At 43.8% G+C, this 106,749-nt stretch overlaps 1 protein-coding gene across 2 annotated transcripts; it reads right to left on the bottom strand.

Moving 5' to 3' along the window:
- Positions 1 to 402: 402 nt before the first annotated feature.
- Positions 403 to 85,382, bottom strand: SLC13A1 (solute carrier family 13 member 1). 2 transcript variants are annotated; one of them, XM_054989246.1, is made up of 15 exons: positions 85,284 to 85,382; positions 64,050 to 64,178; positions 60,937 to 61,073; positions 50,299 to 50,486; positions 50,128 to 50,185; positions 49,980 to 50,040; positions 43,828 to 43,988; positions 33,704 to 33,823; positions 30,383 to 30,481; positions 30,183 to 30,284; positions 9,490 to 9,593; positions 8,297 to 8,406; positions 6,475 to 6,636; positions 5,117 to 5,254; positions 403 to 2,508 (listed from the first exon to the last, which is right to left on the bottom strand). In XM_054989246.1, the coding sequence occupies exons 1-15, from the start codon at positions 85,380 to 85,382 to the stop codon at positions 2,371 to 2,373; spliced, it is 1,806 nt and encodes a 601-aa protein (XP_054845221.1). In that variant the 3' UTR covers positions 403 to 2,370. The 2 variants fall into 2 exon arrangements, with proteins under 2 accessions (XP_054845221.1, XP_054845220.1); XM_054989245.1 differs by having other exon boundaries at positions 43,828 to 43,991.
- Between the last annotated feature and the right edge of the window lie 21,367 nt (positions 85,383 to 106,749).

The following is a 106,749-nucleotide window of genomic DNA, read 5'->3' on the forward strand; positions in this document are numbered from 1 at the left end:
GATGGCAAGCCTCAAGCCTGTGCCTCAACCTCAAATGTAGACACTTGTTAACCTTTTGATAACTTTCACAGAGTCAGATTTTTATACCTTATTTTGTTTTCATGTGTGATCATTTAAACATTTTGTTTTAAAAAAACATGTCTAGGAGTCTCAAAAGCTGGAAGTAGCTGGGACCCTTCTGGGCCTCTCAGAGGGACTATGGAAACTCCAAAGCTGGAAACTCCAAAGACACCTAAAGGCATTTGAAATATAAGTTCTTTCCCTTCAATACTGAATCTATATTTTCTAGCTCTGGTGTTTTCATGGAAAGTTGACTCAAAATAGATTTCCTGCAAGATGACCATAGCATAATTTTATGTATCTAAAAGTTGTAGCAGACAGACATTACAACAAATAAAGTGCTAATTCTTATTATTAGATTTATATGATGACATACAAAACTTTTTGGGTAACCAGAAGAATTTACACATTTTTTTTCAAACAAAGAAGTATCACCAGAAAGGAAAAATTGAATTGTTTTTCCACATCCGCTTTTTCCAAAAAAGATAAATACACTTATGCAAGGTAATAGAAATTCTACAACAGAGAAACTTCGTTTTCAGTTAAAGATGTTCAGCAACAAGAAATCTTATTATATTTCACCTGGGAGCATTTATAATTAATTGTGGCACAATCAATATGATCTAGTGAGCCATTCTGCTTAAAAAATGATCAAGTATATTCACTCACTGGGAACTACGGGAAGTTTACAGCACAGAAACCTTGATCCTTTGGAAAAACTGTTATCATACATATATCCTCATATTGTGGAGAAACCCTTATGGTCAGGTACAAGCAATAATTATCCCTGAGAAAGGAAGTCCACAAGGGATAAACTTATGGCATGATAATCACCAGGTAAACTGGTCATGTAGCTTTAAGCCACACAGAGAATAATTGATTCGTATTTATTTCCAGATTTATATATCCTACCTTTCTCCCAACACTGTCAGAACCCACAGTGGGTAAACAACAGCAAATACTATAGAAAATAATAATCTATTAATATCATTACATTACCCCAGTAAGCTAGCACCCCCACTTACAACCTTCAAGCTTCCCCATAAGCTCTCTTAAACAGCTCCCATGTACAGCCTGGCATATCCCTTCTGGGCTGTTCTACAGTAACAAAGCACCAGGGGAAAAGACCACAGCCCAAGCCAGATTGTATTGTCAAGAGGGAACTGCTATGAGATCCTGTTGTGTGACAAGAGCAACTGCTGCACAGGTTGTTTTAGTAGACATACTGTAAACACATTGGTCATAAACAGATTGAAACCAAGACTGTAAAAATTTTCCCATCTGACACAAACTAGGTTAATGCTCTCCTGAAAAGTCTGTTCTCGTATGTGGGGGAATCAGATATTCTCTTTACAGGGGAGCGCAGCTGTCATATACCCTTGACCGAAAAACGGTACACTCCTTCTATCTGGGATGGTCGTCCTCTTCCACCGAGCGTGCAGCTTCGGGAGGGACGCACATGAGTGGTGAGGGAGGAAGGGGACAACCACCCAGCCAGCCAGATCAGCCGAATCAACCCTGGCGATCAATGGGGTGAGAGATGTCGCAGCCAGATCACCCTCATATCCTCTTCTTTTTACAGAGTTACAGAGGGCAAAGGATGGCCTCGATATGCAAACAGAATAAGTGCAAAATTATAAACAAACTGCGTTTTTTTGGACTGAAGTTCTCCTTCATATAGAAGTTTATAGATGGGCCTATAATATGAAATTATGTACACAACCTCTACTTAACAATTATATGTGGATGCTACCACTACCTAATATTTTAAAATATATACAGTACGTTCTTCTCCCAGCATTTACGCAGTCTAATATTTAAAATGACATTACTTAATGACCCTAAGAACAGGGGCAAATTACCATTCATAATGAATGTGCAAAATGACAGATGCTACCTTCAAAACCCTTGCGAGTACATTCTGAATGGGATGAACTGACAGGAAATTCATAAAGGCTCACTGGCCATTGCAGTATCCATACTGCAACGTTCTTGCTTTACAACCTTTAGAACTAATTTATCAGTCTGTGGGACAAGGGAATATAAGGCATAAACTATCCTAGACTACAGTTTGTATTGTCCTGTACACAGGACTTTTTTTCTGGGAAAAGAGGTGGTGGAACTCAGTGGGTTGCCCTCGGAGAAAATGGTCACATGGCTGGTGGCCCCGCCCCCTGATTTCCAGACAGAGGGGAGTTTAGATTGCCCTCTGCACCGCTAAGCGCTGAAAAAAAAGCCCTGCCTGTACATGTCTAGCAGTTCACATAATGGAAGAGAGACGAACAAGGCAAAGAACTTGTGCCTTTTTTTTTAAAGTCCAGTGTTGTTAAGAGGAATGGGGGCCCAACTCGGATATGTATCGAGCTTGAACAAAGGCACAGCCCACGTCATGACAGCAAGCATGACAACAGCGACTCCGATGATATTGACACCCAAGCCAGCTTTTACCTAAAATTTTAAAAAAAACATCTGTTTACAAGATGACATTTTCATAGCAATTTTGCAAGCCTCCACATATGCTTAGGATAGCTAGTGCTTCATAGATGCTAAGAATATGATCATTGAGCTGGGAAGGTCCTCTTGTGGTTTAAGGTAGTTCATGATCAGGGGCAGAATAAGACATGCTAAAGAGCTAAATCTATGTTAAGTTTAAGTGGCTTCATACCATTACCAAAAAAAAAAATCAGTGTTAGTAAAATGTATGGGGTTTCATTTAGAAGGTAGAAAGTTTGAAGCTATGGGGAAAAGTCCTCCCTGGGGTGGAGGCAGTGGTGTAGCATGGGGGGGGACAGAGGGATGGTTGCCCTGGGTACAAAATTCATGGGGGAGCAAGAGACTGTACCATGCCCGTCTCCATGGGGTGCATGCCGACAGGGTAGCTGGCTAGTCTTCACCCCTCTCTGCCGCAGCCACCCATGCTGCTGCAGCCAGCTCGGTGCCCAGCGAGCTGGCCACTCCATCAGCACACAGGTGGCGCAGGCAGCTTCCCCATGGGCATGACACAGTCTTCACCCCCCTCCACCACAGCCACCTGCACTGCCAAAGCCAACTCAGCTGCTGTAGGAAGGCCAGCTCGGTGCCCAGCTGTGCCGTGCCCGTAGGGAGGCTGCCCGTGCCACCTGTGCACTGACGGGGCGGCTGGCTTGCTGAGTGCTGAGCTGCCCTTCCTGCAGCAGCCAAGCTGGCTGTGGCAATGCGGGCAGCTGTGGCGGGGGGTGGTGGTGGCACACCCTGCATGATGATGTCACCGAAAGTGACATCATTGTGCAGGTCTGGGAGTGTGTGCATGCTGTGCACACATGTGTGATATGGAGCAACCCCCCCACCCAATACTTGCCTTGCCCAGGGTGCACTCAACCCACGCTACACCGCTGGGTGGAGGGTGGGAGAACAGGCAATTTGGGAAAAAATAGATGTATATGCAATACTTATTTTCCTATCATCCTAAGATTCTTTAACTCAATTAACAACATAAAATGGATTGTTTACAACTTAGCATATACAGTTTTACTATTTGGTTTATTTATGGATTATGGTGCACAGAAAAATTGCTAATATGTACAATATTCAAGAAAGAGTTGCAAACTACTGCACTCTATGTACATGTATACATGTATACATGTACATAGTACATGTATCTTTAATTTTTGCCAGATGAAAAAGTAAGGGAAAAAAAGTTGAAAGACAGAAGAAAACCAATTATATATTACTTGGAGAGAAGGTCTATTGTAGTCACAGAATCGCAATAGGTAGGGCTATCAGCATGGTTAGATATTAAGCTAAATTTTCTATCTTTGGACTTTTCCATGCTGTCGGATTGCTATCGGTGAAATGCTTTATAAGACAAGGCTTTTCTTACTTGAAAAGAAAGTATTTTGTAGGATTTTCAGTGTTCCTTCAGATTTCTCATTTTTTCCATTGGAAAAATTAAAGAAATCCTCTTACTTGATCAAAGCTTTACATTTTAAGTGTGAAAAATCTTGTCTTAAGAAGCATTTTATTCACTCTGAAACTGAAAATATTTCATAGGGCTTTTTTTCCGTGTTCCCCCAATTTTCCATTTTTTTGGTCAGAAAAATTGAAAAAACAGCCTCAGGTCCTCCTCCCATTTTTTCCTGGGCCTTGAGACCCAAGAGCCTTAAGAACATAAGAACATAAGAGAAGCCATGTTGGAACAGGCCAGTGGCCCATCCAGTCCAACACTCTGTGAGCCAAGCTACAAGTGACTTTTTTGATGTAGAGAACACTTGATTGTTTTCGCAAGTTGTCCTGGAAGCTGAAGTCCGAGTGTCCTTCCCCTCCCTGTTAGAATCGCTGCCTGAAGAACCAGTGAAAGCCAGCTGCAGCAGCAGCTTTTGCAAATCGTTCCTCCAGTCACAAGCCTGCTGGACAAGAGGGCTCTCAATGATCATTTGGGGGCGGGCAGCTGCTACTTTCTCCTTGGGCGTCCTCCTCCCAGGGAGGTGCTCTGGAGAAAGCCGCCATGTTGGTGAAGCTCCAGCCACAACAACAGCGGAAGAATCTGCTGCTGCTCTAACATGCCCTTCCCCTGCTCCTGAGCTCCTGGAGAAAAACTGGAATGAGGGCATGTTGTCCAGCAGGGTTGTGACTGGAGGAACGATTTGCAAAAGCTGCTGCTGCAGCAGCCAGCTTTCTCTGGCTCTCCAGGCAGCGATTCTAACAGAGAGGGGAAGGACATTCGGACTTCAGTTCCCAGGAAAACTTGTGAAAACAATCAAGTGTTCTCCACGTGAAAAAAGTCACTTGTAGCTCAGCTGTTAGTCACACAGTGGCCAAAACCCAGGTGTCCTCAGGAGGTCTGCCAGTGGGGAAGGGACACTAGAAGCCCTCCCACTGATTGCCCCCCCAAACACCAAGAATACAGAGCATCACTGCCCTAGACAGAGAGTTCCATCCTTGTTATAAGAATTGCTGAGATAAAGTATGTGAACTATTTTGAGCACTTAGGAGAATTGCCATATTGGTATATCATTGTTACTAGGACAAATATTGCAAGAGATTTATGTTGACTGTGCATTATTTGCTGAATACTTACCATGTCCATGATGTTCAGGTGCCCATAGGAAAACACAATGGCATTGGGTGGATTTGATACAGGCAACAGGAATGCAAATGATGTGCAGAGGGTTGAGGGGATCAAAATATAAAGGGGGTTCACAAGAATAGCTTCAGCCTGTTAAACACCAAGAAAAAACTGGTTTCAGTATTCATCGCTCCTATTCATTACAAGAAATTTAGATCTGATACTATAAGGGATTAATATGCACAGAAGGCCTGACACGAATATAGCATCATTAGAACAGAGTCACAAAGCGTAAGCACGATTATTCTGGCATTTTAATCATTTAGAGCATTTAAATGAGACATGGCCCATGAAATAGATTGTTATCAAATGTGTGTCATTTCACATCCCCTATGAATATTGGTACACCACCTTATGGGGCTGAAAAAATGGCTGTCCTGCACGATTCCACAACAGAAAGGGCCACAGCAGTGCTACAATCTGCAGTAATTCACTGTGATTTAGTGGGAATTGCTGTTTTCGGTATGTACTTTAAAGACTAGTATGAGGGCTCTGAGTTTGTTAGAACAAAGCACAGAGAGTCACACAGAATAGAAATATTCCAAGTTTGTTGAAAGCAAACACGTAGACAGTATTGTCTCATAGAGCTGTATCTCTCTCCCATTAATGCGACAGAATATAATTTCTCATGCTCTGTGTCTGGCACACCGGCTTCCTTTAAGAACCTTAGCAAATAGGCATTTATTTTCTTGTTTCTGTTAACTTCTACAGAGCCTCGCTGCACATAGTTGCCATATTCTGATTCCTGCTCACGTTTACTAAATCAGAACCCCATTCCACTCCTGAAACCTTTTGGCAATTCAGTGAAAAACAAAATTAATTAGAATGGGATAATCTTCTGCCCAAGGTTCTTTTCTGTTTACGGAAAGAAAACCAAGTGAGAACTGGCAGTACTTTGGGGACGTTGTTTGCTAACGTGCAGGTTACAATGTCTGAGCCGGGTAAAGTTATACAAACACTTCTCTATGCGTTCAAGCAAAAAAGTGCAACCAAGGTGAAATTTTTCCCCAATGGGAAAAATAATAGGATTTTGGGGTTGAGCTATGCCCCAGGAATGCTTATGTTTACCAAAAGAAAAACTTTAAGTGGTCATTCTTTGGGATCATTGTTCACTGATGTGAGAATTTCCTAAAAGGACAAAGTTGTAGACAAACTTCATTGAACTTTCCGCCAAAAGAAACTGCAACTGGGGTGATCATTTTTCACTAACTGCTGTTTTGAAAGAGTTGGAAAACCCAAACTTTTACTATACTTTATCCACCTTGAACTGACCATTTCAAAACCAAACCAGATCTAGAAAAGCTGCTCACCAAAGGCGCCAAGATAGGCAGAAATATAGTGATTGTAGCGGGATTACTGGCCACTTCAGTCACTGAGGTGACAATCAAAGATGTTATGATGATAATCAACCATACAGGTAGCGATCCCAAAGGACTTAATTTGCTTGCGATCCATGCGGAGAGTTTTGAAACCTGAGAAAAAGAACATTTGTGTATTTAACTGAGTTGTCTACAAAGAGGACTAGGGTTTTTCCCCCCACATGCCCCATCGAAAAAAAAGGGGGGGACACCATCTTAAAGTTGTATACAATTTACTGTTAGGTACAATAATAAAAATATTTTGTGTATAGACTTTTAAAGGGTAACCATCTTATATTCAGGTTTGTCTTCCTTTCAAATAAACATGGGTATATGAAATGAATATGTTTGTAAGGACAGCATTATCAGAGTGTTTGACATTCCCAGCAGATCAATATGAAAGTGGGAATATTCTTCATGAACCTACAATTTTTTCTCTGTCCCATAAAAAACATTAATCCTGAAACAGTCAACCCTTAATAAATATTTAGAGAATCTCAGTGTTGAAAATCAGTTCCCATACATTTTATAATAAATAAATAAATAAAACATTTAATAATAAATAAATAAATAAATAAAAATTTAGACACAATGGTTAACTTAAGAGACATTTTGCATCACAACTGCTCTGCTAGCATGGTGGTGTTCTTGGATGTATCTCAGCTCTCTTTTGGAGAGATTCTTAGCAGAGTTCTTTTTCCTTTGAATATGATGTTGAGTAGAAAAAGATTCTATCAACATTCACAAAATCCTCAGCAATCCTCAGCTTGGATCAGGTGGAAAATCTCCACTGAGAAATGGGATTTCCATCAATGTTCTATCAATGTTCAAAGCAGTGGTGGGAGTGGAACTGGGCGCTTTCATGTAAGTTTGATCAGAAGACATGTTTGATCACATGATTGTAAGACACAGCAGAAAAATCTATTACATCAATTTTTGTTAAATTACACCATCATCTAAAACAATGTTGAAGGATACATAGCAGTACTCAGCGCTTTTTTTCTGGGAAAAGATGTGGTGGAACTCTCAAGAGGGAAATGAGGGAGAAACACACAGGCCCCCTTACCAAATGGCCATTTCTTCTAGGAGAACTGATCTCTGTCTGGAGATTGGGGCGGGGGGGCACCAGACACGAGAGGTGCTGAAACTCCGTTCCACTGTGTTCCCACTGAAAAAAAGCCCTAGCAGTACTTTCAATTAGTAGACGGTGGTCTATATTTAGCTCATCCCAGAAGAGATTCGTCATGACTTCAGCACATAACGCTACAAGCCCAAACGCTGTTATTAGAAACTAGGCTTAGTGGTACTTATTTCTGATTAAGCACACTTAGGTTGTGCTGCATATCTTTGGTGTGTCGTACTTCTGTGGCTCCCCTAATACAGCTAGTTTTGGAAAACATTATTCTGCTTGAATTGCCTCCTTTGCCATAACTGTTCCAGAATGATTGTTCTCTTCATTATATTGCTTAGCTTTTGTTCTACTAAATGCACTGAATGCAGTCAATTTGAAAATATTTTAAACTCTGTTTTTATTATCTATGTTTTTATGCTGAGTTGGGGCTGGCTTAATACTGGGTTTTAATTAATATATTTTAATGTTTTGTTTTTATTATTTTTATTATGTAAGCTACCTTGGGCAAGTTCCTGAAGAGGCGGCATAATAAAAAATGTTCCAAATAAAATGAATAAACTATTTCTCCAAAATTTTCTTGCAAATAGTTACTGCTTATTAATATTATTATTGATTGAGTATATTATTAAAAAACCACATTACCTCACAGCCATCTGCCAGTGCAAACCCTCCACCAACAAGAATGGCAATTTCCCAAGGCATGCAGGTCTGAAATTCTTTCCAAGTAATCAGTGGAGTGTAATCAAAAGCAACTACAGAGAGAGAGAGAAAAATTAAGATCTAAAAGAAAAAAAGATCTATTGCATTTCTTTTTCATTACTCTTGCTTATTTTTAAACACATAATTTCCAGGATAACAACTGTGCTTATATACCACTCTTCTAGACAGATCGGTGCCCCGCTTAGAGCAGTGAATAATGTTGGTACTATTATTATCTCCACAATTCAGCTGTGGAGCTGGGGCTGAGAGGAGTGGCTTATCCAAGGCCTCCTGCTGAGCTTCTGGCAGCAGTGGGATTCGAACCAGCGAGTGCTGATTTGCAACCCAGCCATTTAAACCACTATGCTACAGCAACTCTAATAGAATCTCAGCTGTTGCTCACTATGAAGAATTTTACATATTTGGCAAAGTCCTATGACTAATATGCAGACAGCATGACTGCCTAAACTATTTACAGACAGTGAGGGCCATGGTTAGAGTGCCCCACTAGGACTGGGTACACCCATGTTCAAAGCCATTAATCTCATTGAATGACTTCAGGCCGGTCACTTAAGTAGTTCTCCTTGAAAGTTAAGTCCTGTTGTATTCAATGTTCTTAGGATTGCAGCCACTATCTGCTTGTGAAAATAGAGATTTATGTGTTTTCCCCCTCAGCAACTTGGTGAAAGGGCAGGATAAAAATGTGATGGATTTATTTAGTAGTTCATGAGAGGAAGCCTCAGGCAGGAGCCAGCCGCCCCCACGACATATTAATTACACTGAGTGGGTACTCCCGCTGTCAAGTCAGTTCCCTATTCATTTGAATAGGAGACAATTCCTACATATGGGAATCAGCAACCTCCACAGAAATGAATGGATGGTCTGTGTGCTTATAATAACTCCCATGTCTGTACTGGAGTGAACAGAGAGTTCTAAATTGGAGTCCTTGAATGCTGATGTTTTATTCCAGCAGTCTATCCACGACTAGTTTATGATGTGCATATTCAAACATGTACACAACGAACAAAACGGATATAGAAAAAGAATGGAAAAAGAAGGTCAGCATCCTGGAGTGACCGGTCTCTTAGTGATTTCAAATGAACTTATTTTACAATTGCTAAAGGAATATACTCAACTGCTTTCTCCATTTGTAGTTCTAGACAATGTTTTTGCTGGAATGATGAAGAAGAGGAGGCCAATGATTAAGGCGGCCGTTGAATCGGTAGCAAATCCTGGGTACCTGAGGAGAAATGTTAAGAACATTTAGTCAACAACATCACTGCAATAAGAAAATGAACTATTCTCAGATTCTTTAGCCAGTTTAGAGTGCTATTTCATAGCGATGAGAACCAGCTCTAATTATGTCAAGACAGTATTGATAATTATACTATGCAGGTTGTCACATGAAGAAATGAGAAACCAGCAGTTTAGCTGGATTCGTTTATCACAGGAGGAGCTCTGTAACAGCTTAAAGAAGGATGGAGGCTTTTATTCATGGTTTCCAAAACTTACAAAAAAATGTTTTGCTGAGATCTCTCTCACACACACAGCCCCTTTCTCACATGCTTGAAAAAGAGCATAGGTCCCTTCACCATGGAAGAACAGAATGATGAATAATCTCAGGCACTTTATGTTTGCACATGCAAACTTATTTTATTTACTAGCAACAAAGCTCATTATGGGAAAAAATACAATAGGCTTTAGAAAGGAGTGGGTGGGCAGGCAGGCATTCCCGCCTCCATCACTGATCCTGGCCTGATGAAGGCAGGAGGGGGGGATGGCCACCTCCTTTGCACCTGATCCGGCCGAGTGAAGGGGCGATGGGCATTGCCACCTGCTTCACTTTTGATCCTGGCTGGGTGAATGGGGGCGGGCACTTCCTCCTGCTCCACAGCTGATCCTGGCTGGGTGAAGGGGGGGTGGGCATTGCCACCTGCTCCAGTCCTGATCCCACCTGGGTGAAAGCAGAGGCCGGGTATTGCCCCTTGCTCTGTGCCTGATACCAGCTGGGTAAAGGGTAGGTGGGCATTGCCACCTGCTCTGCGCCTGATCCCAGCTGGGTGAAGGTGGGGGGCAGGCATTGCCACCTGCTCTGCTCCAGATCCCAGCTGGGTGAAGGCGGGGGGCAGGCATTGCCACCTGCTCCATTCCTGATCCCATCTGAGTGAAGGCGGGGGGGGGCAGGCATTGCTGCCTGCTCCATGCCTAATCCTGGCCTGGGCTTCCCCCCATGGCATGCTCTCTGGAGGTCTGGCTGCCTCATCTGGGCTTCCCTCCACAGCAGTGCCCTCTGGTGGCACACCAGGGCAAGAAGTGAGTTGTCTTGAATACGCTTATCCTTTTATATCATAGGATATATTGGATTTATTTCCCGCCTTCCCCGCAACTTATAAGCCAAGTGGAGGGCCCACAGCTCCTGAAAGTATACTTTTCTTACTTTCTTTGGAAAAATACACTACTGGAGAACTTTTGTGACATTGTGGCTGTTACTGGGTTTCTCTCTCTTTTTCTGGGAAAAGAGAAAGCCTGTTGGTTAGACTGTGGTCCTCTAAGGCAGTGGTTCTTAATACTGGTGAGCCTGTAGGTACTTTTGGAATTTTCAGAATGGGGAGAGAGTGCTACCATAAAATGGATGCCTCAGGTGGCAATGACAAAATGGCTGCCACTAGAGCTGAGCCTGTCACAAAATGTTGAGCTTTTCCAAGCCAAGTACCTCCCTGTGATGGAGACAGCTGTTCTGAACTGTTTTTTTCTGCAGACACAAAGTTGATGCCTCCTGGTTCTTCTGAACCACCTCCTGCTCCAGTGAGGTGGAGAAAAGCCTGGAGTGTTGGTTTGCTTTAGGGAAGAGATAGTTTGGAGAAGAAGCAAATGGACACCAGGAACCCCACTGGTGGGTGCCATGGTACCTCTAGGCACCATGTTAAGGATCACTTCTCAAAGGCATTATGTGACAGTTTGATATTGTTCTAGCATGAAAGCAGGCAGAAGCTGCCTTCATATTTTTCTTATATTAATTTTATATATTAACTATATATTGTTTATCCATTTACATTTATAGTACAATTTAAAGGAGTCATAAAAATTAACCGAACAAAAAGCTAAGCTATTACAATATTTTTGATTAATTTAAAATATGCTTTATTTTTAAAGCATATTTTTAAATATTTAAAAGCATATTTTTATCTTTTCAGTGCCACATCTGACCCAAATCAGGATCAGCTTTGCCGGATCTTTACTACAGATTCTAAATGACAGTTGAGAATATAAAACTGAGGCAGGGAGATACCATGTCCTACTGATACATAAGATTCAAAAAGGATATTGGGAGATAAGGATTAACTGCTCTCCACATCTTGTTTTATTTAGCAGTTGCCTTCATACCTGAACATTCCCCCCTAGATCATCAGCATCTCCACCTCCTGAATATCCATTTTCTCCTTTAGTCTGTCATTCCTACCTACCTTCCAACCTGGGTTGTTGCCAAGTAGGCCCCCTCCCCTGCTTTGAAGCCTGCTATGAACTGTGTTAGAGTTTCCTGCATCACTGTTTTACTGCTGCACCAAAGACTGCTTTGCACGTGTGTGTTCTGGTACACGTGTCAGTTTCCTGCCTGCGTGTCAATTACCTTGCTGCTGTTATAGACTGTGTAGTTTACTGACTCCATGTTTGGTTAACTGCACAAAGGACTCTCTTTCTGGGCAGCCCTGCCCTGACCTATATCTGGAATTCCCTGTGTGCGTTTGGACTCTGTTACAAGTGTGCCCCGTGCCTGCATTGCCATCTGCCACGGACCGTGCCTGTTCCCTGCTTTGAACTGTGTTTTGTGTGCTGTTCCCCCTGCCTCCATGGAAGCCTGCCTCATATGGGCCCAAGCCGCTGCTAGCAGCCGGGCGCCGGCCGGGGAAACCTCCAGCGAGCCTGGCTAGGCGCTCCCTGGTCAGTTCCCGCCTGGAGCCTCCCGCGGGCCGGTCGCCGAGCTTGCCCTCGCTACCGGGCAGCCTGCTATCCAGCCCCAGCTATGCCCAGCCGGCATCCATGTTCTCAGGCATCCAGAAGACCCAGAGGAAGAGACTGCTTTGAGAAGCCATTTCGGCGAAGCGGGCACACCACGTCCGCAGCGAGAGCCCCTCGCCCCGCTCTGCATATCTTAGGAGCCGCCCCGGAGAAGAGCTAAGTGCCGACCATCCCAAGCACTTAGAGAATGCATCTCAAAGAAACCTCCGCATTCCAGAAGCTGATGACATCAGGACAAGCCCTGTCCGCTGGAACATCCTTTCAGCCCACTTGGATTTCCCCCTCCCTCTTTTGTCCCCTTTTCCTGAGGTGTCACTTATCACAATCTGATTACCAAAGTGGCCCATCCAAGCCATTCAGTGACCCATTAGACCCTTTGTTTTAATCTGTGAGAACCACCAAGAACAGCACCAGCCCCAGGGTACGTTTTGGGGTATTTAAGCTGGTCTCCCAGACCACTCGGTGCTTAGGCCATTCCTATCCAGACTTCCTTGCTGTCCGTCTGTGGTCCCAGTGCTGGCATTGGGCCACCCTCGCTGCTGTGTCTCTGCTTCGCTCCAGGATAAGTGAGTATTTCCCCTATCATCGTTGGGAACCAGCTAATGCGAACGTCTCTGTATTTCCTACTCTATATTTCTTAGACCTTGTATGTTTTTTGTATGATTGTGCAAGCTAGGCTTACGCTACACTCAATACACGTGTTTGGAACTTATTCGTTGTCTGCCTCTTTGTCACTAGAGTGTCTGGGATCGGGACCTCCGTAAACATAGGTTATCATCCTCGCTTAATATTAATAGTTACAGACTGCTACAGCTAATTCCCCATTATAATAAAAGAGCAGTTCTGGTAACAGTTTACTGGTGGAGAATATGCGGGCATAACCCGGTTCGTGTGAATACACGTGAGTCGACACGCGTGTTTTCAGCGAACTGACTTAGAGGAAAATTTTCCAGACCTCAGTGCAAAGAGCGCAATTTAGCTCAGGGAATTAAAAGTGTGAATGTGTGTGGCTCTAGTGAGCATTTCTATCTTGTGGGTTGGCTTTTCCCCCATTTCCTCCTTCAGCCAGCTTTGGACTACTTGCCTTTTGTGGTGCACCGCGAGGCCCTCCAGCCGTTATAACCGGTGTACTGTGGGTGAGGACCTCTGAACTGGTGAAGTTCCTGGCCACCTTCCGGGCCGCCTAAACGCGTCTATGTGGGTGGGATCCCAGAAGTAGGTTCTATAGATTTATATATATACTTCCTGAAGCAGCACATATAAAATTCTTTTCCGTCCTCCCCCGTCTCTCCTAAGTCTGTCCAAACCCCGTTCCTGCCAGCACTTAGGCTTCAATCCCCGCTCCGGAGGAAACGTGAAGGGATCGTTAGTCCGTTTGGTTGTTCAGTCAGTTTAGCTTTGGGAATCTAAAGCCAGGTTCCTGAAGCCCCGTGGCAGCCGGCCGCACTGTGCTTAAGAGTTTTAAGTTAGACTCTTGGGCGCCTTTCCGCTTGCGAGTTTTAAGTCAGACTCGTGAGCACACCTCGCTTGGGAGTCAGTGGGACTCTTGGGCACACTTTTGCTTGGGAGTTGTTAGAACTCTTGAGCGCACCTCGCTTGGGAGTACAGTAAGCTTTACTCCTGGGCACTTTTGCTTGGGGACTTGCAGAGGCAGTCCTTGAGCGCATTCAGTCTTTTGGTCTTGGCTTGGAGACAGTTTAACCGTTTGTCTCTGAGCACGAGGCCTGGGGACACTTTGAGTTTAGTTCTTGGGCAGAGAGCTTGAGAGCATTGTTGGCTTCTGAGCAGAGGCTTGGAAGCACTTCAGTTCCTGAGTAGAGGCTTGGGAGCATTTCTGGTTGCCTGAGCAGAGGCTTGGGAGACCCCCTTAGTAGCAGTTCCGAGCAGAGGATTGGGAACACTTTTTGGTTTCCGAGCATAGGCTTGGGAGACCCCTGAGCTTTGGCTTCTAAGCAGAGGCTTGGAAGCACTGAGCGTTTTTGGTTCTTGGGCTTAGAGAGCTTGAGAGCACCCTCTGAGCCAGTAAACTTTTCCTGGTCCCGTGGCTTGTAGGCAAGCTTGAAACGGGAATAGGAATTTTCCTTCTCCCCCGGTGGAGAAGAGCCGAGTGTAGAACCCTTAAAAATCCCCTTGTGAACCTAAAAGTAGAACCTTAAAACCCCCTGGTAAAAACCCTTGAGGACCTGAGGGAAGGATAAACCTCCCAAAAGGGACATAGAGAGGAAGAAGTTGTTAAAACCCTTGAGCAGCTTTAATCGCCCCACCCCTGGTGTCGCTGATCTACTCTTTAACCTCCCCCGAGATCAGCTTTAAACTAAAAAGAAAAATGTACCGGGCAAACCCCACCGTGCCCCGCCTGGAGAAGTGGCTAGTTAAGAAGGGAGATTGCCCTTGGGAAGCCGGTTCCTTCAAGGGACCTGACCCGCTCCAAATAGTTAGAAGCGCCTTCCAGGATTTTTGCGAGAAGGAGAAACCTAGGTCAAGTAAGAAGGACAGATACGGAGCCTGGGCACTTTTCACCGCCCTACAGGACAGCGTGTCCCTAATTAATAAGCTACAGGTAGCTCAGGAAGAACAGGAACAGGAGATAGAAAAGCTAAGGAGAGAAAAGAAGGAACATGAGGAAAAAGCAGCCGAGTGGCGTTCAGAACGCGTTAACTTCATGCTGGAGAAGCAGGGACTAGCCACTGCCCTCCAGGACGCCCAGCACAAGGCTGAAGTAGCCATCGCTCATGCCGATATGGCTGAACACGCAGTAATTGAAGGACAAGAGAAAATTGCCAAATTAACCCATGCGGCCCAGTTCATGGCAGAGCAGAAAGTTGCAAAGATAGCCACAGCAGACCACTCCGCTTGTAAGAGGGAGCTAGAGGCCCTAAAGCAGCACCTGGGAATGCAGCAGGCCGTAATTTCCGCCGTGCATCCCGCAGCCCTCTTGGCCCTCCCCGAAGGTAGTACCGACAGCTGGCCATCCCCTCCGTCTCAGCCCGAGGAAGCCCCACAGCCCCTCCACCCAATAGCCACCAAGGAAATTGTATCCATGGACGAGGATGGCAGGAAAACAGACCGGGTCGTTAAGGAAACCCGCAATTGGAGGCCCGATGAGCTCCAAGCCATAGCCGACCGTATGGGACCCCTAAACCGAGACACAGCCATCCAGTGGTTCACTCATGTGACCACCTCTCAGCCCTCCGCTAGTGGTTCCGATGTGGCCCAGCTGGCCCGCCAATGCGCTGCCCCTGAAATAGTCTCGGCCCTGAATGCCTATATCTCTAACCGAAGGTTAGCCACCCGCAGCCAGTATGGAGCAATTAAAGAGATCTGTGCATTCCTGTGGCCCACCAAAAGCTTGAAAGCCCTGTACATTGCAGAGTCTCAAAAACCCGGAGAGGACCCAGAGGCATATTTAGCTAGGAAACAGCTTCTTGCAGAGCTAGCAGATGAAGTAGATTTAGATGCAAGCGATGTACCCGACTTTGACGAGTTAGAATTCAGGAGAGCAGTCTTAGATGGACTCAATAGTACCACCCGCCTAGCACTGGCAGGAGTGGAGCCCGGGAGCATCTCATGGGGAGACCTGGAAGCTCGCATCAGAAGCATTGCTGGCCTGTTGCGAGAAACCGGCGCCATCCGCCATGTGAAGTCCCCGGCCTCCCATAGGAAAGAGAGTGAGCCCATCAACACAGTCACGTATGCCAACCATAGTCCCCACTCCCAATATCGCCCCCAAGGGCATAGCTCGTACTCGGAGCCTAGAGGTGGCATCTTGCGTGGGAGAAGCGGTAGCTTCACTCGGGGCCGCAGCCAAAGGGACTCTCATCCAGGAGTAACCTTTGCGCCCACCCCCAGTCACTACCCTTCCTCCCCACAGGGACCCTCAGAGCCCTGGAGACCTGTGCTGCCCTCGGCACCCCCGCCCCCTCGGGCACCTCACCCCTACAATCACCAGGTCTACCCTCCCCCAAGTCAGACTGACTCCTGGAGACCGCAGCCAAAGGACCATGAGGAGCCCTCTGACCTAGGCAGCCCGCCGCCAGCCAGGGACTCACTCCGCTGGGAACTCTGGAAGCAGCTCAAGGATCATGGGGCAGACATGGAGCTCTTCCACCAGCAGCCCACTTCAGTTCTTCTCTCTGCCCTTCTAGACATCTTTGGGAAAGGCCCTCCCCAACATGCACAGCCAGTGGCTACAGTAAGAGGAGAGCCGCCACCAGCTGGGAACCCCTTTTTCCAATAGGGATGCCCGGGGGTCACACATTATTCTCCCCACTTAACTGCCCGTGGGAGAAAACCAAAGGTTGAGGCTAGCCTTCGGCCTCCGGGAACTAAAAATAGCTTGGAACTTAAAAGAGAGAAGGAAAGATTCCAAAGGGTGATTCGCACCCAGAACCCAGCACCAACTTTGCCAGACACTTCTAAAAGAAATCTGGCAGAGCTGCAAAATAAAATTCAGGAGCTCATAAGTGTAAATAGGGAACAGAATTTAAAAATAAATGATCTTAACAAAGAGAATGAGGAATTAAAAGAAAAATTAAATGCTTGCACAATAGAGAAAGGGCAGCTCCACAATAAATTCCTTAGCATGCAGACTTTGCTGGAGAACCAGAATAATGAAACTGCCACTTTAAAAACCCTGATGCAAAATCTCCTGGAATCCCAGAGACTCACTGAGGCCAGATTAAAGACTTTAGAGGAACAATCAGTGATTGAATCAGCTCCAGCCCCCACCCAAGGCAGTGAAATGAGTAGCCAGTCACCTTTGCCTCCAATTTCTGCCTCAGCCCCCATGCCCAAGAAGCCAGAATTCACTTTAGCCTCTGAGCATGTGCAGAGTTTAAAAGTCATTCCCCAAGAAATTGTCTTGGCTCCCATAGACTGCCCCCAGCCAAGCTGTACACAGCCCACCGTGACTGTGCCCTCTTGCAATAATCCTGAAGAACAGGTAAACAAAAGTAAAAATGCAGTTCCTTTAAAAGAATCAAATTGCTTTGAGAATCCAGTGCTCGCAACTACACACCAAATAGCTTTCTCTCAGCCTTCCCTGACTAACACCCCTGAAGAAAACCTCATGTTGGGCATGTGTGGTTTAGTAGTGCTTGAGCTAATTCAGAGACATTTGTGTATCTGTTTCCACGTTTTAAAAGGCTCAAGCCCAAAACTTAATGAAAAGGTAGAGCCTCCAGCAGTAAGTGCAGTCAGGAATGTAATAATGCAAGTGAGCAAATTCCAGAAAGAATCCCAGTTGCTAGCAGCGTCTGAAACAAACTGTTCCCACTCAGCGCTACACCCCCACCCCTCATTGAAATGGAAAAACTGGCCAGACCAGGATTCTGACCTCCTCCCAGTTCTTCCTTTTGTCCTCTCCCAGGCTGAAGTAAGCCCAAATAAATGTGATCACTGGTTCCCTGTCAGAATTTGGAAGGGATTGGAACCAGGAGTGGAAAAGCCACCTTAAGGAGACTTGAGTTCAAGTCCCCGCAGCCCCCGTCCCTTTTCGTTGTGCAGTCTTAACTTTATGTGTGTGTGAACCTGAAGCCCAATTCCCTTTTGAATTTAGATGTAAAAAGCCAACTTGGCTTCATATAATCATTTAGTGTTTTTGCCATTTCTTGTCAGTTCTATTCTTTAACTTCATTAGGCGGGCCCCACAGTTGGGACCCTTGGGGGAAACACGGCAACCAAAGACAAATAGGACCACCACCGAAAGTGATTCTTAATTGGATTTTTAAGCCGCATGTTCGGAAAAAAATTACACAGGCAAAAGAGATTTGCTGTGTGTGAAAGTGTTTGGAGAGGCTTTAGCCCAGAAGTGAATGCAGTCTTCCAACGTTGAAACCACCAAATAAGGTGATTTCTTTGTTTGAAAACATTTCACCCGCCGTGCTGGTGAAGATCCCGCATCTACGTAGATTCGGAGTCTCACCTGCCAGACCCACGCTTTTCGCATGATGGTCGGCTTTGGCTTTGAGGGCCGTGCCTCCCCTGGAAAAGGACCCCCCGAAGACCCAACATCCCTCTTTTACTAATGTTCATATTCGTCATGGTGAGTTGCTATACGGCGCCACCATCTAGTACGCTTTAGTGCAAAGGTAAAAGACCCGCCAGTATTTTGTAAATATGTTACCTCTGGAATATGTTATTGAGGTGCGTTCGCTACGCACAAGGGGCAGCGTGCCTCATTTACATAGCCAGGATCCCCCGCGCCAAGATGACCCCCGATTCACCCAGACTCAGTGGCGCCGGCAGATCTCGGCCGCCTTCGCCGCTTTTCGATAAACGCTGCCGAGCGCCCTCGGCTCCACTTCGGCCCTTTCCGCCAGCAGCCGCCCGCCCCACGTAATCTTTTCCCTTGCCCGTACCGTACAAGGGAAAAGAAGGGGGGGAGACATATTGAAGTTTTAATGAAGCCATGCCAGGCCTTCCAAGTGAGGGCAACCCGAAAGTACCCCACACCCGTATGCTTCTTGCTCCGTGTGTTTTTCTTTTTGCTCAGTGCATTTTTCTTTTGCTCAGTATATTTTTCTTTTTGCCCGGTGTACCCTTTTTTTTTTAAACCAGAAAATGGGGCCTCCCGAGGGAGTCCCTCCAAAAATTGCTTGTCCTGCAAACATATGACGAAGGCCTATTTTTGAAAATTACAGCGAGGGCCCCCGTCTGCAGCAACCCTTATAGCTACTGGATACCGCTCTCTAGTTTTTTCCCTTTTAAAGCGGCAAGGCCAGGCCGAGCCGGACCAACACCCCTCAGCCCGCAAAATAAAAATAGCCCGCCGCCAAGCAAGGGGCACCTGAAGGCCACATAGTCTAGGCACCCAGGGACCCCTGGGGCGAGTTTGCATAATCCCGCCTAACGCACGGCCGACCCTTGCCCGACGCAAAGACGTCCCCCTGAAATATACATGCTAGAGAAAGAAACCTTCGCACAGGAGTCCCCCAGAGCAACAAGCTGGAAGGCCCGCTTAGTGCTCCGGGACTTCTCGTTCGAGCCCCAATCAGTAATAGTGCTGGCAGAAATACGCCCTCCTTTTCCCCACTTTACTTTATTTTATTTTTGCTGCAACAAACTCAGGGAACCTGTACTTATATCCGCAGGTCTCCCCAGGATATTTTCACTACAGAAAGGAAAGGAAGGCCAGGAGATGAGGCACCTGGCTACTCTGTGTTTGCTCGTGCTGGCAGGCACCCTAATAGAGGGACGCCCGTCCAAATTAATGCCCTACCCCCACTGGAGATGTATCAATACCCTAGCAGGGAACGAAATGATGGTCTGCAAGGTTGTGCAGCAGAGCAATATGACCACCCCCACGGATCGCACTAACTTCCGCAGTTGTGAAGAGCAGTGGATCCGACCCCCAGAGCTTGTTATTTTATGTGTGGGAGTGAAAACCATGTCCCAAGAATTAGTATGCTATTCAACTACTGACACAGTGTCACCACTTGCTCCGATTCCTTGTATGTTTCTTCCCCGTATCAGGCCAGCCCCCACCGCAGTCCCGGTGGTAGACAGATATACCACCCCTGCCAACTTCGAAACCTCGCCATTTGTTACTGAGGCTTTCGGACCATACTGTGAAGTTATTTTAGTGTCGGCCGCAGTATGGAAGGCAGGAGACCCCTTTAGAATGACCATCCTACTAGGCACCACTGCCACTGAGTCTGCATCGGTCACTATCACGCCCCCTTCAGGCGCAGTTCTCTCCTTTGCTATAGAGCGCTGGGAGAACCTGACCTGGATTGTAAAAGAGGAAGATCTAGCCAAACACGGCCCACCGGATTGGATTCTGGTTCAACAGACGCCCGAATGCCAAACCAAGCCCCTAGTAGAGAAATTTCACCGGCTTGGACTGCTCTTTGTAAATTTGACTCACGAACCAGGCAATTATTCCCTGCTGATCCGGACCCAGGAGACCCACACCATCCAAATTGACCCTTTGATTGCCAGCAATGAACAATTGAGCCAAGGCGGCACGCATATAGTGGGCTCCCATGTTTTGAAAACTGACATTCGAGAGAGAGTTCTAGTCCGCCCGCAAATGTCTTTAAAAGAGATCCGCATAGACTTAGCTGAGCTAAATGTAACCCAGAGGCTGCCGCAGTGCGCTCCCTATCTGGAGGCCGGTAGCAAGGGTTGGAATGCATGGCTACAACTGTGGATCGATCCCTCTCCCTCTCTCTCGCGTGCCAAACGAAGCATTGCCGACTGGACTGCTCCTGCAGCCGGAGGCTTAGCAATCATGGATTCGGTCAATATTGAGACTCTCGCTAATAAGTTTGCCCATGTCACGACTAGCATCTCCGACTTAGGTAAACCGGTGGTGCAGTCCCTAAATTCCATTTCGAATGGGCAACACGAGATCAGCTCCATTTTAGTTAACTGGGAGAGTCAAATTGAAGGAGATTTTTCTCTGCTGCTCAAAGGGACACAGTCTTTGGAACGCAACATGTCAATAGCCATGGCATGTATGCAAGCCCAACAATTAAACCAGGCTGTGGCCATGGGGCTAATTCGGCAAGCCACGGACGGGCACTTGCCCCTGGAAATTAAAAGATTGATTATGCCCAAATTGTCACCCATAGAACTGGAGCTTGAATCCTGGTGGTCTCTCGTAAATTCCTCATTCTCACCGACCACCCAGGAGCTTAAATTATTTTTATTAACGGCCAGTGCGCACGAGTCATTCCACGTGTATCCAGTCGTGCCTCTGGGACTCCAAGTCAGCGATACCGAAGTCCTCTACGCCCGCCACCCCGACCATTGGGCCCGCTTCACCCCGACCGGATGGCAACTCGTCAGCCTCCAAGGGTGCCAGCATCGAGACCAGACCGGCTTCATTTGCCAAGACCAAGCCTTTGCACCGCATCACCCCTGTGTAGCCCCGCAAGTCGACGCCCTCAACGAGTGCTCTTTTGAGGTCGTCCGGGAGAACAGCTCCGCTGTGGTCTACCTTGGGAAAGGATGTGCCTGCGTGCGAACGGCCTGTGACTTCGTGATCCTGAACTCGTTCCAGCTCAAGCCCGTGATCCCGGGAGTCAACCGCTGCTTCTGCAACCTGTCTTCGGTGGCAGCCTGCGACTTCACCTACACGGTACCGGTCTGGACCCAAGAAGAGATCCTGGTGGCACCCTCCATCTATCGATATGTGAAGCCAGTTTCCCTTGGCATCGGCCTGGAGCTAATCCACGAGCTCCTGGCCCACCCGCAGCTCCACCGCACTCTCCAGAGCATCCAGAGGGACGGGGATACTACTGCTCTGGTTGTGTCCCACAACGGAAAGGAGATTTTGGATCTGGTCCAGCGGATTAAGACCACCGGCGAGCATTCGTGGTGGGAGACCCTCTTTGGTTGGAGCCCCACTGCCACTGGAATTTACAATTTGGCTTTGCACCCGATCATCGTGATTTTGGCCTTTCAAGTTTTATTATGTGCCTCATTACTTTATTTGGGCTGTTGGAGCCGCCGACAGCTCCAGCAACTCCAGCTGTCTTGCCGTTTGGACCATTACAACCCAGACCTCCTCTTGCCCTAATGGTTATTCTTGGCGCCCTCCTTTAACCCTTGTTTGTTTTATTGCTTGTGCTGGTATGAACTATGCTTGTATTTTATTATGTGTACGGATCCTGAACCAGCCCCCTGGACGCTTTGCTGCCGGACACCGCTCCGAGGCCCTCTTGTGGACTAGGGGGGGACATGTTTCTCTGCCTCCCAGCCCACGGCCCGTCTCCAAACGACCGCCAGCGGCACTACCTCCATGAGGACTGGAACTGTGTGCCTGAAGCCCTTCTCGCCGCCTGCCGACCCTGCTCTGCGGATTGACACAGACAGCGAGGGGGGGTGGAAGTGTGTTTTGGAGCACACGAACTGAGCTTGCTTGTTCTTGTAAATATGCAACCCAGTCCAGCAGCTGCACTGCGGACTGAGCCGTCTGTGATCTTTGTTGCTCTATTGTTTTATGAATTTCTTCTCACTGCTTTTTATGAATTTTACTCCCATGAATTTAGCCCCGAACTAGTCCCCCCCTCTATCTATCGCAAGTGCGCCCATGAACTTCCTCCCGATGAATTTAATTTTAACCTTAGGAATTGCCTTTTTAACCTAACTCCCTCCGCCGAGGCAGTTCTAGTCTATGAATTTGATTTTAATCCAGCCATATTGATTTGGTTTTTAATTGCAGAGTGTATTTTTCTGGCCCCCATGGACCCTTCCGCCGCTTACCCCCCCCATGAATTATTTCTCCGCACTTGCTTTTACTATTGCTGCTATCATCTATGAAATCGGTTTTAACTTCCTGAATTATCATTTTAAACCCTATGTATCTATGTATTTATGATTTTAACCATTTATGAATTACTCTACCCTCTATGAATTGATCTACGCCTGACTTGCACTTTCCTATATGAATTAGTCCCTCACCTATGAGCTCTGTTTTAAGTAGCCTGCTTTTATTCTTACATTCATGAATTGTAACCATGAATTGTCTTTGCTTTTAAATCTTATGCTTATGAATTAATCCATGTATATGAATTGCTCCTGGTTTTTAATGCTTTTAACCCATCATGAATTCCGTATGAATTACCCTCATCCATGAATTAATCAATGTACACAATTATGAATTATTGCTATTTATATGCATGAATTGGTCATTGCTGCCTATTACTATGAATTACTATTGCTATGAATTATTACTATTTATTCTGACGGTTGCACTTAGCACACCCCCTGGTGTGAACCCAGAGAACTGCAGCCCATTGGCTGATCTAAATTGCACTTATTCGGTTAGGTGGTTCTCCAAACTAAATTTTTGAGTGACGCCTCCCCCCTCCTTCCCTTCCCGCTCCTTCTTCGCTCGAAGCTCGACCACCGGACATTGCCGACCACCTCGCCTTTGAAGTCAAGTTCGGAGACCCGCGCGCCTGACGTCACGGGGTCTCCGAGGGGGGGAATTGTTGCCAAGTAGGCCCCCTCCCCTGCTTTGAAGCCTGCTATGAACTGTGTTAGAGTTTCCTGCATCACTGTTTTACTGCTGCACCAAAGACTGCTTTGCACGTGTGTGTTCTGGTACACGTGTCAGTTTCCTGCCTGCGTGTCAATTACCTTGCTGCTGTTATAGACTGTGTAGTTTACTGACTCCATGTTTGGTTAACTGCACAAAGGACTCTCTTTCTGGGCAGCCCTGCCCTGCCCTATATCTGGAATTCCCTGTGTGCGTTTGGACTCTGTTACAAGTGTGCCCCGTGCCTGCATTGCCATCTGCCACGGACCGTGCCTGTTCCCTGCTTTGAACTGTGTTTTGTGTGCTGTTCCCCCTGCCTCCATGGAAGCCTGCCTCATATGGGCCCAAGCCGCTGCTAGCAGCCGGGCGCCGGCCGGGGAAACCTCCAGCGAGCCTGGCTAGGCGCTCCCTGGTCAGTTCCTGCCTGGAGCCTCCCGCGGGCCGGTCGCCGAGCTTGCCCTCGCTACCGGGCAGCCTGCTATCCAGCCCCAGCTATGCCCAGCCGGCATCCATGTTCTCAGGCATCCAGAAGACCCAGAGGAAGAGACTGCTTTGAGAAGCCATTTCGGCGAAGCGGGCACACCACGTCCGCAGCGAGAGCCCCTCGCCCCGCTCTGCATATCTTAGGAGCCGCCCCGGAGAAGAGCTAAGTGCCGACCATCCCAAGCACTTAGAGAATGCATCTCAAAGAAACCTCCGCATTCCAGAAGCTGATGACATCAGGACAAGCCCTGTCCGCTGGAACATCCTTTCAGCCCACTTGGATTTCCCCCTCCCTCTTTTGTCCCCTTTTCCTGAAGTGTCACTTATCACAATCTGATTACCAAAGTGGCCCATCCAAGCCATTCAGTGACCCATTAGACCCTTTGTTTTAATCTGTGAGAACCACCAAGAACAGCACCAGCCCCAGGGTACGTTTTGGGGTATTTAAGCTGGTCTCCCAGACCACTCGGTGCTTAGGCCATTCCTATCCAGACTTCCTTGCTGTCCGTCTGTGGTCCCAGTGCTGGCATTGGGCCACCCTTGCTGCTGTGTCTCTGCTTCGCTCCAGGATAAGTGAGTATTTCCCCTATCATCGTTGGGAACCAGCTAATGCGAACGTCTCTGTATTTCCTACTCTATATTTCTTAGACCTTGTATGTTCTTTGTATGATTGTGCAAGCTAGGCTTACGCTACACTCAATACACGTGTTTGGAACTTATTCGTTGTCTGCCTCTTTGTCACTAGAGTGTCTGGGATCGGGACCTCCGTAAACATAGGTTATGATCCTCGCTTAATATTAATAGTTACAGACTGCTACAGCTAATTCCCCATTATAATAAAAGAGCAGTTCTGGTAACAGGGTCAAGGCTTTCTCATATGAGGGCCAAGCTACAAGTGACGAATGACACAGGTTGGACACTTGTCAGTTTCCCTCAAGTTTTGATGAGAAATATAGGCATCCTGGTCTCGCAGCTTTGCTCTCTGACTGCAGTCCAATGGACTTTTCAACTGTCACTTGTCCAATATTCCGCCAAGCTACCTACATTTCCCATCAAAACTTGAGGAAAGCTGACAAGTGTCCAACCTGTGTCATTTGTCACTTGTAGTTTGGCCCTGAGTCACAGTAGAGAGCTCTGGCACAACAAACTTTTCTCCCAGACACTTAAGCCTTGGCTGCAGTTCTTCCTCTTTCCATCGCTTGGAAAGTCCCCTACCTCTCAAGGCTTTGTTTCTGTCTCTTCCCCCCACCACACATACACCGGGAACTTACCTAGTATCCCCTTTCTCCCAACTATTTCCCTCCAATCACTGCCAAGTCCTACTTCCCTCTCCCAACAAGCTACCAGTGGCCAGGCAGCACCGACGGATGATGTCAGATCAGGGTATCACATGCCAATTAGAGTGGGCTCCACAATGGGATGTGTCTGCTGAGACAGGAATTCACTACCTGCCTCAAGTAGACAGAATACAGACACAGACAAAAATTGCTGCATATTGGCCCGTATGTTATTAGATCCTACGTAAGCCAGAAAATGTTTCCATGTATGTTCAAAGGAAATCATTAGAGTTAACAGGGTCTACTGTTGCTTTCATTTAATTGGAGTGCTTATATATAATAAGGAGCTCCCCTACTTTGTGCAGCCATATAATTGCAAGTGAAATTTGCTCAGACCCCCCCTCTCCCCAAGTTCAAGAACAAGCCTCTCTGAAAGAGGTCTGAAGGGGTAGATCTCGGGGGAATCTTTGCTTCCTCTGCTACTGTCTCAAGAAATTGTTGAAAACTGTAGGATTTAGGGAGCTGTGGCATAAAACAGCTGCAGAATGTTTTTCAGGTAATGCATTAATCAAAAATAACCATGAGAAATAGGAATCGTGGCCAACCTCAGATGAACTATCTCGTTCAGGTTCTTAACAATCACAGCTGTTGCTATGGTAACTCCACACTTTCCAGGAGTAAATGTAAATAGTGATTTATTGTTTGCATTGGATGAAAGTGAAATTAACAAAGGGCATTCCTGTATATGGGCAATATATAAAATATTCTTGACTAAAGTGATTATTCTATAGAGATGAGACCCACACCTGAATTTCTTTACAAAATCATCTTAGAAACTGAATAGAAAGGATTTTCATTGAAGTCTATAAAAATTAAAAACTTCCTTTGTTATGATTTTTGTGTGTACTGGGGATAAATTTTAAAAAGTGTATAGAGATAGAGATTTGTATCTTGGCATTGTAAGAAAATTCAACCTTTGGATCTCATTGAAGTAGGCTGGATAGATAACACTCTAAAACAATTGACATTAATGTAAAATGATGCATGCTCACATTTAGTTCAAGTGAAAATGGATTGGAAAGAACCACAAGGGAGCCAATTTGGTGTAGAGGTTAAGAGCGGCAGGGCTCTAATCTGGAGAGCAAGGTTTGATTCCCCACTCCTCCGCCTGAAGCCAACCGGGTGACCTCAGGTCAGTCACAGCTTCTCAGAGCTCTCTCACCCCACCCACCTCACTGGGAGATTGTCGTGACGATAATAATAACACACTTTGTAAACTGCTCTGAGTGGGTGTTAAGTTGTCCTGAAGAGCGGAATATAAAGCGAACATTATTTATATTATTATTAAAGAAGCATCACAAAGATTCACATTGTTTTCGTGCCTGAAAACCAAGACCCTGTTTTTTGAAAGAAGATGCCACTGAAACTACCTGTTAAATTGAAAGCAAAAGGGGGAAAGAAATATACTAACAGTGGGCCAATTTAACAGAATGATTGGCTCCTGCTTTTTGAAATAACCAGTATCTGTTTTGTTAAGACTCTTGTCCTGTGGAGTTTTGAAAAAAAATAGTATCCATACTGTGTGGGCACTGCATGAACGTCTCTGATTTGCAAATATATCAGTCGGACTTCTTGGTGAAGGTTGTTTTTACAGTCAGCAAACATAACACACCTTGCACATTAATGCAGCTTTAAATGTTGCCGCTGGTTTGGAGAGACAGAGGTTAAATGTTGAATGAGCCATTATATTTATGAAAAATATCTCTCGTTCCACAGGCTGCTAAATAATTTACTGGGGTTTAGGCATATTGAGAAGCCTGCATAGGCTGATATACATTTTTAGGCCCGAGAGGCAGCAATTTCCACATGAGGACAGAATAGTAGTAAAAAAAACAGTGAGCACAGGAAGGCCATCTCAGTCATGCTTCCTAGAAACAACTCACAAGAACTGCAAAGTGAGACAGGGGAGAAAATAACCAGAGTGGATTATCGTTATGTGGTAGTGCAGAACATATGGAGTGATTCCACACATGTTGGATAATGCACTTTCAATGCACTTTTCCATTCGTTTGAGGTGGATTTTTTGTTCCGCACACAAAAAGTCCATCCCAAATGATCTATAACGAGGATTGGAAGTGCATTATCCAACGTGTGTGGAATCACTCATGATGGGGACTGGAACCTGATCAGAAGCTGGCTCATGGAAGGCCACCAGTTTCCATTCCTGGCATCTCCAATCAAAAAGCTCAGGTAAAATCTGCCTTTGTTTCCTCTTTGCAACCCACAAAGAAGCCTTTCCCCAGCTGGTTGGATAGTTATGCGGCTGCTCCTACTCTCTGTGGTCCATGCTACCGTTCCCCATTAGGAAGCGCATGGAATAAGTAGTAAGTTTGATATCTGGAAAGCATTTTTTCAAGTACTGATGCCTGCTTGCAACACATATGGAGAACACAAATGCACTGCAGTGAATGTTCAGCCGCAGATTACAGCTTTTTATAGACTCAAAACTGGTCCTACCCAATGACTATAAAACTAAAATGGCAGATATTTTAAATCATGTGAGGAAGCTGGGTGTGCAAGAGATGTAAGCATTAGAAGATGATCTGCTGGCATACAAAAGGGTGATTTATGGTGCTATCTTGAGCAGAGTTATGCTCTTCTCAGCCCTCTAACTTCAATGGCCTTAGATTGAAGTAACTTTGCTTAGGATTGAGCCATTATAACACCAATCTCAAATAGGTTCACTTAATTTAAGATTTCTCCAGTACTGACTTCCACTTAAAGGTACTTAAAATTGTGACTGTAGGTGTAGGTAATTGGTTTAGCCTGGTAGGGTGGGGTCAGTAACTAGAGACAGGCAGCTGAAAAACCTGTTTGCTAGGGAGCTTGATAATAATTAATATGTTCTTATCACCTTGAATAAGGTAATCAGAAATGTTGTATATGAACAGTATGACTAAAGTGATGTCTGTGCATTGTGTTTAGTTGGTGTTATTACTGGGATTGTATTGTTCTCGCAGGGCTGTAATTCTCCAAGAGGACAGACGCCTGGGTTGCAGTTGCTTCAAATTGGAAGGATTGTGAAAAAGGACTCTATCACTTGGTGGGACCCAACAAGTTGAACTGTTTACTTTTTCAAAGACATTGTTGGCTCAAAATTTCTGTATGGTTGAGCTTAGTTAAAGAAAAAAAATAGTCGTATTGTACTACTTGTTAAAAGGTTTTTATAGGCACACTTAGATTTTGATTATTTAGATGATTGTTTCTTGGGTTTTAAAATAAATGAAATATAGTGGCACTTCCAAAGCATCCATCTTCATTGCAAGTGCAACATTAGTTGGCTAGATGGGAAGGGTATGAAACTGCCTTGTACTTAGCCAAGCCATTGCTCTAACAAGCTTAGTATTCTCTGCTGTGATTGGCAGCAGCTGCCCAAGTTTCCAGGTAGACGACGGGCGTTCCCAATTTCTGCTACTATTGGTCCTCAAACTAGAGATGCTAGGGACTGAATCTAACACTGTCTGCACGTAAATCATTTGTATGACCCAGGTTCTCCTCTGAGGAGATCTTAGAAACCTGTAGGAACAATCTTAGTTGTTTGAGTTTTGGTCATACACTGTATACATCACCATCCTTCGAGATGTTATCCATTGTGACTGACTTGGGTTATTTCCATGTCAGTGGGAGACAATATAATTGGACATGTAAGGCCACCAACTAATCTGAAAAATGGTGGTCAACATTTTTGGAACAAAATACTAGAATGTACAAGATTAACTTTTCAAATTTGATCAGCAGGACTTGAATTACGGTATTTATCAGTGGTCATCTGCTACCCCATTTCAATTACTTACAACTCCAAAGCCTTCAAGCCATTAGAACAAATGCCAGGGGTTTTATTTTCCAATAACGGTACTGTTTATTACACCTGACTAAGGATTGGTATGCATACGACCGAAATTTCCCCTAGTGGAAGGGGAAGCAATTTCCATCGATCCTTTCATTGTAGTTCCCCCCATGCTGTTTCTGGAGGTACCCTGTCTTCCAGAAGCAGTATTTTGTGGCATTTGGGGCAGGATTAGCAAGTGGCACTCTACTAATAAAAATCACTTCCATCACAGAAAATCATGGATTTATCCACCTTCTTTTTGAATTATTTTTACCTACTTCTAGAAATTTCCAGTACAAGTACTTTTTGATTACTTGTGTTTTGCACCAGGAACAGATAACCTTTTCAGCCCAAGTGGCAAAATACCTCTGTAATATCTACCTGTGAAGAAGCTGGTATGCTAGCAAACCAAAGAGACTGATGTTAAACTTGGCCAGACATGCTGGGAACAAACGGATACCCAGCAGTGCTGCCAGTGCCTTAGGGACTCACCTCAGTCCCTTAGGTGGACAACTAATCCTCCATGCCATGCAAAAAGGCTTGACCTTCTGCAGTTCAGCACACAGGCTAACAGTTGCCTGCCCCTGTTCTTTGTGATGTCTGTTTCATTCTGTACTTTAAAAAAGTACAGTAGTAGCTGCGCCTTTAGTAGCAGCTTCTTTCCTCTCTCAGTACAGTCTAAAGTAGAGATAGGCATGAACCGAAATACGAACCAAAATTCAGTTTGTCAGATCCCATTTCTGATGAACTGCCACTGACTTTAGGCTAGTTCGTTTGGTTCATTTTTCAGTTCATCACTGCAGACAGCCTGGCGCTGATCAATCAGTTTCCTAGGCAACAGGGGATGGACTTCCTGCAGACCTTCTGCTGACTCGGAAGTGGCCTTCTGCTGACCCAGAAGTGGTGGTTTGCTGGCCCAGAAGTGACATTTTTACGAACCAAAACGAATTGATTCGTGAACTGGGGTAGGTTCATGAAAGTTCGTGGTTCATGAAACGTGACGGACCACAAACCGCACAGTTCATTTTTTTTTTCCTGGTTTGTGCCCATCTCTAGTCTAAAGAGGTCTTTTCCAGTGCCATTCTTGTGAAGTGACTCAGAAGTCAAGGGACAATGCAAACTTCTCAGAACACAAAATGCAGCCCCTGGGCATTCCCAAACATATTAACTTACTCTGAGAAAAGTGAGGCCCAACCAGGGATAAATCCAGGATCTCTAGTAAACCACAACAAGGCCATCAGAAAGAATAGGATGAGGGTGATAACTTCTGGGTAGCTGCAACAAAAGCACAGTGTGTGTGTTATAACCTTTTACATCACCTTGCTTTGGCATAGCGGTAATTATCTCTCCTGTGGTTTATCCTTCTGCCTTACGTGAGGGGTCCAAGTTTTTTGTATTCCTCTTGAATAACCCGTGCCGAAGCCAATTCTCTGACAGTCTTTGTCTTGCCACACTGGAACATTTCTTTGAAACTGAAAGAAAAATGGATATTGAGAATAATGATCAATACTAGTAGCCAAATTATTTTCTGTGTTCTCTCTCACCCACACCCCTTGCTAGGATCCATAGAGCTACTCTAGGGCTTTAGCTCAAGCACTGTGGTATTTTTCTCCGTCTGAATGGTAGATTTTTCTGTCATCTCCCTCCAAATCATGAATGGCTTTAAAAAGTCACACTCAGATTAAAAGCTGGCTTGTTAAAAGAAATAGAATATGTTTGAATTAAGACTTTTGTTATATATTATACTATATTATACTGATCTGCTATATTGAGGGGTATAAGATCTATACTATATTGATAGTATAACTGATAGATGTATATTATACTGATAGAATATTTGATAGCATAATTGATAGAAGTATATTATATTGATAGGATATTTGATATATATGACAGAATACCTGGGGGAAAAAATTAGAATGTGCTTAGAGTAAGGGATTTATTAAGTAATAAGAGGGGTTAAGGGTTGGAAAGCTGTTGGAAGTCGATAGAGAGGGGGGAGGAAAAGGGTGGGGGATAGGATTAATTAGATATTGAGGGAATGTATGTATTGAATTTGAAAAGTATACTCACCAATAAAATTATTTAAAAAAAAAAGATTAAAAGCTGGCTTGTTATGTTAGAGATGCTTGTTTTGAAAAACACAGTTCAAAGCTCCCTTGGATATATGGAAGTAGCCACAGAGTTTTTTGGATTCAGGCCACCATCTCTTTTTACAGAATTAATCAGTACTTCATAATTCCCCATAAAGGATAGCCTTTTTCAGTCCTTCTATTTTTGGAGCTCCTACTGGGAGCTCCATGCTGGGAAAGTGGGGCATGCACGATCCTCTCAATACACACAGTTGCCATTTTGTGTAAATAAAGCAATATGTGTATTTTCAATGTGTATTAGTACATTTGATCAGAAACTCAAGTTTGTTGCACGCATGCATTTGCACATAAAACTTGAAAATACACATATTGTCATATTGACGCAAAAATGGTGACCACACATAGATGGGTTTACATGTAGCATGCTGTCCTGGTACAAAGGGTAAGAGTAACAAAAATGTATCAAACCAAACAGGGTTATATATACAAAATATAGTATGGTATAACTAGAACAAGCCAGTTTGGTTTTGTGGTTAAGAGCAGTGGGACTCTAATCTGGAGAACTGGGTTTGATTCCCCACTCCTCCACTTGAAGCCAGCTGGGTGACCTTTGGCCAGTCACAGTTCTCTGGAGCTCTCTCAGCCCCACCCACCTCACATGGTGTTTTCTTGTGAGGATAATAACAGCATACTTTGTAAACCGCTCTGAGTGGGCATTAAATTGTCCTGAAGGGCGGTACATAAACCAAATGTTGTTGTTCTTTTGGAAAATCAGGTATTTTTGTACACAATGGCCATTTTCAGACGTTATTAATGTCACACAACACTCACAAAATGGAGGCGACTTCATGATGTGATTTCTGACGTCACCCCATCATGATTCCATTTTTGTGGTGTGATGACATCAGAAATTGCGCCATGAAGTTGCCACCGTTCCGTGAGTGTTGCGTGATGTTGCGCGACCTTAACGACGCGTGAAAACTGTCAGTGTTTCAAACCACTATGCAGGGACATGAAATGCAAAATGATGGTACCTGGCAGAAGCCTCTTAGAACATCAGGCAAACCTGGGCCTTGGCTGAATGAGGTACACGTGCACTGTATAAACATGGTCCCAGATTCCATCCCCAACGTTTCCACTTAAAGGAACTGAGATAAGAAGTTTTGGAGAAAATTTTTCTCTACTTGGGATCATGGAGAGTTGCTAGCAGTCAGAGCTGACAATAATGAACTAGAGAAAACAACGGTCTGACTCAATACAAAGTCACTTTATAAGGTCATTTGTTTAGGATTCCAGTCTCTGCCAGAATTCTTAGAAAGGTGCTCTTCATACTGTGGAATATTCTTTACATCCAAAGATGATGTTACTACTACTACTACTACTACTACTACTACTACTACTACTACTACTACTATTAATTGCATTTCTAGACTGACAATATTCGTAAGTACACTAATAATCTGATGCATAAGGTGATGTATCAATTGAATATAACCGTGGCTCCCTTACTCAAGTTGTTTAATTTTAGGGTACATAACTTACATTTTGGCTAAAGGGTTCCTTTTGCTTGGTCCAGACTAATTGTCTCTCTCTATCCTCTCCTTGAGCAGAAGGCTCAGCCCATCAGTCCAGAACAAAAAGAAGACACTTGGTCATGGTGAAGCTTTTCTAGCCATATGTGAGAAGAACCTTCTATAAATCTTAAGCAAATATTGTTATCTAATTATGTCTACATGGTATAGGTCTATATGTATAGAGATATCAAGTAATTTCCCTACTTATACCACCATCAGTATACACGGAAATATTACTTTGGACTATACCGGGTTGATTTTGAGCTTGTGAAATTTATGGCTTATCATGATTCTGCACACATGGACAAAGATTGGACACACCCCTTGTCTGAATGCAATATAGCTACTCATTCTAATTCGAAAGCATTGTCATATCTGTTCCAATATTCCAAGATACAAGCACTTCTAATTCTGTGAAAGCAAAGAGAAAGTCATCTGTATGTTGTATGTCTGTATTTTCTCTGAACTTTGGCAGTGCCCCAGAGGGACAAGAGGGCTTAGGAAGGTGATCCCACTGAGAACATCCTGCCTGAGGACCCTAAAACAGACACTGCTTTCCAAATACCTTTGTGTGTAGCATACAAGAAATCGATTTTAATTTTTGTAAGGCTTTCTTATCTGACCCCTTGGAGATGATTCTTACCATGGCCAACCAGGCAAGTAGCTATTTTCAAGGCTATATATTTTCACGACTTGAGTTATTTTAGGGTAAAAGTTTGCATCTCTGTTAGAACACTGTCCAACAAAAAGACATTTCATAACTAATTATAGAACCATAAAATAATTTGTGAAGGTCACATCGTATGCCATTCAAGTGCAGAGGGAGAGAAGCTCATAGCCTTGCAAGTGATGTCATGTGATAATGTTCAACTCTCTTGAGTTTCCAGAGGTCATCATGAGTACTTCATGATGTCTATGCTGCTTCTGTATTGAATCTGTGCACAGCATATGTGCCACATATGATCTGCAGGGAATGTGAGGATTAGTTCAACTGCAGTTGTATAGGATACATTAAACATTTACTTACTTGAAACCCAGGAAAAGCCACTGGAGCCAAACCCATGAGAGCAACAGAATAATAATAGAGATGGGGATGCAGAGAATAAACCAGGATCCAAAATTGATGCACTGGCAACTTGGGTACCGCCTGAATACAAATGGACAAGAGACACGAGTTAAGACTCAGACATTACACACAAAAAAGATCAAACTCCTCGGGATGCGCTGCAGTCAACATCTCTCTCCTCAGGAAAACCATCTAGCTCTTCACTGCAGATAGAAGTCTGTCCTATGAAGGTGAATCAATATGGAATATGACTCTATCTCAAATGTAGACTTGGATGACAACTGGGCCTTCTGCTATTTATTCATTTAGTACAATCAGCTGTGCAAGATTGACCTTGAGTCACGGGGTTCCTTAGGTGGTTGACTGGTTTCATTCAGTTTCCCATTCCTTTGTCTTACTTCACTTTTGAGAAAGCGGGAAAGACACAGGCATTTAAGGAATGATTTGGCTATATGTGGAGAAAGTGACTGCACCCTGAAAGACTGATGTTTTAAAGAAGATTCTCAAGTTAAACATTTATTCATAGCCCCCCCGTTTTCTGTACATACAATACATACAGACAGCCAGTTTGGTGTAGTGATTAAGAGCGCGGGACTCTAATCTGGAGAGCCGTGTTTGATTCCCCACTCCTCCACTTGAAGCCAGCTGGGTGACCTTGGGTCAGTCATAGCTTCTCGGCGCTCTCTCAGCTCCACCCACCTCACAGGGTGATTATTGTTGTGGGGATAATAATAACATACTTTGTAAACTGCTCTGAGTGGGTGTTAAGTTGTGCTGAAGGGCGGTATATAAATCAAATGTTATTTATTATTATTAGTAGTAGTAGTAATAATAATGCGTAACAGAGATTTGAACAGGAGTTTGTTTTATTGCATATACAAGTAGGCAAATGAACTCATTTTTTTTGGTTTGGGGGAATAAAACTAGAACAAGATGTCCAAGAAGCAATATCTTTCAACAATAGTACCTAATCACTGGATTGTGACATTTAAAAATAATGCAATTAATATTTGTTAAGATACCGATTTAATAGTCTGTAGAGTATAATGTCCAATCTATCCAGTAGAAGAGTTCCTAGAAGGAGTTGACAGTGTGAATCTTTCTCTGCTTCCTCCAAGCAGACTGCCATTTATCCTGCAACTCCTCTCTGAGGACCTGGAGAGCTTCACAAGCAAAATCCATCATGGGATGAGTTGCTGAAGCAAAGAGCAAGAATCGGGTAAAATTGCCTCCCTCTCCCTCATCCACTGACACAATGCCAAGTGGAGGTGGAAGAGGCGATTTTACCTGAAAGATCTGCTCCAACAGCTCCTCCCACAAACATTTCTGCTGGATTCAACCCTGAATTTCAGTGCACACTGTAAGCTTGGTGAGCCACATGATCCATTGCAGGGCTTTTTTTCTGGGCAAAGAGGTGGTGGAACTCAGTGGGTTGCCCTCAGAGAAAATGGTCACATGGCTGGTGCCCCCACCCCCTGATCTCCAGACAGAGAGGAGTTTAGATTTGCCCTCCACGCTGCTCCAGCAGCACAGAGGGCAGTCTAAACTCCCCTCTGTCTGGAGATCAGGGGGCGGGGCCACCAGCCATGTGACCATTTTCAAGAGGTTCTGGAACTCCGTTCCACTGCGTTCCAGCTGAAAAAAAGCCCTGATCCATTGTAATGATCAAAAAACGGTAATCCATTTTCAATAACAGTTGGAATGACATTTCTGCAAGCTCTTCCTGGAACTTTAACATCCTCTGAAACTGCAAGGACAAAATTGCCAACTTGCAGTGATGAACGATTAATGGGACTCTAACACGACACTTTTCCTGAGAAAATATACGTAATACTTACTTCCTATAAAGCATTAAGCTATTTATGAGGCTATCTGTACTGATGCTTCTACTCTGTGAATTTCTGCAAGACCTTACATAAGGTGGCTGTTGTCATAAATATGTAGAAGTAGATCAGAAATCTTCGTCATGGTGCCCATAGGCACCATAAGGCCTGCCAGTGAGTTACGTGGTACCCATTTCCTTTTCCTGTGGCTGCTCCTGTGGAAGCTATTTTGTAGTGCCACACACTAACTGACCTCAAATTCTATAGGCTCCACAAGGTTGGGGACTCCTCCTGAGTTAGAGGGGGGACACTCACAGGGATGACCTTGGCCGGTTCATTCTCTCCCAGTCTATATCTCATAGGGTAGCTATGAGGATAAAATAGATGTGGAGAAAATAATGGATACTGCCTTGAGCTCCTCAGAAGAAAGGGTGGGATGAAAATGACATAAATAATCAAATCACGAATGGACTTCAGAGAAAAAACATTAGCTGCAGTCATTGTATCCACTTTTGAAATCTTCAAACCATGTTGTTGCTTACCACCATAGAATACTGACAAGAAATTGACTTCAGGGTTGCCACTTGTCTATAACAGTAAAGTATACCATAAGCTGATATTGTCTAGTACAATTTGTTCATACTCTTTGACAAAAGACCTTTTGAGACAGGGCTGCAGGTGATTCTAATAGGAATAGTCCCTTGGGGAGCAAATGCAGGCCTAGCCAGAGGCTTAATGTTTTGACAAGAGTTATGCACGGCTAGTTCCCTCTTAGTGCTGCAACTCCCTCTGCATGACAATAGCCTGAGTTCATCATGCTCGAAAGCCAAAGCGATCAACAGCTTAACAAACAAGAGAGATATTCTATAATGAGAAAAGGGTTCATTCAGAAGAAAATGTTTGTTTGATTATATTATGCTCTCCCTGGGACAAAGGTGTCAACATCTGATTTGAATGCTCTATGAAAGATCTTTATTATTGGGAAACATCCCCCCCCATCATTTTCCAGAGGCACGAGACATCGTTTTCAGTCAAAGATAGGGAAAGGTGAAAAGGTAGGTTTGCTTCTTCTCTGCAATCCACCCTTTCACCCTCTTCCAGAGCAGTAAATAATGGACATATGTCTTATGGGGCAGGCGACCATTTTGGACTGAGCTCTGAAAATAACTGTGGGGGCTTCTTTCTACTCCTTCTTACCCATTACACTGTCACTTCAGTTATTGCCACCTCTTTATAACTATTTTAATGCTCTCACTGCAGGAAGGAAGTGGGACAAAACTGCTGTTTTCCTTCTGAAAATCAGTTGGGTCACATGTGCGCTCCAGCCTGAAAGAAGAGAATCACATACCTTTCAAAGAAATAAATAGATTTTTTTAAAGATCACTGTTGAATCGCCTATTGCAAACGGGGATATAATGTCTGCAGGATCACCTATATCCACATGCTTGTGAATTCTTTCAAAGAACTCCAAAAGATTGGTGAGATGGGATTTCCCTTTACAGAAGCCATGCTAATTCTTCCTCATTAGGGCTTGTTCTTCTATGTGCTTAATCTTTAACAATTCTTACACTCATTTCTCTGGAATGGAGGTTAGGCTAATTGGCCTGTAGTCTTCTTGATTTCCCCTCTGGGTCACTTTTAAAAAATTGGTTTTACATTTACTACCTCCCAGTCATCTGGAAGACAGACCAATTTTAGCAATGAGTTGCATAGTGTCGTTTCACATCTGAGTTCCTTAAGAACCCAGAGCTAGGGGCTTGTTTTGTTTTTAATTTGTACATTAGCCCTAGAATGTCCTCAAAAGCTTTTTGCCCTTCATTTTTGCCTTGAGGGCTCATAATGGTGTAGGTGGGAAGGTCAGTTTTGATCAACAAAACTGAAGAGGGAGGAAGAGTTAACCCCTCACATCGTTGCATGGCTTCTATTAGCATTTCAAAAACAATGGGTGAATGTAATCATGGGTCTAATGGGTTGGATCCAGCCAGCTTTTTCATTCAGTATCACCTAATTTTCCTCTTTACTGGAGTTCTTGTTCCACGGCTTTTGTCTATGCAGGTCCCAAGATTTGCAGCATAGCTTTTTGGTGATCAATAGAAATCTTTCACCCTTTTTCAATAATGGAAAAGCTGGTGGGATCCAATCTGATCTGTTGTGACTTACCAGATATTGCATCATTCTTTTCCCCCCTGCCAATTTAAGGTCTCACTTCAAAATTCAAAGATATGTTTGTTGTGATATGGTAACATTTTAAATTTATTTACATACCTCTTCTAAGTTGTTTTGCACTAATTGTAGTGAATTGATGTTTGTATGATCATTCCAGTGCATTTACTTTATGTATTTGTATGTGTGCAAGTAAAACAGATTATGCTTTGGGGCTGGGGACTCAAACCATATCATTCTAACCCCATAATGAGTTGGGGTGTGAGTCATCATGGAGCATCTGGGTTACGCTCCTACTACATAGCATTCTACCAGAAATGTGCCCTCATAGCCTGAGATCAGAGATTTACTATGTCCTTGAGATAGCTAGAGAAAGCTAAAATTCTCTAGAGCATGGTAAAGATGTCACCATTCAGGAGAAATATTGATCAGGAAGAAATGACTCATAAATGTCGTATTGTGTCACATGATTCACATCAAAATTAAAAGGTGAAAATCAGAGCTAACTGGACCAGAGTACTATAAAATACAGGCTGTGTACTGCTCAATGGAGAAGGTAACCAGTTATTAACACTGCATTAACTTAAACTACATAGCATTGTTACAGGAACATAATTTGTCCATCTAAGATTACTCAGGCAGATTTTTGCCCGACTTAGTTTTTCAGTAATACATAAATTTAAAACCATCCTCCTTTGACCTTAGAGATTTGGACTGTCACACTGGATGTAATACTACGCAGACAGACTGGAAACCTGTTCTAACACCTCCCCTCCAATTTCCACCTTCTGTCATGGCTGTGATGGTGTTATTTGCATTAATAAGAATCTGTACTAAAATGATTTATATCCGCAATATTGGTAATGACAAGAACTAGTTTCTCAGTGCAGGCCTTGGGATAAGATTATCGCTCTACAACAGGATTTTTAAATTATTATTATTATCAAGAACATTTTCATGATTCCCCTCTCCCTTTTTTTTTAAGAAAGGAAGAGTCAAAATGAATCACAACCAGATGCCACACAGAGGAACAGCTGTAGCAGCGCGGCTACAGACTCTGATAATATTAATCCTGGATATTTCTATTTGGCTGTTCCTTCATTCTGGGCATTGTTGTTTCCCTTCCAGCCTGAATGGCTCTCAGTCCATTGCCCTTCTGATAGAACTCCCTTATGCTTGAAATTCATCTGGTTCTAATCTGGCTGTTTGCCATGATCCATTGCTGTGTTAACCTCTCCTAGAACATTTCAATATGCAATACTGTTTGCTAGTTGCAATCCAGAGGACATGTTTGTTTCTGATCCAATTGTCTTCCTACTTTCTGGCTTTCAGGAAAACAAGAATGAGGTCCTGATTTGAGATGGGCATGAACAGCAATATGAACAAAAAAAAGCCACGAACAGCCCAATCTGCTGTTCGCAAACAAGCTATTCGTGAGGCCCTATTCTAATTGAATAGGTGGTCATTGCAAGCCTCGTTCATTGCTGTTTGTCTTGCTATTAGTCAAGCCAGACAGTCTGGCACCTGCAATCAATTCCCTTGGCAACTGGAGGCAGGGACTGCCTGAACTCTGTCTGAACTCCTGCTGTTGCCCTGGAAACCCCAATCTAAGCCCAATTTAGCTTGATAGGCAGGTCTTCCTTTCAAGTGTGGAGCTCCAAATTTGTTACAAGGGAACAAAGACCAGGGGGGAGGGGAGCTCCCAGCTCTGACTTTGCAGACAGTGGAGAGGGAGAGACAGTTGCTGTTGGCATTTTGATAGAGTGCATTGGAGCTTGAATTTTCTTTGTGTGTGGTGGGATAGGGATCTACCCCTTCAAGTTCCAGGGCTGCTGCCAGGCTCTGGGCCAAGTTATTATTTATTATTGGAACCTTTCCTGGCGCCTGCTCAGGTCAGTTTTTTGGAAGTGGTGCAGTAGGGATCTTGACTAAACTTGGACGACAGCTGGAGGAGAGCCTGCTGGCCCCCACGAACAGCCAACCATGAACATGTTCGTGAACAGGGCCATGCCCATGGTTGTTCGTGAGTCCCTGTTCGTGGTTGGAAACGAACAACGAACATCATATTCATGTTTTTTTCTGTATGTGCCCATCTCTAGTCCTGATTCTCTATTGCAGGTGTGGGAAAGATGACAGACAAAGGGTTGAGAGTGAAATAAGCTGTCTTATAGTACAGTCCTAAGTACGAATTACATGACTTTGAGGCTTTTTCACATAATTCATTTTTTCATCAGCTGGAGTATGCAAATCTGGTACCACGTGATCTAAGGCAATCGCCTATAGACAACTATCCTTGGAAGAGATGTCTTGTATGAAAACTGCCTCACCTCCTCTGATGATTGCTGAACTCTGATTTGGAGAGTTTTTTACTATACAAGGTACCAAATATGCAGAAAACTTGTCAGGTAGATGGGAAGAAGGCAGTTTCTCACTTTGTACTGGCCTTTGGAAAATGTTTTAATGTTCTGATGGTTTGCCACCTTGCTGATCCTATTTGGATGGGAAAGTGCCATAGTCATCTTTTAAACAAACAAATAAAGCAAAAGTAGTGACAGGGACTTTCATTTTTTTTCTCCTTCTGAAACCTTCTTGAGCTGAGTCCTTTGCATGCCGGTGCCAAGCATAAATAATGACTGGCTAGTAACAACAACAACAACAACAACATTCGATTTATATAAAACTCTTCAGGACAACTTCATGCCCACTCAGAGTGGTTTACAAAGTATGCTATTATTATCCCCACAACACAATAATAATAACATTCAATTTATATACCACCCTTCAGGATGACTTAACACCCACTCAGAGAGGTTTACAAAGTATGCTATTATTATCCCCACAACAAAACACCCTGTGAGGTGGGTGGGGCTGAGAGAGCTCCAGAGAGCTGTGACTAGCCCAAGGTCACCTAGCTGGCTTCAAGTAGAGGAGTGAGGAATCAAACCCGGTTCTCCAGATTAGAGTCCTGCACTGTTAACCACTACACCAAACTGGCCAAACCAAAATCTGTTGTACCCCTGGTACTACAATCCTGAGATCACTTTCACTCTGCAATGTATTTCCACAGAAGTGGAGTCAGTTAAAAGTTTTGTCCTTATACTCTCAGAATATCTGATGGGCATTTCTGTCATCTGAAAAAAAAATCAAAGGGAAAAGGAGCACACGGCCACTCTCCATTTTCAGATGCATTATATCTCTTACAGATCCAGAAGACAAACATAATAAAGGAGGTGTTCCTTTCATGCCCTGCTAGTGTCTTCCCAAAGGCATCTAAGTTCACTGCAAGTGGGAAAAAACTTTGAGGACCATTGGTCAGTAAAACAGTTATGATGACCTCCAATATACCTCCAGTGAAAACAATGTTGATGCATGCCAATGTTGATTTATTTGGGATATTTTTATGCCACTTCTCAGCTCACAGTTTCTGAGGCAATGACCCTGGAGCTTCAGTTTCATAATTCTGAAGGTTCCACCAATCCTAGGGTCATAGTAAAATGCCACGTATAAATAGGATGTTAGTTGCTCAGGAAGGAATTGCGTGCAAATTTGTCAGAAGATGAAGTTTTGCTCTGACAGGGTATTTATTCCCTTGCTTTTTTCATTAAATATATTTGACATCTTCACCTTTTTAATCTGATAGTTTGTATGCTTTTTCCTTTTTAAAGCTTAACTGTGATAAGTTCTTGTATGCAAAATTCAGTTTGTACTTATGCTACCTTTTTACAGGTAGCAGACAGATAACATTTCTGGCACTTGAAAAACATTTTAGCAGATTAAATATTTGGGACACACAGCAAAACTGACAGAGTGCTGATTGACACGGCGCTTGCTGTCAATGAGTATCAACTGCAAAAATTGCAGTTGCTTCCAAAATAATAGGGACAAAGTTGAGCAACCCTCAATCATCAGCTGAGAGCAAAGTCTCTCACAGCCCAGGTGTGCCCCCGTCGTTCATGTGATGCTCCTAAAATAGCATTAGAGGTTTCATTGGAGGGATACTTCATTGGCGATAACATGAAGTTGTGGAACAATAGTTTTGCAGTGAAATCCTAAGCAGAGCTACTCCAGTCTAACCTCATTTATTTCAATGGGCTTAGACTGGAGTAACTCTGCTTAGGATTTCACTGCTAGCCATGATTTCGCTTTTGTTATTCGGACATTTTGGTTTGGATAATGCACTCCATAATCATATAATGTCCCTGTAAATTCTTAATTTCAGCATAACTTCACAGTAACATCAAGCTGATAAGCAGTCGGGCAACTGGCATGGATTCTGGAGGCCTTATTTCAAGTCTACTTTTGCTTGGTTTCAAATATCTTTCTGTGAAATAGAAAAACCATTTATGAATCTAGGGCCTTTTAATCTCTGATTACTTCTAGGACTGATACTGCCTTCAGCATTCTATCTTCACAAGAGCTGAGAATGTGCAACTGGCCCAAGGTCACCCAGCAAGCTTTATGGCAGAATGGGGATTTGAACCTGGGACTTCCAGGCCCTGGTCTCTCTTGCTCTAACCACTACAACATTTATTTATTACTTCGATTTATAAACCGCCCATCCTCAGGGGCTCTGGGCGGTGAACATCAGTTAAAATCAATAAAAACAAAAAAACAACAATTCTAAAATCAACATACAGTAAACAATAAAAAAATAAATTAACCAAATACATTAAGGTGCAATGGTGGGGAGAACCCCCCACCCCAAAGATGGGAGGCCGACATGGCACCGCCCCCTTCAACCACCCCTTCAACATGCTGGTTCTCATCCAGTGAAAGTTAAAATGCTTTTAAGCCCCATTTTGTTCAACAGGAAACACTTAACAATTAACTCTCCCATTGAAATCCATGAGATTTAAACATGCTTAACTTTGACAGGATGATGCTCACTGTAGTATTGGGATACAGGGCTGATGCCAAAGGCAAAGCAGATGAAACCGTAAAGCATTCTGTGATGGTGATTATGGTTAGTAAACACTCCAGCATTTTGTTTTTTTGGCCATGTAACTCTTTTAACTAAACCTATGATTCCCCATACATTATAGGAGCTAACTGCTTCGTTCATGAACTTTTCTGTATTTTTCCTGATTAGAATTTTACATAAAAACACATCACTTTATACTTCATGCTTTTCATACCCCCTTGATCCTCCTCCCCCGCCCCCATCCTGCTTTAAGTGTTTGCCTAGCGAGGATCCATTCACAGCATCTAAAGAAGTGGGCCCTAGTCCACAAGAGTTCATACTGGGATAAAAATATGTTCCTCTTTGTGGTGCCACAAGACATGTTTTTCCCCCTCTTCCCTTTCTTTTTTCTCTAACAGGTGTTCAACTACCCTCAACTTTCCATGCCTTTTGTGAAGCAATGAGCATGCTCAGTCTTCATCAGGCTTCTTAATTTTTTAAAAAAGTTCTCTTATCTTAATGTGCACAGTTGTATTTTTGATGCATACCTGGGAAGTTTCCTGTGGGTAAAGAAATTTCAAAGAGATCAGGGTAGCATAAAGGGTTTGCTCAGCCCCCATTCTAACCTCATGAAGAAGTTAGTTAGACGGAGCAAGTGAACTTCATGGCTCAGTGGGGATTTGCCCCAGAACCGTCCAGTCCTACTCTGCCATTTCTAACCATTGTGCCATGTGGGCTGTCTGGGTGGAGCTATTTCCTTGCCTTGCTAATGTACACTTGGCATCAACTGCACTATTAGAGTATAGAAGCAGGCATGAACTGAAATACAAACCGAAGTTCATCATGAACTGGGCCATTTCTTGGTTTGCGAACCAGCCATTCGTGGGAGCTCATTTCTCATGAACTGTGATGAATTTTAGCCTGGTTCATTTGGTTTGTATTTCGGTTCATCACTGCAGACAGCTTGGTACTGATCAATCAGTTTCCTAGGCAAGGGGGGGGGGGAATGGGCTCTCTGCAGACCTTCTACTGACCTGGAAGTGACGTTTTCATGAACTGAATAAACTGGTTCATGAACCAGGGCAAGTTCGTGGTTCGTGAAACATGATGACGAACCACAAACAGCATGGTTTGGAATTTTCCTGGTTTGTGCCCATGTCTATTAGAGTATAATAAAAAAAATTGGTATCTTCACTTACGTATTGAATTGCTCAGCAAATATCAAGTTGGTGGATGTTCCAGTGATGGTAGTCAATCCTCCAATAGTAGATGCATACGCAATGCACAGGCACATGACTTTACACATCATGTGGTCCCTTTTGTTTCGGTATTTTCTACCTGTTTCACTTGCTGCTGGATTCTGCTTAAAAATGAAATAACCAACATTACTAATTCAGTGGTACAAGCAGACTCTGCTTTGGCTCATTATGTGATAATCTGCATTCATAGTGGAGAAATCAGGCAATTGCTTCAGCCCCAAGGGCTTCTTCCTACTATTTCAGCCTGTGGCAATTCCAACCACATCTGTTCAAGTTAATTATCATGAACATCTGCCAGCATGGCCAGAATCTGGCTTTGACCTAGCACCACAAACCATCGTAAACTGAGCTGATGGCGGTATGCCAAACGTCACCTTCAGGCCAAACCCAGCACAGACCAGTAGTTTCTCAAGATTGTCTTGTTCTGGACTGATGTAGTAAAAAGTTAGCAGAGGCTGGCTTTTTTTTCCTAGTGAGAACAGAACTGGACCAAATATTAATGACTTGTTCCAATTTTGTAGTGATAAATGCTTGTGGGATATGACCCAAACTGAGAGGGAGGGGGAATCTTCTTTAAAATCCATGGTACAAGAGAAATTTTAACAGTGATTTTGTCTCAAATGCTCCATCATGCAGCTTCACTCTATGCGCTTACTTCTAATCAGTTCATTTCAATAAATTAGTAGGCCTAAATACATACCTAACTAATGGAAGACCCCAGGGCAAATTTACTGTATTACTCTACCTCATATTCATAGATACTATAATTCAGATTACAATATATAATGTCCTCAGGCTAATTCTTTAGTATTTTTTTTTTAAAAAAATATATGAATACAAATTCAGGAAGAGGGTGGGATAGAATGGGTTGTGGCCTTCACATGATACAAATCTGATACAAAAGGGGCTTACTTCCAATAATTTGAATACAAGTGGCTATATGGACTAAATAAAGGTTTTTCTGATAGGTAAATAGGAATATTAAAGAGATATAAATAGAGAAAGCAGTACAGATTTGCTTGGAACATGGTAGGAATGTTCCTTTGGCCTAATCAGGCCAGGCACCATGTTTTCTGGAGCCTAAGGCCAGGAGCAACTTCAGCATTGTTGCTGCCCGTGTGCGCAAAGTGTGTGCGCACACCTGGACTGCATAATGACATCATGCGACAGGCAGCTGGGATGGCGTGCGTGCGTCCTCCCAGCCATCCCGCTCAGTTGCTCCGCACGCCTCCTCAGCCACCTGCTGTGCCTGGCCCGCAGCTGCTGCATCCAGCTGGGAGTGTGTGCTGGTGGCAGCAGCAACACAGGGCAGCTGAACGGGAGGGTTGGGAGGCTGCAGCAGCTGCGGGTCAGGCACGGCAGGTGGCCAGGGCGGCACACAGGTGGCTTCCTAGCCCTCCAGTGCTGCCGCCGCCAGCTCTGCGGTGCATGCCCCTGCCCCTGGTGCCCCCTCCGGTGCCTCAGTGCTCGAGGTGGCTAACGGACCTGCCTCTATAGACACGCCGGCTCTGGGCCTAATTATGGTTTCTCAACATTTACATTTTTAGGTAACATACATAGGGTTCTGCTTACTTAAAAGGAATACATCATACTCTCAGCTCAAAGAGGTGGTGAACAATCTACAGTCAATCAAATACACAAACTGACCATGTCAGCCTGGAAGAAGAAAGAAAACGAGATCTCATTTTAAGGTCTCCCTCCCACATTCTCAGACTAACTAAAGATGTCCCAGGCTGTCCAAAATCACTACTAATATAAAATATACATAGATTTCTGAGACTGTGTTAAGGACTTCACCTTTGTGTTTCTCCTTCCCTTGCACAGTTAAATCTATAACTGAGAACAGGCATTTAATCCACGATGCACCCGACAGGATTACAGTTATGGAGGAATGGCTATAAGCCAAGGGATAATAGATCTCTCCCAGGTCTCCAGATAAGAATTCATGAGTCATTATTGCAAAGCAAAGTCAGGACTAGATTTGACATGACAATCTTTGTTAAAAGGCATGCCAAGAACAACTACACTGAAACTCGGGACAGGATGGAGGTCAAAGTGTGAGACAAGGATACAGAAAACCAGATAAGTGAAAGAATCATAGTTCATGAGGTAAAGCTGGTGGCACATGCTGGGGAAAAAAGGATCCACCGGCTAGAAAACTTGGGGGGATAACAGGAAGGGCTCAAAGAGGGTGCTTGAAAACCTTGCCATACAAAACCATCAAAATATTCTCAGGCTCCATCCATATATTACAAAGGCCCAATGTTTGTTTGGGAGCAACACAAAGACTTTGCACCAAGAAGGCAGGGCAAAGTAGCCACTCCTGCCTTCTGTTTTTCCATCTGCAAGCCATGTCATAGAACTGCTGTCAGCTCCATTTTAAGGAAATAATAATAACAATAATAACTGTGCTTATATACCACTCTTCTAGACAGATGAGAGCCTCATCCAGAGCAGTGAACGAGTTAGTGTTATTATTATCCTCACAATGCAGCTGGGGAGCTGAGAGAAATGGCTTACTCAAGGACCCCTACTGAGCTCATGGCAGTAGTGGGATTCGAACCAGTACAGTGCTGATTTGCAGCTGAACCGCTTAACCACTGTGCTACAGCAGCTCACGGTGCTACAGTGGCTACACATAAGTTTCGCAATGAAGCCAAGAACAGTTCCACGGGGTGGTTTGCAGATGTGAAAACAGCAAAGAGAGACTAAAGGTGATTCTCCCTGCCTGCTTTGGTCACAAACAGAAAAAAGGTTGTGTGTGTCTGGGAGGCAGAAAACTCCCATTACGTATGTGATACAAAGAATTCATGTTGTTCAACAAACATGAGGACGTAGTAATATAGAGATGAAGGCCAAGAGGAATGATACTGAGTACAGTTGCCTGATTAGAATTTCATACATTAGGAATATTTTGGAACTGTAACTCGCATAAACTAACTTTCGGCTTTTTTCAAAGTCCTGATTTTTAACCTATAAGGCCTTATAGGTTAAAAGAGCCAGTTTGGTGTAGTGGTTAAGAGCACGGGACTCTAATCTGGAGAGCCAGGTTTGATTCCCCACTCCTCCACGAAGCCAGCTGGGTGACCTTGGGTGAGTCACAGTTCTCTGGAGCTCTCTCAGCCCCACCCACCTCACAGGGTGATTGTTGTGGGGTAATAATAACACTTTGTAAACCGCTCTGAGTGGGCATTAAGTTGTCCTGAAGGGCGGTATATAAATTGAATGTTGTTGTTGTTGTTGTTGTTGTTGTTGTTGTTGTTGTTATTAAAATGGCTTGGGATAGAAGTTGCTTGCTTCACTATGAACTTAGGTTTACCAGGTCCTTCCTGGAAACTTGTGGGAGGTTGGGCGGTGGTGAGGTACTGGCACTTTTCTTTACTGCTTTATCTTCATGTGCACACATTAGTGCATGCGCCTGTGGGGGCACATGATATTGTCACTTCTGGTGTGGACCGGAAGTGATGTCTACATGCCACTTCATGCCATGAAATGTTTTTGCTATATTTTGGGCTGATTCTTAAAGAACTGGTTTTGCAGCGATGCCGTTGCTTTCAATGAAAATGGAAATGATGTCATTGAGCCAGCACACAGGAGCACACACACAGCCCCTTCCCAAGCCTGCCTGGCTTTGGCTGGCAATCTCCATGGCCCTGTTTCCTCCCACTGACTGCCAGCAATCATTAGGCAGTGATAGAAATCACTGGGAGATTGCCTACCACTGGCGGGCACCTGAGATCCCTAACCTGCCTATATCTTAAAGTTAGCTTCTGAAGGTATCCTCCAAATCCTTCCCCTCCCACCCACACCTTCTCAGAGTAGGCAAATGGCAACCCATAATGGGACTTTTCCCAGGTGGCCCTGCAGTGCTAGGATACGTTTTGTGCACCTGCCATGTGGTAAGCTCCCCCAACATTACTTGTGGCCAAAACTATAGTGAAGTTTGGCCTCATGTTCTCCCATTTGGGTAACAAAGTCCAAAAAGGTGCTAGCATGAAACTAAGTTGCAGCAGAGTGGTGCATTTGTATATTATAAACCTGCCTGAGAGAGCGTTTCCTCCCCCCTGGGCAAGTACTGTTTGAAACCTAACATCCCACAACTCCTGGTTGTTTGTTAATATTTATCTCAGATATGTTCCTTTCTGAATTAACTTTGTTCTTGTTCATTTTTAAAAAGTTAACCATCTTGTTCGTGTTAGTTTTCCTCATATCCCTCAGTAATAAATGCAGGCTTGGGTGAATTTATACCCAGGCCCAGATTCTATCCCTTCAACTTCTTAAATTCTCACTGGAAGCTCCCAGTGCAGTGTGATAGGCAATAAATCATGACAGGAAAAATCTTTTTGTGTGTGTCTACCCCCAAGAAAACTATCACAGTGACTTTTTTTAGTATCCTATGAATTCGAGGTGATGATAGCATTTAATGCTTATTCTATGTTCTAATTTATTTTATTTCATTTTAGCACGATTTTCTTTGCTATTTATAATGCTTAATTGTTTACTATGCTGTCTTACATGCTTTTTAAAAATGTGGGATACAAACTAGAAATGGGCATGAACAGCAATACAAACAAAAAAAAGCCACAAATAGCCCAATCTGCTGTTTCCAAACAAGCTGTTCATGAGGCCCCATTCTAAATGAACAGGGGGCTGTTGCAAGCCTGGTTTGTTGCTGTTCGTCAAGCCAGACAGTCTGGCACCTGCAATCAATTCTCTTGGCAATTTAGGCAGGGATTGTCTGAACTCTGTTTGAACTCTTGCTGTTGCCCTGGAAACCCCAATCTAAGCCCAATTTAGCTTGATAGGCAGGTCTTCCTTTCAAGTGTGGAGCTCCAAATTTGTTACAAGGGAACAAAGACCAGAGGGGAGGGGGCTCCCAGCTCTGGCTTTGGAGACGGAGAGTCAGCTGCTGTTGGCATTTTGATAGAAAGAGTGCATTGGAGTTTGAATTTCCTTTGTGTGTGGTGGGATAGGGATCTACCCCTTCAAGTTCCAGGGCTGCTACCAGGCTCTGGTACCTTTCCTGCTGCCTGCTTAGGTAAGGTTTCTAGGAGTGGTGTGATAGGGATCTTGACTTGGATGATGGCTGGAGGACAGCCTGCTGGCCCCCACGAACATCCAGCCAACCACAAACATGTTCATGAACAGGGCCATGCTCGTGGTTGTTTGTGAGTCCCTGTTCGTTGGTGAAAACGAACAACAAACATTATGTTTATTTTTTTCTGTTCGTGCCCATCTCTAATACAAACATTATGAACAAAGAACCAAGAAGAAATCATCATTCTCATTAAGTTCCAAGAAATAACAATTCTCATTAAGTTCCAAGGAAGACAAAAAATACAAAGTGTCTTTCTCATCTTCTATGAGACTATAGTGTTTTTCCAGCAAGTGATAGTGCTTTAACATATGCCAACCTTACACAGATGTAGGAGATGAAATAGGATAAGAACTAGAGAATGTCAAAAATCTCAGAGGAACAAAGCAAGTCACACATGTAAAAGTAAGAACATCAAAGTATAACACTCACTTTACTGCTCAAAGTTCTGTTAGGAAGAAAGGGTGCTGTTCTAGGGATAGTTCTTCAGGGACATTATTCTAAAGAGAATTACTTGAAATTACTTCAGAAGTATCAGTTGTGTCTATCCTTACAGTCCCTTCCGATATACGATATAATGCAGTGGACATGGCAACAGCAGATTCAGAAAACTCGGTAAGGTCCCTACTGTACCTTCATATGTATTCATATCAGCATGTGTGAAAAGACAGATGGGCTACTTAGGGATATATGGTTAAAAACTAGTCCAGGTTAATCCACCCTGTAACATATGCTATAGTGATGGTATAGTGATAGAAGGCTATCAGAACTTGTTTAGTGGCTCCAGGCATAAGCTATATAGCTGATCCAGTAGGAAATATATCTCATGGCATCATTTCCATCAAAGTACCCTTCCTTTCCTGGTAAGGAAACAATCCACTTATAACCAAAGGATATGCCCATAAAAGTAAGATAAAACATATTAATGGATTGGGTTAATGGATTAGAGTATATTAGATGAGATAATATCAGGGGAGGTGTTACAAAAATAAAATACCTTTTCTTTTTCAATCTGGCACACAACATTCTGAGCAGTATTAGCAGTACCATTGCAGTATCTGGAAAAAGAAACTTGCTGTAAGAAAATCCTTGCTTTTGCTTGAAAAAAATTGTGTAATAGGAATGACTAAGTGCATATATTTTACCCGTTTGCTTGCTTTGCTTTATCTTTCAAGTCATCTGCTTCACAATCATTAATATTTTCTGGAAAAAATTAGCAAACATTTTTCAATGAATGGCTTCCAATTTAGCTGGTTTGTTGTAGCCAAAGTGAAGATGAAGAATGCCAAAGAAAGAATATCAACATTGATGCCTACCGTCAAGTTCCAGAGCATGATTGGTAGCTCCGTTTGCATAGGCCATTTCTATGGCATCGACTTCGGCTTCAGCATGGATGATTTGCTGTGCCACTGCCTCGACGATGGGCATCACCATAGCAGCAGTAGAGGTATTGCTAAGCCACATGGACAAGAAGGCACTGCTGATCATGAAACCAAGTGTCAGCCTGAAATCAGAAGCACCACTGTGTCACTGGTCATCTCTTCTTAAGCACTCGATAAACCACAATAATGCACCACAGGACTGGATTTTTAAAAAAGAAAGAGCTGATTTAAAACTCCTTAGAACAGTGACTTGGATAACTTTGGGCCATTTCCACATGACTTACCTTCCCTCAGAACGACCTGGAACATCGTGCAAAAAATGCGGAAGATCGTGTTTTCTCGCGCGAGATTTGTGCGACGTCGTGCAAATCTCGCGCAAGAAAACGCGATCTTCCGTGTTTTTTGCACGATGTTCCGGGTCGTTCTGAGGGAAGGTAAGCCGTGTGGAAATGGCCCTGGTCAGTTTTTTTGCTCCCAGAACACAACAGGTCCTACCTTCCTCATGGCCCCTCCTGACTCCCAAACAAAGAGATCTTGCATCAATCCCATTCTAAAAAGATGAGGAACTATAAACAAAGGAGCTACAAAGAGTTGTTTTATGGATAAAAGGCTCAGGCTTGGACCCAGTAGGACATTTTCACGGATGGAATGATTTCTACAGCCCACACAACACCCTCCGAAATGCAGAAGAAAGAAATGAGGAAGTTGTGGTCTGTTCCATTACCGGAAATGCTATGTTAGAGCCAACAACAACAACATTCGATTTATATACAGCCCTTCAGGGCAACTTAACATCCACTCAGAGCAGTTTACAAAGTGTGTTATTATTATCCCCACAACAATCACCCTGTGTGGTGGGTGGGGCTGAGAGAGCTCTGACTGACCCAAGGTCACCCAGCTGGCTTCAAATGGAGGAGTGGGGAATCAAACCCAGTTCTACGGATCAGAGTCCTGGCACACTTAACCACTACACCAAACTGGCTCTCAAGGTGCTCAAGCTATAAAGATCATTCTTATACATTATTTACTTAATTGATATTCTGCCTTTCTCCTCAAGGAGGACTCAAAGCAGCTTATATGGTTCTTGACCTCTCCATTTTATCCTCACAGCAGTGTGTGTAGGTGGCCCAAGGTCACAAAGCAAGTTCCATGGCAGTGGAGGCATTTGAACACAGGTTTCCCAGATCTTCGTTTGATACTCTAACCACTATACCGGTCTGAAAGCACATGTTATGACAGAGTCAATGACTCCTATTTTTCAATGTGACACATTTTATGCACACCAAAAACAATATTTTAAAAGATAACATAGTTACAGTGGATGGGGTAGATCCAGCCGTTCTCCAAGGAGCCTTCCTCCAACTTCCCTTGAGAAGAGCCACTGAATCATCTGACAAAGACAGCTGTGGCTCTCGGAAGCTTATGCTACAATAAAGTTGGTTAGTCTTAAAGGTGCGACTGGACTCTTTACTATTTTGCTACTACATTGTACTACAGAATACATTGTAACATGGCCAACTCCTATGGATCTATGAATTTGGAGGAAGGGTCTTAAGGCTGGAGAGAGGCCTCAAACTTTGCTTGGTGGTGTGGTCAGATAGGGATAGGATCCACCCCATTATCTTTACCCTGACTTCAACCTCAATATTTGGTCCACTTCAGTGCAGCCCCATAATGGTCATGGGGGTACGGAAGCATCAATGGTGCGTGTGTTCCGAAGCCCTGGGGCTGTCGCCTTGTCATCATGGTTTACTGTATGTGACGTTCACGGCTGGGTAAACTGTTCTGGTTTAAAAATTCGAAGCCGCAGCATGTTATCAGATTTAAAATGCAAATGATACATAGTATAGTATTAGTTATGTAAGTACCGTAGCAATTGACCTCAGTAGGCAGCATTGAGCCCTGTGCAGTTTGTGCTCACAGCACTCAAGCACAGCCTACATTCCCTTCCTCCCCACCGTCCTCTCTGCTACAAAGCATTCTTTATTCAGTATTTTACTGGCAGTGATGGGCGGACTGGCCCTTTAACATACAAGAAAAGCTCCCCGTGGGCTACTGCCCTGGAGGGTCAATGGTGGCCCACATTCAGCAGAGCTCAATAGCCTTTGCACTCCAGGCAACACTACAACTATGTGCCAGAATAACATCTACCTCTGGCCTCTGCCATGGAAGCTCACCGGGTGACCTTGAGCCAGTCACACACACTCAGCCTAAACTACCCCACTGGGTTGCTGTGCGGATAAAATGGTGGACAGGAGAATGACATAAGCAGGTTTGGGTACCTATTGTGGACTAATGTGGAGTATAAACAAAGTAAGTAATTAAATAATATATACTATAATGTTATTTTTGTGTCATTGAGATGCAATATTTCTCTTGAATTTCATTAATATGTCTGGATAAACGACAATGACAGTATGGAGAAACTATAAACGAAAATTAAACTCTTAAACTGAACCAGAAAGCTCACAGAATGCTTATTTATGTCCATGTGCACTCCCCTGAGCTCAAACCTGTGTTCCTGTACTACAATACAAGTTCCCCCTGTGACCTGAACCTGACACAACTGCGCATGCCTAGTTAGAATGTTGGATTAGGATCTGGGAGATCCAGGTTCGAATCCCTGCTCTAGTGTAGATGCTCACCGGGTGACCTTGAGCCAGTCACACCCTCTCATCCTAACCTTCCTCACAGGGTTGATGTGAGGATAAAATGGAGGAGAGGAGAATGATGTGAGCAGCTCTGGGTCCCTACTGGGGAGAAAGGCAGCATATAAATGAAGCGTATAATTAAAATGACTGGTAGCATCGTAGGTATGGTTTCCTGCATGTTAGGAATGTGTGGTAAAGTGCAGAAAAGAACACAGAACACTTCCATGTGGAAAGATGCTGAATCAGCCCCCATTTCTTTTCCACCCTCTTTCCATTTGGGTAACCTTGAACACTCCACCGAAATGGTTCTCGGATCACAATGCTGGAAATAGTGAAAAGTGCTTTTATGGCCAGGTCAAACTTCAGTTTGTGAAATCACAACCTTGCCTACATAAAAAAAATACAAAATGTGTACCCCCCCCCCCTGCTTAATTCAGACCAAATGATCCTAGCAGGGATAATTTTTACAAAGATTGCCAAGACCTTTGGAACCCGTGTGGAGAAAAAAAAAAGTGTAAATGTTAATGATTGCTCAAGTCAGAACAGGCAGGCGTCTTTAAAAAGGAAAAGAAAATGGTCCACAATTATTTTGGTAGCCCTTTCCCCAAATTGGCTAATGATATCTAAGCTATTCAGAAATTAATATGCTTATGTATGCTTTCCAGGAGCACAAAAGATGATTAGGTTAAGCTCTAATTCTAGACATTATCTGTATCCCCTTTTTGTCTGCCTGTTATTAAGCAGATTACAGTAATTATAGCAAAAGGCTCCAGAAGAGGCCATTTGAACCGGTTTACTTATCTTGATGTTCGGATTAAAGATAGAATATTAATTCCATATTTGATGGACAGAGCTCCCTGAAAAGAAACAGTGTCCATTTTAAGCCTACCAGAAGACGCGCTTTGGTTTGGAATAGACATTTAACAGGAATGCTTATTTTAAAAAAATATAAATTTAATAATTTGTTAATTTTTATATTTATACCATGCTTTCCTCTCCAATGGGTATCCAAAGTAGCTTACAACATCATTATCCCCTCTTCCATTTTATCCTAACCACAACAACCCTGGGAGGTATAGGTTAGGCTGAGAGAGAGTGATTGGCCCAAGGTCACCCAGCAAGCCTCCTTAGCAGAAAGGTGATTCAAATCTGGGTTTCCCTGCTCCTAGTCTGCCATGCTAACCACTACACAATGCTGTCTCTCACATATCCTCACATTAGTGAACAAATACAGTCACTTTGTTCAATAAATCAGAAAAACAGGCAAAAAGTCAAACAGTTTCCAATATATTTCAAACTCAGGAGCAACCTGATGCTGACACTGGTTGGGCCTCCCTACCGTCCGACTAGAGGAAAATATGCCCCGCTACCCACCCAGCCTATTAAATACTTTGGAGATGGTTGGGTGGTAGTTATTGGAGAAGTCTGCTGTTGTGTGTTTTAAATGTTTATGTGGTTTTACTGGTTTTAAAGTTATATGTATTTTAAATTACTATACCAATTGTAATCCACCCTGAGCCTGCTGATGCAGGGAGGGCGGAATATAAATTGAATTAAATAAATAAATAACCTAGCAATGCCTTTTGAAACAGGACAGCTTTGCATAGCTGCTGGAAGGTTAGTAAGGCTGGCATCCTATGGACTATTCCATCACTGAAACCAAATTGAATCTGACAGGACCTGAAAAGTGACAACCAAACTTGACAAAACAAGGACTCTACAAGCAAAAAGTATGGAGAGCACCTAAACAGGAGCATTGATACAGAGGAAAGACCATTCTTTAGGCATGAGGTTGACATATCATGAAAGTCTTTTGTTTCTAACCCTGATTGAGATGTAGGAAAATCAAGCAGGAGCATCTCTGGGCCTTGCCTCTACCATCCCTTGGTCCAAAGTTAGAAAATCTAGCCATTGGTAGATTTTGCAATGCCCCATGGTGCAGAGTGGTAAGCTGCAGTACTGCAGCCCAAGCTCTGCTCACAACCTGAGTTCGATCTTGGTGGAAGCCAGGTTCAGGTAGCCAGCTCAAGGCTGACTCAGCTTTCCATCCTTCCGAGGTCGGTAAAATGAGTACCCAGTTTCCTGGGGGTAAAGTGTAGATGACTGGGGAAGGCAATGGCAAACCACCCCGTAAAAAGTCTGCCAAGAAAACGTCGTGGTGCAACGTCCCCCCATGGGTCAGTAATGACTTGGTGCTTGCACAGGGGACTACCTTTACCTTTACGTACAGGGTAAAGGCAGGTTTGCAGATTCCAGAATGATGTTCGCTTGCACTGGATTTTTTAAAACTAGGGACAGTGTTACAAACTTGGGTACCCAGTTTAGCATGCTATGGCTTGGATCCTACCAGTTTGTCCACTGCTAAAAGGGTGGGGGGGGGAGTTTTCTTTTGAACACTGCAAAGGTGAAGCCAGAGATTTTGAGACCTGGACAAAAGTCATATGAAATAGAAATGAGACTAGATCAAGTAGAAAAGCTGGGTATCTAGGCAGCTCTGAGAGACAGCTCTGTCTTTTTAAACTACCTTTCCCGGCTAACATTGCATCTCCTGACACATGTCCTTCATGTGTCAGCTGTTTCATGTAGAGAAACTGTGTTTTTCACCCCCTCCACAGCTAATAACAATTTGGGGACGTGAGCTTGGTTTCAAAGGGTAAAACCTCCTCTCCCCCAGCATTGTGCCTTGATCACAATAAATATAATTTAAAAAGAGAATTCACGATGAAATTAGATTCTGAGATCCTGGATATGTCTTCCTCATAACCTAGATTAAATTGTAATTTCTTGACAGTCACCTTGTTTGGCCAATAGAGATCATATAGGGTTCACATGCTTAAAATTGCTCCCCTAAAAACACTGCATCCTGTGTCAAAATCTTACAGTGCAACTCTGTACAGAGTTACTCTATTCTAAGACCATCAGTTTCAATCGTCTTAAGCCTGGAATCACTCGGTTGAACTACGAGCCCTTCTCTTTGATATGGAAGGGTTTTAACATATGGTGTGATTTTGCAAACAAGGGGTTCCTTATGTGAAATGTCAGGTGGGAGGACTGCGTTATGTCAGAAAATTATTGTTTGGACGGGGGCTTAGGTAAATGCTATCTCTCAGCATATGTTCCTTGTCCGTGAAAAGGCAACCAGGCTTGTAATGAGGCCAAACAGCAATATGAATGCAGACAGAAGAGCGGGAGAAAGAATTCGTCGTAGGATGAGTGATGAATAGTGTGTTTTGAAATGTACCAAATTTTAAAACACAAAGTGCCAAGCTTATCTTCCATTTCCTGGAACGTATCATATTCAGAGACCTGTTTCTTGCCAGGATTGTATGTTATAGGTTGTGTAACGATGACTAAAAAGAGAGAAGTAAACTTTTTGACTGGAGTGCTGAAATATGTTGATGCACCTTCAAACACAGCAGGGGAGGGGGCTGCACTTCGGCAGAGACACTTGGAGTAAACACACCTTAGTGGCACTACCAGGAGCTCAGAGGCTCACCTAGCATGGGTCTGGGAGGCAATGATGGGTACAAATCAGGCCTGAGGTCTAAGCTGCCAGTCCCAGTATCTCTGTCATCACCTCAAGGTCTCAGCTTCATTGCTTGGGTGGAGAACACCAAGCCAAGAGGTTGCCTGCCCCAGTCTAAGCCTTCCTTGGCCATTTCCACACGACGTACCAGTCTCTGGAACGTTGTACAAAACACATGGAAAATAGTGTCATCTCGCGCGAAATCGCGCCAGGAAGACGTGATGTTGCACAAAACTCCCGGATGATAGCATCTTCCTGGCACGATTTCACATGAGAAGATGCTATCTTCCACGTGTTTTGCACAATGTTCCAGAGGCTGGTAAGTCGTGTGGAAATGGCCCTTGATTAGAATGTGCTACCAGGATGACTGCCAAGCTGAAACTCAGAAGTCTTTCACCTTTTACTTTTACTTCTTCCCCTGCAGTGAGAGATGATGCTTTGACATGCCTCTCATCAAATTTCTTGCTCCTTGCTGTTACTCAGCCCTCCTACCACCTGAAGCCCCAGAACAGGTAAATGAAGAAGGACAGAACCAAGTAAAAAAGTAGGTGGGAGGTACTGCAGAGATGTCTCCTGTGCAGTAAAGATATTATGTGTGTAAAGTCACAGACAGCTTCTGGCGACAACCCCATGGGGCAAAAGACAAACAAAGCTGATTTGCCATTGCCTGCCTCTAGTTATCAAGGTCTAATGAGATCAGTTTAGCTTGGGCTAACCAGGTAAGGGTCTGCAAAGACATTCAAGGTGAAAAAAGAGCACTCCAGGTAATAACCTGCCAACCTTAGTTACTTGTACTTGTAGCAGGACTCCTACACCCTGGTTTCACAAGCTTTCTATTCTCATACTACTCCCTACAGTAGGGCACACCTTACAGGACCCATCCAGCCAACAGAATGCTAAATTTGTCCTGAATAAATTAATGTTATGGAATGGCTTGTCTGATGAGGTTAGGAGAACCCCCAATCTCCTGGCGTTCTGCAAATGATACAAAGCTGAATTATTCAAGTGGGCTTTTTTTATACAGGTAGAAGGGCTTTAGTGTAAGGAAATGGTGCAGAGAAATGCTGGTAAAGGGACAGGGACTATGGACTATACTACTGTATACTTACCAAGTAGCTTCTGGATTGTTTAATATGTCATATTAAATTGCCTATGCTTCGTTTTGGTGTTATCTTTAGCTCTGTATCAGCTTCTACTTGTATTTATATTTCTACAATCCATACCCTACTACAGTGGGTTTTATTTTTATATGTCATCATATTGACCTACACTGTGTAATCTGCCTTGAGTTTCAGTGAGAAAAGGCAGGCTCTAAATAATATAAATTTTTTTTAAAAAAAATCTGAAAGCAACAACAAAACATATCTAATTCCTAAAAAGTGTCCACAAATCTGAAATGGAAATCTAAAGGTCTGGAGTGAAGGAGGCATGTTTCAAACCGCAAGTCCCTTCCAGCCAGCCCCCCTTTCCTCGAAAGCCCTCAGTTTAGATTCAAACTAGGTTCTGCATAGTCGGGCCACACTGAATAACTGACGGATTCGCTTCCTGACACTCAAATATTACAGTACTGCTTCCACACTCTGCTTGGATTATAAAAAATGCTTCCTTTTTCCACTACCCGTATCTGACAAAGGAAGCTGTTGAAATCTTGGAAATCTAGTTGGTCTTTAAGGTGCTATTAGACCCAACATCTCGTTGTGACTTTGTAATGCATATTGTGTGAAATCAGCCTCAATCAGTTCTTGTACTGGGTTGATTTGCAGCCATGGGCGGGGGGGGGGGGGAGGGTTCATGTGACGATCCCACCCTCAGTGTTGCTGGAAGTCGTCGATGATTCAACTCATTTTCTTCAATCACCTGATGCTACCGTAGAACACTTGCTAGCCTATCTTACAGTGCAATCCTAAGCAGAGTTACTCCAGTCTAAGCCCATTTATTTCAATTGGCTTAGACTGGTGTAACTCTGCTTAGGATTTCCCTGTCAGTCTTCTGCTCTTCTGTAGTTATGACAGCCCGCATGGTGTAGTGGTTTGAGCATATGACCTGGGAGGCCCAGGTTCATATCACTACTCTCCCTCAGCCCTACCCACCTCACAGGAGATTGTCGCAAGGATAATAATAACACACTTTGTAAACTGCCCTGAGTGGGCATTAGGCTGTCCTGAAGGGCGGTATATAAATTGAACATTGTTGTTTGTTGTTGTTTTTATTATTATCTCTGCCATGGAAGCTTGTCAGGTAATGTTGGCCAGTTATTCTCTCTCAGGGCCAAACTACAAGTGACAAATGACACAGGTTGGACACTTGTCAGCTTCCCTCAAGTTTTGATGGGAAATGTAGGCAGCTTGGTGGAATGTTGGACAAGTGACAGTTGAAAAGTCCATTGGACAGCATTCGGAGAGCCAAGTGGCAAGACCAGGATGCCTACATTTCCCAGCAAAACTTGAGGGAAGCTGACAAGTGTCTAACCTGTGTCATCCGTCACTTGTAGCTTGGCCCTCAGTCTAACTACTTCACCTGCTTGTTGTGTTAAGGAAAAAATAGAGGAAAGGAGAAGAATGTTGCCAGCTTCTATTGGTCCTCTACTGGGGAGAAAAGCAGGATATAAATATCTAAATAGATACACGTGTGGCTGTTTTATTCCTTAATATCATGAGCAGAAACATGGAGACGGCAAGCCCTCTTCCCCATCCCACAGGCTGTGTTCCTCAGCTGCCATACAGGTTTCTTTTTTCATCCAGCCCAAATGTAGAGGAGGGAAGACTTCTTTTTCTAACCGTCCCCAGTTACTGTCATCAATATATAACTGACAACTCATTGGTTTTTCATCACAGCAGCATCTGGCAATTCAGAATCCGAAAACCTGTTCTGCCTGGAAGCTTCCTTTGTCTCGCTAACTGGATTGACAAGGGACAGTTGGGGATATCTGACCCTTTGCAAGCAATAAAGAGGAGCACAGCATGTCTTTTTGATTCTCTTGCCTTCTCATTTGTAAAAAAAACCTGTCAGCAAATTGGGGAACGGCTGGGTCTTCTTATGTGGCTGTGAAAATATCGCTAGAACCATCTCAACTCCAAATTGAATAATAACCACATAATATATGAAAAGGTCTTTCCAGTTGCGTTGTATCAATCATTAAAAAACATGAGCAGGCATTGTTCACAAATTCATCTGCTATTTTGTTCCAAGTCCCGCACCATTATTGTAGATATCAGAAGCACTGCATATGAGACTCATTGTCTCAATTCAATGATATGGATAATTAAGTTTCAGCAAAAGGGACTCGAGGTTTAGCAAATCTCTCCAGCAGCCAAAGCACTCTTTTCTTGAGTCTTGTGAGTCAGCAATACCGCACATCATAACACTGCCACAAGAGCTGCCACATCATTTCGTGCGCCGCTGGCTCTTGTTATGATTTGGTGCCCCTACCTCATGTAGCGGGAGAGAGCACTACATGTGATCCTCTAAGTAAGTGCATTCATTATTTTATATGAATACAACACCACATTTATTTTCCAGCTTTAGTACACAATCAAAAAACCAGACATTGCACCTGTCAAGGCTGGAAAATACACACATTGCCCTATTCAGAAAAAATGGTGACCAGGTGTAGTGCACTCTCCCAATACAAGAGGTAAGAACAGCAGGAAAGATCACAGCGGTGTGAGAATGAAAAATCCAGCAGGTGATGTTTTTGCTGCCATGGAGTTGCTGTGACGACGAAATCAGCACCTGGTGAATTTCTTTCCATCATGCCATTGTTAAAGGCACAGGAGCTTTCATCAGGAAAGGAGGTGGCAACTTTATCTGCACAACTGCGTTTGAGTCCAAAGGGATTTGCAGCGGTATTAGCTTTTGCTAGCAGTTTTTTCAGGGTACAAGCCTTTGTAAGTCAAAGCTCACTTCAACAGAAAAAAAAATAAAGTGAAGGTCCATCAGTCCTTACATATCCAGAGAATCTGGGATGGAGAGTTGAGAAGAAGAACTAGTTGGAGTTTAGATGCAGAGGTATGATGCAAAATGTAATCAGCTTGGTTTGAGCTGGGAGAGATGCTTAGAGGTGGGAAACTGGCATCTTTAATGAGATAAGGATCCTATGTCTCTATTCAGCCCTGGGGGTGGGTCCATTGTCCTGAACTTGTTAATGAATTCTAGTTTGATAATCTTGCATTGTAATCTCCCTTTGAAACTTCTCCCACATTCTGATCTGGTTATAGGGGCTGATAGACCTTCATTCTATTTGTATGTGATCCGGTGAGCTTCGACTCAGAGACGCTTGTACCCTGGAAAACTTTGTATGTCTTTAAGGTGCTATTGGGCCTGAATTTTGTTCTACTACTATAGTCTTAACACAGCTACCCACCTGAAATTATCTTTTGCCAGTATTCTACATACCATGCAGGGTTAACACCCACCAGCATCACCATTTTCAAGGCAATTCTCTTGTGCAAATTCCATTTTTCTATTGATGTCGCCAAACAAATTACTCCCGTTAATAGCAGATGGAAGTCTTTGAAATAAGCAGACGCCACCTAAAAATCAAAATTCACCTTGTTAGCTAGATATGTGCTTTTAAGCTATCATTATGAAATCCAAGGTACAGAATATACACTGCAATTTGTGTTGGAAAAAAAACTTTTGAAAACTAAATGTATGAAACAGATGAACAAAATAAAGAAGTACAACTGATGCTACAATTCTCCCAGTTTGGTGTATTGGTTAAGAGCAGCAGGACTCTAATCTGGAGAACCGGGTTTGATTCCTCATTCCTCCACTTGAAGCCAGCTGGGTGACCTTGGGTCAGTTACAGTTCTCTCAGAGCTCTCTCAGCCCCACCCACCTCACAAGATGATTGTTGTGAGGATAATAATAACACACTTTGTAAACTGCTCTGAGTCAGCGTTAAGTTGTCCTGAAGGACAGTATATAAATTGAATGTTGTTCTAATTGTTGTTACTTGCTCTTAAAATATTTGAGGATCAGTTTTATGAGATAAAACCAAACGACCGATAAACTGGGAGGTAAGGAAAAATGTATATGATGGCTTTGTGAAGTCACACTTTTGTTTCCCCTATTTTTCTGAAGTGGCTGTTGTTAAAATATGGGTCACCATCAACGGTTTTCACCCTCCTCACACTATACAAACTAGGGTGGATTTATGAGATGAAAGGAAAAGGTCACCACCTCCATTATTCTTTCCTACCAAAATCTTTTGAAGACACCCCCAAATATTCAGGTTATAGTTAAGTAGAGCCCAAACTGACACAGCCAACAGGAGAGTGTGGTATCCCTGCCAGAAGCAAGAGGGCTTGCGGTCCTACCGAAGGAACAGCACAGGGCTCACCAAACGGCCGCCTGTGAGTTGCATGAGGCTCTTTTATTGCTAAACTGCAGCTTGTGGAGACATTATGATCCAGCATATCTTGTGGCTCAAATTAATATTATTTATTTACTTCATTGATTAAGCTTGCCACACCTTCCTGCCAGCAAGCTGTGTTGCAACAGAATTTAAAACCACAGCAATGTCAAAGCTGCGTCACTTCCAAGGGCAAAGAGACAAAGGAAAACTCCTGTCTGGACGCCACTGCCATTTGAGAGGTGAGCTTGGGCCATGACCGGGAGATCTTGTTCTCCCCCACCCTGTGCTATTTCGAATACCAAAACAGACAAGAGGGGACTGTTTTGGCTTGAAAAGGCATGCAGGGGGTAAAATGGCCTGGTGCTCCTGTGCTGTGGGCCTGATCTGGGTTGGGCTCTCGTAGCATTTTTAAATGGCCCATATTCACCTCTAAAATGTCAGCAGTGTCCACGGTTTCAACGATAGTGACATTGCTGATGTCACTGTGTCACTTCCAGGTCAACCTAGAAGTGACGAAGGGTAGCTTCAGCCTGAGCAAGAGACATCACCAGTCCCTTCTTCTAACAGGGCAAGGGGGGTGCCATGAGGAGAGGAGTGGAATGGCTTCTCCTGTGTCTTCTGCCACTTCTGCATTCCCACTGATGGAAGGAGAGGATAGAGCAGTGTCAGCTCTTTCCATCTTCTTTCTTCAGTCCTCATGGCTATTCCACTGCATTGCTCCACTGCCCCAAGAAATGATCTTTCCTGGAGTCAGAAGGGCACAGGTACAGATCTTGATAACTTAGGTAGACTCTGGCAGACTGCCTTTCTATGAAGGGCTGAAACTTGCAGGTTGATGCTTGGGTAAATGAAGCAGTGGCTCCCAAATACAGAACCTTATGTCTCTCCATATTTACCAGAAGTCCTGGGGAATGATCTGAAGGTACATAATGCTACTGAAGCTAAGCTGATCTGGTCTTGGTTAGTGCCTAGATGGGAGAAAACATGGGAACCCTACATATGCCTTAATTAATTGGACAGAAATGCAGCTAGAAATAATGTTCTCTGAGATTATCTAGTGAAGGCATATGGAAATGTGGCCACTGGGTTTGGTCAGGAAGGAGCTCACATCTTCCAAGGCAGATTGAGATCACATTTTGAGTCTCATATGACTATGATCATAAAGCTATCTTTGCAACCGTGACTCTGTAAAATGGCAATTCCAGAAATCTTTGGATTCGACCTGTAAAATGGTGGTTGTAATATGACCTTGAAATTGCTAATGGCATCACTAACTTTAAGAATGTTCTCATGGACTGTTTAAAGGAAGTTGAAGTAGGGTTGATAGCCGGGATGTCAGAGTGTCAGTTTGCTAGTCAGTTCTCAAGCCATAGCTATGCCATGTTCTCATGTTATAATCTGTTGCTGTTTAGTTCTCTCCCTCCAGGCCCAGGTGCTGTCCAGGCCGCATATATCCATGGGAACGAAGAATTCTTATCAACCCGTTCCGGCCGACCTTGACATCCTCGCCTTCCCAGGACTTCTAGACTGGACTAAGGGGGGAGGCTGGGAATGGGTGCTTGAAGTGTTGTTACTTTCATTTTGTGTGTCGTTCTCAACAAAGCTTTCGTTCAGCCAAGGCTTTTCTAGTCCTTGGAATACGGCTACTTGTATCCTGAGCATTGTCTTTCAATAAACCTTTTGGAATCAAGAAACTTTTTGCTTCTTGCAGAAGGGGGGAGACGAACTCTGGATAACTGGGATTCCATAGTTTGACACAGGAGCTGGCAGCCAGGGGGTGCCTGGGTGTGTATGTGTAGACATGGGGGGGTACTGTTGGCGTGACAGCATTACATCACTTCCAGGCGAAACCCGGAAGTGATGTCACTCCGCTCTAGGAATTGCCAGAAACTCTATGGTTTTCCTAGCATGACGTGATTGTGCTGATGGCAATTCTTAATTTTTTTTCTTCCAGAGCAGTAGAGTAGCGGCAGGCAATAGGAGCTAGGTAAATGGCATCCCCAAGTTCAAGGCCTTGTAGTTTTATAGAAACTGATTTATAGAAACTGCCATTTATAGAAACTGTGTATTGAATACAACTGTTCCACGTTCGGAATATCAAATGTACAAACAACTAAAATAGCAACGCAGAAAGAAAAAGGACGCTTACCTCTTTGGAAGCCATAATTCCAAACATAGGAAACATTAAGGCAGGGAGTAAAGCTGTGACAGCCAGGGGTAATGCTTCGGTAAGCCAAAAGATTGCCACCACAAACAGTGTGTATGCACATTCTGCTTCCTAGAAAACACAAAGCCAGATAAGATTTATATTACAGAGAACACTTGCAATCAAAAACAGAGAAAGAGAAAAGAAAAACTTTCAGTCAATATTGTAATATTGTTTTAACATTCAGTGGGAACACCTGCGATTGGAATCTAGAGCAGCAATCCTCAATGTGGCATTTATAGTGGCCATGGTACCCACTAATGTGCTTCTTCAGGCCTACTTGTTTCTTCAGTTTAGAAGGCAAAATCCAATGAATCTTGAATGGAAGAGGTGGGGGGGGGAGAAGGAACTTCGGGTCACTCCATTCCAATAGTCTGAGCAGCAAAGCTTTGAGTTCATCCTGGGCCAATGCATCACAATCATACACCCTCAACACAGACTTACATATCTGTCTGAGCTAGCCAACCTCTTTTTGTGGCCTCTTTCATGAAACATTGTTTTTCTTCAGAAGCTGAATTTCATCGACATGGCAGTTTTTCCTGTGCTTGGGTCACTCCTCTATGGCAGCCATTTTTTGACATTACCTACTAACTTTTCTCAAAAATTCCCCACAAAATTTGTCAACTGTGTCAAATTGCATTCCCCTGGTTTAAGAGTTTAATGAACCCATTCAAAAAACGGTTGACGCAGAGTCTGTATTCCTTGATTCATTGTCCAACGAGAATCCTTTTTTTTTTTAAATGTTTCTTATATATCCTGCCTTTCTCCCCAATGGGAACCCAAGCAGCTTATATAATTTTCTTCTCTATTTTTAATTTAAATTTAAGAGTTGCAATTAAATTAAAATTAAAAACAGAGAAGAAAATTATATAAGCTTTTAATTTTAATTTAAGAGTTGCAGAAGAGCCCCGTGGCACAGGGTGGTAAGCTGCAGTACTGCAGCCCAAGCTCCGCTTATGACCTGAGTTCGATCCTGGTGGAAGCTGGGTTCAGGTAGCCGGCTCAAGGTTGACTCAGCCTTCCATCCTTCCGAGGTCAGTAAAATGAGTACCCAGTTTCCTGGGGTAAAGTGTAGATGACTGGGGAAGGCAATGGCAAACCACCCCGTAACAAAAAGTCTGCCAAGAAAAGGTCATGATGCAACGTCCCACCATGGGTCAATAATGACTAGGCACATGCACAGGGGACTACCTTTACCCTTTTACCTTAAAGAGTTGCAGAGCCATTAGGCAATATCACTTTTGAACACACGATATTTAACAGTGCCGGTGGAGCTCGGCATGTCCATGTCTGACACAGTTTACATCTCTGAAGTAATATTTTAAATATTCCTCTTTTTGCTTTCTTCTGTTCCAAGGGAAATGATTTCTTACTGCTGGCACAGATCTCTGCACATTCCTTTCACTCCTGTAGAAGTATATCAACTCAATTTATAGCAATCACCCTGAATATATTTAACCCTTCCTATGCACCTCATATAGCAATAGACAAGATACAGCATTGCTAGCAGTCACTGCCAGCTTGGCAGTGCAGGATTCATTTCTTCTCAAACACTCAGATGTTGTCACCTCTCGAACATTAAACCATATAATATCAACCAAATTGCTTCTCTTGTACAGAAAGGGCTGGATCAGGGGGGGCAGGGGGGTAGTCTGCCCCTGGCGCTACTAAAGAGGGGGCGCTGGGCGCAGCTGCCAGCCTCCGGGAGCGCACTGGTAGCAGTGCGGGTGGCTGAGCGGCCGCCCGCACCATTCACCTGCCCAGCAGGACAGGGAGTGTGCGGCAAGCTGGCCACCCCCTCATCCAGGCAGGTGAATGGCACAGAGAGCTGGGAGGCTGCCTGTGCCACTCGCCTGTCCCGCTGATGGGGTGGCCGGTTTGCTGCACATTTCCTGTCCTGCGGGGCAGGGCGAATGGCGCAGGCGGCCTCCCAGCTCTCCGTGTCAGTCACCAGCCCGGCTGAGGGAGGTGGCCAGCTTGCCGCGCACTCCCTGTCCTGCTGGCCAAGTGAGTGGCACAGAGGGCTGGGAGGCCGCCCGCGCCATTCGCCTGCCCCGCAGGACAGGGAACGCGCAGCAAGCTGGCCGCCCCCTCAGCAGGACAGGTGAGTGGCGTGGGTGGCCTCTCAGCCACTGCCGCTGCCGCTGCCGCTGGTCCATCCAGGGGTGGCCAGACTTGGGTTGTCCCAGGCGCTGGGAACCCAAGATCCGGTCCTGTGTACAGAGGTCAGGAACATAGTACAGTTTGATTGCCCAATACTTAGAATAACTAAGGGGTCAATGAATTTTTATTTAAGACGTAGTAAGAAACACAGATAATTTAATTTTAAACTGGAAGGAATATATTTTTTTAAAAGGCATATCCATATTACTGCATTATGAGTATGTTCTAAGGATAAAGCTGAGTTGGATTGCAAGCAAGTAGATAGCTAAACATGGCGGCACTGCTTTAAAAGATTTTATTGAAAGGTTACATTCAAACAGCAAAGCAAAAGTTGTCAAAGGTGCTGTTAACTTGCAAGGAAGAGAGCAATTCAAAATAAGTGAAAAGACTGCATAAAAAACGAGAAGAAAGAACTGGGGTGCCCAGAGCAGATGAGCAGAGCAGCTGGTTATTTTGCCATGGAAGAGCCTGGCAGCAGGTGGGCTGGAATTTAAACTGCCTGCGTACTCAGCAGAGGTAAAAATTGATGGGCCTTGGCCAAAATTAAAACACTGAGCAACAGGTTGGAATGGGGAAAAGTCAGCAAAAGTAGGTTAAGATCCAGCTGGAATATCTCGCATGCCCTGTGTGAAGGCATGCAAGGGGCTCCATCCTGCACAAAATTTCCACTTGCACTATGTATTTTAGTTTTGGTTTTTAGCTTGTTCTATGATGTGTTTTGCTACTACTTTGGGTTTTTTTGCTGTAAGCCGCCTTAGGGGCCCTGATTGAGCTGAAAGGTAGGATATAAATCTTTTAAATAAAACACATAAATAAATAAACCCAACATACATAATTGATTTCATCCTTACAACAGTCCTGTGTGAAAGGTTACTCTGAGAGAGAATGACTGGCCTATTCTAGACTCTGTTGAAGGAAAGGTGCCAAAAACCCTTTGGCCAGCTCTGATTCCTGATCCAGAGCGTGACAATTACATTTAATGTTCATGGGTGAATTATAGTAGCCATATTGTTTGATTATTTTGAAGTGGCAGTACTTAAGCCCAATAGGACTGGCACCAGCATACCTGAGGGACTGCCTCTCCCTGTATGTACCCCAGAGAGTGTTTAGATCACCAGGAAAACACCTACTGGTGGTCCCCGGCTCAGGGAGACTTGACTGACCTCAACCAGGGCCAGGGCGGTTTTGGTCCTGGCCCCAACCTAGTGGAACTATGTCGGAAGACACTCGGGCCTGCCAAGACCTAGTGTCCTTTCAGTGGGCCTGGAAGACAGAGATGTTCCTCCAGGTATTTGGTTGAGGCCACCATTTTGATCCACTAAATCAGCCTCCCTGCCGGTCTCCTACCTGTGTGTGTGGGGGGGGCAATATGACCAACTGCCCCCACGTACGAGTAATGATGAACTGAGCATCATGTCTCCACCCCCTCTCTTCTTATATGGGTTGCAGGGAAGGGTGAAGGGAATCTTGTTCTGGAACACTGGGAATTTATGTTATGGAGTTATGTTTTTTGCCACTGAACTTGGATCTTGTGATTTTACTGTTTTATTTATTGTATTTATTTGTATGTTGTAATCCAGTCTGAGCTAACTTGCAGGGAGGGTGGACTATAAATTTAACAACAACAACAACAACAACAACAACAACAATAATAGGAAACATCTAAGAGTCTCTCTACACAAGACATCTTACACGGGGATGCTCAAGTGAAAGATTTTATACTGGTTCTTTCGCTGTGGATATGCAGGCATCGCTAGGGAGACAGGGTACACTTGAATATAAGACCACACAGAAAGTAAGTAACTTGACCATCCCTGTGTAGGTTGTCTTGCGTAGAGAGGCTCTAGATCTAGTGCAAACATTTCATGAAAACAGGAAGAATGGATGGTGCAACTCCAATCCTCCTATCTGCGATACAACCAGTTCTCTTTTGTTTATGCAGTTCTACAACGTGAATTTCCCACTGAGGTTGAATGAACAACGACATCGGAACTGGACTGTCACATGCTCAGAATTCATTCCATGCCAACTCCTTCCGTGCCAAGAGAACATGCCTACGTGTGGGTTTTTCATTAACAGATACATTTTATTAATACCAAATCTGCACAGTAATGTGAACTGTACAGGAAATGAACTTATGTGTTTATTTTACAGAAAAAAACCCAAGCTCCTCGACAGCCATAACCATGTTCAGACTAGCGGGCCAGTCATGCGTATCTGAGCTCGTGATGTAATATAAAGCCTTTGCCAGTACTTGACTATCTAAAAGAAGGATTTTTATTTGAGAATCTGAAAGCATGGGCTGTGCCATATCAAGGTTTCCAAAAAATGTTAAGATTTTTATCCACAAATTTAGTTTCCCTGTTGAATATATAGAAAGGATGTTTTATGTTGATGAAAGATCTGCCCTTGACCCATTGCCCAGTCAAGCTTTGGGCCTGGTTTTGGATCTAAGAAAAAATTAGTCACTCTGGTGAACTATTCCTGCTGCCCTTGGAGAAGGGTAAAACTTCTCTTTTGGTACTGTTAGAACTTTCTTCATCCTTGGATACATTGAATCTTCAAATTCTCTTGACATGCTAAAAAGTTAAGAGTGGGGCTCACAGGGGAGAATACTTCAGTGCAGGGCTTTTTTTCTGGGAAAAGAGGTGGTGGAACTCAGTGGGTTGCCCTCAGAGAAAATGGTCACATGGCTGGTGGCCCCGCCCCCGATCTCCAGACAGAGGGGAGTTTTGAGTGCCCTCCGCGCCGCTGAGCAGCATGGAAGGCAATCTAAACTCCCCTCTGTCTGGAGATCAGGGGGCGGGGCCACCAGCCATGTGACCATTTTCAAGAGGTTCCGGAACTCCGTTCCCCCGCTTTCCCCCTGAAAAAAAGCCCTGCTTCAGTGTAGTAAAAAATAGTCATTGGTGATGCAATATCAACTGCATGTGATTTGTCCTGCACTGTTCTTTCCCAGACGCTTTATGTTAGACCTATCAATGAGATCATTTATAGCTCTGTAGTTTATTGTCCTCAATATGCTGGTGTCACTCAGGGCTCAACATATGCCACTTAATTCTACATGATTCGGCTTGCAGTCCGATGTACATTGGGGGAACTCACCTTAAAAAGCACTCACTCGCTTTGTGATACAAGGGAATGCTGGGGGGGTGGGGAGAAGGAATTTCCAGTTTCCCTCCCACACCACTTTTGCCAACAGAAGGGAGGGGGGAGCCTTTTTACCCCATTTCTCTGGCTCTACATTTCCTGATCCACAGAGTTTTCGGAAGAGGTTGGAGGACTTTCCCCCTTTCGATTTTTAGAAAGCATTGTAAAGGCAGAATTGTTTCAAAGTACTTTGGGGTAAGTACTGTCTTGGGAACGATGAAGCTTGTAAGTAATTTTCCTCAGATCTTTCGCAGCGAGGTCAGTGGATGGATTTGCAGTTTATTTTATGCTCTCATTTTAACTATTTTTGTATGTTGCATATGGTATGAGCTGTTTGCACCGAGTAAGGTGGGACATAAATATTTTAAATACATATTGATTCATTTTTTTAGCTGTGACTGTCGTTACCACTTCATTTACACACACACACACGTTTTTCCATCTTCTGGCAAATTACTATTAGTGAGTAATGAATTCGCTTCCTCTTGACTTAAATTAACTTATCAATTACAAAAGTCTTTGGAGAAAGATCCAGACAAGATTGATTTTTTTCCTTAGTTTTTTTAAACTGACTCATAATGTAATTTACATATAACACAGTTTCTGACTCACCAGAGTCAGAGATTACACAGTTCTTCCCCCCTCACAAGGTTCCAGAGCTTTCCTTGGCCTGCCCACAGTTTACTACTATCTTAAAAAAAAACATCCTTTGGGAATGTGCCTGAGGGAGCAGTGAGAGCACTGGGCTAGGACTTGGGAGATCCAGATTCAACGCCTCATTCAGTCATTAAACTAAATGGGACAACCTGAGTCTCTTTTGGCCTAATTCCCCTTGGGATGATAAAATGAAGGAAGAGAGGGAGAATACATACCACTCTGACAAAAACGTGGCAGACTGACTCAAGTCTCAGCTGTGATTAGCACCCAAATTTCAGACAAAAAGTAGATTTCAACTCAAAGCACATTCTCTGCGGGGGCAGAATCTCATTTTATGTTGTAAGTCAAAGTAGAACGTCTCCAGGAAACAATGTTTGATTTGTAATAGGCAAATTTGTATTCTGAATCAGGCAGTAGTAAACTTTGTTACCATCACTAATGACTACAACTAAATGACATGCCAGGTAATATGACGGTGCCTCTGCATATGGACAGTTGAGTTGACACATCAGGAAGAAAGTTATTGTGTGCCCGTAAAGGTACTGCAATGGAAACACCCCAAGGGATATCAAGAAAACCAAGAGAGGAAATGCCACAAGATGGAGAGCAAGGAAAGTGTGCGGGGGTGACACTGAGAGATGCTTGAAGACGCAGTTGACATTGCTACATCTGAACTCATGAGGAAGTTGAATCGGATTGTGTCAATGAGCAGCAACATTACTAAGGGAGAAGTAGTGATGCAATGGAGGTAGGGAAAGAAAAGCTCGAGGGATGTGGGGTGAAATCTCCATGCCCTGCATAACTATGATAAACTCCTACATAGAGCTGGCATTGAAGGTTGATGTGTGCAGGCTGAATGTGTGGAAGGAGCAGCAGGACACAGCCAGGTGTTCCCTCCCACAACCTTTGTGTGCTTATCTGCTTACATGATTGGGGGCCCTGCCTTTTGAACATGCCCCACTCAATCAGTGCTTGGCTACATGGAAGAGAGCAGAGCTTTTTTTCAGCTGGAATGTGGTGGAATGCAGTTCCAGAACCTCTTGAAAATGGTCACATGGCTGGTGGCCCCGCCCCCTGATCTCCAGACAGAGGGGAGTTCAGATTCAGAATCTAAACTCCCCTCTGTCTGGAGGTCAGGGGCCACCAGCCATGTGACAATTTTCTCTGAGGGCAACCCACTGAGTTCCACCACCTCTTTTCCAAGAAAAAAAGCCCTGGAAGAGAGAATCCATGCTGTGGTCTGTAGCTCATCCCTAAGCCATCATTTGTTCTGTTTTTATCAAGATGGACAATGCGATCAAGGGCGCTGTTTGTCAGGTGCCCAGGATCACCTGTCATATTTAATACCCCCCTGCAGCTGAAGTTGATGCTGTTTGGGTGTTTCTGTTATTTGAACCTGGGGTGAGAAACTGAGAACAAAAGGTTTTGTTCTTGTTGTAATCTCTCCTGAGCCTGGGAAGCCTGCTTGACCTTGAGCAGTCCATGAATCACACAGCTTGTTTTCCTGAATACAAAGTTAGAGAACCGTTAGGAGACAGGGGGGATTAGGAGTAGCCTTGGGGGACCTATATCTGCGTGATACTTGTCTGTAGTTGCCAGTCCTAGCAAAGATGGCGTAAGTGTATGATTCTGGCATCTTATCAATAAAGAACTTTTACTCATGAAGTGAAGTTTCTTGAGAATTGCCTGGCATCCTTACTCAGTTACCCAAATAGAAGGTCTCTTAATTGGTTGGAGGAATTAGCATTAAGGAAGCAAGCAAGAGGGGGTAATTAGGAATCTCCACCAATGTTTACAGGGACTTATTTGAGAACTTATTTACAGAACTCTCAAATAAGAACTCTCAAATAAGTCCGGCAGATGATCAACTGGAAAGTTTTTTTTTAATTGAAGAGAAATAAAAGGGCAATAACACAAATACACAGAGCACACATACAAAGCTAACTAAGAAAATCAGAGAGAGAAATGGGAGAAAGCCATTTCAGAGAGAGCAATAGTTGCCAGTCTCGAAGAGCAAAGGTCTCAGGAGACAGCAAAACGAGCATTTCACGAGGAGAAAAGAAGAAGAGGCCCAAACAAATGTGGGGGTGTATGATGGGTCCCAAGACACACACACACACACACACACACACACACAGAGAGAGAGAGAGAGAGAGAGAGAGAGAGAGAGAGAGAGAGAGAGAGAGAGAGAGAGAGAGCGCATGGCTGGGGAGCCCAATTATAGGGCAAAACATTCCCTGGGGCAAGCTTGATGTCTTGCTCTCAGAAACAATGGCTTAATGGTTTGTCTGGAGGTAGTACAGTAAATGGGGAGAAGTTTGATGGTTCTTATCTGGGATAGACTATAGGTGAAAAGTGTTTGTTGACCCTTTAAGCACGGGGTGGGAAAGCAACCGGGTTTGCTGAATAGCTCAGGTGTTGATTGATTAGGATAGATAGGTGAGGGGAAACAAGCTTGGGTGTTGACAGAATGACTCGGGAACTTCCTGGAAGCCTCATTGTTCTATGTTATGCATCTCCAGGGCATGGTTGGTCAGCCACCTCCTGGTAATTTTCCAGGCCCCTGTCATATTACCCATATTACTCATATTACCCAGGATAAAAGCATTTTAAAAAATATAAATTGAAGACTAATCTAAGCTCCTATCTGTTTGGCATCTGTTCTGCTGTATGTAAAGCAGTGTCTTGTGCTTATAGAGTATGAGGAAGGGGGTTGATGATATTCCATCTACATTGCCCGGGTGACATGAGAAGAAGTCTCATTGCAGGACCTTGCATGCTGCAAAGACCCAACTGCTTCTTGACAAAAACTGCTTAGAAAAAGAATAGAAGCAAGATAGCTGTTCTATCACAATCAGTTGCACTTCATTTGGAAGATTTAGATATATGACATGGGGAACTTCTGGTCAGGTTTATTTTTATTCTAACCCTGGGAACCTCAAAGCCCTACTGTGTGCCAGCAACCAAAATCTTTCAAGGTGATCACCTCCCATGGCCATCTTGTTTTTTAGCAACAATAAGAGCCTCCATGGATGTGTGACAGACTGCACTTTTTAAAAAGAGAAGTGCTGTACAAACAGCTGAAGGACTGTGAAAGGTTAATCCTTCAGAGAAACAGAGAGCTTTGAGTGACAGGCCACCCCAAGGAATCTGATTGCGTAGCATGAACTACAGGGAAAGACTTCTGAGCTGGATGCTTGGAAGAAGGGAGTCTGATTTCAGCCCTAGCTGAGAGGGGTTGAGTACTGACAGTTTTGAGATTCAGCTCTGACTGAGAGCAGTTTAACACAGACAGGAGAACTGAAAGGAAGTGGCAAGCAGGTTTGGGAACTAGGTGCAGACTCCCATTCAGGCCAAAGAAAGGGGATAGATCTTCTAGTGAGAGGAGAATTTCCCTACCCAGCGAGTTAGCTCTGAAAAGTGAAGAGATCCCTAGTCTGGTGTGGTTAGAAACTGCCTTTGGAGACCTTAAGGGTCAGTTAAAAACTCAAGATGAGTACTGTAGTTTCAAGAGAAGGGGTTTCGGTACTGGAAAGAGTGTACAAGCCTTCTGGAAAACAAAAAGAGTAAGAAAATATGCAAAGAAAGGGTACTAGAGTGTTTGGGAAAACACTGGAACAAAAGCCTCTCAATATAAAGATGTAAGTAACTGTGAAGAGCTTAAGAAACTCTCATTAGTAGAGATGGGCACAAACTGGAAAAAACCCGAACCATGCGGTTCGTGGGTCATCAAATTTCACGACCCACAAACCATGAACTTTCATGAACCCTCCCCTGGTTCGTGAACTAGTTCATTTGGTTCGTGAAAACGTTACATCCAGGTCAGAAAATCGTCACTTCCGTGTCAGCAGAAGGTCACTTCCGGGCCAGCAGAAGGTCTGCAGGAAGTCCATCCCCTGTTGCCTAGGAAACTGATTGATTGGCACCAGGCTGTCTGCAGTGACGAACCAAAAAACGAACCAAACGAATCAGTCTAAAAGTTCATGGCAGTTTGTCAGAAATGGGATTTGACAAACCGTGGTTCGCAAACCACGAACCAGCATGGTTCGTGCTTAATTTTGGTTTGTATTTCGGTTTGTGCCCATCTCTACTCATTAGTCTGAGACTCTCTCTACATGAGACACCTGCGTGTTCTTCAACTGTCGAGTACCTCAAGTTTACCTGGGAAGTGTAGTATTAGGAAGAATGACCACGCGGGAGAGGAATGATTCTCACAGTGCCCTCCTCCACTGGGAAGACTAGCAATACGAGGAATAGTCTGTCTGTCTATCTGTCTGTCTGTCTGTCTCTCTCAAAAAGCTGCTCAGTTTGGTTTTTTCTCTGGGAGCTCAGGGGTGGGGTGGGGGGACGTAACAGGAGGCAGGAAATCCAGGGTGACTTTTTTCAAGAGAGCATCAGAACGACAGCATAAGAATTAGCATTATTAAAACAAGCCTAAAAAATCTCTCTCTCTCTGTGCGTGTTTCTTATTCATTTGTCTGTACAATTTGCCACTTGCCTTATTCACAAATTGAACAATCCCATTATTTTCAATATCTTTCCATTTTAAAGACTGGCAACCTCATACTCTGACCCAGTGTAGGGTAACATGGGTGGCTTATATCTCTAAGCCAAGATGTATTGATTAGAGTGCTAGACTTCAGTAGAGAAGACCCAGGTTCAAAACCTTGCTCAGCCATGGTCACATTAGGCCATCATTATATTTTAGTCTACCTACTTCAAGAAGTTATAAATGAGAACAGAGGAAGGAATAGGGACACCAACTCTGGATTAGGAATTTCCTGGAGATTTGGAGGATGGAGTCTGAGTAGGGAAGGGTTTGAGGAGCAGTTGGAGCTCAGCAGGGTATAATGCCATAGAGTCTACCCTCCAAAGCAGCCATTTTCTCAAGGGGAACTGATCTTTGTAGCCTGGAGATCAGTTGTAATTTGGGGAGATCTCAGGGTTTCACCTGGAGCTTGGTCTTTTCCAAGAGCAAAACAGTGTCCCAAATTAAAACATTTAAATTTCTGATGTAGCCTTATTGAAGACCAAAACAATCATAATGGATTAGCATTCATGTGACTACTCTGTTCACATGGGTCAGGAGGTCAGAGTTTTAAAAGTGTAAAAGGAGCAAGTGGAAGAGAGGCACTGACCCTCCTCTCCACTCTGTGCCTCTCCACAGTTGCTTGTTTCATGCACTTTTCTCTCTTCCTGTCCCTGATTCCAGAAATAAGCCAGGAATGGAGAAAAGTGGCTTGAGCAAACAGACTGTAGAGAGGTAAGTCATAGAAGGAGTGTGAGTTCAGTATTAGGAGTATGTGATTCGGTATATCTGGTCCAAAAATATAACCCAAAATACCTTATCAATATTTTTCTGGTATTTTCTGGGATTCTTGGATATACAGATATTGGCTTCCTGGTTAATTCTGAATATATTTGGGAATAACTGGATCAATTTTTCCCTATAAGGGAATCATTCCAGGGGGCTAGTGGGTCTGTTTTTCATGCAAATTGCATAACATTGCAGCATAGTAAGGGCTGTCTGTCTTTTAAATACTCTCCAAGTTTCAAGTGACTTCTGTGGGCTCCTGAATAAGGTCCCCCTGCCATTCTCCATTTTAGCCTAGGGTGAAGGAGCACATTCTTTCTCCAGGAAAGCGAAAGCTCGCCCAAACACAAAAGAGAAACCAGTAACCCAAAGCCTCACCAAAAGAACTAACAAAGCCCATCAGAACCGGAGAATCCCTGTAAAACCCAGAGAACTCCTTGCTCCCTGTGGCAGAACTCCTCATCCTGTACTGCGAGGGGTTTTCTTTTTTTCCTTTTCTTTCCTTTCATTGTTTTCCTGGCCAAGGAGAAAGGGGCAAGGGAGAGTGAGGGACATGACTCTCCAAAAGAAATGGCATTAGCTGCTACACTGTCTCTTCAACCATGGTTATTCTCTCTTCTAAACCAATATTTTTAAACCTGAAGAACAGGAATACTGATATTTATCGGATTTCTGCTAACCAAATCTGAAAAATACCATTTTTTTTAGCGCACACCCCAATTTAGTAACCCCTCCTATGAGCTCATTCTACTGTTAAATTTAAATAGTGTGGATGTGTGCAAAAAACATGTTGCATAGTGGTTAGAGTGTTGATCTAAGATCTGGGAGACCCAAGTTCAAATCCTCACTCTGCCATGGAAACTTACTAGGTGACTTTGGTCTTGTCATATGCGCTTTGCCTAACCTACCTCACAGGGATGAAATGGAGGATAGGAGAACTATGTAAGCCTCTTTATTGACAGACATTTCAGTGACACAAGAGCATACACGACTCTAGCAACATGGTCTGTATAGCAATACTTTTTGCCACCCTGTACATTTAGTTCTACCACAACAGAATTTTATGCTGTTAGCCTTTCGAGTGGTGCTCAGCATTGGGATCATAATGGCAGAACATATGACATTTTGCAAAGACCAAAGAAATAAAAATAGTGGAGGTCCACAAAAAAGTAAAATGGTCCTTAGGAACTATATGTCTGAAATGTTAACGAGGTCTGCTGTAATGGCCTCCTGAGGAACTCGGGGAACTGTAATTCTATGACAGAAACTGAGCGTGGTCCACTCCAATGGACATAGGGCCAAACCATACATTATGGTTTTTTGGTGAATCACATTCAAGGAAATGCACAGAATACAGCATGGAATACATGCAATTCCAAAGCAGAGGAGATAACTCCTCTGATGCTATTTTGGCTTGCGGAAAATGGTATATAGGGAGGGGGAGGGGAAGCCCCCCACACTGCACTTCTGAACCAAGCTGAGCTCCTGCTGATTTTTAAAATGAAGTTCTTCACAGCTGGCGTGTGTGGCTGTGGGGGAAGCGACTCAGGTCTGCGGAATCCAACCCAACTTGCCCCAAAATGTATCAGTTAGCTTAGTCCTCAGAAGAGCAAACTGGGCTTAGGATTGCACTGCTAGAGTCTAGATTTTAAAATGTTTCTGTCCAGGGTCTAAGGCTCAGCCCCCAAACTTGCTGGAAGGAGGGAACAGGAGGCAAAAGGCACACACACATACCGGGGACACCGATACCAAGCCAGAGGGGCCAGAAGCCCCTGCCCATGTCCATGCCCATGCCACGGAGGGAACTAGCAGCAACAGCCACCCTGTGGAACTAGCCAGAACCCAAGATGCCAGGACAGCACCTCGTGAGTGGAGGTGGAGGCAGCCAAGCTGCATTGCCTGGAAAGGCCCTGCCAGCCCCACCCTGCAGGAAAATATAAGAGAGCAGGGAGAGCCTGGGATGAGAGAGGGAACACCTGAGGGCAGACCCAGCTGGAGGGCATCAGGGATAGGACTGAGCCTGGGAGGAAGGGAGGGGGAAGTTGGAAGAAGCCCTATAAAGGCAGGCTCAGTAGAGAGGTTGGGGTTGTGTAGGAGTATGGTGGAGTTTAGGAGAGTGGGAGAGAAGCTGGAATGAGGAAGAGTGAGCCTGGTGGAGGCAAGGAGGGTGGAGGCTTTGGAGGGCAAGAAGTAAGGGGAGGCAGCTGGGACTTAGCTAGGTTGAGCAGGCCTGCGAGTGGACTGAGAGGGAGTGAGGGTGATATATACCCCCCCTTCCACAGAGAGAGAACCTGCACTGTCCCTGATGGTCTCCCAGAATTGAGGTCAGGTGTGCTGGCACCTGGCATGGCAGCGCCCATGGCAGAACCGGACAGTTTCCACACTTTATGGTGGTCTTCAACTCCAACGGATCTGTGGCAAATAGTCTTGGCCATTCTATGTATACATTTTCATTTAGGGTTAATCTTCTTCATATATATTTGCAATTATGTCTGACCTGCTTCCCCACGTTGCGATATAAGATGGTTGTGGTATGTGTGTGATGGCTACAACCGCCAGAGTCAAGCTGATCATGTGGTCTTTTGCTACCCAATTGCCATCTATGAGGCTGTGGGATAACACAAGGGTGTTCCACACGGTTGTGATGTGTTCATACAAAAAGTCCTTAAAAGCAGTAGCATGAGTTAAGAATTTTGTATACTCTCAATATCCTCTGGAGCAAACTATGCCAGGGAGTAATAATCACAGAGAAGAAGTACTTTTTCAATGCCAGCTATCAATACAGCTGCAAAATAAATATCCCTCTCAGACAAATCGAAGCAAAGACGAATGATATACATATTCAAGCTTCTGAAGCAAGTCTTTTTTCACCATTTGAACAATGCTTCAAATGATCACATAGCACACACGCTATAGTAGAGGGGAGCTTAACTAGAAGGATTAGTCATTAAAATAACAGATTGAGCGTAGTTAAGTTCTGTGCCTGAAACTATATTATCTATCTCTCAGGCAGGGCTACATTTCAATAAGATTGTAAACAAGAAAAATTTATTCATCTCTGTTTTATTGCTTGTAATCCTTTAAAAGGAAAAAAAGAAACCAACAAACACATTCTCGCACCATGACTTTGCCTGAAAAAGAACAAGGGAATATGAGAAGGCCCTTTGAGAACATTTCTCAAACATCACCTTGCAGGGGTAAAGTCGAAGCCAGCTATGCAGAGGTAAAAGCACTTATTTGTTTACTTCATTTTATCCCACCTTTCTCCCCAATGGGAACTCAATGCAGCTTACATCGGTCTCTCCCCCCCCCCCCATTTTATCCTCACAAAAGCCCCATGAGGTCAGTTAGGTTGAAAGTATGTGACTGACTCAAGGATAATCAGTGAAGATTCAAATCTGGATCTCCTTGATCCTAGACTCTAGACTCTAACCAATACATCACACTAGAGATGGGCACAAACAGAAAAAAGGCGAACATGATGTTTGTTGTTTGTTGCCATCCACGAACAGGGACTCACAAACAACCACGAGCATGGCCCTGTTCATGAACATGTTCATGGTTGGCTGTTTGTGGGGGCCAGCAGGCTCTCCTCCAGCCATCATCAAGTCAAGATCCCTACTGCACCACTCCCAGAAACCTGACCTGAGCAGGCACCAGGAAAGGTACCAATAATAAATAATAGCTTGGCCCCAGAGCCTAGCAGCAGCCCTGGAACTTGAAGAGGTAGATCCCTATCCCACCACACACAAAGGAAATTCAAGCTCCAATGCATTCTCTATATCAAAATGCCAACAGCAACTCTCTCCCTCTCCACTGTCTGCAAACTAAGCCAGAGCTGGGAGCCTCCTATCTCCTGCTCTTTGCTCCCTTGCAACAAATTTGGAGCTCCACACTTGAAAGGAAGACCTGCCTATCAAGCTAAATTGGGTTTAGATTGGGGTTTCCAGGGAAACAGCAGGAGTTCAGACAGGGTTCACACAATCCCTGCCTCCGGTTGCCAAGGGAATTGATTGCAGGTGCCAGACTGTCTAGCTTGACGAACAGCAAGGAACGAGGCAACCACCTGTTCGTTTAGAATGGGGCCTCATTAACAGCTTGTTTGTGAACAGCAGATTGGGCTGTTCATGGGGGTTTTTGTTCATATTGCTGTTCGTGCCCATTTCTACATCACACACTACACCAGCTGGAATGGTTGGTACCTCCCATCTTCTGCTCTGAATCCACCAAGAAAGTCAGTACTGGTAAGTTACTTTCATTCCTGCAGCTATAACATGGGCAGGAGGGTACAGTTTTAGTTTCTCATATGATTCAAAAGTAACAAGAAAATCAAAATTTGAAATGGCACATATATATTGAGACTGGAAGGCAACTGCTGTGCTTCAAACCATCAACATTTATTGAACAATAACTAGTAACAGGGAACAAGGACTGCAGCTGTAATGGACTCTTCACCAGCTCTCTCAGGTCTGAGGAGAACTAGTGGCTCCGCCCCCCCCCCCCAAACTACAGTGGCTCCAACAGTCCAAATACATAATAACGTATATATAAAAGTTGCTTGGAATGGTACCCAAATGGTGCACAAGAAAGAAGAGAATAACCAAGAACACTAGAAGTGTTTAGCCTATGAATACTAAAGGAAATGACAACCACCATCTCAACTCCTCCCTAAAGCCACTCCCTCTTTTCTGCAATCATGTACACGTGGTTGCATAGTTATCAAACAATGGTTAGTTTCTTAGGAAGATGTCCATAAACCCTACTGCAAAGTTTCACTAGCTAAAGAGCCTAATATGCCTGGGATTTCTATCAGCCATACTCGGCATAAAGCCAAGGGCACATTTGCTTGAATATTATGCAATATAAACGGGTCATTTGAAACACCCTGTGCCAAATCACAACACAGTGGGGGTAAGCAGACGTGCCCATGAACAAGAATGACCAACATTTGTAGTAAGCCTCTCTAATGGGCAGTCTCCAATAGTTAATCTCTCATGGTCATCTGTTTTCTAAACCACAACGTCATCCTCTAAACCAGTGGTCCTCACTCTGTGGCTCACTCACAGTCCTCACTCTGTGGCTCGCCACAAGCTACCTTCATGATTACTATCAACCAACAGAGCCACATCCACTTTCATCCTTGCAATGAGGCTTGCAACTTACTTGTTCCTCCAGTAGCAGCTGTTTCAAGGTGGAAGACACCTACCAACCACAAGCCCCACCAAGCAAGGGCCTTGCCCATTTACTCATAACATGGGACAGGTGCCAAATGTTGGAAGAGGAGGATTCAGGGGTGTCCCTTTCCTCAAAGGTGGACAAACCAAAGAGTTAGAAAGAGAGGTCAGGGCACTCTGTTTACTACTGCTCTGACTGTCCCTTGATATGTAGATTGCTATTCTCGGGATTTCCTCCTCCTGACTTCCTCCCTCTCACTTCTTCTCTTCCTGGCATTGTTCCAGGTAATGTCTCCCTCCTTCTCCTCTCTCCATCTTGGCAGCATGGATGCAGGCCTTTTCCTAGCATCCACGTCCATCTTTAGACTAGATAGGTAGTTAGGATCTGTCTCTCCTCATTTCTGATAGAGTATGGAGTTCCTACAATAAAGAACTCTTATTTCTCTTCTAATTATAAAACAAGTGTATGCTTTTGTTATTTTCTCTCCTACACACACACCAGCCAGCAGAACGAGCTCACAACCACCTATAATCATACTTCCTACGACAAACGATAGACTCTGCTAACGCCCCCAAAATGGAATCCTTTAATTAGGCTTCTGGGGCTGACATAATGATTTATTTATAACTAAATTGGGGAACGGTGCTCAGAAGAGCTATCAGGAGGGCATCTTTATAGTAGGGAATAAGGTTTTAGTCTGAGATATTTTACATTACTTTGTCCCTTGAAAATACACCGTTTTATTGCATTGTTTTTCTGCAGTTTTGAAATCAAGTTCTGTCTCACTGTGTATATACATTTTACTATTTTCAAACATTGTTCTCCAATTTTGCAAGCCAGTTTTATTCACTGCTGGTTATGTTTTATCCTGTTCTCAGTGTATTCCTCTAATTACGCAATTCATCTATGAGTCTCAGTGGGAAAGGCAGACTATAACTGAAGTAAATAAACAAAGGGATTGTACTCTTTGCTTACCTCTGTCTTGGATAGTCCAGGCTAGCCTGATCTTGTAAGATCTCAGAAACTAGGCAGAGTCAACCTTGGTTAGTAATTGGATTAGAGACCACTTGGTAGCTATACAGAGGCAGGCAATGGCATACCACCCCTGTTAGCCTCTTGCCTCGGAAGCCCCATTAGGAGTTGCCATAAGTTGAGTACAATTTGATGGAAGTTCCCACAACCACTTCTCTCCATCTAAGAGATATCTCCTGCCAAATTTCAGATCAATGGGAAAAAGCCTTCCCATTACATAAGCAATCACCTTACTGGCATTGAGGAAACAGGGGCCGTTTCCACATGGCTTACCTTCACTTGGAATGACCCGGAACATCGTGCAAAAAACGCGGAAGATCACATTTTCTCATGCGAGATTTGCGTGACATCATGCAAATCTCGTGCAAGAAAACATGATCTTCCATGTTTTTTGCGCGATGTTCTGGGTCGTTCCAAGTGAAGGTAAGCCGTGTGGAAACGGCCAGGGTAAACTAATACATAACCAACAAGTGGGGACCTGCAGGGTCTTGTGGAGGGGGGAATCTCATTTTCCCCTCCTTCACCATATTCTCTATTCCTTTCTTTCTCCCATAGCCTTTTCCTGATTTCTTCTCTTCTTCCCACTCACCTTTGTCTGCCCCCTGTATTCACCTTTTCCCCTCCACCCCGCCCAACAGCCTCTACCCTATGGCCAGTTGTGTAATGGGGAACCTGCATGGACCTGTGGGAGAGTACTCTCTTTTCCCTGTATCCCCTTATTTCCTCTTTCCCTCCTCCTGGCAGTGCCCATATGCTCACCTTTCCCTCAAACCCTCTAATGGTTTATCTTTTAACTGACCCCACCATCTTCATCTATATTTATTATTTATTTACTTCATTTATATACTACCTTTCTTCACATCACAGCTTACCTTATTCTCCTTGCCTCACAACAATAATGAGAGGGAGGTTAGACTGAGTATAGGTGACTAAATCAGTCTTCCACTGAGCTTCCACAGCAGAGTGGTGATTTGAACCTGGGCCTCTCAGATCCTACTCTGAAACTCCAACCACTACACTGTCCTGGGGTGGGGTGCAGGCTGCTGTTGAACAGTAGCAAGGAGCCAGGCTGGGGTGATTTATTCAAATCATGTTGTATCAAGTCACCTGGTGATTGTTTCTGGGCCTGGCCCCAAAGAATCCTCCTTCAAAGGCCGAAACAGCCCTGGAAAGGGCCCTGCCCCTGCCCCCTCCTGCAATCCTGGAATACTGGCTGAACAGTTATGGTTCTGGTTGCCTAGAAACAGTAGAAACAGTTACTGAGGACATCTGTTAAAGCTACAAGTGTTCCTTTTATCATGCTGGCCTTTTTTGAAACTCCACAATGTTTGGATTTTTTAATATTTCAGATTTTCTGCAAATGTGGGACATTTTTCAGGTATATAGGATGGTTACTTGTCCATTCATGGCCCTAATCTCTGGATTTAAGTATTCTCAAATCAGGGCTACTTGCCTATCAGTATATAAGATAAATAACATGCTATTGAACAGTTTTAGTTTTTGGAAGGCACATCTCTGCTAATGTGTAAGAGGCTAGCCTCTTCCCTGATTGGCTGTTACTATGGAAGCATTCAAACCAAGTTTGTCAAGAAAATCCATGCCCTTGATTGCAGATTGGGTCAGAATGTGGGTTGCAGACATCTTAGTGACAATAAAACCACACCACTTTCCCCAAATAAGGACTCTGTGCATAGAGTTGGTTATTCATGTACTGTGTCCAAACCAAGTTCTTTCTCTAGGCTTATTAACCTATGTGCATGCATCAATGCGCATGACTAGACACCAATAACATGCCATTAAATATAGTCTCAAGAGTATGGCTTTCTAATAATGTATATGTCTGTGCCTGACAAGTGATGCATGAGGCCATGTGTCAAAACATGGTGTTAGCCTCAATGCTCAAAAAAAGTCACTCAGGCAATGGAAGTATACGTCTAAATCAACAGGGAGTCTAGCATATCCTCAAAAGGTATACTTCCTAAAACTCTGTGCTCTGATTGAGGACAAGAGGGAGGAACGATGGTGCTCCTCTCCCCATGTTGGACAATATTGTGTTGCATATTTATTGGCAGAGAACATCCCAGAAAGTCCATAACCCTAAAAATGAGAAGGATTTGTCACCAGGATGAAAATCTACAGTCAATGGGAGCTTTGATCCTGACATTTATGGAGCTACAATTTCAACCATTAATGTTATTAACTTTTGATAAATGTCTTGATTAGAAAGGAACATAAAAAGCCATATTTCTCCAACAATAAATAAGTCACTATTTCCTACTTACTTTGGCCTTCAGTGATCAGTCAGCATGAAGGCCTTACTGTAAAACATTGGATTTATGTGCTACTTCTGGATATTTTTCTAAATGCCCATGACTTACAGTTAATTCTCAAAGCTACATGCTGTGTGGGGACTGCCACATGCATTGATTTTACCTGCTGGCAACACCTTCAGAGACTGCCCAGACCACTGGCACACAGAGATGCCCTGACTTTTAAGCATTCCTCTAAGAATATAAGATACTTCCTTTTGCTGCATCGTGCTATACAAGTCAACATTCACAGAACTCTGTGGGCGGAAGTCAGTGCAAATGGTGGATGCTGCTTTGCCAGAAAAGATAAGAATGAGGCTTTGAATTTTCTTATCAAGTAGATTTTTACTCAAAGGTCTTCTGGAAGATCCTAGACAAGCACACTATGGAAGAACAAGCTAGGTCAGAGATGGGTATAATAATGATGCACTAAAAGCAACCTTCATCCTTCTGCGTGGTACCTAATTATGTTAAGACCTGGGACATTTCCACATGCCCTTAAAGGGACAGCTCACTCACCAAATGCTGGCAGTTTTTCCACAAGAATCCAGATATCTCCATTTGCAAAACGGTTGTAAGCCACTTGGCTTCCATTTTTTCAGTGCCTTTTCTGGGAATGCACTTTCCGAGGTAGCAGAAAAGGTGCCAAAACCCTAGAACCCAAACAGCCTGAAAACTTTTTGCAAGTGGAGACATCGTCAGCAGCATTCTGTGAGTGGGCCATCCCTTTAAGAGTGTGTGGAAACAGCCCTAGTGTGTATGATTTTCTCTCTCACACACATATATACTTTTTGTGGGGTTCAAATCATGAATGCTGGTCCTGTCCAGGGCCACATGGGTAGCCTACTTCACACTAGAAGCTACTTGTGCAATGAAGAAAAAGGAGCTTGCTCTGTCCCTCTACCACACAGCTGCAGCACTAAAAGTATGACTTGGCTTAGGATATTCAGTGGAGTGAACAGGAGCAAAGATATAACTAGGTTTCATTCTGTAACAAGTTCATACCATTCAGTTTCCACTCTAGTTCTTTTTCCTTCAAATACATTAGAAATAATTAGGATCACTGAAACTGAATTACATTAAAATGACAACAGAACTTCTCTAAACATGAAAACAGGAAGATCTAAACCAAAAACACGTACCCAAATCCTATACTTTGAAAAGATTTTGAGATAATCTCAATCCCTGCAGCTTCATTTTGTCCACAAAGGGCACAACAAGAAAATTTTGTGAAAGGCTCGCAATAATTTCCATCCTGTTCATAATTCACAGAATTTCATGAAGACACCAATAGGACAAGGTGCACTGGAAGTAAAATGCATAGACAGATTACGTATTGGAGTGGTGATGAAAACATAACCAAGTAGATCCACTTACTTTGGTTCTGATGATGAGAGGCAATGGAAGGAGTAGAAGGGGAGTAAAAAGAACGAGCAGGAATCGACGGTAGGCTAAAAACAGTCTCATAAGCTTCATGGTTATGAGTTGGCTGGAGTCTTGGTTTGCCTGTTGAAATAGTAACCATAAAAATCAGATTGGACCTTAAATAGATGTGTCTGATTAATATTTCTCCAAACTATCACCTTTAGCCTTTGCAACAGAGGCTTCAGTCAAGCTAAGTTAAAAATAAATCTTGCCCTTTATTGTTTTAGTGTCTTCTTCAACACCGAAGATAAGAGTGGCATTTATCAGCAATTGAAGAATATGCAGATAAAACGAGTTCTATTCTCACTGCACTTCTTTATCTTTCTTTCTTTTTTCTTTACAGCACAATGAGGTCTTGAAACCCTGGCGCAGATGGAGATTCTGCAAGATTCTTAATCCAGTCCTTTAGAGTACCCCAAATTAAGCCAGAATACAAAAATTTCTTCTTCTAAACTGGGATCAACCCAACCTATTCTGTTTAAACATGCAAGCCTATCATTCTTTCCTCACATCCATACATTTAGACCTAAAACTCCTTACTCTTTTGCTGCACACCCCTGGAACTGGCTCCATTCCTATTATTTATCAAGAGATTAAATTTTTCTTCAGGGCCTTCTGAAAATGCCACTCTGCAAACATGCCAGATCAACAACTGCCTGTACATGTGCACTCTTTTGCAGCCCCACCTATGGTTGCCAACCTCCAGGTGTGCCAAAAAATAGGGTGGTACAACCACAACTGGAAGGAAAAGTAATTGTATGATCCAAGTATAATTGTTAATGAGGGCTTTTTTCTGGGAAAAGAGGTGATGGAACTCACTCCTGGGACTGTGTGATGATGTCACTTCCAGGAAGTGATGTCATGATGAAGGCCGTGGCTTTCTACCTTGGGTATGATGAGAAAGGCAGAGTATAAATAATATAAGTAAAATATAATAAATTCCTTCCAGTCAGTGGAGAGAGGGTGAATTGGGGAAAGAAGGAAGGGTATACAAGCAGTGAGGTGCCTGAGAGGTGAGGAGGGCAGAGACGAGATGAAACTAGCCCTGTTCACAAGTTACTTTGAATGAATGCACACCTTGCATGTACTGGCATACATCTGTTTGTAAGAAAGAGCCATCATGTGTTCAATTTACAAATGAAACTTGGGATCACTACCTGAATAAATGTGGGCTTTCAACCACACTTTCAGCTGTATGTGCACTGAATGAAACTCGAGAAGTATTCAACAGATGTATAAAGAACAATCTAGTATACACTGCACGTGGAGTGTACATACATTTACTGTAACTTGTAAACAGATTTCCTGAGAGGCTGGAATGAGAGAAGAAGAGGTTTTAGAGACAGAACTGGCTTGAGCAGGGTAGAAAGGGAAAGATGAAGGCAGCTCAAAAGGTTAGAGGGGGAAATGAGAGTGTACGGAAGGAGATGATAAGGCATAGTCCGTGGGTGTGTACGGGCTTTTCTGTGAAATTTGGATTGTGTGTTTGCTGGCTTTTCTGTGAAGTGCTGTTGATCTCTGCTTGTCTAGCCCAGCATTTATTTGGTAGAATGAGAGAAGAAACACAGGGTTACCTCAGAGGTCATTGTCAGCCCTTGACACAACTGACCTCTGGAGAAGTGGTGTGTTTGGGAAATGAGTAACACTTGCCTCTGGTTCCACAAGACTAGGATACATCCCCCCCCCCCCCAGGTTGAAAGGCCCAGGGGGAAAGTTTTGATCAGGGAAATATAAGAAAAGGTGCAGAAGAGTTATCCACCCCTAACCCCCTCCTTCAGTACTATGGCCTCTGTCTGTATCAGATCCTTGTTTCAAAGATAATTTATAGGGCCAAGTTATATGCCTTGAGTTCCAGTCACAGAACTAGAGAATGACAAGTGGTTTCAGCCTCACAGTAGTTGTATTATAAACTGCAAGTGATAACTTCATGCTTGGTCAATAAAGCGATTCTCTAACTTATTCTTAATTACTGTTTCATACACTAAAGGGAAACCTAGAGTTTACTGCCAGAGTCACAACATGATTTCTTTTGCAAAATGCCAACCCCACCCCCCTGGATAACCCCCATAGTTTTCCCATAGGGAATAATGGAGATTAGAGGTGGCTGGGAGGCACCTTCTTTGGGGGTCATAAAACGCCCCCCCCCCAAAGTCCAATCTTCATGAAACTTGGAAGTTTGTAGAGGACAGTTAGAAGAAGGTCCCCAGAAAATTTGGTTAAATGTGGTCCAAAAATGCCCCCCAGGCCCCCTGAAAGCCCCAAATTGTGTTTTCCATTGGAAACAATGGCCGAATTTTAATAATAACATTCAATTTATATACTGCCCTTCAGGACAACTTAACCCCCACTCAGAGCGGTTTACAAAGTATGTTGTTATTATCCTCACAACAATCACCCTGTGAAGTAGGTGGGGCTGAGAGAGCTCCAGAGAGCCGTGACTGACCCAAGGTCACCCAGCTGGCTTTAAATGGAGAAGTAGGGAATCAAGCCAAAAGTTAGGCCGTCATTAGAGCAATACTCTAAGAAGGAGCTTGTAATGGCTGTTGTGGGTTTTCCGGGCTGTATTGCCGTGGTCTTGGCATTGTAGTTCCTGACGTTTCGCCAGCAGCTGTGGCTGGCATCTTCAGAGGTGTAGCACCAAAAGACAGAGATCTCTCAGTGTCACAGTGGTGACACTGAGAGATCTCTGTCTTTTGGTGCTACACCTCTGAAGATGCCAGCCACAGCTGCTGGCGAAACGTCAGGAACTACAATGCCAAGACCACGGCAATACAGCCCGGAAAACCCACAACAGCCATCGTTCTCCGGCCGTGAAAGCCTTCGACAATACAAGGAGCTTGTAAGTTTACACAAGCCTGCCACAGATCTTGAAAGGAGCATGATTTCATCCACATACAGAAGACACCGCAATATAACATGAGCCAGATAGAGCAAATAGAATTCATCTCTGGAAATACAGGAGTTTAAATCATTAATGTACAAATTAAACAGCAATGGAGCAATGATACATCCTTGCTTCACTCCTTTATTCAGTTCTATAGCTCTGGTCAGTTCACCAGATGGACCACATCTTACTTGAGCTGTGGGGCAATCATACAGATGTTGAATCAAAAATGACAGATGCTTGTCAATAGATTTCTTCAGCTTGTCCCATAACCTCTACATAGGCAGCTGTGAGGTCCCGAAAGACCACAGTGATTCTCTACGTTTTGAGGAAAGCAGTGGTGGATCCCATAGCATATAGCATGTTGAGAACAACCACCATTGTTTTTCCATAGTTATTTTTAAGTTCCAGTTTCTAAAGTTGTCATACGAGATTAGAAAACTTGAATGGAAAGAGAGAGGATAATTTGTTAAGATTTAAATTACATTTTTTGGTATATTATCCGGTGTTCCCACCATCCCAATGCCTGATGAACAATCTCTTTTAATCTTAGTAAAATTCACTAATGGAAAATGGGATTAGTTTTTTTACAAATTAACTTATGCAATATGTAGAACTAGAAGAAAATAATGTCTTGGTAACCTTTGGAAAAACAGATGAGGAAAACCAGGGGACAGCCCATTTTGTGGGTTATGTGTCAATGTTGCCAGGAAATCATTCCTCCTATATAGTCAAGCAAGTTCAGCATTTCTAATTAAAAGGCCTTATACAGCAAAGTTAAAAACCCAGTCCTGAAAGTACTTACTGTTAGGAGTTCTTAAAGGTTAACGGTTAAACCCTTTATGGCCAGAATACCAAAAGGAGTGGCTCCTCCCATTTGTACCTCCTGTTCCTAGAAATTAGTAAGTTATGTGCTTGTATGTGTCAAGTGCCATCAAGTCATAGCCAACACATGGCAATCTCTGCTGGGGATTTCAAGGCAAGAGACTAACAGAGGTGGTTTTCCATTGCATGCCCGTGCATGGTGAACCTGGTCTTTCTTGGAGGTCTCTCTTCCAATTAATAACCAAGGCTGACCCTGCTTAACTTCTGACATCTGACAAGATTGGGCTAGTGTGGGCTATTTGCTCAGGGCAAATTAATTGCCTACTACTGTAAAATTAGTGACCAAGAGAGCTTTTTCTGATACAGTTCCCAAATCATGAAATCCACTGGATCAAAGAAATGGACCCACTGAATATAACCTTGATTTTTTTTAAAGATTAGCTTTTGACTGTTCAGTAGTATATGCCTGTAGGAGCTACAATTACCAAGGGATGATTTTGAGTTTCACATTCCAGTTCTTTCTATGCTCCATTTTGATTTTGCTTCTCCCTTGTGTAAATTGAACTTGTGATTCCTTATTTTTTTTGCCATTTTCCATTTCATCCCATCAAATCACCCCCTCCTTAAATAAATTCCATATAAATTGTGAGCAAATACTGTACAAATTGCATGCATTATACAAAACAAACCTACAAAATCAACCATAAAAAGCCAAGAGGAAAAGTGTGTGTATGTTTGCATGCGCATGGCATGCACATATAAAAGGAAACAGAATAGGGAACATTTGCTCTTCTCTAGCAGTTACTGTTTGCCACTGCAGTCTGAATTTCTTTAGTCTATCTCTTATCTATATTGTCTAGTTTAAATGATTTTATTGAGCATTATTTTACGACTTGTCTTGTTGTTCCCTGCTTTGGGTATATTCTATTGAAAGCTTATATTGAAATTTCTCTAAACAAAATAGCAGTAACAACAACAACAACATTCAATTTATATACTGCCCTTCAGGACAACTTAATGCCCACTCAGAGTGGTTTATAAAGTGTTATTATTATCCTCACAACCATCACCCTGTGAGGTGTGTGGGGCTGAGAGAGCTCTGAGAGTGCTGTGATTGACCCAAGGTCACTCAGCTGGCTTCAAGCGGAGGAGAGGGGAATCAAACCCAGTTCTCCAGATTAGAGTCCTTCGGCTCTTGACTAGACATGGACACGAGCGGGGGGAAAACCCCGAACACCCTGTTTGTTGTTTGGTGCCATCCACGAACAATGAACATGGACGAACATGAACTGTTCCCAGACATGTTCGTTGTTCATTGTTCATTGTTCGTAATGCTGTTCGTGCCCATGTCTACTCTTGACTACACCAAACTGGTTCTTCAGTATCATCTCAGGCCTTATGACAGCTTCAGTTAGACTTAGGCCTCCTTTATGTAACCAAGACACCATGGCTACCATCCTCCATAGTAAAGGTCCATGTGGCTTCTTTTAGTACAGCACACAATCACACTTTTAAAGGATATTGGAGAGTGTGATAGAGAAATCTAAGACAGCAGGAGTTGGATATTGGAGAGCAAGACAGAGAAATCTAAAATGGCAGGAGTATGCTGTTAGTAGAGACTTCCCCCCCCCACTTCACTCACAAAACCACAAACTTGTACAAGCTATAGGCTGCTAGGATTTCTAGCTGTAAAGGTGTCATTTTTTACAGACCGAAGCTCCATGTCTGCATAAAAGGCAGGAAATTGACAGAGGAAGCTTCCCCCGTTATGGCATCTCCATGCAGAGAAAAAAAGTTCACTTATTGATTTATTTATAGAATATATTAGTCATACTTTGCGCTCACCGGAATTGCTCAAAGTGACATACAACACACAGAACAGCACGTACAACATATCAAGAAGTATGGTCTAATTCTGTATCTTGTATAGATACAGAGCATCTCTCAGTTAAAAAAAGAAGTGACACTAAGCTTTAGCTTAGGTTATATCAAGACGTATCTGTTTGTGACTCCTGAACTTGACTGTAGTTTAGGTGGGTTTAGCTGGCTGCTAATGAAGCATATTGTAGGGGCATAAATGCTGCATTAAGCAATGTATTCCCATGATTTGCACATATTCAGTACATAAAAGCCTGTTCTCATAGGCTTGACTTTTAATAGCAGGAGGTTGGATAAACCCAGAATATACTTTTTTCCCTGCTCCCACCCTCCGCCCCCTGCCATCACTCACCTGGATGGTGGGGGGAGAAGGCAAGGGAAAGGCATGCAGGGTGTGATCCCAGTGCAGTGCAACAATGTCATTCCCAGGAGCACTGGGCTGATTTGGGCCCCAAATAGGCCGAATCAGGCCCATTTTGGATTCAAATTGGCCCTGTGCAAAGCTCACGCTTGCTCCCAGGCATGTGCTCCTGGAAGTGACATAATCACTCAGGTCTGGAAGCATGTGCAAAGATGAGGAAGAATAAGGCGAGTGCTGGGTCCCTTGCCTCCCACCAAGAGGGTAAGGGGACCTAGCAACCCTAGGATGCTTAAATCTGGGGACTGGAGCCATGAAAGGTCAAGACATATCTTCCTACACACCTGAAAAATGCTCTAGGTTTACAGAAAAATATGAAATCTTAAAAAATACATTGGGGTTTTAAAAAAAACACCAAAATGATTAAAGGAGCTCCTGTAGTTTTAATCAGATGCCCTCAGTGGCTGTTACTAGGCAACCACGTAACAGTTAGGTCAGTATTCCAGGCTTGGTTTCTGTCAGAGAAAGACAGGGAGAGGGAACAGGGCAATTTCCAGGGCTTTGAGGGAGGCCTTTGGGGAAGGACGCATGGGGGCCAGGCCCAGAATCAACCACCACATAACTTGATACCACATGAATTGCAGAAGTCACCGAGGTCTGGCTGCTTGCTACTGTTCAACAACAACAACAACACCCCCCCCCCCAGCCACTGTAGTGTAGTGGTTAGAATTTCAGAGTAAGATCTGGGAGGCCCAGGGGTGACTTTGATCCAGTCACACACTCTCAGCCTAACCTACCTCTCGGAGTTGTTAAGAGGATAAGACGGAGGCAAAGAAAATGATGTAAACTGCTTTGGGTTCCCAGTGTAGAGAAAGGTAGTATAACTCAAGTAAGTTAGTAAATATAGATGAAGATGGAGGACAGATAAAAGATAAGTTGTTTGAAGCACAGAAGGTCATAGGGAAAAGTTAGCATATAGGAGCTGCTAGAAGAAGGGAAAGATGAAATAGTGTGGGGAAAGGGATACAGGGAAAAGTGAAATCTTCGCAGGTTCCCCACCATGCAACTGGGCCATAGAGGAGTGGCTGCTTGGGCTGGAAGGGGTAAAGGTAAAAATGGGGGGACAAAGGCAGGTGGGAAGGCGAAAAGAAAGCAGGAAAAGGAAAGATGTGAGAGGGGAACATCAGATGCCCCTTGCAAGTTCTTGCAGTAGAGCTGCCAGTCCCCCAGTGGGGGCAGGGGATCCCCCACTCCCAGCTTCCATCCCCCACCACCACGCACCTGGCTGGCAGAGAGAAAAAGTATATAAAATGAGCCCAGGATCTGCAGAGCATGCAAAAGTGTGTTCCGGAGCCTTTCAAAGGCGATTTTAAGAAAATAGCCCCTCATGGGGGCCTTCGCTTCCTTTGTTGTGCCAGGAGTGACATCATTCCTGGCGCGACAAGGAAGGCTCCAGAGCACATGGGACCATGCTCCAGAGTTCCTGGGCCCATTTCCCATGGCTTAGGAGAGAGGTTGCCTGGGATGGAAGGGGGAAAAGTGAAAGGTGAGTGGGAAGGCGAAAAGGAAGCAGGAAAAGGAGAGAGGTAAGGTAAGAGAGAGGCGAGGTCTCCTGGAGCGTCCCCCCAGTCACCCCCCCCTGTCCCTCACTTTAAGGCTGGGGGATCTGGCAAGCCTACCTTGTGGGTCCCCCACTTGTAAAATATAATATCTCTCAGTGTATATCAAGTACTTTAAAATGGAATTTTATGCTTGGAATGCAAGTATACTTTTATGTATCATTCTGAAAATAATTGCACTATATATAAGCATGGGACTGCAGTCATTTTTTTGAGTTACGGATGCTTTACGTTATGGATTTCCTCAGTGCACATCATGTCTATGTAGGTAATGTGAAACCTAATTTCTAAATTGCCTGTTCAAACTATTTCTAGCAATCAAAACAGGATATAAAAATATCTGTGGAACTAAATCCCTCAGCCTGACAATCTCCTCGGGAATGGTTTTGTTCTTCCTGTAATGCAATCCAGAATCCACTTTTCTTCAGTCATCAACTCTGGAGCCACTTGCCAGTAAACCCAGGTTTTAATTATACTGGAAACATGCAACCTCTCTGACATGGGCACCTGTTGCTCTTTGCCAACTATAGTCACTGGTGTAATTTTCTTTTGTACAGTTGAACTTCGGGGGAGGTTCATACTGTAGAAGAAAATGTCCTACCATGAGCGCAAAGCAGCAGGAAATGTTTTAAAAGGTCATTTAATCTAATTAATAAACCTGTTCAATTGGGGTGATCAGCAAAATCATTTGCTCCCATTGCCAGAGCTTGTAATTTTCCAGAAGTACAAGATTATTAAAACGAATAGCTTAGCTTGACTGGCAGTTAGCTGCTAGGAGCAAAGCCCAATGTTGCACAATACCTCCCCTATTAGATGTAACCACTAACCTTCCCAAGTCTTTCAGTGGCTAATTACAGTTCCGCATGGCCTGGTTTGGATCATCAAGGCCATGCAGGGAGGGTTATGGGGGGGGGGGGTTACCCTCTCACCCTGCACTCCTTCACTGATTGAAACTGCCCCCCTGCACTTTAACCATATAATGCCAAAAAGGTACCTGTCTTTCGCCAGTTTTTCCCTTTAAAGTGCAATAATGGTGAGGGGGGATTTGCAAAAGGACGGGGGTGGGGTGAACAGGTTGAAAGTGTTTAAATGCTATGCCCCGACTGTCCAATATGGTGCAAAAATAAAAACATCCACGTCCACTGGATTTCCCCGCACTTAAATTCCAGTTTTATCACAGTTCCACATCACAATATAAAACAAAACAAGCAAGACATTTATCACAAACAGAAGTCGTAACATTTACGTTATATCATAATGGCTCCCAGTCTGTTCAAATTATAGTCCACCTTTCTCACTGAGACTCAAGGGGGATTACACCGCAAAAGACAATTTAAACAAACAGGAATGGTATATCCAATAAACAATACAACAGAGGTTTGAATGGCAGAAATCTGAAAATGGGCAGAAATGTGAAACAAAGCACAATTATTAGCCTCATACTTTTAAAGGTATAGGAATTCCATCGCAGGATCATACTTGTAGCAAAAGTCAATGCATACTAGACACCACAGTCTCTATCCCGTTACCAAAATTACAGCATAGTTTTATAGTTTCAGTGAGAACAAAACAATGTATCAAAACTTATTTGATCCCATTGGAGTGGGTGGAACTGATATAATGGTTTGGCCTAAGTAATGTATCTGCCACTCAAACTGCCACCGGCAATGTAACTACTACACTGACGCATTAATGACGCTGATGTAATAGCTATGCCACCAATCCCATATTCTTGTTTGCTGGTTCAGCAAGTCTCAGCAGCACTGCGAGCTTGAAATATGCTTGGCTCTTCATGCTTAAACACCGTTGCAAAACAAACAGCCAACCCCAGATCAGGCACTTGCCCTACAAAGTGTTCACCATTGCCTCTAATTACAGGTCCTTCTAAGTGGTGATGGACTTGAAGTGCCACCTTGGTGTGAAGAGGCTTTGCAGTTCTGGCTTTCCTTTTCATTTCACAAAATAAAAAACAAACTACAGTTACTATTTTTAAAAAATTAAACTAGAAGAATAATCCAGATTTCTTCTCACGATGGGACTACAAATCAAACTTGTTTTGTGCATTATCAAAAAATCTAATGATTTTGCAATCAACTCGGAACAGAACTAAAAGTGGAGTTTCACACGAAACTTAATATGGCTCTCTTCCTCAATGGGCAAGAACCTGCTATATACTACTTGGAAGTTAGCTCTATTCCAAAGGTTCTGCTTCTCTCTGCAATTCCATTGGATCCTTGTTATTACCCTAATTAATTATTTCTTAATTGCTCCAACCTTCTGATTCTCTGGCACCATTTGTGAAAAAGGGGAAATTATCTGTTTGGAAATGGGACTTAACAACTGCTTCTTGCTTGGTGGCTGGCTGACGGCACTGGTCGTGTAAATAATTTTACAAGTGGGGCCCACCAAAATTGGTGGGGGGATTCCCCCCATCCAAACACTCCTAACTTTTCTTCTTTCCTCTTTCCTCCCTCTTCCCCCATGGGCTTTTCCTTTCCCCCCATCACCCTTCCCTCTTTGTCTCCCCCCTTCACAAAACCCTTCTGCGTTGATTCCTTGTTCCTTAATTTGGGGTGCTGGGAGGTGCAGCATGTGGGCTTGCAGTGGCTCATAGATGAAGTGGCCAGGACCATGAGAGGTGAAGCGCATCCCTTGACTCCAAAAGCTGCTCCGCTGGCAGCCTTTAAAGCAGCTGCCAGATGGGATGGGTGCTGCTCCTCCAGTAGTGGCAGCATGTGACATAAGATCCAGTTGCTTCTTTTGGCGACTTTGTGCAGTTTGTGTGCGGGGCCATCTGGTTGTCCACAGAAGAAAGAGGGCAGCATTCCCCTGCTCCTTACCCCACCCAACATCCTTCTTGTTCATGGGGTTCAGGAACTCTCAGTGGAGGGGTGTGGTTGTGGAGCTGCTGGAAGGTGCAATGACCGGCCAGGGAGAGATGAGGCATGCTCCCTGCCCCTAGAAACTGCTCAGCTGGTGGCTTTAAAAGCAGCTGGCAAGCAACATGGGCCCATTCCCTCAGCGGCAGCAGTACCCCAATTGACCTGGCAATTTAAAACTGCAGACAGATGATTTGGAACATTCTGCCACCATGCAGTTTGTGCAAGCCCATCCGCTTCTCCTGTAGTATGTGCATGGGCAGAGCCAAGGGAAATTTTTGTTTTGAAGGGGGGAATTTAACCCCCCAATGTTTTTGTTGCACTTTTGAGATCCATAGCCACTCCCCCCTTTCCTGCTTCCTTCTCTCCTTCCCACCTACCTTTTCCTGCTCCCCAGTCTTCCCCCTTCCCCAGCTGGCCTAGTTGTGTGGTGCTAGCTGAGCATATAGGTGCATCTTGGAAGCCATTTGCTCCTGAGACATGGCGGGTGCTAAGCTCCCAGTTAGCACAGATGTGGGCCAATGTGCTCTGAGATATACATTGAAGTTACAGCACATCATTCCTATGTTCAGTCCTTATGATAACTGTCTGTGCCGCAAGCCACTAGCACAGGCCATATGACCGCAAAAGTCCCTTGAGGTCAAAATAATTTTTTAGGAATGATGACTAATTTCCAGACAGCAGAAATTGCCAACAGGTAATCAAAATCTACATCGCAGCACCAAACAAGCAGCCTCCTCTGAAGATCATAGCCTTGTTTCTAAAGTTAGATTCCTATTAGGCTGGTGATATGAAAAATTTAATGGCCTGTCTGTACCGATTGAAGCTCTTGTGCAAACAAGTTGGCACCAAGACAAAATTCTTGCATATGAGCCTCAGAGATTGTGGTCTGAATCACACAGTCCTTCTTTTCCCCATTAGAGCTGTGTTAGTTCCTGTCACTATGTATGAATTCAGTGATATATTGCACAATGAGTCTCTCTTTATAATTTTGATACAGCTGTATTAATTTGGGATGTCAAAATGGAAAAGAAAACGAATGGAATTTTTTGGTACTGTGCTTCGATGTTTGGAAACCCGTAAAAGACTCTTTATTATTAGATAATTGGTGGGTGCGGAGAGGGGAAAGTCATCTTAAAGGAGAAATATACAAAAAAAACCCCCAAGATTTTTCACATCACCTATTACGTGCATATCCTACAGATCCTACAGAGGGCCAGTTTGGTGTAGTCGTTAAGAGCGGCAGGACTCTAATCTGGACAACCGGGTTTGATTCCCCACTCCTCTGCTTGAAGCCAGCTGGGTGACCTTGGGTCAGTCACAGCTATCTCAGAGCTCTCTCAGCCCCACCCACCTCACAGGGTGATTGTTGTAGGGATAATAATAACATATTGTAAACTGATCTGAGTGGGTGTTAAATTGTCATGAAGGGCGGTATATAAATCAAATGTTATTGTTATTATCTTCACACATGGCAGAGTGATGCTACATTTTGTGTCCTGGGAGTGGAGTTAACTTATACAATTAAGGGAGACCCTATGAAGTTCTACCTCGTGGGATTTTCAAGTCAAGAAGTGAGCAGAGGTGTTGCCATTGCCTTCCTCTGCATAGCAGCCCCAGATTTCCTTGGTGGTTTCCCATCCAAGTACTGACCCTGCATAGCTTCCAAGGTTTGATGAGACGGGGCTCATCTGGGATTTCAGGGCTGCTGCGTTATCCCAGTATCTCTAATGAAAGTGAACAGTATATCATTTAATGCTCTGACAGTAAGTCTGACTTCTTCTGGCTCTCGAAGTAGCTATAGAGAAGGCAATACAAGCTTCTGGATTATTTATTGCACATTTCTTCCTTAATCTTTACTGTTGTATAAATTAATATACTTAAGTGGGTGGGGAAGCAATTAATAATACGGCTTAGACAAATGGAGCCTTTATCTGAACAGCCACCCTTAAATCTTAGAAGCTTTCGTTGAAGTGTGTTTCGGGAAATGAGAAAGAGATCTAATCTGGAAACCTCTTGACATCTTTAATGTAGATCTGTCCATTACGATCTCTGTATAAAGAAATTTTACTTAGGGCAGGACTACATGGCTCCAATTTAGGAGACTGATGCGTTATTTCGTACAATGTTATATCCACACTTATTGCATTCAACTGGGCTGTCTGTCTGCAAGGCCAGGATCCTATTCTGAGTGGAGGAATAATCTAGGGCTGCCAACCCTCTGTTGTGGGCAGGGGATTTCCTGCCCCTTCTCACCTGGCCAGCAGGGGCGAAAGGCACCTGAGGGAGGCACACATGCAAAGTGCATGCACTTCCACATCATGCCAGAAAATGACATCATCTTCCAGCGTGACATGGAAGCTACAGGTTGCACCGAGGTCAGTTTGGGGGTAATTTTTAGCTAATTGCATCCCGTGTGACATGCATCTTTTGTGTCACGCTGGAAAACAACATCATTTTCTTGAATGGCGGGTGGGGAGTGCATGCACAGGAAGATCCTGCTGCCCTTTGTCCTCTGATTTGGTCCATGGGGGAGCTGGCAACCCTAAGGTGACTGGAGGGACAAGGTGTTTCATCACTGAACAGAGGGCCCAACGACAAGTGATGGCAGCCATTGGTCTATCCCACAGCCCCTGATGCCATTTTAGAAGCATTTGTAGGGGTTTTTTTAAATTGCCATGAGGCCCCCGTCCATAGTGTGTTTGCAGCATGGTGGTCCCAGAAGGTCCCCTCATGAGCCTTTTCAGGTGCCAAAACAGTAATGGGGGGGCTGTTCGGGTACCTGCGAAGACATGGAGGAAGAAGAGCTTCTGGGGCTGCCATGCGCACATTCTGAACCAGGTCCTCACAGCAACTGTAAAAGAAACCCAAATGCTTCTAAAATGGCATTGTTGGTCATGAGATGGACCCATGACTGCTGTCACTTGTAGTCTGGCCCTATCATAAGATGTGGTGAGGGTCACTTAAATCAATCATCTTTTAAAAAATTAAATAATTTTAGGGATGACTGGTCTATTAGTGGCTGTTAGCCATGATAGCAGAAAACAGTCTCCATATAGCGGCCTATCCATTTTTGCCATCTCCTCCCTCTGAGGAACATTCATGGTTTCCCCCCAACATTTTCTCCTCTCAACAACTCTATGAGAAGGGTTAGGCTGATGAGAAAGACAGACCGAATGCAGGTCACCCAGCGAACATTATGCCTGAGCAGAGATTTAATGATGGGGCTTTCAATTTCTAGTCTAGTCCAACATTCTAACCACGACACCATTCTGGCTCCTCACTTGACCGAACACTGGGTACAAAACAGCAGGAAATGGCTATTTTTGTCAACCCTAGCTGTGAACTTCCCACATGTACCTGGGAAGCCACTGTTGGAATAAGAGGGGTAAACTAGAAACCCCTTTCTTCTGAACTGGCATCGTTATGATATTGCTTTATGAAAGTGCTCTAAACTTTTCCAGCTTGGGCTGACTGTCCATGTACAGTCAGAGGCATCCAACTGTTTTATTGTGCGGTTTCAATCAATGCAGCCCAGCAGCAGCCTCCTGCCAGAAGCTTCAAGGGGATTTTATTGGCCCATCCCCCCCCCAAATTTTTTGTAGTCTTTTATTTTGTATCATAAAAGGATGGGCTACTGACAAGGATCTTTCTTCTCCTGGAGACAAAATGTAATAGGCTTTTGTCATTTGCATATGTTTTGGAAAAGACACAGCCAGAATATTAGAAGAAAATCCACAGTTGGGGTGGTTAAAAGCTGGTTTAAAACTGGCCAGATGGCAACCACGGCTAGTTTGTTCAAGCAGTTTAAATATTTTATGGTCCCATGTGCATAAACATTTGTATCTTCAAGGTAGCAGCTGCCAAATCACATCTGATGAACCATGGCATCCTTGGCTCTGCTACTTCGGATTTCATTTTCAGGCAACAATTGTAGAAGTGTGTGACATCCAGAAGTCTCCAACTAGACTAGGGGTGTGTGCGGCCTAAGACCAGGGCAATAGCCAGCCTATTTATAGCTTTTCCCAAGCAATACACACACAGACTTTTCCTTTTCTTCCCAGAATGGTTGCATACAGATAAGTTGTCACAAGCAGGGGAAAGTCAAGGTCAAATGTGACTTCCTAGCCTGATAGTGCCAATCCCACTAACTGCTTTTCATCCAGTTGATGGGATGAATAGTAATCTCTGCAATCCCATGTCTCAAAGCCATGAAACACCTTTTCAATGTCAGCTACTGGTTGTTAAGAGACAAGAGAGAGACAAGATACAGAGTACATTGGACTATCCTGAACTTTGTTGTCTGATCCTTTAAGAAATGCTGTTGATGCTTATTCGCAGCTTTGTCCTGCTTCATGTTTGATTCCTCATTCCTCCACTTGAAGCCAGCTGGGTGACCTTGGGTCAGTCACAGCTCGCTCAGAGCTCTCTCAGCCCCACCCACCTCACAGGGTGATTGTCATGAAGATAATAATAACACACTTTGTAAACTGCTCTGAGTATGGAATTAAGTTGTCCTGAAGTGCGGTATATAAATTGAACATTGTTGTTGCTGTTGTTAATAACAACAACAACAACATTCGATTTATATACCACCCTTCAGGATGACTCAACACCCACTCAGGGCCAAGCTACACATGACGAATGACACTTGAACAGCAAGTGTATTTCTCCCTGTTCACTTGCCCTCCACTCAATCCACTTGCTGTTCAAGTGTCATTCGTCATGTGTAGCTTGGCCCTATGAGCGGTTTACAAAGTATGTTATTATTATCCCCACAACAAAACACCCTGTGAGGTGGGTGGGGCTGAGAGAGCTCCTAGAAGCTGTGACTGACCCAAGGCCACTCAGCTGGCTTCAAGTGGAGGAGTGAGGAATCAAACCCCGTTCTCCAGATTAGAGTCCTGCGCTTTTAACCACTACACCAAGCTGGCTCAATGGTGGGTGAACCGGGTGGGGCCTAACAATACGCCTTTTCAAAGGGCCTCCAAATGCTACAGGTATAGTGATTTATTTTCATCAATCTCCAGTTCTCTTTTCATGCCCAGACTTTTTGCACTTATAAAGTTCAGTAACCTCTAGGCTTAGTGAAAACAGAGAGCAGCTTGATTTATCTGAACACTACTTATTTTTTTTTACGAAGGATTATTCTACAAAGAGTAACTGTTAACTGCTCTCTAGAGGAGATCCTCTCTTTCATTGAAAAGTAGGCATTACCTAACAAAAGTTGCTTCATAAGAGAGCCAATTAAAAAATGTAATCATTTTACCAACAGAGTTCACAGGAGCATTGGATGGGAACAGAATGATTGAACCAGAGAGAACTTTTCCCCCTCTCTCCCAAAGTATTAAAACTTGAGGATATCCAATGAATCTGATGGGTAGTAGATCCAGGATGAATAAAAGACAATACTTCTTTACACAATGAGTGATTAAATTGTGGAATTTGCTGCCGGAGGAGTGATTGCCACTAGAGATGGGCACAAACCACATTACGAACTTCAAAAACCCATGAAATTGGCGATAGCGCGATCACGATCTGGCGGTTCGTGATTGTCCACGGCCAACAAACCAGCATTTGGGAGAGGCCCTGTTCGGTGTGTTCAGCCGCGGTTCAGGAAGCCAGAGAGTCAGGTGCCAGCAATCAATTCCCCTGGCAACAGAGCCGGGGGAATACCTGAACTCTGTCTGCGCTCCTTCTTTTGCCCTGGAAACCCGAATGGAAGCCCAGCTTACCTTGATTGGCAGGTCTTCCTTCCAACCACAGAGATGCAAAGCGGTTACAGGTTGGGAGAAGACACCCAGGGAGGGAGGGGGAAGGGGGTGTTCTGTAGCCATGGGCACTCCAATCTCATCCCTGCAAACCCTGATAGGCAGCTCTGACGGCCAAACACAGACCCCCTGCGTTGCTCAATGCGACCTGTGCTTATAAATAGCCATGGGCTCCCAGGCTGGGTTTCACTTTCAGCGAGCAGTGGAGTGGGACAGAGCTCTTGCTTGCCACTTGCCAGCCTTTGGGGAGAAAGACTGAGAGTATAATTGAGCTTGGATTTTTGTAGGAGTTTCCTGGGGGGCTTGGATTGGAGAGGGTATAACTCCAAGATCCCTTTTGCAATCTTGTCCAAACTTAGGTAATGGCTGTAGGAGAGCCTGCAAAAGACTCCCCGGGAATATGGGCTCTCTAAGTGCCACGGGGGCCATTCCGCACCCAACGAACCGCGAACCGTGAACCGGTTCAGCAACAGAAAATGTTCGTTGCAGTTCGCAACTTTGGGATCATCTTTGACACCGAACCGTGAACTGCTGGTTTGTTAAATTTTTTGGGTTCATGCCCATGTCTAATTGCCACAGGCATAGATAGCTTTAAAAGGGAATTGATAGATCCACGGAGGAGAGGTCTATCAGTGGCTATGGTGACTAAAGGGAACTCCCAAATTCAGAGGCAGGAAATATCTGAATAACAGTGCCAGGAGGCAACTTCAGGGAAAGATTTCAGTCTCTCTGCCCTTTGCTAGCCCTCCAGAGTATCTGGCTGGCCACTGGGTGAGAGAGAATCATGAGAGGCAATAACGTATCAAGAATATCGTGATGTTCTAACGAAATAAGGTACTAATACAACAATGACAAAGTAATTAACTTGTAAGGCTGTGTAGCCTTCCTTAGGAACATTACCTGATGTCTGGCTTTCTAGTGGTTGAATAGGATGGTTTCAAGAATGGTGAAATTGACGTCAGCTCTTTGACCATCTTTGACAAAGAACTGAAATGGGACCTACAGTGAACTGGTCAGCCTGTTAGATGGTTTCCTTTCCATTCTACACACCTTGACCTACAATTGGCATTGATGGACTTTATTCACCTTTCATCCATAACTGTTTATAAAAGCAATATTGAATGTTGTTAAATGATTGTTCATCAATTGTATTGAATGCCCTAGCACTTTATGTATAGGACTAAAGGTGGGAAGATTGCGTATACTGTTATGCCAATGGTAAATTGTGCACAGATGAAATAAGAAGTTAATTACTTTGTAATTGTTGTATTAGTACCTTATTTCGTTAAAACATCACGATATTCTCGATATGTTATGGCCACTGGGTGAGGCAGGATGCTGGACTAGATGTATCACTTGTCTAATCCAGGAGGGCTTTTTTTCATAACCAAGGCTGATTCCACACACATTGGATAATGCATTTCCAATCCTCTTTAGAGATCATTTGGAACTGAATTTTTCGAGTGTGAAACAAAAAATCCACTTCCAAACGATAGCTAAAGTACATTGAAAGTGCATCATCCACGTGTGCGGCATCAGCCCAGGTCTCACGGTGTGTGAATGCTTAGGTCTATACCAGGGTCCCTTCAAATGAAATGTCACAAATACCAAGTTATGCTGATGAACCAACATTACAACGGAATCAAAGGTGGATCTTCTTGAACACGTTTATCACTGGAGCGTTAATTAAAAGTGCAAGAAAGGCCACAACAGTGCAGTCAGTCAGAGCTGAGATGCCACGCCAGAGCTTTCTGCAAAGCAGAGTTAGGGAAAGGCACAGGCCTACCTGTTTACAATGAAAATGCATTTCAGGGCACATTAGGGCTCTTCAGTTAACTCTAAAGCCCCTGCAGCTTAATCAGTTATGTGTTAACGGCTCTGGAAGAGATCCATGTTGCTAGTCAAGGGGTTTTACTTGTTGTGATGACAGCCATAACAGAGGAGAGAGGAAGAAAGAAGCTCCCCAAATAAAAAATTTAATGCGGAACAACAGAGTTAATTGCACCGACCTGAATGAAATCCTCAACATTATTCTTTCTTGCGGTTATATTAAGAGTTGCACCCATAGCAAGAACTGTAAAATTTCAAAGATCCAAGAACTGAGAGCTGTTGGAGCACAGTGGTTAAGTGGTTGGGCTGTAAATCAGCACCCCACTGGTTCGAATCCCAGTACTGCCATGAGCTCAGTAGGTGGCCTTGGGTAAGGTACTCCTCTCAGCCCCAGCTCCCCAGCTGAATTGTGGGGATAATAATAACACTGATGTTCACTGCTCTGGGAGGGGCACTAATCTGTCTAGAAGAGCGGTATATAAGTGCAGTTGTTGTTGTTGTTGTATCTTGGCAGAATCTCCCTACTAGAGTTGCCAACTGCAGCTTGGGAAATTTTTGGCGATATTGAGACAGTGTCTGATGAGGTCAGAGGGAGCTCAGCATATAAATAATGCCATTACAGTCTACCTTTTGAAGCTGCCATTTCCTCTAGGGCAACTGATATTTGCAGTTGTAATTCCGAGTGAACTCCAGGCTCCATTTGCAAGTTGGCAACCCTATCCCATCTCTCTGAAAAGGTATGTGGACATATGAAAGGAAGCTTTGCTTAGCAGACATCTAACCTTTAGAACTGTTATGGGGCATTTGAGCATGCTTTTCGACTGAGAAATGCAGTTCATCAACTTGTGCTTAGTGGCAGCTTGAGCACACGATCCCGTGTGATCCTCATTGTAGGCATGCCTAAAACTGCTTTTCATTGCTATTTGTTCAGCAAAAGAAAAGCTGCTAGAAGAGCGGATGATCAGCAGCAAGTAGTAAAAGAACAGAAAGCTGGCAGGTTGTCTTTTAGGCTCCTGTCCTCCTAATGCATATCATTATGCAAACTGGTAAACATAACAACCTAGTAAAACATAGTGCCAGTAAACTTGCCAACCATTTCAATGGTGGCATACACGCCTACTCCAGATGTTCCCCAAGCATAGCCATGTGCATCCCGCCACAAATAAAAGCCACCTGACAATACCTATGATAACTAACGTCCACTCCCCCCCCCCCACTCCTTTATAAATCAACAAAATCATTCTAAAGTTGTCTTCCCGAGTCCTTGCCTGCAATTATGGAACAGATGTGCATCAAATGGAAGTCTAAAACTTTAAACACGCACATGGCAGAAGGTCTATGCCTCCAATGAAATCTGCATGTTGAGCCAAACAAATGATCCTTTTAAAGTGTTTACTTTCTACTGACGTGACAGCAATATTCAAGCTACACCAACACATTCTGTTCCAGAGCTGGTTTACTCACAAAATGTGGTAGTCACCAGGGCTCATTTTGTGGGGGAACGTGCAGGAACACAGTTCTGGTAGTTCCCCCAAGAGGTCACATGTCAGGTGGCCCTACCCACCTGACTCTCAGCCATTTTGGGCCCATTTCGCCCTGGATTGAGGCTGAAATGGCCCAGATTGGGCATCTGAAGGGTGGTGAATCACTCTCCTGCTCATCAGCAGCCCAATCCTGACCATTTCGGGCCCCTTTTCGGCCATTTTCAGCCCCTTTTTGCCATTTTGGGACCAATTTTAGCCCTGAATGGCCAGGATTGGGTCCAAAACAGCCAGGATAGGTGATGTCAGGGGTGTGGCATATGCAAATCAGTTATGCTTATGACACATTTCCAGTGATGTCAAGGGGCGTGGCATATGCTAATGAGCTATGCTAATGAGTTCCTCCAGCTCTTTTTCTACAAAATGACCCGCTTGGTTTCTGTTTCACTATTTTAGCTCACTTGCCCTTAAGTGCCAAGCAGAACGTTTGCCATATATATGAGCTTTAAATAGAAATATCTTCATTACCAATGAACGGTGGTCAAATTGTTTGGTAGACTTCTAATTGAGGGGCCAGGGTGCAAAGGTGCAGCTTTGGCCACGATCAGTGAAGTGCATGAGCCATCAGACGTTAATAATTTCATTTCACAAGTGTCAGGATCCCAGTTTACATTTTTGTGGCTTCTGAACTACATATTCAAGAAACGTGGCATATATTTGCTTCCTAACATTTGACATTAAATTGGACACCTCTGTCTGCACACAGCTCTATCCATATTTTGTCATTCAGCCTCTATCAGTAGTAATTACCCAAGATTATTTCTGGGTTAGCAATGAAAAGTGTTGGCCAAAGGAAAGACCATATTATATTTGTATGTTTACTCTTACGATAAGCCCCAACAATAATAAACAAAATAAATGCCACAGTTGCAGTTATTTTAAAAATTAAAATGTATTCTTTTCTTAGAAAAGGAATAAGTCCATACAGGTGGCTGAACTAATGGCAGCAGGGATGTGTGTGTGTGAGCAACACTTGATCTGAAACTGTTTACATTTTTGTATGCATCCGCATCAAATACTCAAAAATGTTTCATGGGCATTTGAGAGCAACCTCTCTTTTCTGTAAATTACTCATCCCAGACTTCCGGCTAAGATTGATAGGAAATGTAGTTTTTCTGGCCTTCTGAACTGAATTGGGGAGGTTGAGAAAACTACAACTATAACTCCAGCAATCTGGGAAGTTGTGAGCATATGCCAAGAGTGGCTACTGGCTAACTGTCTATGTAACAATGAATGCTACTATGCAGTTGCAAACAGACTTAAAATACTGCTTATATTAAGTTGGCACAAATCATCAAGATAAGCATATTATGTTCTCAACCATTTACAATAAGGTAAGCTAATTTTTTTTCAATATGCTTATCTGCAAAAATTGTAGTGTAACTAGACCAAATTATCCCATGGTGAACACTCAAGCCTTATGGTAGTTAAGCCATCTGTAAGGAAAATTTTATCTCTCATCAAGTGCAGGACAGGGTACACTGTGTAGTAAAACAGATTCAATGTATGGGCAGGAAAAGCAATAAGGAGGATATTATCACGCATCAAGTACAACACAGATACAAAGTGTGGTAAACGGGCTCAGTATATGGATGAGCTCAACGTTTCCTGCCTCTGCATTAAGGTCTTGTTAGTTTTTTTTCAATGCCTTGACAAAAAGTGAGAGGGCAAAGCTTCTACTGTCCTCTTACTGCATATAGCATGCAATCACTTTCTCCCTTGAAGAGGTGGGATGTACATAACCCCCACAGGGCAATGTGCATTTTGCATGAGTCCCAGATATGTGGGGAAAGACTATTGAAAAACACAAAGCAGCTTGGATTCTCCTGACAG

The sequence above is a fragment of the Eublepharis macularius genome, chromosome 9 (assembly GCF_028583425.1).
Source record: "Eublepharis macularius isolate TG4126 chromosome 9, MPM_Emac_v1.0, whole genome shotgun sequence".
NCBI classification, from domain to species: Eukaryota; Metazoa; Chordata; class Lepidosauria; order Squamata; family Eublepharidae; genus Eublepharis; species Eublepharis macularius.

Excerpts from the sequence above, each read along its gene's own strand:
- SLC13A1 (XM_054989245.1), bottom strand. The coding sequence starts at position 85,382 with ATGAAGCTTATGAGACTGTTTTTAGCCTACCGTCGATTCCTGCTCGTT. Across the intron at positions 9,594-30,182 it reads TGGGCCTCACTTTTCTCAGA|GTACCCAGGATTTGCTACCG; the intron begins GTAAGTTAATAT and ends ATTTCTCCTCAG. Across the intron at positions 6,637-8,296 it reads CACTGGCAGATGGCTGTGAG|GTTTCAAAACTCTCCGCATG; the intron begins GTAATGTGGTTT and ends TCTTTTTCTCAG.